At 35.7% G+C, this 119,136-nt stretch overlaps 1 protein-coding gene across 1 annotated transcript; it reads right to left on the minus strand.

Moving 5' to 3' along the window:
* Positions 1–2,479: 2,479 nt before the first annotated feature.
* Positions 2,480–118,926, minus strand: TTC27 (tetratricopeptide repeat domain 27). Its single transcript, XM_050315903.1, has 20 exons — positions 118,784–118,926; positions 116,041–116,218; positions 110,422–110,551; positions 103,986–104,126; positions 101,124–101,226; positions 98,445–98,609; positions 94,440–94,576; positions 90,146–90,258; positions 78,371–78,437; positions 53,939–54,052; positions 35,786–35,881; positions 33,549–33,671; positions 27,105–27,332; positions 22,033–22,131; positions 20,282–20,334; positions 16,181–16,346; positions 9,761–9,958; positions 6,211–6,322; positions 5,527–5,627; positions 2,480–2,724 (listed from the first exon to the last, which is right to left on the minus strand). The coding sequence occupies exons 1-20, from the start codon at positions 118,869–118,871 to the stop codon at positions 2,602–2,604; spliced, it is 2,535 nt and encodes an 844-aa protein (XP_050171860.1). The 5' UTR covers positions 118,872–118,926; the 3' UTR covers positions 2,480–2,601.
* Positions 118,927–119,136: the final 210 nt, after the last annotated feature.

A 119,136-nucleotide genomic window follows, 5' to 3' on the forward strand; every position in this document is an offset into this window, starting at 1 on the left:
AACTTGTAAATGTGTCCTCTGTATTTGATATAATCCATACACCATTTTTAGATCTGTAAAATTATTCAAAGCTTTATTTCTTTCCAAAGCACTTTCGGTACAGAGCACTGCATGAATGATGGGATGAGAGCTGCCTGCCTTTGTGAACGTACCAGTCAGTGTGGTGAAAGGAACCTCAAGGACAATGTGACATGGAACACAACATTTACTGGCACGTATTCAGGATGACCTGCCTGAGTCAGTGTGGCCCCACGGGCCCTAAGAACATTCACTTCTGCTCATGAGTAATGTCCCAACCCAAAAAACCTTTGTGCACCACACCCGGTCCAACACAGCCCTCTGGGTGAATCAGGAGATCTCCCCTGGGTTCTAACCACCAGGGGCTGAAAATACATCATAGGTTGAACCATGTTAGGTCAAAGACATAATAACAAACCCTATTTGGCCACAGAAATAAATTCTTTCTCATACATCATACTTCCTGGCTTACTACTCATCTTCAAAACTCTGAGACAGTTGCTTTCCCTGTCTGGGTTGGTAGAAGTCGAAAAATTCTACACTTATCTGTTTTACCTCCATGTCACACCAAATTAGTTCCAATGGCAGACAGATGACAAAATGGGTAAACTAATACTCCAAAAATCAAAAAGACAAAAGACACTGGAAAGTACCTGAAGTTCTACTGTGAACTGTAAGCCATTCCTGTAAATATTGCTTAATGGAGTCCATGCTCTACACTAAGTAATAATCGCTACCATGTGCTGTATATAGAGCACTTGAAAAGAACATAGATATTACAGAGGTTTTTTGTAGATGTGACAACTATATCAGGAAAGGACTGTTCAGTTTTTCTAAACTCTCTATGATTCTGCAGTTGTCATGGGAATGATCCAAGTAAGATGACAGATACTCCCCATATGATGGAGATCTGAAAACTTTTCTCCTCCAGATTTTTTGACAGCCAGAACTTTGTCTTCATGACAGTGGTGTCCTAGAGCTATTCTGAACCAAATGCTGCTGCCATGAGCACAGAAAATTAGTACCATACAAAACTGAGGTGGCTTTTGTGTCTGTAAAGATTTAAAAGGCCCCTGTGACAATCTCCAAAGAAGCAGTATGGGCTCGCCTTGTACCTGAGGAAGATGAAAATGACACCAATACAAAAAAAGAGGTAACAAGTACATACCTGGTAGAGAGATTTACGTCAGGTGTTCAGTCTCACGGATGAAGCGGCTCAGATTTTTGGGCATCATTATCTGTTCTGAAAAACCAGTCTCTTGAACAGTGAGTGAGCTCCTGCCTCACCATCTTCCACACCATGTAATATTGTCTGTACATATTTAAATTGTGTATTTTTAAGTCTCTGCAGATATCTCCCCTCTATTACAATAATTACGACAGGAAAACTGATGTGCTGTCATAACAGTAGTCATCCCACCCTTCAGGAACACACTGTCTAGGCTGTACCTCCATTAGGTGAAAAACAAACTTGTTTACATTCCATGCATCTGCTAAGAGAGGGAGGCTCAAATGAGGAAAACATCTGTGCTGAGAAAACATGCAAACAAATAATAGCTTTAAAAGATATTTTCTTAGTGAATAAGGTAAGTCACATAAAAAAGATACAGATAACCATATTTTTGGAGACTGAATCATTCTTATGAAGGGAAGAGCAAGCTAAAACCATGTAAGTGAGGAAATTATTTTGCACAGGTTTCTGGAAAAGTCTGAAAAAATCCTATTTTAAGCAGAGTGGTAACAAAGATGCTTAAAAATGAAACCATGCAAAATGATCTAGATGAAAATAACTCACTTGGTTCTAGTCAGATGTAAGTATTTTAGATTAGACTGAAGTTTTATTGCTGCCTCAGTGGGGGAAATCCCCATGCCTATAAAAAGCCCAAATGAAGTTCCAGTCTATTGCTCGTGGGACAAAAGTTATGTATATTTGAATAAACTAACACAGCTTTAACTAATATGTTTGTAAATCCTAATGCAACAACAGCCTGCTACTTCGACTGTATTACAAGAATAACAAAAACCAATAAATTCTTGCTCTCAGGACCCCACTCCCACCCTGTAATTAATTAACACCAAATTAAACTGGAAAGCGCTGAGATGACCTACCGAGCCACCTCAGGGCCCGGCCCTGCCCACAGCCCCCCACAGTGAGCACTAAGCTGGGCTCAGCTCCCACCTCAGCTGAGGAGGGATGCTTCTCCATCCCTCCAGCCCAGCGCCTGCCCTGCTCCTTCAGGACAACCTGGGTGGGGCATCCCGCAGCATCCCGGCGCCGGGTGAGATACTGGCAGGTGGAACTAATCCTCCATAATCACCTTACAAATACCAGTAGCTCTCTTCCAGAAAATCCAGGGCTGAGGAACCAAAACACGCAACTTGGTCAGACAGCACGGCCAGATATGAAAGAATCTTAAAAGGCAGACTGAACTCTGAAGAAAGCTGACCACAAGAACAGCACTGTACAGAAAAATGTTTATTGAGAGTGTTGTTGCCTGAGAATTGCTACCATTTCATCAGCAAAAGCAGTGGCAAAAGAAACATGTCATTATTGTCTTCCTGTCACAAAATCTGGTCCATATGTCAGCACTGGTCTCTCAGCTGGTTGCTCAGTTCCTGAAGTTCAGCAATCATGTTGTCCATGGCTGTCACCTCATCAGCTATCTCACTGTGAACCTCATTACTTGTTACATCTATGAAAAGTTGCTGCATGACAAAAAGAAATACTTATAAGTACTTCATAAATAAATACTTTTAAAATACACATACAGTTCCTCTATTTCAGTGTAGAGACAGAATACAGGAAGCTCATCACCCCTATACTGTGTTTCATATTTTTGCTAACTATGATGGCATCTCTCTCTAATAAAAGCCCATTTTGTGGCTAATTAACAGAAGGTGCACACACACACACACACACACACACACATATAGACACTTACAGAGACCTGAAAGCTGTGCCACACATACTAATATTTTGCCCAAGAGGAAGAATCCTCCTGTGGACACTGGGTTTCTGTTCTGACCTGACTGCCTGTGCTGACTCCTGATTCCATTGACAGTGAAGGACTTTTTTAATGAAACTCAAAACATGCTGTCACTGCAGTTTACAAGCCCACCTCTGATAAATTAGTTGTGAACTTTAATGACCATTTTCCCTAGTGTCATATTCTGTAGCATAATTCTCTCCAAACTCTCAAACAAATACTTTTTCACATTTGATGTCCAGACATGCATGGACAGAGACATTCACCCGCGTGTAATTAAGTTATGAAAGAGAAAACAAAACACTACAGAATAATAAAAATAGATTGTTCTTGAAGACAAAAAAAAAAAAGCAGCTAACTTGTGAGCAATCATAATCTTCATCTATTCACAGGGAAAGCAAGGGAGAGGACTGTTACACGGCTGGCCTAAAGCCTCGAGACATGCAAGCTCTGATGGGAGCTTTGTTCATGCTGCACCTGAATATGTTGCTATTGCAAGATCAAGACCTGTCATTTGACTGGAATAATATTGAGGCTGCATGAGGTACCACTCCACAAAAACAAGGGGAAGGGATGACACCCAAACATATGTTTTCCCTTTATTATGTAAAGAGAGAGTGATTCACACTTCATTTGACACAAACACAAAGCCTACATTTAGAGACAAAAACAAACCAAGAAAACAAAAGTTGCTCTGGAGTACATCTGTACATCATTATATCATCAAAGCATGATGGGACAATAAAGATACGTATATAAACAAAAATGTTCTAAAAAGGCTTGAACCAAGGTTTTCAATGCGCCCCCTAACAGTGTTGTCACCGAAAAAAGGAACATCTTACATAAAACCAGGAACATGTTCGTGCTACAACTACAGAAACTTCTCTAACTTTCAGCCCCAAAACCTCACTGGGAATGTGATAGAAAAGTTTGGTTCTTTCTAGCTAAGACAGCTAAATAAATCAGGATAATACAGCTCAAATGTCAGAGATGGAGATCCCAGGAAAGACAAGAAGTCTGAGAAGCAACATTTTTTCACCTGTTAAAAAAACTACTGACTTGTTCCAACTGCATGCAATGACTACAACATTTTGGAATTTTACCTTTTAAAAATCACTTTCACTGTTCTTTTATTCCTTCAGAAATCTTAACTAGTGAGTCTGCTCTTAGCCCATTTTTAAAGTGCTTTTCTCTATTGAATGAAAAAATGAAAAAAAATCCCACGCTCACATTGACTCACAGGGCAGCAAAAGGAGATGCTGCAGTCAAGCTCGAACAGGTGTAAACAGTGATAAACTGTTTGTTCATTGGAACTGACAGAAGATGACTGAGTTTTTAAACTACAATACACTTTGAAAATTCAATATGGGTTCAAATTAAAAATAAGATGGCATCTTGGAAAGGATACAAAAACAGTGAGGTCACATACACAACTTAACCTCTAACATGTCAGTTTTCTCAGAAGTACCATAAAACTTATAGGCAGCACTATCTGCCAATAGTATAGATGTTCTTTTTATTAGTGCCTTGAGAAATTAAGAATACAATTTACCAGACTCATGCATCTTTCAGATATCGCATGATCTTCCATAATATAAACTATTTGTACTTGCATTCTTATTCATTATTTAAAAAAAAAGGAAAGGAAAAAACCTCAAAATACATTTTATGAGTCACAACAAAACAAATGTTGTGGCTTTTTTCAACACATTCCAAAGTCTTACCTATGCCAGTATCTAAAAGCAGAGTAACAAATTCAGCTTGTGTCCACTTACGCAACTTTCTTAGGCTTTTATCCTCAAAATTAAAGGACTTAAAAAAGAGTGAGCCAAGTTTAGCATACTGATGATTAATCAACACTTTGTAACACAAGCACATGTTATAAAACTTATGCTCTATAATTCACAATTGCTAACCCCCTTCCACAGGGAGGAAAAATCCCTCTTTAAGACATGAAGTGTATTTTAAATGAAAACAGATAATTCAAACATGATGACAACTTTCAAGTAATTAATATCTAAATTGGTAGGATATCCCTGAAAACCAGATTAAAAATGAGTTCTATCTTTTAGTACATAAATCTTTTTAAAACACTTCAAGTGACACAAAGTAGTCCTGACACATTTTGATTCTCTCTGCAGGTTTAGATCCCTTCTTTCTGAGACTGCCCTGTCTCTCCCATGACTGCTCACATAAAAAGTAGGTCTTTGAAATGACTGATTTCTTTCAAATGCTCAGTTCAGTTTACCCAACATGTTAAGCACTATTCTAACTTAGTCTAAAATGTCAATGCTGCTTCTTAAACTAGTTTATTTCAGTCAAAGCCTAGCAGAAAGAAGTGAAATAAAAGTTTACTTAAAACTGGAATCCTTAATAGCATAGAGATGAATATCCACCTGATGATGCACTGAGACAGGCATATCTGATCTATAATTGATTCAACACATAGAAATGATTTCTGGCGACAGAACAAAGATTCCTAGCTTTCAAACAAAAATTCCTACCTTTCAAACATTCCTACCTTTGCTTTGGATGACAAGCCACGTAAGTTGAGCCGAGCTGAAGAAAGTATCTGCAAAGCTTCCTGATGATTAGATTTGTTCTTACTGCATTTTATAGCCACTAGAATCAAAATACAGAAGGACCCCAAAACAAAAAATCATTATCACTCTAGCAATAATCTTTAAACAAAAACATTTAAAGATCTGGGTAACTTCCATAGGCAATTTTTAAATGTAATATACCCAAAAAGAAACATGAAGAAAAAAAGTGCCAAGTAATATTAAGAAGATAACTCTGAACTCAAAAGGTATATGTATCTTCCTTAAACATAAATATCACAGAACAGTGAATAATCTTACCAAATTCATCCATCTCCTGACTAGCACATTCAATCAAACAACTTATGTGAATATCTGAGGACTGAGATGAACTGCATTTTCGCTTGCATTATGAAGTTGCTAGATCATTAAATTAATTGATTCCATGTTTACCAGCCCTATGTTTACTGACTCACCCTACACAATTTCTGCCTCATTCCAAGTATATTTTTGTCTGCACTATCAGGATGATACTCTCAGTTATAGGACTTCCAATAGTAGGAATAAATATAATGGGTAAAGGAAAATATTATTTTGCCACTAAGCTTAATAAATATTTGTTACACTATTCATAAATAATAAAATTTCTTTTCAGGTGAGCATACCATGTGCAATCTCTATGGCTCCTTTTACCACTTCCTTAAAAGAAGAAACATCTTTCTCCCAATCACTTGATTGAACTTCACATTTATGTGCTTTGGTGAGACACTGCAGTGACTGCAAGGAGGAAAAAAAAAAATCAACATGTGAGAAAACAAACTAGGAGACTACTTTAGTTTTAAGTATCTATGAAACTAACAGTCAACCTGGAAAATGAATATATCTTTACTATGCTTGATTTCCTGCGAGTTGGAGTACTGTCCTCTGCAACAGTAAGCGCCAGATGTAACACAGATGTTCTTCCCCAATATTGCATCTCAAGTGTGAGAGGCATATAAAGCAACGTGTCTAATTTTTATCTTTTAAAAATCTGTCTAGACTGATGGATGTGACCCATGTTTGCCAACTCAGCATAATGAAATGCACATGAAAAACAGAAAAATACTTGCATTCACACTTCGAATAGCAAATAATCTGTACCTAAAAAAATTGTAACTGAATACATCAAAGGTTTCTTCCTGTATATGTATTCTTGGCAAATAATATATTTTACAGATGCAGCTATTAGCTGCCTAACTGCTCTGGTTCTCAGTGTGAACAGGAAAAATAAATGTAAACAATAGGGAAGGAGGGTCCCACTAAGTTAAAAAAAAAAAAAAGAAAAACTTAAGCAGAAGAAATTAATTTTTTGAGTTTTGTTTTCTTTCTATAGCATCACAAAGATGAAACAAATACATACCAAAAGTTACATGCATGGCTTGGTTCGATGAAAACTCTCCAGTTATCTTTTTAAAGAGTTTAAATATCATATAAAAGAATAAAAATTTTCAGTGTGATACATACACATGAACACAATAAAGACTTCTGAATTTGGGGGGTGTCACCCCAGAAGCTTCTACCCTCTCTCTCCCACTGGAGTTTCAATCACTATGGCACAGGTGACTGAACTGCTCATGCTTTTGTAAATTGCAGTAAAGGGATATTAACCAGAGTGAATTATATTTTTTCATAACAACCTAGGTTATAACTGGTAGTAGTTCTGGCGGCAGAGGCAAGAACTTCCAAGAGAAGGAACAGCAGTTTTTACAGCAGTCTGATTTCAGTCTGCACATGTCTGAGTCAGGGCAGCAAATCAGGGGGGTTTTGCTGACAGATGTCAGGGAGGGGAAAGAATTCAAAGTCTTATGGGTTGTTTGTTTCCACTTCTGGAACCTGGATTTATCCTGAAAGGAAACAGTATGAGCTGGGGAAACTTCAAGGAACAGAGGGGTTTCATAGCCTTGGTATGGATCAGCAGGAAACCTGTAGGTTGGAAAGATTCCTTGGTGGGAAAGGTGTGGACTGGACTGCATTCAGCATAGGGAAGAAAGAAGTACTGAATGAGGTAGCAGTTCAGATACACTGAAGCATGAGGGTAAATATGTGCTAAGGTAAAGAAAAAAAAATAAAACCCTCACAAACTCAACGCTTCAGTAGCTTTACATTCCTAACTTGTAAACCTTGTCTGATTCAATTTACAAAGCAGCGTTGCAAATTGTAAATGTAGTCTAGTGATTCATGTGGCATCAGATATAGCAGTAGAGCAGAAAATTAAAAAAAAAAAAAAAAGGCAAACCAACAACCAAACCACCCTTTACAATAGCCAGAAATACAAGATTGTTCTTTCGAATGCAATGTTAGGCACTAAATTGGTTAAATATAATTAAACCTGCATTATACAAGGCGCAGAATAGAAGGGTATGGAGCAAAGGTCAAAACCCCACATTTGTAAGGAGGTACGTGACACTGTTAAAGATCTCTTCCCATCTCTTTGTCCTATGATGCCAAAATATAATAAATAAGGACCTCTCAGAATTCATTGAATTTTTGCACTATAAATGTGGGTGGAAAACTGCAACTCTCCATCTAGAATTTTTCTATAGACAGCTATCTTCACTGAATATCTGACTGACACGTGATGGTGCCTATGGCACTGAAGCAAACAAATACTGGTTTTATAATGTGGTATCAGAAATTAGTGATTATTTAGTGTTTTGGAAATGAATTTTTACACTGTAAATTAATGTATACTGTGGCTGTAGGCAGTTTTGCTCTCTCATGATCTGTATCTATGGTTCTGTCACACCAGAATACTTAGATACACACGTAAGCATAGCTTAAGTATTTATAAACATCATTCCGTCTTGCAGGGATTGACAGTGAGCATGTTCCACAACCAGTCTGATTAGGAAACACAGTTTAAGTCCTGTCTACTCTACAAATTGAAACCACGTTTTTAACTGGGATAGTAAAAAGTACTGTGATGTAACCAGATTCTGAAATGATTACATTTACAGTATAGACAGGGCCTCTGCTACTTTGCATGTCTGAGTAAGAATTTGAGGATATATTACAGGATATTGCAGTGTCTGTATTTCTGAATTCTAAGAAGGCCAAATCCCTTTTACTTCAGCTGTAAAGAAAAAGAGGGAAGGAAAAAACATAAGAATTGGAGATGTAACAGACAGTAGCAATGACAAAACAAGACTTTTGACAGGGCAAAGCACAAAGAGACAATGAGCAAGGCCCATATATAAGTTTAAGCCCAGACTCATACAATTTGTAGGCCCAACCATCCTCCTAATATGCCTGATATCAAGCAACGAGCAATTCTCTGGACAGACATTTTTGCCTACGCCAAAGGCATACCCTGCTTAGGGCACACATACTGAATGCCAACCCTGTGTATTTTCAGCTTCAGTGAAGATCTGATAACCCATAAGTATTTTTGGAGTGTGCAAGGCTATTTGAATTTTGGAAATTTAATATCAAATGCAAAGCACACTCCAGCATACAACAAACTATGCACTCGTAGCAGTGCAGAGTGGTTATTTTGGAAATGCAATCAATTTGACTCCTTGGAAGCGATAAGGACAAGAGATAGCAAAACCAGCATCAGGTAGAGAGAAACTAATGGTTCAACAGAATGAATACTATTATTTAATTCCATTTTCAGCTAATTACGGCCAAAACATTTTTTAATCTGGGAACTCTAACTGTGGTACGGACTATTTTAAATGCATTTTCCCTTAGTGATTGCAAAGTAGAATACAGATGGCTTATGCTGATGCTGGCTCATGCTTTTAAGACCCTTTCTTTTTTTTTTTTCAGAAGCTGCAATATCTTGTCTCCAGAATCAAAGACTCCAATTATTAAAAAAAAACCCCACACCACCATTAGATTACAGACATTAAATTGCTGCCAAGAAGTTTCAGAATACAAATCCAGGACAATGCACATATGCTATGATAGGATGCTTCAAAATGAAACACCGGTAATAGAAAAGAGATTTTTTTTTTTTAATGCACATAGACTGATGTAAAACATCTTGCTCCTGTTGTAACAATAATGTGTGCTGCAGGAACACGAAAAGCAGAAAATGAGCTTATAAAAACACTAAAGCAAAATACGTCTGGAACAAGAGCATGTTTTACTATAGCAAGCACTATAGTTTGTTAGGAAACAGAAGGTTTCTATCAGAAGTGTAAAAAGGTATATACCTCTCAACACACTTACCTTTTCAATATCTTCTCCATTATCATTCTCTCCATTTCCATAAAGTTGGGCATAAAGTCTCCAGATGGCCCCATCATTTGTCACTCGTGAAGTGACTCTGCCCAAGAGCTCTTGCAATTTCCCCTTCAATCCACTTGCTGCATCTCCAGCACGATCTGCCATACCATCCACTACTGCTCTGACCAGAATAGCCAGCACCTTAAAAAAAGCAGTAGGAGAAAGTTTTTATTTTAACTCAAATCAACATCAATATAATGGCATATTTGGTCCCTCTTAATGGTTCAGTAAAATACAAATATAGTACCATATGACAAGTAGGGAATTTACTTAGAAATACATTACTAGGGGAATAATTCAACTGATTAAAAACCTCATCTACAAGATTCTAAGTTGGTGAATATAAAGAGGTCAAAGACCTAAGGCTGAAATTTGGGTTACCTGAACAGGCTTGTGTGACAAGTAATGGTATAGGAAATTATGGCAGCATCCAAGAGATAGTTTCATCTCATAATACAGTTCTAAAAAGATCAGTAAAGAGGCTGAACCAAATTGGAATGGAACCATCCATTCAGGTAATGGAAGACACTGTTGCTTACAGGACCTCTATTTAACTACCTGCAGAAAGTGAAAGATGTACAGCGGGTAAGATGGAAACTGAAAAGTAACTGAGCATCACCTTGGGAACCCCTGTTTATAATGCACTTCTGGTAAATTACTAGTGAAGTCAGTTCTATCAAACTCTTTTACAAGTACTCATTAATGGCCACCTTTTCTGAGTCACAGGCTTGAGAATGTGGGATCTTACCCATGGAAATGCTGAGTATGTGCAGCTGCTGGTAAACTCAATGGGAGCTTGGGTTTACCTGTATGAAATGCTACATAATACCAGGTGTCCCTGAAAAAATTGTGAGGCTTTATGTCCCAAACTGGACACTGAAAATTAGAAAACAGTTTCGCTTTGCCTCAGTTCCTTCTTAATAAAATGAGAAACTGCACATGTAAATTAAGACAGTAGATCATATGGTAAATTAGAAGGGAACAAACCCCAGAAAAGCTGTGGTTTATTAAGTGAGTAGTACCCCTTCTGTGCACTGCATGAGACACAGAGACTGGGGAAGAAATAAGGATAAAAATGAAATAGAAGTCTCAAGAGGCCTGCATTGAAGATAGGCCAGTAAAAGTCGCACAAACATCTTCATAATGGTACTTCCTAACTTGTGAGTCTGTCATTTGGCAACTTTAAAGCTTCAACATTTTTGTCCACTAATAATACTTACAATGAAATCACATTCATAGCAATATTAATATCAAGATAGTAATAAAATGAATTTCAAAGATAACCTGTGATTAGCCACAAACCACAGAAATATACCACTGCTCTAGCAAAAGTAGGATGGGGTGCATCCTCACACATCAAGATGCAATTCACTGGCAGAAAGTAATGTAAACATTATGAGAATATCCAAGTATTTGGCACTTAAAATAAAAACATGCGAAGTTTAGCATTTGTGATATGTCATTTTCCTAAAACAACTTTTCTTCTAGAGAATGACTGAATTAAAATGCATCACAAAAAAAAAAAGTTTTATCAGATATAGGAAATCTCTGACAGAACAACCCAAATCAATCAAAATGGCAGAAACTGTTATTAAATACATACATGCAATAGAAAAAGTGAAAATAATTATACATCTACCTTTTAACAGATGATACAATATCATATTAGCATCTGTACATCAGCTAAAGACTCCCTTTTCCCTGCCAAAACCATAACAGTAGCTTATAGCCTTTATAAAGTTATATGACAAAGTGGCTGTTCTTTCTTTTATTTTCAAGTGCTCTTATGAGTCACCTTAGATAACAGAAAATATGATCAACTATTAATAGTCCCAAGTTCTGAAAATCATATTATATTCATCATTTGGAATATGAGGGGCCAAATCCCGTTATTAAAATGAATCAGATCTTCTATAATGATTTGCTAGCAAAACACCAACAAGTGTTGATATTTCCATTACTACAGTGTTGTAATAAAAAAAACCAACAACATAAGAGGTGTAAGAAGACACATTCAACTGTGTTCTCTTTTGACAAGGGTCAAGAAGTGTTCCTGAGGATTCATACATAGATGTATGACTTGTCAGTTTAACAAAATTTTTACTCAAGGTCAAAGAAGTTACTTCACATAAATATTATGTATAGTCATCAAAAGTTTTAGAGCCAATGATATTTTGTTTGCAGATGAAGAAAAAAATGTCCTTAGTCAGTAGGATTTAGCAACTGAAAAATGATCCATATTCTCATCGAGTTCTGACTTTGCTTACACTTTCATCGTAACAATCCATCTCTTTTTTCATGTAAGCTTTAGCATGACAGCACTGAAAATGAAACTAGGGTCAAAACCCAGATTAAAGGGCCCATTAAACAGTAATGAATCATTAATGCTCGGTTGTGCCCAGTTGTTAAATGAAGTTATTTCAAACTGCAAGTGAATTGTGCTAATCATGGAAAAGTATTTAGCACTGCAGCAGAGCTTTCCATTTTAGATGGTTGTCCTAAGTGTTAAAATTTGTATCTTTGAGAAATTTCAAACTGCCATACATAATAAACTCCTAAAGCAATGCTGTTACCCAGGATCCCAACAGGTAATAGAGCTTTTTTTTTGTTTCTTCATTTGGGTTTTTTCATGTCTCTTTTAATGAACTGGGTTTCATATGACCACTGAGCAGAGTTTGTGTTTGTTGACATCACACTATCTGCATTCTTCCTTCTCCTTTCCTTTTGTATATAATGTGTGTTCATTAAACACTGAACAAAAGACACCATGAGACAAAACCTTCGAAACAAACCAAATAGTTTATAAATGCTGTGATTGTCATCAGTTAATCTCATTTCACAATTGTTCTCCAAACAACTCCTTTCACATAAAAATTCTCTTGGTCAAATCATTTTTAGAAGCTTCCCTAATACTAATCAAACTTGACAGTGCTCAAGAAATAAGAAAACCCTCAGATACCAGATCCAAACAACAAATTTGCAGTCTATGAACCTTCCCTGCATCCCTTCCAAATGAAAGGTTTTATAATAAAGATAATTGTCATTAGTGAGCTACTTAAAAGAAACAGAGCTCCAGAAATTATTAATTCCTACCCTCATTTTTTCAAAATCCCTTTGGAACACATCCTTGTGGCCTTTTGTTAGAAACAGTTTGGTAATACAAACCATTGAAATAAGGATGCTACTTAATGGAGAGCTTAAGAGAAAAACTTTGCTAGAATCTCAATAACACAGAATCGCAAGGTAGAACCCTTTGTCCATATTTTTGCATTCGTATTCTTTGACAGCACGTAATGAAGATTTGGTTTCTTAAGCAGTGCATCAACACAGCTTTTCCACCCACAAAATAGTGTTGTTATTCACCAAACTGCAACTTTCCAAGTAAAAAAGGTTGATTGCCTCCAAAGCATGCATGTGATTGAAAGTAGTATGATGAGCAGTTGCAGAAATGTTTCAGGTATATTTACTAGCTCATACTAATAATTCAGAGACTAAATTGGTGATTACAAGAAGTAAGGCTTTTTCTTTGGGTACTTTTGAGTGACTGCTCTACCAGTGAAAACTACAGATAATTCAGTGAGCCTTTGTATTTTATTACATAACATGTTATATTAAAAGTTTTCCAGGTATATTTCTCAGGAGGTTCATGAACATTAAAAGAAACACAGAAACATGAAGAGTTTTAAGAACCAGTAAGGAGGGAAGGTAAGAAAGCATGCTTTTAACATTTATGTGGAATGCTAGGAAATTAAAACACTTGAAACTATGTTCTTTGCTGTAATCTTTTATTGTATTGTTGCTTCTTTATATATAAAGAGTCCTTTAGCCTTTCTGTGTTCAATTCTGCCTGCAGAATCTGTACATACATATCTTCGAGCCTCATGACATCATGATCTCAGAACCTTTGCCACAAGGATGACATTGTTAAATAACTAGAATAGCTTAGAAGCAAAATTTCCCAAATCTTCTGTACTCAGAAGAGTGTCACAAAAGACACCAATGGCCTAACAGAAATTCCAGATGAAGATCTGAATGTTTTACTGTTATTAGAAGAAATTAGCGATTTAAAAATATGACTTCATACTATTCTGAAATAAAATAGTCTGATGTAACTACAGAAATCAGACATTTCAAATTATATATTCAATTGCATTCTTGTAATTGATGCATTCAGTCTCACAAGAGGTATTCTGCAACACTGATTATGCTAAAAGCAATTGGTCATTGGCTTTCTGTTATCACAAAGAACTGGAATTGATAACAACTTGTTTCTTCCAGTCTTGTGGATATTTTTTTTTTTTAATTCCTACCTTCTTTCTCACCACCACGTCATCTAGCTTAGTAGTCTATCAATTAAAATCTACAATGACTACAAATACTAAATATAACCTGAGAGAAGGTTTGCTGCATGGAAACAAAGGTGTATGTTTCCATTTACTCATGTTTATGATTTTACATTGTTAAAATACAATTGCACAAGGCAGTTATACAGATCATCTCTATTTAAAACAGTCCAGTTGGCAAACTGGAGAAGTTCAGCAATTAATTGTGAGCTCTGTAAACAATCTCAGCATAAGCTTTTATTTTTATATGCTTTTTTGTTTTGCCATGGAAATACTCTTCTCTTCCTTGTAAGAAAATTGATTAAAGTCTTTCTGAAATTCTTTAATGAGGCTCTGAGGTTTTTCTTGGCTAAATAGTAAAATCCTTCTAATTGAGGAAACTGTATTACAAATTACAATGAAACCCATAAAACACTTCACGTATCAGAAGTCAAAGTTAAAATTAGGATGAAAAAAAATTTAGGGAAGAGTATTTAGAGAAGAAATTTAGAGAAGAATATGCTTCTGTAAAAATTATAAAAGTTGAATGAGAACAAGATGAAAAACGAGTTATACAACAAAAATAGAAATTTAGTGCAATGTCCCAAAATATTTTAACAAAATATACTACACAGAATTTGATGAATAACAGTAATAGGAGTCTGTATCATCTCAAAATATTTAAAATGGGCAAATACATGTAGAAGGTTCTATTCCTAGTCAGTTGTCAATCTGTTTAAAATAATACAGTAGACCACCCCTAGAAATGCTATTTAAACTAACAATTGAGAAAAAAAGTCATTGAAAAAAGCCAACCATCTACAAGATGTTCCATGAGAGGCCCTACCAGTACTACAGTACTGTAGCTGTAAAACACATTAATCTTTAGCACATAAAGACTATTTTCCATAGACATTTTTTAGTGCAAAGAGAGTTTAAGACCTTGTAATATTAGGTATATCAAACCTAAAAGATTTTATTAGGATAGAATGTTATCCTTGCATGACTGGCTTTACAGTAGTAAGTATTGCAGTCACGTACAACTTGTTATTAAAAAGTAATTTGAAAAAAGTGTTTAACATCTCTGCCCCCCCATGACCAAGCAAAATGTTTCCACAGTCATAACTAATTCTGTTTTCTCTACTCATCACTGGACTCAAATTCACAAGATCCAGGAAAGCGATTTTTTATGGGACAAAACCCAAAACATACTCCCGGGTTCCATGACCAGCAGCAGCTGTTTCCTCTTACCTTGGTACTACACACAATCTGCCTAAGAACTTGTAAGCTTTTCAACCAGATGCATTAATTTTGCAAGGGATTTTGGAGGTGTTTCACTGCTATGCTTAAGAGATTCTTTGGCTTGCCTTTCAGATTCACCTTGCTGTTTTCACTGAGTGTACAGAACTCTCCTGGGATCAGAACCTGGTTTCAGGCAAGGTAACATCTCAGCTGAAGCTGTTGAAGTAGGTTCTCTGGATTTTGTCAAGACCATACATTTACAAAGACAAAAGTTAACTGAACTTCACTGAACTACAGTGAAAGATGAGCAAAATACCTCTTTTATTTTTCTTTGTTCTGATTATTAAGAATCAAGGTTACAACTTTAATGCCTTCAATTTACTTTCAAAGGCTCATTTGTGGAATTTTCAAACACATGGAAAAAGATTATCTTTCTTTAAACTAAATAATTTATATTATTTCTGATACTGAGACATGTGGAAACAATATGGAAAGAGGGGTTTATGCATAGTGTTTCATATAAAAATAGATCTTAAAACTGCAAGGCTCATGTTTGTCCTTTGATGAAGTCTGCAATCTGCAATCCGGATGCAAAGGTTTTTGGTTTTGTCCACTTTTATTTTAAACATTTATTCTTACAGTAGAAATCTCCAAAAATTAAATCACTTGCCTACATAGCTTCACTGGTATGCATACTGTCATTACTGATAGCACTATCAGTAGCTATCAGCAATCTCTCTCTGCCTCAGAAGAAAAATTAATGAACATACAGGATGACTAAATATGAAAACTTCCTGACCTGTGTATCCTTGTACTTTTCTCTTAAGTCCATCAGCCGGTGATAAGCTTTAATTGCCTCTGAAAACTCTCCAACGTCTGTACTGGTGAGAAGATAGTTCTCCCATATTTGCCAGTGCTCATAGTTGCACTTGAGAGCTTCTTGCAGGGTTCGAAATGCTTTGATCCTAATCAATAATAAAAACAGAATAGAAATTAAGATTCTGTATTAAATTTTGATCACAGAAGATTTCTAGACTACAATCAGTTGGCATTGTATCACTAAAAAGCTGCTTATTTAAAAAAATACATTTAGAAAACAGTTCAATGTAAAAACTATTGTTCATCATTTACAATATTGATAATCCCTTAATCTCTTTTGCAAACTACTTTCTATCAGTTCATTCAAAACAGTACACTGTAGTCTGAACCAGGTAATTTTTGTTAGCTCTCATAATTATTTTTTGACAAAAATTCATCATAATTGTGCCCCCTATGTCAATATTTTCCTTTCTGAATTTTTAACTGGAATCATGAGGAAACAATCTTACTCATGCTGCAGTTGTAACACACACTGAAAAACAGAGTTCATAGCAGATGCAGAATGATACCAACTTATTTCATCACACAGAAGAAGGTGACTTAAGAGCTTTTTGTGATTTATTTTAAACATTTGCACATGGTAAACATGCATGTCCATTGCACAAAAGCTGAGCATGTTTAACTGTTTTTTTGCCTTAGGTCAGCTGGAAGGTTTACTTACACTCTCTGTTCCCTGATGCTGCATTGCTCAGTACAAATGTGTCAGAGCAGCTCAAACACTATTTATTAGGGGTCCTTCTCCTAAGGTGCTGCCCAGGAGCAGGAGAAGGCTTTATGGAATAAAGGTGGACAGCACAAATCCTATAAAATCACTATCAAGTTACAAAGCATCTGTGTTTTTTCATATGGATCCCCTGCAGGCAACTCTTGACCACTCCCTTACCAAAAGAGCGAAGTAATGGCATTCTCTGGTAAGGAACATGCCACCTGAAGTATATGGTGGTAAGGTCTGTGTCCTTACTGTTTAAAGCTTTAAAATCACTGCCAAAAGTTGCAATAAATTTGAAACTTTAAAAAAAGCTTTGCTGAAGAATTGCAATGATATGGTTCTTTCTAAGAGACAGAAGAGTACTCTCCATTGGACAGTCATGATATGTAAAAAACCACAAAGTAATAGATTTCTTTAAATAAAAACCTGGAATAGAGTTTTTCTGGGTTGGTAAAAAAATCTACATTGGGAAGACGTGACAATAAATCTCTTCTTAATAAATATCAGATAAAGATGGCCTGTTATCAAAACTTGCAGTTCACTTGCTCTACTCTATTGCTTGGGTAAGTTGTTAAAAGTGCTGTCTCTAAAGAAAGCTCAAAGAAATTGTTGGTTGAGTTTCAAAAAGAGGGTCCAAGAGAGTGTAAATATCCCAGCCAGGAAAAGGTAATATCTAACTAGCTGATCAGGCCATTAAACGTTTGGAACGGCTGGGTGAGGGAAAAATGCCAATAACTGCCAATCTAAGCCCACGATATTAAAGAAGTTACTAAATACACATGATGAGAGCAGATTGCTAGAACAAAATTATGTAAGGAAAACAGGTAATTTGGCATAGCTATAGCAGAGCAGTCCATAGGCAGGATCTTCCCACGTTCACTCTCTTCTTCTCTCTCTCTGTTCCTGATATATTGATATAATGCTGATGAGTAGATGTACTAACAGTTGAGTCTCCTCTACTGTTAAAAGATTCACTTCACTCAGAGATTTCAGACCCTGATTTTGATAGATTGTATTAGAAAAGAAGACAGACCTGCTCCTTCCTCTGTGGATTTTGCTACAACGAAAGCTGGGATCTCCTAAAGCTCTCTGACAGGCTGGAAGATGGTCTGCCCGACTGACGTACCCCATTGAGAAACTGTTTCTGCAATTTCTCTTCCACATCTGCAGGATTAGCCTGCATCATGTGTCCTATCTTCCTAAAAAAGTTAATAAGTTCTCAGAAGGGCAGATGCCAGTAAGATGCAAATGTGAAATGTAATCAAGATACCAAAGGCATGGGATGGAAGACGTATTCCACAAATCGTCACTCTTGTGATGCTAATAAAGTCATCTAGATTCTCAAAACGAATCTCCTACGTATTTACCCAATTATATAATGATGGAGTATCCTTAACCAGTTAAACCAAATCATATCCAAACAGGAAACAGTAGCTGTACCAATGCATTATCCTGTCTTGGAAACCAGGAATCTTTCACCCAAAGGACTGAGGACCAGTTCTAGTTTGTTCTGAGAAATCCAAGACCTAGATTTCAAGGACCTCCTGGCACTCAAAAAAGTTCTTCTGGTAAACCAAATCATAGAGTCTGTTTTCATCACAACTAATTTTTCTGAAGGAAATTCAGAATACACAAAACTTGTGGAGTCTTATAAAGCAAACAACTTCAAAACACAACAAAACCCCTTTCCTTTGGGTGTTAGCAAATTGTTTGCATATGCTTTTCAAAAAAATGCAAACATTTTATATTTGTCTGTTGTATGAGACTCTGCCAAGCCTTGGCCAAATGCGCAATCCATGAGTGGGCCTGATTTCACAGCATGGTTGGAGTAAAGCTTGATTTTTAAAAATTACTTAATTTAAATATCTTTGTTGTCCTTTTGTAAAACCACACTGAATTTTATGGTTTTTTGCTGGCAGGCTTGCAAAATAAGAATTTAAACTTTCACCACCACTCAGCCCCGCCGTAACTTATTCTGAAAAGTACTGCTATAGATATTCTCTGTTTTCAGAGTGAGTTAAACGAGCTCATACACAGTCTTGGTCTATAAGTGACTACACAAATAATCAAAGAAGTTGTTATTCCACTGCAAATACAAGCCACACTTGGCTATCAGCACGTAATACTGACATAAAATTTACTTTGAAACATGCCCCCCCTTACTGCTTTGATACTATATTGAAGAGATTACAAGTTTTGTATGTATTTAGCATATTAGATCACAAGAATAGATTAACAATAATAAAATTCAACCAATAAAGTGAAACTAATCACTCAGAATTTTCTCAGCCTTCTAGTAGATGGACAGAAAAATTATTTTGATTAGAGACACTTTTATGAAACAAGCACAAGGCAGTACACTGAGCATGTGACATTTTGAACCTTATGGAAAAGGAGCAATCAATCACATGTCATCCAAGACAATGAATTGGACATATTCAAGGCATTGATGAAGATAAAAGGAACTACTGAAAAGTTAAAACAAGCTCTTGATTTCTATTACTTTTTAGCCTTGTGTAGTTATTCTAACCTTTATTTTCTCCTCCGTACTGCTCCCATTAGCATATCAATCTCTTGATTTCATTAGTGATACTACTTCCCACTATGTATGTTTATAAATTTACCCTTTTATGTAAATTTACTATTATTTCTCCTTTTTTTATTTTGCCTCCTGACTGCATAATGTCAGATTTCCAGTAGAGGTTTTAAAAATAATTAATTTTATTCTTTTGTTTCTTTCTTTGGGGACAAGTTATAATGTGAAAATTCTTAAATATTAAGTTTTTTCAGGTAAACTTTTATTACATTGAGTTTAAATACAAAGAGGGAAAAGAACAAGCAAGCTAGCATGTGTGCAGATTTCCATCTGCTTTTGTAATACAAAAACCAAACTGTCTGGTTTTCCCTTAAATCTACTGAGAATAATATACTATGAAACTACATGGGTCTGAATATACAGTTTGCTTGAAATGGACCTATCTTCTTAGCTTCATAATCAAATCAGTTTCCAATTTTATTATGAATGCTTTGCACTGGTTGTACTTACTAGATCATAAATACTTTTAACAAGAGAAAACAGTAGAGGGGGGTTGCTACTTGTATAAAGCTTATGAAGCTATTTCCTGTGACATGAAATAGTTACCAGTGACTTAACCTGGGACAGGGAACTGAAGGGCTAAGAATTACAAAATATGAGGTAAGCACCTTATAAGAATAAAAACCTTAATATAAAAAAAAAAAAAAAAAAAAAAAAAGGAAATTCCAGTTATTTGTTTTGGTAGCAGTATCTTCTAATCCTTTTGAAGTACTTACTTCTGTTTTAATCTGATATAAGCAGTTGATAAATTGTTCCAGGCCTCAGCATTCTAGAATGATAAAAAGTACCAAAAATTTATTCACTTTATGTTGTGCTTACTTGATAAAAGTATGTAAATTAAACTACTATCAAACATCATCAGTTTTGCTAATCACACACACTAACACATATTTTCTACAAGGCAATTAAAATATTACATTGAAATACAAATTATTTTATGAAAATTGAAATACATGAATAAATACTACTCCCGACATCAGCAACAATCAGGTATATAAATGCCAATTAACTGCCTTGTTGTTGGAATACACTGTTATAACTTACACTAAGTCAGCTCTTGCCTTCAGTCTAATCTGTAAACAGGTATCCTCTTCTGGATCTAGCTGGGAAGGCTGGAAAAGGTCATTGCTCATCACTTCTCACGAGCTGGAAGCTACTTACCTGCACCACTCTCTGTTACTGATAAAAAATTATCTGAATGTCCCCCAGTGCATCTCAGGCAAACAGATAAAACCTGCAGAGCCATGTACAGAGATGATTCCTGCCCATTGCCTTACACTGCTGTAAATGTGAAGCCCCACCACTAAATTCAGCAAAGTCACAACTGGAAGAGATTTGAAGAACAGAACCTGAGCACGGCATTGAAATCTACTCTGGTACTGAATGTTATCCTCAGGCTTAAGGAGCATTATAATCATGTTGGAAAACCTTTCTGAGACTTAATTCATAAAAATGGTCACTACATTGCTGCAGATGACTGTACAAAGACAGATTTCACCTCCATAACTAAGAGCCAGTCCAGCACCCTTTATCATAAAAGAAATACCACTTAACCCACTGAGAAGTCTGTTGGTTTGGTCAAATGAACATACTTAAATGTAGACACTAGAGAGATAAGTGAACACAATTTTAGTATCTGCTTGGAAGTAAATCTACTGTACTGAACAAGAAAAAAACCCCAATACATAAAGCAAGAATTCCATTTAAATACAGAGCTGTCTGCATATAAATTTTTTCCCCAAGGAACTTATTTAATTTTATAATAAAGAAAAAAGAATACTCTGTAACCTTTCATTGCTCTCTCATTCTCACTCCCCAAGAGAAAAGAATGAATAATAGTTTCTATCACATAGGTGTGCTTAACTCTAAGCAAGCAACATGCTGGCAGTCAGGCCTTTTGATGAAAGTATTGCCAGTTTATTCCTGAGAGCTGTTCCAGCTGACACCTCCACTATCACAATGCACAGTGAAACAGCAATAGTATAAACTTGCACGTCCTGCATCCTGAAAAAAATGACTAAGCTCCGTTTCCCCCATGCTCATGAACTATATAGTCACAAACCTACCTGTCACACAACAACTTATTTGGCCTTTTTTTTTTCCCCAGGAGAATTTGATTACCTAAAGGACGAGGTATTTTAATTTATTTTTTTGTTTTCTCTCTCTTTTTAGTTCTCCTCACAACTACTCATTCTCTTTTCTCCGATTCAGCAATTTATGCAAGCATAGAGGAATTTTGTAAATATATTTTAACATTTACACACTCATATTTGGACAAAGTTCAGTATTGGGCAAGTATTTTTTTGATGTCTCATGACAAAAATATACATCCTTCATGCACAAGTTTAATTTATTCAAAGGCCTAAGGTTTAAACAAGTTTTTTGTTATTGCCTTGCTTGTTTATAATGAAAACATCCTTGTTGCTTTTAGATAAACCATCTGAATTGCTTGTTCAAAAGTACATACATCTGGTTCCAATGTCACACAGCGCTGAAATGCTTTGGCAGCACCTTCATAGCCTTCTAAAGCAATGTATGCACAGCCCAAGGAAAACCATACACCTAGCTGGAGAGAAAAAATGAATGGTCACATATATACATAGATATTTCTGCATAAGATAAATAATTTTGCCTGGATGAACACAACTCTTGTTGATTTTTCCAGGCCTTCAGCTATAATAGTATTGTACTGGAAAAATAATATCCTATAGGCAGATTAAAGGAAAACTTTACCTTCAAACTTTTAACATATGGATAAATAAAGGTTGACTACATAAAGACCTCATAACCATTTCTGAAGCGTTCTTTAACGGTGCATCTTTGTTTAGAGAAGAAAGTCATAGCTATTTAGAAGTTTGCATATTTTGCTTTAACCTATGAAAAATGCACATTCACCTTTCAGTATTATGATTAGGTTAAATGGTAAACACTAGGAAATGTATTTCAAGGAAATACTGTTTCACAAAAAACATCTCTAGTGACTGAACACGAACACTTCAAAATTATGGCTCCATTTGTCAGCATATCAATCTTCTTGAGTTTATAATGCAATGTTTAGAGATAGAAATGCACTTAAATAATGCCTTGCACAGAGAAGTTTACCAGTTCAATAATCTTATATTTAAATTCTTTAGCTGTTACAACCAAATACCTCTCATCCACACAAATTCAACCAGGGAGAAGAGCTCAGCACATCCCTTCTCCACTCCCCCTACTCAGGAAGCTGTAGAGAGCAAAGAGGTCACACCTCAGCTTCCTTTTCTCCAAACTAGACAAGCCCCAAGTCCTTGGTTGCTCCTCCCAGGACACTGCTTTCAGTCAGCTAAAGAGCCTGTTCCAGTGTTTGACTGCTCTCAGTTAAAAAAAAAACAAACACACTAGAGAGGTGGTTGATGCCCCAAGCCTGCCAGTGTTTAAGAAGCATTTGGACATCGCCCTTAAAAACATGCTTTAAGTTGGTCAGCCCTGAATTGGTCAGGCCGTTGGACTAGATGATCATTGTAGGTCTCTTCCAACTGAAATAGTTCCTTCTACTCTAAATAGTATTAGATAAAGGTATAAGTTACACCATAAATAAATATGTATTTTTATAGCTCTTTAATAACAAGTTCCTGATTTCCCACATGGTTAATTCTCAAAGACCTGCAAATTTAAGCAAATTTGAAAAGTTCTGTAATTCAAAAAACTCATTAAATCCTAAGTACATTGACAGAACATTTTCTGACAGAATTATGCTATTTAAACGTATGCAGTCAAAACAAAACAGAACATTTTATAAGGTGTTGCAAAATTGTTCCAGGTAGTACAACCTACTGCAATAAACTCAGCCATTTCTCCATTCTAAATGCCATTGTAAAAAAAAAACCACAAAGTTTTTCTTGGAAAATTTTTTTGAGAGGGAAAGAAGTGGGGAAGAGGAAGATGGAAAAACAGGTTACATTAACTCTATATTGCACACCATATTACTTCTCAAGCTGTCTGTTTAATGTTTATATTCTCTTGTGTTTGGGGTACTAGTTGTGATGCAAGCAACTTTGATAATTCAGCTCCTTCTTAGGAAACCATAACAAATATTTAAACACAAAAACATTACCTTAAAAAGTTTTGCAAATCAGGGATTTTACAGAATTGAGGACAAAGTTGTTGGTTCATATGCAAGGAGCTTTTACCTCTACAGACTAATTGCAAACTCTGTAGCAAACATTTTTGTAGTTCTCTCCAGATTAGACTGATTTTCCTATCTCTGAGACCCAACTTAAAATCAGTAACATGATATCTGCTCCTGACCTATGTGCTATAGAATTTATAGTTAATCTCCTTCAAAGCTTAGATCCATAGACATGAAATTCATCTGTCAGATCTGGCACCCTGGTGGGCAGTCTTAATTATATCGAGAAAAGAACTGAACAAGCTGGACAATGAAGATATCCTTTTGCATTTGAGGGTGTACAAGGATGGCCCATCCCTAGAGCACATGGATAAATAGGTGAAGATGGGATTGTCAATTACCTTGGCCTGGGCAAACACAAAAACATATTTTTCAGTATTGCCAGCCTGTCACATTTCATCATCTGTAAACTCATCAATCAAGGAAGAAATTACACATGAAGAGAAAACTATGCTTTTCAAATCTCAGAGGGCAAAATTAACAGGAAATAAACATTTAGTCAATCTCATTTTTTAAGGCTCTTTTATCCATCAAGTTTCCAGAAGTGCAGCACTCCCACATGGCTGCTACCTCATTAACTCCCCTTTATCTTCTTTCTAGATCAGTAACTTTCTGGACATGAAAAGCAGGCGTAGAGACAGGAGCAATCAAGTATGAAATTGAAGGCGAGCTACAACTCTACAGCTCAGGATACAAGTTAAATACTGCTTGTGTAAAGGGTGAGAGAAAAACAATCACTACATTTTTTATAATTCTAATGAGTAACAGCAGCACAGTTTCGCTTCTGAGCTTGTACTTCCAGAATCTGGTTTGACTAAAGCTTCTACCACCTTAATTTTTTAAGGCTGATGGCGAGCAGCTACATTTCTCAGGAACTGTCTTACTAATGTTAGACCTGTCAACTCATTCCTCAAGCAGAAGTTGCAGCATGAGAAGAAAGTAAAATGGTTCTTTAATTCTATGGAGAAAAGCTATATGAGCAGGTATCTAGTGAAACTCATACAGTGACTGCACAGAATGATAAATAATTATATTTTCATAATAATTTGAAGCAAGATATTTTGCCTATGCATGAAGGCTGTGACTGAATGAAAAAAAATGTGAGAACTGGACATGATGAAGGAGGAGATGAAAAGTCTCTGGGATGGGAAACAAGTCAAGGAGCTGCATGAGATGCTATGATGTGAACACAAAAAGTATGCAGAAAATGGAATGGGTTGTGCAGATGGAAAAATGCCATGTGTAAACAAATGTAAAGAAAATTTTCTGTATTATCAATTCTGAAGTTAACACTGTAGAAGAACAACAGAACTGGTATGGATTACAATTACAGGTCTCAGTAACAAGCAATGTACTGTATCTCAGAATACTTGACTAAAGTGGAGAAGGTAACATGATGGGGGATATCTGAAGGCTGTGAAAGTAGAAATCCCAGAAAATACAAAGAGATTTCAATTATTCCATGCAGTTTAGTAAATACTGTAATGGATGAAATTACAAGAAATTAAATATGAAGTTAGTCAGAAAAAAGTACTTACCTTGATCCTTACCAGGATGATCAGATTCAAAATGTTACTACACAAAAAATACTTGTATGTATCTAGGTTCACTAGTCCTTCAAAAACAAAGGCAACTCTTTTAATACAGAGGATGTTAAATTTAAGAGCTACTTAAAATGAAAAAGCTATGATAAAAATTAAAAGGAGCAGCTAAAGGAGTAAAGGTCTGCAGAAGAGTTGTAACACTTAAAGCCAACACATTTCAAGGCTTGAGGCAACTACATATACTCATTCAAAAAGGCTCTAAAAAGACTAGACAGTCATAACAATTAAAAACAACATAAATGAGATTACTAAGAATAAAAGGACATACTTGAAAAGCTGCTGTGCTAGAACAACGAGAAAACGCAAAAAGAACAAGTCTGCAGGTTAAATGAAAAAACATGGTAGCTGGGTATAAAGAACAAACAAAACCAATCAAACAAACCCCTAAGATTCACTGCCTTTGATCTACGAATAGTAATGAAATGGTATTTTATCATCCCTTAGATATCTGGAAAGGGAGTATGAATTACTTCCACAATATAAGAAGTACAGTGACTCTTTAATCATATATTCAGGATACAGAATGAACTTCAGCTGGGTTTTTCTGTGGAAAGAATGGTAAGAATTCCCTTTTTATTGGGGAAAGCATGAACATGGCTTTCATTTTAATCTTCCTTTGGATAGGATACAAAATAAACAAGCATCTCAGCAGAATATTTCTCAGTTTTGAGCCCTGTGGGCCATCTTCTGCAGCCCATTATTATCTGAAAGTCCTCTTGATCTCAATGAGGTCCCTATCTGACTAATATGTATTTTGTTGGCATTTCCTGAGTCCATAAGAGAACTGAAAGACAAGGGAAGCATTTTTGGTCATTTTGGTTTCCATTCTAGAAATGTTTATAACTTAGTTGGAGTTCATTTGAATAAGAATAGGACTCTGATTCATGGGAATAAAATACATCACTGAAATACAAATAAAAAGTTTCATGATAAATTATTTGAAAGGCTGGAGGTCTTAAAAATGTTTCTAAAGCAAAAGTCTAGCAAGTTACGTGGAACTCAAAACAGCACCTTCAGCAGTGTTCTTTGGAGAGCAAGAAGGAGGAATGCCCTACTTTTGTGTGGACCTGGAAATGGCTATGAAGACCACGATTTCTATACGTGAAAACCCACAAAGCTAGTTTAACATCTCAAGACCTTCCACAGGTGAACCTTATTGGAATGGAATATAGTGGCTGAGAAACTGAAACAAGATTACATAAGCTGTGTGCAGAACAGCTTGAAAAGGATCAGTTAAAATAACCATAACTTCATCAAGAGAACTCTTTTGACTACGGTTTCATTTTTGATGCATTACTGTAATAAAAGCTGCTGTCATCAGAAGTGTAACACAATGCTTCTCAGTGACTCCAGAACAGGACAGACCAGAAGACTTAAAAAGATTCCTGTGAAATACAGAGATCAGAGTTTGTAACTCAAAGCCAATAGAGAGAGCAAAAGGATAATGTCATTATAGACTGTACAGCATTCTTCTTGTAACTATTTTGCTTGACACTTGCTCATCATTTATTTGATGGTAATTACTAATTTTCAATGGCTTCATTTCTTTGAAATAGAAGAGGTGTACAGGCAGAGATTTAGCTGCATGCAAGGATCTTTTTGTAAGAAGATGTCTTCATTTCATGTTACTTTTTTTTGGCCAGGCCTTCAAGTACAATTTGAAAAATTTGCTAAGAATAGTAATAAGCTCTTACTTTGGCAATTGTCTTTGTAAAAAATATCATCATTCAAAACTGAACACGCTAAAACTAAGCATCGTTTCCCAACCTGCATAGGGTTGATCTGTACTGAACGTTCAAAGCACTCCACACATTCCCTGAATTCCCGGTTGCGGAGATGGAGGAGGCCTTTCGAGCGCTGGGCGCGGGCGCTGCGGTGCCTGGAGAGCTCCCAGGCCTTGTCGTAATACTGGTGGTCTTTAAGAACATCACCAAGCAAGCAATACAATCCTGGTGTTTCCTTTTTCTCTAACTCCCGCCTGAGTATTTCTTCCGCCTGTTAAAGAACAAAGAGAAATCAATACAAAATGAGATTATTTATTTTCAGTTACTCACCTACCTGAGCCGATACTGCTTTAGCATCTTGCAATCATCAGCTGAAGACTAAGAAGTAGGGCTAGTGAGGAAACACTATCTTCATCCAACACAGCATCGAACATGAAGCCTAGATAGAATCTGATTCCAAACTGATTTAAAAAAAAAAAACAAAAAAACCCCCCACTTCAACATTAACATAATATGATGGTTTTTTGTTTAACACACCAAGGTAAAGTAAACCATAAAAAAAAAAGAAGCAGCTTTCTCCTCTTTTTCATCTTAGGTATGTATTCTGTCCCAAAACCAAACATCAGTCCTGGACGTCAAACCTACGCCTACTTCATAACAATGCATATCAGCACCATTAAGGTATCTATCTGCAATCCTAATAGTTTATCATTTGTGATTTTTTTATTTCCTAATAAGTACTCTTGCAATGACTCTCATTTCCTTTTCTCTGATTGCTCTTTTCTGAAAATAGCGATTTCCATTCTATTACATCTAAAGACCCATCCACTTTCATACTGTTGGTTGTAGAAATGCAACTCTTTTACACAAGTGGCAGAAGTTATAAATTAATGTAGTTATAGATTTATCTAGTTTGAGATAAAATATATTCAATATAGATGCAACATTATGGAAAAGAAGACATAAGCTAGGTGTCTCCCATATAGACATCTATTATGGGCAATAACTAACTTTCAAAAGCTCTTTATCTCAGTGCCTCCATCTTGTTTTAACAATAAAATTATTGTTTCTCTTTTAAACAAGAGATAGTCTGCTTTCTGTGGCTTTGTGAAAAGACAGATACACTGACACAGATGATCTGTTGTCTAGACTGAACTCTTACATCAGTCCCCTGCTGCAAAAATGTAACATACATAAGTTAAGATCAGTATAATTTTTCTATTAGAAAAGATCTACTTGAAACACCTAAACCAAGAAGGATCAATCACAGCCTACCACAGAATTAAAGTTCAACATTGTAACACGAGTCATTCTTCTATCATATCTACTGTGTCTAAAAGGAAACCTGACATCATCTCTTCATATAAATTATTACTGCTTTTCTTGTTTCTGTAAGAATTGCTTTCTTTGACCTTCAGAAAAACTCTAGGGAAGCAAAATCTCTTACTCCAATTGGTAAAATTCATTAAACCTGTATGAAAATCATCTTTAGAAAAATGCCCTTTTTTTTTTTCCTTTGTTTTGAAATATTTAACGCATGGTAATTTTAGCATCTCATTCTCATTCTTACTATCACTTTTGCTAAATAAAGTAATAGCAAAGTCTACAAATATTTGAAGTGCACAAATATGAAGAAGGGATGTCTTATTCAGACTTCTAAAAGAATCTTAAAACTAGCAAAAATGGAATCCCATTAAGGAGAAAATTGGTGGTTGATTATTAAGAAAATAACTTGATGGCAAGTGCTTTTAAGAAAGTCAAAGAAACTATTACTTAATGTTTAAAATTAGCCCAGTCAAAGCTCTAGAAAAATCTCACCTAACTAAAAGACTGTACTTACAGAATCATAGAACAGTTTGGTTCAGAAGGGACCTTAAAGATCATCTGGTTCCAACCACCTTGCCATGGGCAGGGACACCTTCCACTAGACCAGGCTGATCAAAGTCCCATCCAGCCTGGCTTTGAACACTGCCAGGGACTTGGTTAAAATGCAGTTGACTCCCTCTTACCTGCCTCCATTAGTTGCTATGACATATTAATAATAGACCTCAAGATTATTTTTTTTTCTAGAGCAGAGAGAGCTGTGTGCTTTATTATTGCAGTAATCACATTAGACACCGAAGGATAAGGTGGATTTTTTTCCCCTTCAGATAAAGAAAGAAGATTGAAATGTTGCTGTGTAAACAGGAGATACAAGATGAAAAGTGCACTGCATGCTGCTTCTTTGCCACTTCCTCTGCAGAGCACTCCCAAGCTCAGATTGCTATTCTGTGGCAATGCCTAGACTAGAAAGATAACCATTCATTAATGGTATTTCACATTTAAGAGCATAAAAATGTCATGTTCTGGTCTAAGCTTACAAAAATTCATTGCCAACATAAATATTTCAGCACAGAGATAAAACAGAGAATTAAATAAGCAGAAGTCTGACTTTTTCTTCATCTGATTAGCTATCTGATCACCTCTCTGGCATGTTGCAAACATTTTTATTACTTAAATCTTTAAAGGTTAGTACAAAGTTCATAACTACAAACTAAAAAAAAAGAAAAAAAAAAAACCAAAACCAAAACAAAACCCTGTACTATCAAAACATTTGTCTTCTACAAGAACAGATAATATTTTAAAAACAGGTTCATTCTGTTTAGGTTTTTGTGGAAAAAAAAATAAATTCCTTTATCCTAACTTTGTAGTAAGCTATTTTCAAAAAAGCACATTTGATCTTTGATAAGAACACTGCATATACAAAAACAAATCTTAACAACAAATATTATCACGAAACATTTTCCACACAGTTCACGCAATATACATAAAAAGAAACACTGCAATTTATTCTTATCCATTAAACACGTATTAATGATTAATTTGCACATTTTATAACTGAAAGTTATATCTAAATTTAATAAGATTTGATACTAAAATTATCCATTAAAAGATACCTAAAAAGAAAATATGAAGATGTATTTATAACACAGCTTTCACAGAACGGTGCACACCAGAATGGATGGGATTCAATGCTTAGTTCAAAAGTCAGTTGATTTAAACATAAGAAAGATTTGGGCTTTTATCTTGCTTTCTGGACTACTGTGGTTGGCATGGGAATTGAACAGGCGATGCTTCACCAAAATCTCCAATCGTTAAAGAGGGGTCTAGTTTAAATAAAAGGTGATGTTTTTTTATTACTCACCGCGCAGACTCCTGGAAACCAAGTTCAAGATTCATCCTGCATTTGGCTTCCCAACCATAAACTTCTACTTGCCATCCCATCCACATGTTCCCATGCTTTTATTTTGTTTCCTAAAAGACTCTCCTAGCCTCACTCTTCACAGATCTACCAATTCTGTTATTTGTCAATTCATTCCTTTGCCAAGTTCCTATTTTAAGTATTTCCTAAAAAGCTTTCATTTTTACTGCTTGCACATTGTTTAGTTGGCTACCAAAGCAATAGCATGAAGAAGCAGAACAGATGAGCATGGATAAAGGTAGTGACAGGAAAGGTTGATTTTCATTTCATCTTCCCTGTAATCTCATGCATGACCTCGAGCGAGACATTTACTCTTCTTTCTTAACTTTGTAGCTACATAGATGAATGTACACCTGCCTTCTATGACTTATGATATGTGGTGGAAACGAATACAAGTTCTTGAAGAACTTATGCACTAAGAGTACTACTTCACATCTGGGAAGCAATTCCTGAATTTAAAGGTGAGCTTCTGAGATCTTGCTATATTGTGTTTCCTCACTCAAGTATTTTGAGATTGCCTGTGTCATGTCAAAACAAGGAAAATAACCCTGTAGAATGTGGATTGCTGGGGTATGTTGGCATATCATGATGTATACTCTGATGAAATGATAGGGCTGAAAATAGTGTTCTAAGATGGAATACCCAGCTGATGACAAAAGGCACATCTCATGCATCTATCAAAGGTCAGCAGCTACCACGCAATGGAGTTCTTGCCAGGGAGAAAGACCTCACTTCAAATGGAAGAACTGAAAATTCATATTTCTGGTCACCCTTTCTTTAGCAGAGAATTAGTACCGTTTTCAGTGTATTATCCATTTCCAGTGAGGTGGAAGAGACCTCTTACACCTTAAACAAATAAAGTTGTCTAATGTTAATAATGCTCTGGAAATCTCTGGGTCCCCCTCACAGTTAAAAGAAGGAAGAGGGACACTTTTCAACACCAGTCCTCAATACACATATGGAGATGTCCCTTTTTCAACAAGTCTGTTAACAGAATACGAGTAAACAGTGAGAAAGCCACAGCAACTATCAACATACTGTACATTCAATTTTTATAATACTTTTTAAATTCTTTTTCTGTGCCCTGTTTTGCTCATCGCTTGGCACTCTGTTACTCTTCTGTTGACTCATGTTATAATAATAGTTTCTACTAATTTTGTTCAGGTTATGAAACGAGTGAATACAGAGCCTTATCTAGTAACAGTAACAAATCCAGAAAAAAGTTGGTTAAACATTAGTGACATCTCACTCTGCAAAATTTGTACTGCTACAGGGCCCTGTTATAACCAAATGAATTATGTATTTTCCAACTGCATCATGTGGAGTTTCACATGGTCTTATCTACATGCTCTGTTTCTTTATCAGTGGATAATTCAAAAGTAGGAGAAAAGAAGATATACTTGGATGTCTAAGTACTCATCAAACCCATTGATATTGCTGATATCTGTATGTTTTATTAGATATTTCAGTATTTAAATTCAGGTTTCCTACACAAAATAATTTGTGAGTGAAAAACATACAGAAGTTTATTAAATAGAGTTTGTTCTTTTGGGCAGATATATGCTAAGCTCATTAATGATATGAAATGTCCATTGACCAACATATTGCTCTAGGAGATCTTCATGCATTCCTACAAGAATAACTACCAAGTTTAAAAACATAAAAACATTTTTGATAAATACAAGCAGTTCACCCTCTGAATGTTTTCCAGTAAGAAGCACAAATAGTCACTCTCCTTGGTGCATAGCTTCATGTTTCTAATTTTCTGTCTTTTTTGGTGTGAAGCTAACTTTCTTCCAGCACTACTGTTATTGGGTACTTACATAGCATTTTCTGTTTTTCAAAGCACAGCACAATCCCTCATTTTGAAAGCATTTCTAAGCAGTTTCCTGTGTCAGATATCCTGTCCTATTCTCCGAGTGCCATTTTCATAACTCCCTAAGGGCAGTTTGTGAATGTAACTGGGACAGAATGCATTTCCAGGAAATGGAAAATACTGACCTCTATTTCTCCACTGTACTGAGAAGATTGTGCTATTAACATACTATCCCCAAGGCATGCATAATGTGACACAGAATTTGCCAGCAAGACATATCTGTCAGTTTATAATGACCAAAAGCTAGGCTTTGGTACATGACAATTAGAAAAAACATGTAAGTATGAGACATTCTGCTTTTTTTTATATCTCTCTATTCATTAAACTTACGTTAAGCACAGTCTTTGTGCTTCCGGTGTCATAAAGGCACACATGCATTCATATATTTAATGCTATCATATACCAATCAGGGAGAAAGAACGGAAAAAACATATTTTTGTCTGAAACTGACAATTTCTGAAACCTATACAAATTCTGAAAATGTTGCCTGATAGCTTAATTTCCTGTCACAGCCTTTCTGTGTGAGAGGTTGCACCAGAAAGAGAACACAGCTAAAGTTAAATACGAGAAGGCATTGCTTCCAGGTATTATTTTCCAGAATCTTCCTACCATTGCCCTAATAGTACCAGAAAAATAATCAACAAAAAGAAGGTTGATACAGCCTGCTACCAGCATTTTTAAACAGTTATGCCACTGACAGTTAGAGTGAGGTGATGGCTTTACCTTGTCTTTGTTTGGATCTGATCACACATAGTTGTAGCAGTGTTAAAGAAATGTAGGAAAAGTTTAGGACTCTATCAAAACAGACTTATCAAAATAAAGCCTTTTCATTCTTTTCTCAAAAGTTTGATTCTGTAATTTGAATCTATTAACATTAAGTAATTAAATATATCAAGCACTGATGTTATTCTATTTAAACTGTTTTTAAAAACTACAGCTAACAGTTTGAAGTTGAGTAGGAAAGAAAATTAATATCCTCTCCAGACTAAGTTTCAAGATCCCATCATGAATGACAGCTACAGCCTTCCTGAAATGCCCACACTTCACCTTGCTGTCTACCCATAATACTTAATTTAATTGTCCTTAAACATTCTCAAGAATTACTATCACAATCTTCTTCTTCTCAATCTTCTCAATTTATTTCTTATTTACCAACTTCTACTTCATGTGGTTATTACTCCAAATAGTTTTTTTGGCATTCACAGGTTATGACAAGTTCATATACCATGTGTCTACTTTTCCAAAGCAGACTTTGCTCATGATACCCTTGTAGGAGTGTCATTAGTGAAAGCTAAAGCCAGACAGTCCTTCCTCCTCTCCTTCACATGCTATTTCAAGACAGGATATCAGCTGTATAAAACATTTTTTACCTTTCCATGTTGTCCTGCTCTTTCATAGCAGATTACTGCATCTTCCCACATTTCCAGTTCCTCAAATATTTCTAAGGCAGAGCTGGTGCATCCCAGCTCAAAGAGTAAACTTGCAAGCTGACGCTGAAAGATCAGAAATTCCAGATAACTAAAAGTAGGTAAGTAAACACTATTTACATTTTAAAAAGTTTTTAGAAGCATTTCTGACATCAACAAGAAGCAAACAGATAATACAGAATATTATACTCTTCTGCCCAAAAGAACAACTAAACTTCAAGCCGGAACCTCAGTGTATATACCTCAAAAAAACCCCATCAATTGAATAATAATTGTTGTGATTTGAACACTTTAACAATATAACACAAAAATGGAAATGGGCATGGCAAGAATGAATTGACAGAGAGGAACTTCCAGCCCTTAAATGAGGCACACGGCCCATGCAGCTGGAGAAAAGCTGCAGCAGGACACTGGGAATGCTAAGAGTAGGAAACAGAGGCTGGAGCGGGGAACTAAAGCCACTTCTAGCAATGCTTTGTCATAGTAATATGTAACTGTGAAAAAAGAAAGAAAGGTTCTGAAGCAATTTTGTTCAGTACTTGTGAGAAATCTCTGTCCAAAGCAGCCACTGCCAAAGGGTGTTAGTTTTTAGACAAATCAATATTGGACTTGAGTTCAGGTCCAACTCCCTGAGTCGAATTTTCCCCATAGTTAAGTCAGCCTCTTTGTTATTTCAAATTCAGCAATTATTTCAGTGTACTTATGAAAATAAATGAGCTATCTTTTCAATTTAAAAACAAACAAAGTATGTTTTCAAGACTTTGAAAAGTTGTCTTTGGTCTTTATTTTTTAAGAGGAGATTAAAATTGCGAATAAGTTTTCACTTTTGAAGGATGGGTAATTTATTTACTATGTATGACAGATATACAACTAGGTTTGCAAAAATAAATGGGAGCATTCTCTGTAAGGGCAGCTACCTATGCTGTGACATCCCACACAGTTAACCTCTGCAGTGGTTTTGGTGATCCTGAATGGATTCCCTGAAATGCAATGGATCCCTCTTTATTGACTTGGGTTCAGTATCTGTTACAAATCCAGGAAGTTACTATAGGGGAATAGACTGATAGCAAAAAAAAAAAAAATTAACAACTGGCTATACCTCTTTGATGTAAATACGTAACAAACTCTGAAAAGCTGTTTGCTAACTTGACATTAATCACTTAGGAAAAAATAACATATGTTAGCGTCTAGAACAAAATCTCATTAATGTTTAATTAAATTTACTCACAGTTAAATTTGGTAAAATATATATAGGCAATGTGTCTTCATTACTATGACTAGAAGACTGCAAGCATCTTTCACTATAAATCCCTATTTTAGCATTTCTATCTTTGGCTTGGAAAACTGGTTTGGATTGAAAATGCCACTCTGACAACTGGAAATGAAAACCACATTTGATAGTTTTATTGGAATGCCTGTTGAAAGGTTATGTAGAATAACTTGAGAATGCTTGGAGAAGATATGACTGCTTAAAACAACATGTGCTGAGATTAGAAATAAAAAATGAATAAAACACCATTAAAAGTAAACAACATGAATACCCTTGGAGGTATGCAATGTAAACAGTTTTCTTGAGTTTGTTAAGTACAGCATCATCAGATAAGACTTTATTGTGTAGATTTCTGTTCTAGAAAGTCAGGATAATCAATGTAGTTATGGGTAAAAAAAAAAACTGTCAGCACTAGTAAAAAGGGGAATGTCTCAAAAACAAAAGCTTTCTCGGCTCAAGGAGTTTTTCAGTGTACTATTGACTCCTAAATTTGGCTGCTTTCACCATGATCCACTTCCTGAAGTGAACTTTAAAAGACAAGAAAGATGCAAATAACAGTATCATAAGTAAAGCAGTAATGAATAGTAAGGCAGTGGCAAAATTATTTTAATAGGAGATATGTTGGAAGCTTGTAAGTTTTAGTCTATTTTTCATTAGAGGAAAAAGGAAAGTAAAGAAGAATTGCACTAACAAGCAATTACTTCTGTGCATGACAGAACACATCTGAAAGCAAAACACTGTAGAACTTGATTTCTCTCCAGAAAAACCTGGTGTGGGTTAGGTTACATCTTTATTTCTGCAGCGTTTCAGCTTAAGGTCATATCACACTCTCTTGACTTTGAAGTGATGCAGTATCAAAAATAAGCACTACAGACTTTTAAGAAAAGCTTGAAATGGGATTGTTTCACACCTGTATGGCCCAACGTGGAGGCACTTGACAACAGTAGAAAATCTTCATGCGTTCAGACACCGATGTACTTGCATTTTCAAACTGGTCTGCAAGTGCCTGTAAATGCAAAGTATATCCTGATTTAGTCTTTACTTAGATTTAATCAACCTAAAAAAATCCTATAAATTCAAAGCATTACAAATTTTAGGCAATCTTTACATACTGGAGAAATCATAATCAAGATAACACTAAATGCCAGTAAACTTCCACCATAATATGCTACAAGCCTTTTTACTATCCCACGTAAGAAAATATAGTAAACATTTATGTAAATACCCTTTATCACAGGCAATAATAAATAAAAAAAAGCTTTGAAGATATTCCGATTTCAAAGTGCATGTAACGGGAATAAGAATCAAATTTACAATGTCAAGCAAATACTTGCAGAGTTAAACTGCATCATATATTAAAGTGACTTTGCCTAATGCATTTCAATCCTTTAGCTAGTTTTCCCCTAAGATAGAATTGATGTACTTTAGGCATGACATTTCTTATTAAAAAGACAAACATATTACAGTGGACCATGGGTTTGGAAACACAGTCCTAATACAGAATAAATTATTGTGACTTGGCATACAATTCAATTCAGGCTATTTATTTTTCTTTTGGTGGAGCTTGGATTGTTGAAATGTTTTGTTCTGAAGCCCTTTGAAAGAGAATGCTAACTTTCACATAGCAAAATTGCACCACTTAGTTTTTCTCTCAAAACCCACCATGAAGTTATTTAAAATCAAAATTCAATTAGCAAGAAAAATACAGTATCAAAGGAGGCTATAGCCAGAAAGTTAGTTGGAAATTTTAAGGTAAGAGAGAAACTCTCTTCAAATGCCAGTCATCACTAAACTAGCAAATATAAGGCCAGAGGTATAAACAAAAGAATATTAAGCTACTTGCTTTCACATGATTCACTTATCAAAGACTTGCTTATAACTCAGTCGAAGACTTACAGAAGGAGCTAGACAGGTTGTCAGAACTCTCAGCTTTCCGTAAGTGAATGGAAAGATTCCCAAGCAAAAGGAAAAAATGGATAGGATCACTTCTCTCTCTCTCTCTCTTTCTAAATTCAACTGTTGGCTACCCAATCTATATTAATAACGCTAATGATAGCTGTATAAAATCAATTATGTGATTTAAACTGCTAAGCATCTTGTAACTGCTATTGATATTTATGGGATTTACTAAGTGGCTTCATTCTTTTAATAAGAAAAAAAATCACAACAGGCACCAATAATTGAGGTTTTAAATCCATGCTTAACCTCCCAATTTTAACTACTAGTATTTCAAATATTCAATCTTATTCACACTGTTTTTCATAAAGTTATCTCCAGAGACCTGTTCCTAGAGATTATCCAGAAATCTATGGCAAGAAAATGACTAAGGTGTATTTTTGCTAAGGAAAGAGACAGACAAATAAAATCGCATTCTTTTACATGGTTTCAGGCAATCCAAAAGGAGTTGGATTAAAATGAAACTTTTTAAGTAATATTATTTATTTACAGACTTCACTTGAATACAAGCTACATAAAAAATCATATTTTGATGGTTTAGTTCTGCTGAAATGTTCTAGTGCTATGCAGAAGAACATTTTTCTATACTCTGTTGCAACAAAAATGAAACTGAAAAATCATCCAATTCCTTGGGTAATTATTTTATGAGACCAGAAGAATGTTTTGTTCTTGTTTTCGCTTTTTGCCCCCACTCCTTTAAAATTTCTATTGTTGCAAAAGAAAAACTGAAATCCAAAGAAAACTATTTTTTCAAAAGCAACGTATTTTATTGGAAAACTTGTGGCCATACCTTTTTTACATTTCCCAAGCAGAAAAGCCTTATGTAAGTGACAAGTTGTAGGAGAATATGACTTAACAAGTAGAATTCTCCCTCTTCCCAAAATAAGTACTCTGTTCAGTGTTCTAGCAAAAACTGAAAATGTAGGTAGAATGTATGAATATTACACATTCCTTAAAAAGAGTAAGTGGTAATGAATTTAGAAGCCATTAAAATCCATGGTTTATGCACTCTCTAGCAGGTTAAAAAAAAAGCCCTCATAGTTCACCCTACTAATGAAGTACAGAAAACAAGTTATTAAAAAACTGAATCCTATGTTTCTGAATTATGATTGAGGAAGTAAAATTTGGGTTGGATAGTGGCAAGAAAATGAGAACCATAACATTATCGCACAGTTAACATCTAATCACAGAACAATAAATCAACAATCAACACAATCAAAAAGAGAGCACTGCCAAGTGAGCAATCTATTTCAATAATAACCTTCAACATAAATATCATGCAATAAAAACGCTATGTAAACACAAAATATGTGCGACACAGTCAGACATCAGATTTTGTGCCTTAGTTTAACTTGAGACTCAAATTCCTGCCTTGAAAGTGGTTAAAAAGAAATACAGCAGAAACTAAATAAAATCCCCAACTCTAAATGATATATGAGTTCTTCCATATGCAACATTTAAAAACATTAAACGTTACAGGTCTCTCTCCCACCATGTAACACACTCCTTTCCCAAGGCTTGAGCTGTCAGAGATAACGAGTCCTTAAGTAAAAAATCCCAGAACAGAGATACAACTAATCCAGTCTGGAAACAACAAATCCAGATAGTTTTATGTCGTTAGCAAAGACCACATTATTGCCACATGAAAAGTCATTCTTGAAACTATAATTCATTCTCCCCACCTCATACTCTGTCAAGAGATTAAGTAGTACAATACGTACTGCCTATTTGGGATGTTAGTTTGAAATGATCACATTAGTATTTTCATTACTTTACTAATCAACCTCAGTCTAACCATTTTCCTAATCCAACTCAGCTGGGTAAAGTTTATGATTAAGGTACATGAAGTTTGTAAAGGATTTTTCCCACCCTGGATGTCATTTCCATACATTCATTCCCACTGTACATCCCTACTTCTATGTTCAACATACGTGTAACATCACTAAGGGGACCTGATGATAAAATATCAGCTTTGATTTTTGAGTCTGACTAAATTTCAGTCTCTTCATCCTCTCCACAGTTTTTACCATTCCTATTTTCAGTGGCTGACAGAGTTAGAACTTTTTTTCCCCCTTTTTATCCAGGCCCTTTCTCTGTATTTAATCTCTGAAAATACTATTATAGCCTTGAGGTTTCTCAGAGTTGCCATTTTCTATGACATAATGCCATTTGATTTTTCAACCTACTTACAGTACAGCTTTTAAATTTGTTATTCATCCAACTGGTCTGAAGTCCCTCCCACAAGATTTTGCCCCGTTTGTTAAAATGTAGTCTTCAAGTCCCTTTTGCATCTGAGGTAAATAAATGGCAGACCTTCACATCCTTCTTTCTGTTTTTAATATGTTTATTCCCAATGAAACAGTTTAATTATTTAAAAAACACCCCTTACTATGTAAAACTGTAACTATATGCAAACATTTTTTCCCATACATTTCACTTGAAGGATCTTGATTCAAGCTTATTTAGGGAAAAATTCATCCCTAAACCAAACAAAAAAAGCCCCAAACACCTGTTTTTGAAAAGAGCAAGATACTAATTACTTATCCAAAACTTCCTGGAAACAGCATAACACCTTTGCTTGTGCAGCAACTATTTAATTTCATCTAGATCTCTCACCTCAAAACCACTGAAGATAGGCCTACTCACATCCAAACCTAATATTGCTGGCCCCAATAAAACATCTTCCTCAAAACAGTCTTGACTTACAGACAGCATTTTATTCATGTTATTTCAACTCACTTCCTCCCAGGTTTTCATATCAGTAATACACAGTGTGACTGCACCAATTTTCCCTTTATCTATGTTTTCCAGCAAGGATATTTCCAGTTTTAGTGTTCCAGTCACAAGTCTTCCATCACATTTCTTTCATCTGCACAACAGCTTGTTTCAGAGACAGTGTCAATCACCGTAGTTTGTTTATTTTGTTTTCCTGTCTTATCCCACAGCTAACCAGGTGTCCAGATGTTTCCCACCAACCACACCCTATTTAAAAACATTTTACTATTTCAGTATTATCTGATTACTTGCTATGCATTTACCAGTACCACTATCTATACCCTTGTTAGCATATTATATTCCCTCACACCCTTTGATTTCTCCTGGTATACTTGATATCCTCTTGATTTGTGATTTTATAGGCAGGATGATTAGACAGGTTTTTTCTAGTCTTCTGCTTCCCAGTCTAGAGATATTGTCAGCCTGCCAGAACCAATCCCTAGCTAATAGCTCTGGGACTCCAGTGGAGATTGCCCACCAAAGCGTCCTTTCCACATGAAAGCTCACAACAGCCATAAACCACACTGTTTCTCTATCACCTATCTCAGCCAACATGGTGACTGTGGCATTATCTTGTTCTGCTCTTGCTCTCCTCTAACACCTTTAAGATGCTCCACTTCTTACCTGTTTTTACCATATCTGACATGGGTTTAGCTTGATTTATGCCAAAGGAAACTTATACTGCCATGTGTTCTGCTTTCCCACTATGGCCATGGTCCAGCATGCACTACCCAACTAGTACCTTAAAGTCCAGCAGAGAGAAGCGGTTGAATGGAAAAGTACCTTTCAGGCTTTTCTAACACGGAAACACCAGACACATTTTCACAATTCTCTTGTCATTCTCAGGTCCTTTTTCTTGAATTTCTCCCAAGTCTGAAGACTCCTTCCGAAAATCCCACAAATCAGCCTGAATAACCACTCTGCCTAAATAACTGTTTCCATTTCTCTTGACCTTCTTCTATTTCTGCACATGACATCTGTATGATCTGTAAGCAGCAAGTTGATGTCACAACTGTACTGCTCTTATATTCTAGCTGTTCCTATAGCTACTTATACAACCTAGATACCATTTTAAGTGCCAAAGTAAGGACACCAGCTTTGGGACTGCCTGGTTGGATCTTGGCTTACGGGTCAGCCACAGAAGCGCCTGATGGCTCGATGACACAGTTGGAATTATTTGGCTGCTTGGAAGAAAGATGTTTGGAGACAAGGGGGCCAAGAGATAAATATACTTGTAGGGAAAACAATCCTGCTGTCTCATCATTACTATGACTTCTAAGAATTTAGCAGGTGTTTTACACAAACTGAACTTAGCTCACCTATGTTATTTACTCAGGAACAACGTAGAAGAAAGCTTTGTAAAAATAACCGCAACTACATGTGTAACTCTGGTTGTAAAATTACAAAGTTCTTACTTTATTCATAAGCTTATTTTAAAAATTATAAATTAGTGGGAAAAATCAAAAAGCACCTTTGACTTCCTACCACAGAACCTGGTCTCACAGATAGAGTTTCTACTTAGCATTATCTACTTAGTTGTTGCTTAGTATTTATGAAACAAGAAGTGGGCATTTTTAAAGTTTATGCAACAATAAGTTCTTGTGAACTCTGTAATACTTACAGATGTCTGTAAAACTTCCAGAGATTCATTGTTAAATTAATTCCAACTTTCACACAGCTTAAGACTTAATTCTAAATGCTTTACAATATTTACTTCTGAAGGCTGTGATATTAAAATAATTGTCTAACAGAAAACCTAAATAATTCTTGAAGTTTCAAAGCATTAATTAGCTTTATTATTTTTTAAATTGTCCTCTGCCACATTACATTTTATAACATTAAAGCCTGAAAAATGCTGCACAAGAAAGTACCATAGTTCAAGTTCCTTTGGGATGTATTACGACAGGAACTGTCATGGCCTTGTTCTGCAATAGTATACTCAGAAATACATAAATACAGAAAATTACAAATAAAAACTGCATTATTCCTGAAGAAGACATATACAAACAGTGTCTAAAATTCAGAAACTGTATACATAAAAGGAAACAGGTGACAAATACAGATAATTAAATATGCAGAATAGTTAGGATTTTCCAAATTTTCTTTCTTGTGAATTAGATCAGATATTCCAAGCTTTTCTAAAGTACTATAATGATTTTAGTACCTTTTGGATATGTAATTAGATCTTCAGTTACACTCGTTTGGTAATCTTACTTTAAAAAAAGCGTAAACCTCCCCATCTTTATGTTTCAAGCAACAATCTTGTTTCATCAGCTCCTTGTCAAACCAAGAGCTCCTGCAACCAAGACCACCGGGAGCAACCGAGGCACACGCAGACCTCTAAAATCCAATGGTCAAAATACTTAAACTACCAGTGAAGCAATGCCAGAAACTATGAAACAATAAAAACAGCTTTCATATAACAATGCAGTGAAGTTTTGCTTAATGGGAGAGAACAATATCTGGTCTAGCCTAAACCTCGTGACAGTGATTATGACCAAATAGTGATTGTATTATCGATTGTCAAATTTATCATCAGAGAAATAGATATAAACTCAGTTCATTCGGACATATTACATTCAACCATTATTCAGAACAGCACTTTGACATTTCAGACAGGACTTTGTTGCTTGGAAAGTAAAATGACTTAAAGGAAATAATGAGCTATCCTTTTAAATAGATTAGATATTTCTGTTAAATGATGAAAATCTCTGAATAGTCAAGAATTAAGGCATCCAAACACATAACAAAAACTATTAAGCAAGGATGTATTTCAACATCAAGAAGAAACCTCCCACTCATTTATCTAATTTTCAAAGGGAAATTATGACATTAAATACTTGAGGAAAATTTATTACAGTGATCACTATTGTAAACTATGACTTCTGATTCTTGGAAACTCAAAGAGACCATTTTGCAAAGATGAAGAGTTCTACTTACTGGAGATTTTACATTATTCACATTCTCAGGAGGATAAAAATGTTCTGTGAGAACTCTGCAGAAGTTTGGTGTTTAAAAGGACAAGAATCTTACCCTCTTTTTTACACCTCATTAAAATACAAGTCTTGGGTTCATTAAAATTTTGTAGCCTTGAAGACTTGTGTTTTTGCTCCCTTTGCAAAATCTCCCTTTCAGTCTTTCTTCCAATCAAATTATTGCTTGTTAGGATTGATCTCAAATGGCGTGTGCACTTAAACCAACTAGAGGACCATGTATCACACTGTTCCCTAAGAACTAACAAGTGGCTTAAAATTTGTTTAAGGTAAGTCGACAGTGTTGTATAGCACTGACTTCCTAATCTGTATTGCAAATGAAGGGTTACAGAGTGCCTGGAACACAAGAATTGCAAAGATGTCAGGATGCTTCACTTTTTTTACACCTGCAAAGTCCTCTTTTACTGATACCTGTTTTTCAAATATTTTCATACAGTTGAAAAATCTCAAGAATACCTTTAATTATTCAGTGAAGGGGAAAGGATTATGAAGAGAAAAGATGGAGAAGTTAAGTTACTTTTGTCCTGAATTGAATCAGAGTGTCTCAGATAACATCTTGGGACACCCATTGTTTTCTCACAAAAAAAATATCTTTTTCCTAAGAATAGCTTCCCTATACAGTGAAACCTTGCCTGATACCCAGTAGTTTCTGTTGAAAAATTACTTGGCAGGAAATACACATTCTTCCAGTAGCTGAGCCTGACCCAGCAACCATACAGTGTATGATGGTAAGTCCATTAGAAATATGACACACGGGCAAAGTGTTTAAACTTTAGCTATCCCAAAGAAAGGCAGTCACATATAAAGAAGTCTGTTTTCAATATATGTATTTTCTTGAAAGACATCCAATCCAATTCTTCACGTGTTCCTGGAAAGCTCTCAATACATCAGGGAAAAACAAATGGTCCCCCTTATCATACTTTGTTAATGATTGATCTACTCACCAAAGAGAAAAAATAAACATCTTCAGCAACAACTGGTTTGAAATCAGTTCAGCTTCCAGTGAAAATGAAAACACTCTAAATGCATTAAATATTCCATGCCTGATTGTGTGACATATTAAAATAGAAGCGTATCAAGCTACCCTGAAGACTCAGTTTTCTCTTAAAAAAGGAGGAATCCACAAAACCACAATTCTTTTCACAATTACATAGCAGTATTTGGTGTAGCATGTTTGGTACACAGCCAATTAAAAAAAAAAAGACCAAAATAAAATTTTCATTCAGCTGGACAAAGTTTTATGGTCTGTGCTCATCACTCACACCAAACAGGTTGAGAGACAGAGACTGGACAACAAAGGATCTTCTGCTTCTTCGCAGAAGGACTGGACTCAGCATACTAAAAACCTTGCCCAACAAAACCAGGGGCTGTAGAAACAAAGGGACATCAGTGCAACATGTACATCATTTAATATGTTAACAGTCTTCAATTACTTAATTGAGGACAATCAGCTGCAAGTTCTAATAGTACCAATCTTGCACTGGGGGCAATTTTCTTGCAGATCTTCAGGAGGAGGTAGCAGCCTGCTGCCAAAGCAACAGCACTTTGCTTTCAGCCACCCTGAATTATTTGAAGTACTCTAATCTGAGCCAGAGGGAGAGTACTGAAGGACAAATTAACTCTTCCACCGGCAGCTGCCACCACCTAATTCCTGCTGGGCTCTGGCCATTCATTCAATCCTCAGCCTGCACCCCTTCATGGAGAACCAGAGGGAATAAGGCAGAGTTCAGATCAGAGGAAATGGCAAGATGTAGTTTGGGAGCTGCTGAAATAGTTTAAGATCACAATATGATTTGGCATTTTAGACCTTTTAAGTGTCTGAACTTGCAACATTATTAATGGCCTCAGCTTGCGTGCATCTTACACAGAGGAAAATGGAAAAAAAGCAGAAATGTTCTGTGGTAGAATCATTTAATGCATGTTTCTATTTCTAGGCAACTTCAATGTTTGCACAGATCAGTATTTGGAAAAATGGGCAGGTATAGCACGTCAATGTGCATAACAGCTACAAACAATAATATTTATGCCATTTAAAAATCTAGTTCAGGCATGGTAGGTCATATTGCTTACAAAAACATCTCCACATATGTCAGAATGCTCAAGTCTTATCACAAAACCACAGCACTATCATTTACAATATTCCAACAGACAGTAACACTATGAAGAAACTGGATAACTGCAAAAGCAAATGGAAATACTGAAAAGAGCCAATATCATATCATTATAGAACTCTCCATACACCAATCCAAGTGATTGTTTGCATCAGTGGCCCTTAAATCATTTTGGAAAGTTCAGAAGGTAAATATATCCCTGAATTCGTAACTGGAACAAGAACTAAATTAGTTGAATTAGGTTGGAACAATCAGTTCTCCTACATCCAGCACACACTATAGCAAAATTTGTCTCTAGTACAAGTTTCTAATCAACTGATTATTTACATAGTGGATTCTCAAAATTTTCTACCTCTGAACATTCAGAAACCACAACAGTCATGATAATAAATATAATTTTTTAACCACCTGACTGACCTGATCTATCAGAAATAGCAGTCCTCACTCCCCACTGCAGCATCACAAACAAATTTCGAAGCATGAACATTTTCATTTTTGGAATTAGTTCATATTTTTGTAAATGATACAATCAAAGCTGGCTTTGACTTATTACCTTTTCCAACTTTTGCAAATATTAGAGAACCACCATTTCCGTATTCATTCACTTTTAATACTTTTAAAACTAAAAGCAGTTTCCAGTCTCATTTCCTGCAACGGTTAAAGCAGTGCTAAAATACCTTCTAATGGAAGCATTTTTCAGAACAATGCTGGATCACTTTCAAGATATTAAAAAACACACAGACATAAACACTTCTATCAATAACACTTGTCTCATTGTTACTGTACTACTTCCCAGCAATTGTTTTTGGACATCTTAACTTCATTTCATTAAATAAGAAGGTGCTATCCACTACATGCATACTACATTTCAGGCCTGAATTCATCCTCTGTGTTTTGCAGGACAGTTCATCATGGCCTTGGAACTTCTTGAACTACAATAATCAATGCATTTAGTGCCTTTTCAACATGTTGGAAAACTCATGCATTTGGTAGGTTTTGCAGGGCAGGATTCCTTGGAGAAAACAGATGACAAAGAGAAATCCTTTGTTTCATTTAACTGATTTAATTTCTTTCCTGTAATAAACTGATTACCACTACTGAATGATAACTGCAAAACTATCATGATGAGGGCATTTTATGCTTGCTCTGCATGTATTTTTATTGGTCTGGAAAATTATTAAAATGTGAAAAGAATGCGAAATTCATTCTCTTTGTCTTAATTCAGCTTTCAAAAAGGTCATTTTATGGAGTAGTTTCTGTATTTTAACAGACTGCTACCCTTATCAAACAAAATATGCATACAGATTTGTGTCATCAAAGGTGAAGCATAATTAACCAGAGAGAACCATTATAAATTTATGCAATTTCAATTAACAAACTTTAATACTATTTCGATCAGCAAATAATTTTGGCGGGGTTTTGTTTGTTTCACTTGTTTGGTTGGTAGTGAATCTAATGCACTGGTTTCAATTATACAATCTCTTTGATGACAGGAAAAATTTGTAAGGCATCTACACAAAAGAATCCGAGGTACTGGACTACTAATAATACTTAGTTTTTGCATAACTCAAGGTGAATTTTTAAGATGCAAGATGATGTTGACAGTTTTAAGGAAGTATGCTGGGGGAGAAGTTGATTAATGTACTGAAACAGTGCACGTCTGTATTTTTTCTAAAATGAGTGACAAAGTAGATTCTTAAAGTGGATGTTTATTATATCAGGTACCGCAAATGTATATTTCACTTTGAAAACAACTAAGAAACAAATATTCACTTAGGTTGTCAGAATAATTTTACTAAAAAAAGCTTCAATTTCCTTATAACAGGGCTTTTGCAGCTGGGTGGGGAAGAAAAGCGTACAAGAGGAAATGAGTCCAACAATCCCTAATGAAATATGAAGCACTTTGATATTAAAATTAGCACAAAAGAGGTCAAGGTCACGAGTAGAAGATAACTGGATTCATAAGTGCCTTACATAATATTCCCTTTTTGTTTGAAACTGAGAGCCAAGCAGTGTACCAGGCAATTCAGAGCATCCCAATGCAGCTGCCCTCTGGAATGTTTTATCAAGCACTACCACCTAAAGAAGCAGGGTAAAACAAATGAGGTCTCTAATAGTGTTATTGACTTCCCAAATTATGAGCTTACCCTTCAGGACAAATATTGAACCCAAAGTTACTGAGTGCCAATACTTAGGATATGGGTTTCAGTGTTAAAACCTGTTAATGACTTAAGCCTCCACTTAGAGAAGACAACATCTTCAGAAAAGTACTAGGTATATTTTACGATCTTTATGACAATAACACTTATTTTTTACTTAATATTACCTATATGAAATAAAATTTCACAGTTATTGCATTATCCTTATCAAGCAAGTGTACCTTCTTGAATGTTTTTGTTTTCAAAGAAGAAGCTGTTTCACCTGTTGATGGTTACTTTTATGATTTTTCAAAAGGTTTAAGCAGAACTCACTCTAAAGTCTGTAGAAGCTAGATTTACAAGCTTACTTGTAAAGGATGGATTTAAACCACGACCACTCACTTTCTGTTGCAAAAGCAAGAATATTGGTATCATCCATCAATTCAACATAATAGCTCTACATTAAAAATTACTTCATATACAGGCTAGACTATCTGGCTTTTGGGGAAAGAACATTCCCATTTTCATACATGCATCATCCCCCTTTTTGGTATGCCTGCAGGTTATTTATTTGCAGTGCAGCATCAGTCTTTCTAACTCTTCTGTCTCAAATGCCAAATATACCTGGCTGATCTTAGCTTTAAACAGTGTCTTTATAGAAGTTAGGACCAGGAGAAGTAGTTGTAGTCCCTCTCCCAAAGATATTTGCACTGAAGGTTCCTCCTTGCCTATCAGATAACATGACATCTTTGTCACAGCTCCATCAATACAGTTGCATCCATCTACTCCAAACCAGTAGACACACATTTCATGCAATCACACATGCGGGGACTCCCCCATGGAGGACAACTGCATCTTGTACAGCTGCAGGTTCCCTGTCTGTAGCCAGTTAGCTAGCTTTGACACTGCCACTGGTGAACAATAGTCACAAACCAATTTGCACAGGGTGCAAACCCTGCAGAGGAACTGCATATACTTCAAAATAGTAAGCTGGATTTAAGTTCCAAGTTGCTCTGATTACACACTTTTATAGTTACCAAATCAGTTTGGTTTTGGGGAAAGCACAACAGCAGTCAATGCCGAAAAATAGATCCAAAGATTTCTTGCATCAACTTTGTTTTCCGTTTTTCCACTAAAGGGGGAAGTAAGGACAAGAATGGAGAAAGAAATAAAAAAGAACAGCGATCACTGTCAAGTTCAAGTTGAACTACAATACAGGAGGAACAGATAAGTGCCTTGAGATAAGGCAGAGTCTAGTTTGTCGTGCTTGGCATATGCGCTGGACAGTGTGACTGTCTACCAGTATGGGGCTATTTCAAAACATCATTTGTCATCTCACCTCAGGATACCTATCTCCAGATTTGTAATGATATTTATGACATAAAAGATTCATCTATTCAAATTTATCAACAGCTGTAAAGCTTCACCTATTCAATTTAGCAATAAGTAGGAATAGTGTGTCCTCCATGTCATGTGGAACTTTATTATTTAAGTTTTTTAGTTCATTGAAGTTTGAGCTTATGCCTCCCAAGGCAAAGCTTAGGCAGAACGATGTTATTTTTGTGTCCTGGTACTCACATTTTTCTTTGCAACTTACTGTCATCACTTTGTCTATGAAAAAAAGTGCTGTTCAATATGGTTTAAGGATTCTCCTACCACCCTCATTCAAAATGTCACAACACTGAGTGAAGAGAGTCTAAAGGGAGAAAAGTAAATGCCTTCAGAGCTAAGATTCAATGGGAAACATTTGGAAAAAAATAGGAGGCTTCGTATTTTTGGCTTCTTTTAGAAAGTGCATTGACGGTAGAAGTGGAACAGCTCAGGTGTTGAACATAATTGTCAAATGAGCAAAAAGGTTTGTACTTTAAAAGTAGTAGCCAAGAAAATATGAAGAAACTTTAGCACAGAAAGAATGGTTTCATTCTTTTCCCCACACCAGGTAATAGTGCTGATCCAAAACGGCAAAACCTAGAGCATGATAGAAAACTCCTAGGCAGAAATTGTTACCTGGAAAATTAAACTACTCAATATTCTCTTTTTCACTAGTGGTACAAAACCATTTTGGTTATTCCTGAATAACTCTTGGCAGACTGGATCTACAATTCCTCTCCCTCCAAACCCCACAATTGCATAGCGGAAGAAAAACAGGAGCCAAGCACCACCACATTAATTATTCTGAAGTGTGCTAATGAGTTCAGTGTATCCCCAGACTCAGCTGTATCATGTAACATCTTCTGTCAAATATGTCATCTCCTTAAGCAAAATGAAATACGTTCTGGAAATGTGTGTCTTGGGACTGAAATAATAACTATCACCAAGAGGTCACTCTCTCTGGAGATTGCTTTCCGAAGTAATAAGGTTTATTTTCAGGGTTCTGGAGACCTTGTGATCTTGTGTAGAATTCATTAAAGAATGGTTTCATAAGACACCTGGCTTTTTTCCTCTTTTTAAACACCTTTTGGAACATGTGTTCTAATAATAAATAGAATTCATAATAGATGAGAACTATTGGGATACCAGTGCAGGATCTCTACAGGATATAAGAGGGCTGTCTTCCACTTACTACCCTCCTGAAGGAAGTCAGTTAAATCTCTTTCAGTTCTCCAGTGTATCTCAGATCCCAGTAATTTTCCACTAAAACTTTCAACTTCATGTGAAAAATATTTACTAGCAATTAATTTTTCTTCTCCTTCCTGCTCTCTCCCATTCCATCCACAACTAAAAGCAACTACTAAAATCTTACTTAATGTACTTCTAAAATACAAGAGGAGGTTAAGAACAAAAACAGGAACTCCTAGTACAGAGATCTAACAGTTTAATTGAAAGAGAGACACTGTCATTCCCTTGGTTGTGCTATGTGTCTCTGTTGCTCCAACTATGGTCTTGAGAGGTCTGATCAGAAAGATATATGACTTGAGAAGCAAAAGCAGTGGAGAAAATCTGTTAGCCTCACACCTCTCTAGATCAGCCTTTTGGGAGGAAGACTGCTTCCCTCTCTTTTTTGAACTCTTCCTTTAAATGTTGAATTTATCCAGTGTAGAACAGCCGCCAAATCAAGAAAAGCAGAGGGAGCAATTTGGCAAGGAGGTGACAGTTCAGCTTTGAAAATAAAAAGGATATTTTTCTATGATAAATGACATAACTTTCTTGCATAACCATTTAAAGACCATCAATGTGAAAATAACAAAACAGCAAAGATGCATTCAAGCTCATAGAGCTCCAGATACCAGTTCTGTCAGATCTGTATTAGCCTTTTCTTCATACAGACATACATAATTTGTTCAGATTTGAAAGAACTGAATACCAACTAGCATGTTTCTATAGTAAGAACAATTTAAACAAAAAAAAACCTCAAACATTTCCCTTTTTCATACACACAGAAAAACATTAGTTGCTGGAGAAAATGACACTCTGAAGTATTATTTAAGTGAAAATTACAGGGCAGTTGACAGAATTCCCAACCACATACATCTGTGTATGACTAAGGATATAAAACAAGATCTCATGTGACCTTTCAATCTTAGACATAATGATTAGCCTATAATATTGCTAGTCTGCTCCCAGCTCTCCTGAAGTCTTATTAAAACACCCTTTTCAAGACACATTTCTCTGCCCCAACAGGCAAATTCCTTTACTGCCAAGAAAAGCAAGCAAGAAAGAACCATATGAAATACTGCATGTGTTGTAGGACGTGTAGGAAAGCCAAGAGATCAGCTTGCAGGCATGCTGTCACCAGGTGTAACGAGCAGCACAAAATACAGTTGGGAAAGGGGCACATAACAAGCTGATAAAAGCTGCAAGCCCAGAGGTAGCCAGTGTCACCACCCACACCAAGCTGCAGCAAGTCACTATAGGATAAGCCTGAGCCAGCTACTGGCATAGCAGGCACATGGCAGCCTCATTTCTTTCACTGTTGGTCCAATCCAGCAGTAAATGATGCTCTTTTTCTTACCCCCACCCCCCTTCTTCGTACAAAGCATGGCATTTTAATTTATTTTGCTCCTTTCTTAATATTTTAAAATACACTGAAATGGAAGAGTAAACTAGTTTCATGTATCAAGAAACTACAGTGGGATGCTGTCCTTTGTGTTTTAAACTGTTTTGTTCGGTTGTGATTTTTTTTTTCATAAGCCCTCACTGTTCTCATTTTTTCATAGCTCCTTGACCACTCAAAATTCCTTTTTTCTCCCCCATTCTGTTACTTGAGCTCTGACTGCACTTTCAGCAGTGATCTGTGGCTTAACAGCTTATTCCAATCCATTTTCCAGCATTAATAGTTTCTGAATTACTTTCTTACAATAAGAGGTAGGTGAAGATCCCAAAACTGATGGAGAAATAGCAAGTTTCTGGTTATGCGGAGAGCTATTTATCAAAAAACTATTCCTATTTGTTCCTGTTTTCTCCCTCCCCACCACTTTCTTTCCACCCTAGTACTTCTCACTCTCTTTCACCTAGACCCAAATGGAAAAAAAACCAATCACCCGACCCTGAAAAAAATCATACTGTATCCAGAGACACATTTTAGTTGGCAGTACCTTGGTCCAGACTTCCCTATATGTTATACTGGTCATGATTAAATATTCTAGTGGAATGTAAAATAACTGTTTTAGCTTTCAAATGCTGTTTCCTTTTCTTAGAAAAATAGTTGAAAAAACTACTGGCTTTAGAAATCTTTTAACCTTATTTTTGTGGATCCAAACCTCATTTAAGCAAAAACTGGACAGAGACAACCAGTAGCATCCAGAAAAAGTTAAGAAAAAACGTATCTCCTCCTCACTTGCAGTTAGCTACTAGCTGAAGTACATTCCAGAGTACCCAGAATGATCGTTTTAAAAACTGTTCCAAAGACTACACTATCTGTAGTTCAGATTTTTAGAGTAATCAGAAAAAATGGTTGAAAATGATCATACCAATTCCTTTGGAAAATTTCCAATTAGAAAAAAATTACTTACAAAAGTTTTATAAAAACCCTTTGGCATCAAGTAGGGATATATTTAATATTTGGAGTGTGGCACCTAGATTCAACCAGTATGTCCTCATTTCAAAAGCAGTTGCAATTGTTTTCAAGTAATTAAGTAAATATAACAAATCCCACCAAAAAAAAAAGCTTTCTTTGAAAAACCTTGGCTTGCTTTAGGGCTGAAAAGCACCATATGTCTGCTCAGTGATTAAAAGATGCTTATCAGCTTCAGACCCGCCATAGAAGCAGGTAAGGGTAGAAATGCAGAAAGGAAGGAGAACTACAGTAGAATAGAGTAGGAGAGTCCCAGCATCATGAGCCTATGATGGCTCATGCACTTTTCAGACAACCCTAAAGTAATGAAGAAGATTTAGTTTACCCTTATTCAAGCTGGTTTACAATAATTTTTATAATTCCTTAAAAAACCTGATATTGCAAACAATTGTATTTACACCTCCTCCCTTAAGGGCTATCTATCTTTATTTACTCTTTCTACAGCAACCTGAACTAGTAAACACGAAATTATAAAACAAATACTATTAAATCATTTTGAATGACAATTCTATGGTTTTGAAATCCATTTTCCACTGATAAATAGCTGCAGAGCTCACTCTTTGGCATCTTAATGAAAATTACATATCAGTATCTTCATGAGCATTATATATCAAACCCAAATTGTGTTATGTATGAAAATAACATCATTCGTTCTGTGTTCTCTGATTTCTTCTCATAACTTTTAGAAACCACCATATAAAAAAATTCTGATCTGATCTCAGGAACGAAAACCTTAAATGGAAAGTTATTCAAGTTATTTGATTAATTTAGCACATACAAATCCTTAAACAACTTTGAACTATTTTTGGAAACTGAGCTTGATCAAATCAACACAAATATGTCATTATATTCAAACGACTAGAAAACTTAATGAAAGAAAACATAAACACACTAAGATTAAAGATAATATTTAAAACCACAGATTCTGTGTCTACTGTGGGGTCATCTCCCAAAATGCCACAACCCATAGTAATCAAATCCTTTGCATTACTGCAGCTGCAGTCAGATAAATGTACTTGCTAAAATAACCCCTTCGTGAAGATTTCTGTCATGAGACTGTCAAACTGTATAACATAACAATTTCCAGTACTCAGGTTTAATCAAGCTAGACAAAAATACTGGAGACACTCCAACTGTTTTATGGCTTAGGGCATTGAGGATCCTGAGATCACTTCCCAAGTGCCATCAGATGCTACATCTCCCAGATTTAGAATCCTGGCTTCCTTGACAGTCTTCTAATGACCACAGGAAATTCCAGTATAGCAACTTCATGTCCTCATCAGCAAAAGAAAAATGCAGCAGCACATCCAAGCTGCACTCCTTCAAATATCCATGCATCAATAATGATTTTAAATGAAACATCACTTTCTGTGATTTAAACACATAGCACCATAATCATAATTTTTAAATGTTCCTGGTTGGTTTAGCCCACAGGACTGTTGCCTGATGGACATAAATGCCCACTGTTCATGGGTGACAACAAGAATTAACTGCATAAAGATGACAAATGGCTAAAAAAACTTAATATGAAGGTAAAAAAAAAATCTTGATGTAACCTTCAGATCTTTCTTTTGAAGAATTTACTTTTAAAATAAATTTGATTAAATAACACATTTCAGAAATTTAACATTTCTTTTTTGTATTTGAAAAACGATCTCTTTGTTTGGATCAAGATTATTTATTCATTGTCTCAAACTTGCAATAAAAATACTAATTATCAAGTATCACATCAAAATGGTAAATTGAAATTGCTGCTTTATTCACAAACGTGTTTTCTTGTTCTCACAATACCAATGACCATTTACAAGTTTCAGTGTTTTATAGAGATTATTTACTTGAGCAAAAAAGTACCAAAAATTTTGATGGCAATATAGCAACTTTACACTCATGAACATCTACATCAAACTCCTCAGATCAGAGGGCAGAAACTAGAGGTACAAAATCAGATTTTAGATATATAGATATATATAAATAGATATAGACATTTATATGTATTTTAGGTAGACACTTTATCTAGATAGATAGATAGATTTTCTATACATATATACACATAATAAGTCAGCTCAGAAGTCTTACCTGAGTCTGCTTCATTGCCCGCTCCATTCTGCGAGTACTTCCTTTCTCAAGTTTGGTCCGAAGGAGCAAGGCTGATGTCTGAATGGCCCAGAACTTTGGCTGAGAGAGCAAGCACTGCAGAGAAAAAGAACATTTTGTCATTATTTAATGTTAAAAGACACTGAAGACAGTAAAGTTTTTAACAGTTTCTCAAGCATGAATGATGTTTCCTATTCTGAAAGTCAAATATGTGGTTGCAGTATGTATTAGACAAACTGAAGGCTGTATAGGTTACCTTAATCTACTTTCAAGGTAAAAGTGGCCTTCAGAACCAGTTTTTCCTTCTCAGCTACTGCAGCACTGTGTGTACACATACCCATATGGTGCATACACCAAACTGCACAAATTAAAATGGCCACTAGGAATCAAAGAAAAATAAAGAATTTGATACTGAGCTGACCAGCCCAGTCTTCTCCACACCTGCATATTGGATAGTTTTGGACAGTGGCAGGCATCCTACTTCTCAAGACCGAACAAATCTAGTTCTCTCTTGGCCCCTCCTCATATGCAGGGTGCCCTGATGTCTGTATTAACAGCACTTCCACATGAAAAACACTGAAATTGCTAAGAATCTGAATAACATTAATTAATCTAGCATTTGCCATGACTTGAGAAAAACAGGAAAAAATTTTCATTTTAATAGATGTATAAGGAATATGGAATAATCTAGGTAAAAAGCTTTCCGAAAAACATTTTCATTTCTCACTTGGAACACACCCTGCACTGATGCCAGGAACTTAGTGCCAGTCTCCAACCACTGATTTTTAGGAAACTCCAATAGGAGACATATAGCCAATACAGTTTTGATATCCTTTAATAATGTACAGACTGCCTGGATTCTTTCCAGTATGGTTTTAGACACAGTATACCATTTTTCTGTTAGATATTCATTCTGAAAATGGAGACAGCAGGAAAACTTCCTTGCTAATTTTATTGACACTGCAAATACAATCCATCTTCTCTGAGAAAATATATTTGTCTATAGACATTTGCAGACTGGAGAAAAAACCCCAGTGGTTTTATTCTTTCCTCTCAAAGATCTCCCAAAGCATTGAAAAGTATGCTTTGCTCATGGTTTGTGTTAAATGCCTGACAAATTTCTGTCATATTGTAATCTGTTTTTCTTTTCCCTAGTGTTTTCAAAGGAAAGGAAGCAGAAAGAAATAATCTAAACCAAATTCCCTCCCAACAAACTACAATAGGAAGAGAGACAACAGCAAATGAAAACATAAATGAAGGAAGTATGAATGCACTTACAGCCAAACACACTTCAAACACTTCAACATCACCTGATCCTCCCCTTTGTGACTAAGAATCCCTGCACTGACTCTTTCTTGACTTCTACTCAGTATTAGATTAAAAAGCACCCAAAGGCATCCATATTGTCCTCTACATTGCGAGGACCTGGAAGTATTAAGGGAGCACAATCGCAGTTCTAGATTCTGTGGACTTTCAAGTGCCCTTTTACAAATTATGATCAGTAAATCTATTAACTGGTACAAATCCTAGTTCTCAGAGCTCTCTCTCTCCTGTTTCAAAGTTCAGTCTGCTACCTGTTTTTGTTTGGTCTTAAGACAAACACAAGTAAGGCATTCCTATCAAAGGACACCGGTTTCTGAATTTATATTTTGGCAGCCATTCCACACAGCTGCTAAACAAAACACCTTAAGGAATTGCTAAGGCAATCACTTGAATAGTGCCTACTTTAGCTTAAAAGTTTCTTTTGTGAGAAAGGTTACCCTCTTCCCCATTTTCTCCATTATTGGTATTCTGTCATTTCATTTTTTATTTAAAGGGAATTCTTTCTCTCCTATACTAGTATTTGTTTTGCAAATGAACACATCTCTCATGAAGAATAGTGACAAATAAGGGCTTGACTAATAATGCTCCTAAAGATATTTTCAGCACAGTACTTGCCCTCTCTCGTTCACCTCAGCAACTGGCACAAGGAGGGCATAGTACAAAAGTTCTGTTTCCACACCATCCAGCTCTGCAAGAGAACAGGTGGCTCAGGAAAACCTCTCCTCTGTCTCCATGTACACCTCCTACACCACTGTCTACACAGTGATTTAAGCAATCATGCTGCACGAGATGTGTATAAAGTTATATGAAGAGGACATAAAAGCAAAGAGAAACAGGGTGGAAGAGAAGTAGAAATAATTGCATTTCACTCCTCTGCAGAAGCAATGACAAGTCTTATTTTGAACAACAATCCTGCTTTTTAAAGTGAAAGGTATACCTGCAGTACAATTACAGAAGAAAAATTTAAATTCTCCAACAGTTTCATTGATACAAAAAAGCACTGCAATTGCACAGGACAACGAGAAGCAGACCTAGTTTTCATTTAAGAACCACTTGTAATTTTACATCTATACTGAGCTCAGTCTTGCGCCAGAACTCAAAATGCTCACCTTTTCATTGCCTAATTATAATGTTTAAAGCACCAGAGATACAAAATAATATGTGCATTAAGGGCACAAAAGTTTACACTTAAGGGCTGTAAAAAATACTTTCAGAACATGTATCCATGACTATTAAGTAAGCTTTAATCTTCTACTCAAAATGTCGACTTGTTCCAGATAGTAAATAGTTTCTTGTAAGTCCCAAAGCTTTATATTTTCACCTGAAGCTAAATCTAGACTCTATTAATAGGACCATAAGTTAAAATAAAACATCTGGAAAAAAAAAAAAGATTTAATCAAGATCATGCAAGTTTTGTCAACATACTTGAAAATTCATTATGCTGCACCAAAGACAGCTACGAAAATTAGCAAAATAATTCTAAAACAAAACCACAATTGAGAATCTTCATAAGTCATCTTTGTTCTTACTTTAGAGAAAGAACAATAAAATAAAGACACACAGGGAAATTGGAAGGGTGAGAAGAAATGAAAGGAAATAAGATTACACAACATTTTCTGCATAGAATAGAATATTTTCACATGAGAAAACTAATTTCTCCCCACATTTTTTTCCTACAAACAAGAATCTTTTATATCATTCTCTCCCAACATATCAAAGTATAAAAAAAGGTGATTACCAAATTATTACACAAACCAGTATATTTAATTCAATATATCATCCTCATATAACATTCAAATGAAAAAAGGATGATGCTGCAAGTCTTAATAACAAAGCAGTCAATTATCGTACAATACATTTATAATATCCTCATTACTATATCTATACAAAATTCAGAATAAGGTAGCAAGAATCCTCATGAAAACTTGTGCCATTGGTATTTCAGATGTACACACAGATACTTACCAAACTACAGTGTTTGGTTTTAAGGAAACTACACACAGAGAAAGCAGCCTGCACCTTAAAAAAATCAGGAGTGTAACATATTCAAGATCAAACAGAAAAGTTAACTGAAGAACCCTAGGAAATTTGGGACACACAGAAAAGGGTTCCACGGTAATATATGATGTCCAACCAAGAACACAAACCAAAACAAAGTCTTCTGAAGGGTAGATGAATAAGATTAGATCAGTCAGTCATGATTTATAAAACATATAGGTTAGTCAGTGTGACTCTTTTGCATTACTCCATCTGCTATTTAAAAAACTTGGTGTTCTTACAGGAATTCTTTCTGACATAAAGACAGGAAGCGTTAACATGCTAGAAAAGCTGGAACAGGTAAAGATGATCCTTGTTGACTGCAGCTCTAAATAATTTGAATATTTTCTAACTTTTCCTTATTATAAATCTATGCACTAATCCCTTTCTACTATTCCTGTAGACTGCTCACTGACAAACTATCAGCAGCCTTGCAAAGAACTATGATTGTTATGACGGAGCTGCCATTTGGAAGTGGACTTGCAAACTGAGCAATTTTAATTGCAACCAGTTGTGGTATTCCCAAGAGTTTGCACATCAGTCCATCAACGAACCAAAACTATTCTGCCTATTGGCCAAATCGCCCGGATGTGGTGAAATTACTTAATTGAAGGCACAGGCATGAGGCACCCTGAGGATTGCTCTGTTCCTTTGTCATCCCCTCCAAAGATGTGACCTTTAGTTTAGATTAGTGTCAGGTTATTTGCTAACATATTTTAAGTTACAAATAAACAAACTGAAAACAGAGAGGGATTTAGAGAAAAAAAAGAAAAATATCCCTTGTTAGTGTCTTTTTATTACCCATTTCACTTAACATACTTCAGCTTTGTTGTTTGCTTTTCCAAAAAGCCATACATAATTAAGATTGTCAAATTACTTATGTGGATTAATTCATGTCTATTTATCATTAGTCTTGCTTTATATAAGCACATATATCTTTATATGATGATTTTCAGTAATTCATTCAGATAATTAACACGAAGACTTTATTTCTTCAATATAACCAAAGGCAAAATGGCAACCTTAAAACTCGTTCTATATTTCTCTGTAAAATGAGAAATTACCATAGTTTCTTTTCAACATTCTATATTGTGCACAGTAGTCAGGTGAGTACATTAAAAAAAAGACCTAGTTGGAAGCATATGACTGAGGTATGAACAGGGAAAATGCTTCTTGCACTCACTTTGGAGACGTATCTGTTAATCTCTGTCGAAAGACTCTGCCACTGAAATTTAACTTACAGGTGTTTAATTTGTTTTTAAGTAACAGCAAAGGATCCTCTGACATCAAAACTTCTATGGAATTCAATCCTCAGAATAAGAGGAGAAAATTAGTATGAGATTAGGGAGGATGTGATTTTTTCCCCACATATTATTCTCATGCAAATAATCTGATTAAATTTCTGTATAAATAAAACAAGGTTTTCTTTTTAAAAGTCATGTTCAGTCAAAGTTACTTAATTTGAAGTTTTTTGGAAGTTTCCCCAAGCCCTAAACTAGTGACCAAAAAAGTAAAATGAAATAAAATTAAAAAGAATCAACTTATGGAAAAACCTGAAATATGCTACATTATTGTGGAAAAGTTTCCTTACATTATATCTATGTATTTTCAACAGAATAGCATTTCATAAAAGATACTTCTTGCAGTTCTGGAAAAAAAGCATGCACTACTTTTATTATTACTAATAATTAACAATATTCCCAACTTTGCCCTGCAAAAGAATTAGATGAACTTTACAAAAATAATTTTAATTGCCTAAGAAAGATTAAGGCAAGCCAAGGTCCAGAGGGAAGTAAAAATAATACCAGTTTTGAGAAAAGACCTAGAAGACCTTACAATAGTAACTCCTCTACTAATTGAACTAAAGTACAGATGATTTCCAGTAGTACTGGCAGCTTCTGGTTGAAATGGGATTTGTAACTTTAAACAGTAATTCTGTTAGAACTCTATAAGGTAAAACAAAGTACATTTGTGACTAAGTGGTTTCCAATACCAGTGCATTTTTTATGTTGTACTGAAAAGCATAAATATCAAGAGGGTAAGAAAAACACTAAATTTCTAGTTACAATTAAGCAGCAGAACCATGGCTTGGCAACAAAACAAGCCAGTCGATATGACTACTTTTGGCTTTTCTGCTTAGTGTAGGAACATGTAAAAATTTCCTATTTGCTGGAACAGAGCCAGCAGCTTAGTTCAAACCCAGTACACATACCTATTCTGATGTACGTGCTCATCCCAAAGATGTAAAAATAATTAGGAATCAGAAGAAGATTTGATTATACATCATCATTAGCAAATACCTCCTAGTAGTGTTTTCATTCACATCACAACACTCAACAGTTTACCAATCCTTCAGTGACCAGAAATTAGGAGGAAACTATAATAACTAGGCACACACACAAATCCTCAAAATAAATACACAACTAAAATACATTACTGTTTTCTAAGCAGGTATATTTAACTGAACAAGAAGTAGTATTTGATATTTAAGCTGATTTAAATAAATAAGTCAAAGGATCGTTTTCAAGCACAGAATGCTGTTCTTCTGGTGACTCTAAACATTTTAATGCAAAAAAATTGCTTAGCAACCAGCTAAAGGAATTGCTATCCTTTTATCTATAATTAAATTAGAAGTTTCAATTGTGCAATTATCAGAGTGCACATGCTCTGTATACTCAGATGATTTACTTTGCCAGTAAATCTAAAAATGCACTTAGAATTACAGAATATTGAATAATAATTAGAATAAAAAGGGTTTCTGTCTTTGATACACCATAGTCCTCAGTTCAATGTTACCTCCAAGATTTTTCCTCCTTTTATTTTCTCTCATGGTATTATATATAAACTCTGTTTTTATATGTAATGATATATAATTACTGTATATAAACATCTATATGTATTATTATGTAATTCCAATAAAATTGAACCCTTAAAATACAATGTGTATTTGTCAACTCCCATCTAATTCACCCCAGACAAAGGCTTAACACTACGATTTTGGAGAGGTTATGTTTTTTTCATTCTAACAGGGGAGCTCCTCCAGCATCTTCATAAACCATCATTTTATCGACATTGAATAATCTGAAGTTCAGATGGAAACAACTCCCATACTTAAATATATTTATATAATACTAAATTGGAAAAGGTGGCAACAGAACATAACACATCAAATTTGAGCCTACTGACTTTGCTGCTTCTCCAGTAGAAGTTATGCTAATGGAATCTGCAGTTCAAGCCCCAATTTATATAAAACATAGTTCTCAACAAACAAGAAATTACTGGTTAACTTGGGAACAAACCAGTAGGATGCTGAAGAAAATTATTTCAAATCATCCTCTTATTTCAGAGGAAATCTATAAATCTGTCATCTATAATCACTGGCACTTCAGATAACATTCCCAAATGATAATTTTGGAATTTACACCACTAATCAGTGTGGCAATTCAAGCACCTATATATTCCTCACCTTTCTGAGTACTGTTGACAAGAAATATTTGATTGCATGAGTCAGTAGTTGGATAAAACATACTAATCTGAAAAAACAAATTTGGGGCATCTGTAAATTTGTTTTACTGCAAACCTTCAAATAAGTAAACAGTTAATTTCTAGAAACATTAGGGCTGCTTTAAACACAAGCAATTACAAGATATAATGCTGTATATTCTCCAGTCACATTTTATTACCATGAACATCATATTTTCTAAGGTTCAACAAGAAAAAAATTACATTAGGATTTCACTCTAGATGATTCTTGTTTCAACTCGACAAATTCTAATCCTAGTTAGCATAATTACGTCTTTGGAGAGCAACACAAGATAAGGTTCACAAACACGGAAAATAGTATTTTCACACCTTGAGAATGCAAGGTTTCCATAAATACTGTGACAGTGGATATATTTAGTGGTTAGAAGAAATGCAAAGAAGAAAAGTCTAATTTATACAGTAATTCTAGTTCCTAGCAGGGACTGGCCAATAGACTTAGCGCTTTTTTTTAATTGAAAAAAAAAAATGTCTAAACAGAAGGAATACTAGCATTAGTGTGTATTGTTGTTCACTACATCTTTCCTCCTCGAGATGAAAAGAATTGTTCAGATATCAAACAAACATCAAAGGCCCTGTTGATATGTTTAAATAATTATCAAAAGCTGTGCTGTGTATGGCTTGACACATCTGTTTAATTTCACACTTTCACTAAACCCTGAAATCTGTCCTACATTTCTAGTCACTCTAACAGTGATTTGGACTGGAAAAAATCAAAATATTATCAACTAATCTTGTAAGTAGGAAGTGCACATACACTAACGCAAAAGCAACTGCCTTCAAAATTCCTGCTTTTTTCCTCTGTGAAACAAGACAGTAATTTTAGCTAGCAACCAATAGCATCTTCTTCCACATAGCTTTGCCAACTATAATTAAAAACAAAAACATGAACAAACAATATACAAATTTCTTTGTAGTAACAAATTCCTAATTGATCAAACAATCTTAGAGCAAAACTACCAAGACAAGGATAATTTATATTTTTTTCTTTGCCAACATTATCCACTTGAGATGAATTATATTTCAGACATTATTCCAAGTCTTGTGTTAGTGTTTCTTTTTCAGGGTTGCATGAGGAAAATGTGTTATTACTTGGTTAGGTCTTTTATTTTTCTTGCCTAGCAGTATCTAATATAAATTCTGCAGGCACCTTTAGAATATTAAGCCAAGATGTTTGCACTATAACAAAAAATTAGGCAATGTTTGAGTCTGTATGAAGTGCATTTGCAGAAGTTCTGTATTTTCATTTATTAGGTCTCTCAGTTTTCAGTAAGTTCTTACATCATGATAGCATGCTAGAGTGTCAATCATGACCACTTGTGATTTTTTTCAAGGTCTCTTCAAATTTAAATGCTCACAATTTAAATGCTACCTTCTTTTTAAACCAATTGTGTCTGACTGCCAGTTAGGTAAACCAGAGGTAGGAATTCTCACAATAATAAAGTGACAGAGGAGATTTACTTTCCTGCAGTGGCTGAGACATCAGCATGTGTATTAATATATTAATATTCTATAAATATTTCAGTAGGTTTAGACCACACATTCAGCATATTTCTTCCAAACTCTAAAGCTATTCACTCAACTCTATGACAGGGGTTTATTTTGGTCTATAAAACTAATCCTGGGACTGTTCAACCAAAATAGCTTTCCACCACAACAGGTGTTAGCTGATCATTAGCAGAGCTAAGCTTAAAGCTCTTAACCACAGCCATTAGAAATACCTCTTGGTGTTAAAAAGTCAAAAGCAAGGCCAAAACACCATCAGTGATCTGCATCAAGGGACTAGTTTAATTAGAATGGCATTTTTAAAATTCGCTTTGTCTAGTCTTGTCTGGTAGTCTCGGCAGTCAAGTTGTAACATTACATCATTGTAAATACAGAGGACTTTTTGTTGATTTTGACCGCTAAAACAAGAAGACATTATCTGATTTTTTTTTTTCATTATTAAATACTTCAATGTGTTTGAATGAGATTTTTTCATCTACATAATTTCAGAATCATGGATAATTGAATGCATTTGAAATAAAATATTCATTCTGAGAGCTTTAAAATAAAATGTGTGTACACACACACGCACACAATGGACAGTTCCTTTTTTCACCATCTGCAGTTATGAAGCATTGCTATAAGTTTTCTTTTTGTCCACAGACACCTTACAAGGCAAAATGTATGCAAAATGTTAGAAACATCTTAGTTAAACAGTTATTTATTTACACTATTACTACTAGACTGATTTAGAAATGAATGCTAGGCTCAATAGAGCAGCAATTATATCGCACTTAAAGGTAATTTAATGTTCTCAAGTATCTCATTGTAGTCTGCAAGTGACTGACTCTCTGAAATTTATCACATCTTAAGGTACATTAAATACAATACAAGAGTTATTCAGTAGCAGGCTCCACCAATTTAAAAGTTAGAAGGCAATAGACTGGAATAAATTTTCCTCTCAGAAGACTTAAAAATATCTCACAAGTGTATATGTGAAGGTTAACGTCATTTCACTTCAACTGTATTGTCCACAGCTTTTTTTTACCCCACTCAGATAATGTTCTGAAGCAAATGGGTTGGTCTTGATAACATCCATCCACAGGTATCCTTATATTCTGTCCTGCCTATCGTTCTTCATATTTCCCCTCCATGGCACTGGCTTTAAGCAGTAACTCTTATGTCTTCTCCTACCTAGCAAAGGGGCAATTACTGTTTCTGGGCAATTCTTTATGATACATCGGCTTGGAAACTGTGCTGACTTTTGTGCCATTTCTGTAGTACCTAGAATTTCAAAGACTAAAACGAAAATTAGGCAGGAAAGCTGGAAGTTAGTTCTATTATCTGCTCAAAGATACTTATTACTCTCATTAGAAATAGCCACATTTCACTATCTTCAGCTCCCTCTTTTACCTCCCCTTGAAAGAAAGTGATTTTTGTTGGAAAAAACCCAACACATCTTCTCAGTAACAGAGTAACATTGTTCTATATTCACCAACATCCCCTTTTCCTCTCTTCAGTCAATACTCAGGATCAGCATAGTCAGCTCACAATACAGCTAACAGTCCTGATGGGGAAAAGAATGACTTCCCAAAAGAAAATACCCTCAGATTTACAGCTTATTTGTTCCTCTTCTTTTCTTTAGCAAAGGTAACATAGGTAGCATTCAGGTAAAATGAGGTTGCCTAACTTCTGGTCTTGGTTCTTCTAAGTAACACATTAGCTGGGAGAACATCCAACTTCTCTTTCCATTCTCCATGAACATCCCATTTGAAAACTGAATTCATCTCCATGTCAGCTTGCCTCTTCAGGGAATTTTATTTTATTTTTTAAGGACAGGGAGCAAAACAGGGTTTACACCTACTGAAGGATTTTCAGTGGAAACAAAAGACTCAAAGAAAGCTTTGTATACAGAACAGAAATGCAGAAAAGCAAGCTCACATTAGCCTGCATGGAACAAAGATACAACAAAAAGTAGGGAGACACTTATAGAGAACTATAAACACGAATTCTTTGATTCTGTATAATGCAGTCTGTTACTTAACTTGCACGCATGCAGGTACATAACTTGAAGAGAAAGCTATGGAAGACACAAATATCAGAAATCAAAATTACTTTAGACACACTGAAAAAAACAACTCAAATCAGAATTAGGTAGGAAAATGTTTCAAAGTTTTTCTCTGCTTAGGATTTTCTACTTTCTTATTATAGTACAAAGATATTATCCATCAAATTAATTGTTCAGTTCTACTTATACAATCAAATTGCAGATGTATCCTGGATGTCCAGGATTATATAAGTTTTCTTCTACATTAACAGGCATTGGTGGGCTGATAATTGGCAAGTTTCTAAGAGCTTAATGCTCTGTTATGATACTAAGTCGTAACCATATTGTATCGTCTTGTAAGAGTTAAAAGAAGAATATTTTTTTCATGCTGTAGCTTAAGCTGCTTCTTGGGTTTGTTTTTTCTTTTCATTTTGAGAGACTATTTAAGTTCAGAAGTAAGTTTTCCTTGGAGGTCCTCAATTTTTTTTTTTTATTTAACAAAAAGAAAGAAGCTAGAGAAGAAAAAGAAATGTCATGAAGAAAGAAGATACTGTTTTATTTAAAGGAATCAACTTCCACTGACTAGTGAAGGGTAAACCACATAAGATATGGCTTGTCTTTTCACTCAGAATGGAGTCCAGCCATATTACTGACACTCGCTCTGTTGTGCCAAACATAGCACTTATTCTATGTTATGCTGAAAACAACTTCAGCCAGATTTGACTGTAGTAGCATTGTCTTTTTCAGGTCTGTGGTTTGGACTTACTCCTGAAACAGCATAAGTACAGACTTCCACACCACATCACAGTACTGCATTTATTTCCTAAGGCCCAATCTCAACAGCAATAAATCATGGTTTTGGATACAAAAGACTAGACTTTAACTCTTTGGTAGCAATGATAAGGATTTCCCTAGTTATTAAAAACAGCAAATTTCTCATTTTAACTGCTCAGCCTCAGGAATTTCACCATCTGTGCCAAGGTTCTGAACACATCATGTGCTCCTTAGATTATATCCTGAAAACCAGAAAATCACTTTTTTTTTTTTCCTCTCTGCACAGGTAGTAAAACAGTGAATTTTGTTTGAGAATGGTTAGATATCATATCTTAAAAATAGATAATTTGAGGACTATATGCAACGGTACATACTGTTTGAGGACTTGCAATCTGTTTAGCCTCAAGACAAGTAAAGCAAATGACTGAAGAAAGGCTGAAAATTTTTTAAATTGTGTCAATGGAGGATATTTTCTAACTTGCTAGAATGGGCTATGTGGGAAAAGAAGTATGTCCAACTCCCCACTAGTTATTCCCTTGGAAACTACAAAGTAGGCTCTTCAATCCTCTGTCCTTCTTGCTTCCCCACTCCTCTCACAAGGAGCATTTTTTGAATAATGCTACTGGTTAACTCATCCTCTGCTGATAGAAATTTATTACTTGTAATCTTTCCATTTCTGGTACTGCTGCCCCTGGCTACAGACAACAACCATGATTTGTCAATACTTTCTTTAGCCTGGGCAAATCTTTATTTTTCTTCTTTTTTTAAACATTATTCTTACTCAGCAAAGTCCAGACAAAACTACACATTAAGGTTCCCATTTCTTTTTTTCTGCTTCTTTGCTCGTTTGAACTCCTCCGGGCAAACTCAGTGCTTGCAGAACTCCAGATCATTGGAAAAATCCTTTAGGCCTGACAGATTCTGCACCCTTGTGCAACCGCCCCAAGGTGGTAGGATTAGTCTGTTCTGCCTGCCTACTCACATCCATGAGCTCACCACTACTGTTTTTCACTGTCAGTGATGTCTCCTGTTTATTTGGTCTGCCAACAGCCTCTGGAAGAACACTGCTCTATATACCGTTGTTATCTGACGCCACATAGATCTGGACCCTAACAGAAACTTTTAACTTTATTTCTGCAATGATAACTTCAGGACAAATATCCATTTATGATAATTACTCTTACAATACCTTAACTGAGTATCTTTTGCAGGAAGAGAATGTAGGGTAGCAAAAGTACTCATTCCCAGACAGATTTGGAGCATGACCACAAAAATTATTCAAAACAATGGAGCCTTAAAAGTTCCCTTAACACCCTCAGTATAAGGCACAAAGTTATCTTCTTGAAAGGAACCAATTTAAATGTTTTCATAATTTCAAAAGTTTAACGTTATCAAAGGCACAAGAGGAGTAACAGTTGCATGCATTTTTTACATTATAAAATGTAAAAATGCAATCTGTGAACCCATCCTGTTAACATACTGTAACAGGGAAAGCCAAAAAATATCAGGAATAACTACACGCCTAGACCAGTGATTTACAGTAAGGCTACAACTGAATTCATTATTTATGTCAGAACAAATTATAGAATATCTATAAAATACCTTCACAACCCTCAGTCTGTAAGAACAGCTGTTTGTAGAAGAACAGGGAGATATAGTGAGGGAAAATCCACGCAGTGGCAGACAGGACTCTACAGGGAGTGTGTCTCTACCTGGTTTTCCCCATTTTGAATGCCAGCACCCACCACAGGAATTCTGCTACAACAGTCTCTATGGTTCAGCAGTCTACATACTGGGATACTTGGTGTTCACAAATAAGCATAAGATGTTGAATGCAAGAGGCATGACTCAGTTACTGTTTGCTGGGCTAAGGGGTTAGGACATGACTCGAGGTGACAATTTCAGTGAGAGTTCTAGGATGGCCTTAGCAGTTTCCCAAGAAAGTGCATATTAACGAGTCTCAATTTTCATTAGAAAATACTTGATTTCTGGTTTCATTCAGTTCCTACCTGACTTCACCAGTAGATGTATTTTGCCTTTATACAGAGCTACTGCTCTCATAAGCAATAGGATCAAGCTGCCGGAGGTCACCAGGAGCCTGACTTTAAACCTTGCATTCAAAAGTTTAGTTTCCCAAAGCAAAACAAAGCTGCCACCTTTCTTTCAGAGACTGAGGACACAGAGGTCCTGAAAGAAGACTAACTCCTTAAGAAGCAACTAACACCAAGGAAGGAATGGAATAAAAATAGTCAGTGATAGATGAGAGAGAAAAGAATTAGGGAAGATGAGAGCAAGAGTGAAAGTCAGATAAACAAGAGGTGAGAGCTGACAAAGGAAGGCTGAGGGGAATATGAAATGGATGAGTAAACAAAAAGGGAAGCTGACACAGGCACAAGTGACTAATACTGGGGGGAGGCAGGGAGGGGAAACAGTGATAGACTGCTAGGGAGCATGAAAGAAAATCTTGTCTTGGTGGGCAAAACTGAGTAACGTGCCTAAATCTGACAGAGTAGTGTAGAGAGAAGCTATACTCTGAATGCATTTATTAGAGATCAAAGGCAATGTTTGGGATGTGCTTTGGCTTAAAAGAAGTTAGAAGCATGAGCTGTAATGGATTAAGATCCAAACACAACAGTCTAGTATCTGGCCAGTTGTATTACGCACAGAAACAACAGCAGTTGTTAATATCACTATAAAAATTGGATGAAGAATCATAGAATGGTTTCGGTTGGAAGAAATCTTTAAAAACCATCTAGTCCAATCCCCCTGCAATGACCAGGGACATCTTCAATTAGATTGGGTTGCTCAGAGCTCCATTCAATTTGACCTTGAATGTTTCCAGGGATGGGGCATCTACCACATCTCTAGGCAACTTGTTTTAGTGTTTTACTACTGTCTTCATTTAATTCAATAAAAATTTCCACCTTATATCTAGTCTGAAGAAGCTACAAGACATTTTATTTTGATAAACAAAGGAGACAATCTTTTTAGTTATGTACACATCATGCTTTACATTTTCCCAGGTCTATTAGAGATACAACATACAGAAATAAACATTTGCCTAGTATAGATAAGAGACACAGACCCGTAAAGATACACACTGCAGTTCTTGCACAATAAGCTCTAAGATGAGAAATATGGCCTTATTCCAACAACTAAATGACCCGCTTGCTTTTTGACTCTTACCACTAAGCTATTAACAGCTTCACACCATGAAAGCTGTTCAAAATACCAACAGTTTTCTATGCATATTATCCTTCCTTTATTCTAAAAACTGTAAGAGTTTCACTGACACGTATCAAACTAAAAAGCACAGAAAACATCTCAGTTTTAGCAAATGATAAAACCCCAAACCAGGCACAATACTAATTTGGGAGAATGTAATGCATATGCTTTTCCTCTACAAGTGTTGGAATTTTGAAATCAAACATTTCATCTTACAGTGCAGAAAAATCTTTCCCAGTCTATTTATAGAAATCTGTAAAAGATTCTCTCACTCATCTTTTGTCTAGACTAGACAGAATTCATTGTAGAATGTGTTGGTCAACATATTCTGACAAATGTACTGAAGAAAAATCTAGCTGACACAAGACATGAAGTCTTTAAAGAAAAAAAGCTTAAGCTCCAGTTTAATTAATGCAAGACATGCTTAAGGATAATATAGATAAGGCAGTAAAATCTCAAATATGTCAAAATATACCAACTAATACCTAGTGTCATGATTTTTATTTCAGTTCAGAAAAGGCCTCAGATTTCAGCTTCCCAGCTAGAAAAACATTAAATAGTGTAAATATTTTAAAACATTTTTGCAAATTGAAACAAGTAGAGCATGATGTTTTCAAATATTTTATTGGCATTTGTTTGAATAGTCTTCATAACTAACAGCTCTACTTGCTATGGTTAATGCAGCCAATTCAAACATGTCAGAATTATTTATGCCATAAGATATTATCATATATGTTAAGCATATAAATTATACACAGAAAAAAAGTCTCAATTTTCTCACAGTAATCATGAGACTCATTTATGATGCACATTGCATGAACAGTCCACTAAATCAGCTGGTATTGGCTCGATTTCCTGATGCAATGAGATAACCTTCATGAACAGAATATGAACCTTTCTTATTTGTGTATTTGCACAACTGGAAATTACTTTTCATAAGGGTCACAAACACTTCATGTGAGCTACTCTATGAAGTTTTCTTGCATATTTCATGTTGCAATTAAGTATTAAAAATAACACTTTCCTTTATTAGCATGTAAATTATACCCAAAAAAAAAAAAAGCATTTGTGGAAGAAAAAAACCACAAACAGCTGAGCAATGGGGTCCTGCTGGCAAGAACACATGCTTCCCCCCCTTCACTCATAATGTACTGTTTAATACACGATCAGTACTTGAATTCAAGCATTCTACAAATACACGTATAATAAATGTGCATACATCCTCCATGCAGACACATTTACATGTTTCACAAATTAATTTAATCTTAACTTCTAATTTCTGATCAACAGTGCTTGAAAATTCCATTTTACTATTTAAATGTGCAGCTTTTGATAAAAGACAAAAGTGGAAACACTGTGGAAATACCAGAATTAGAGCTGATAAATCTTTGTCCTTCTATAACACAGACAGCACTGTGTTTTTCCACAGCATATTGAAGCCAACTAACTCCTTATACAAGGGCAGTACACTGCACAAAACCACACCCAAAATCACTGCTGAACATAACAGGGTTTACTCAAAGGACAGCTAAGCAAGTAAACAGATGTTTTGCTGAATCTAAGCTGTGTTTTTTAGGAAAATTTCTCAAAAATAGGTACTCCACATCCTTTCCCTTTACATCTCCTTTCAAAAGTCCATGGTTTATAGACTTAGAGCTTGATTAAACATTTTTTTTCACTCAAAAATCTTAAACTCACCATCAACAAATGTACCAAATACCAATTAGAAATCCCTTCCAGTAGCCTGGCTACCTAAAACTTCAAAACTAAAAAGATCGGAGGAAAAAAACTAAAGAAAGGAAAAATCATTGGAGACATTTCAGTTTTTCTTCCTTAATTTTTGGGGAATAGAAAAAGAAATTCAAGGAGAAGCAGGGTAAGTAGATTTATTGCTTATTGACTTCACATATTTTTCCCCAAAGTGGCTAGAATAGAAGAACAGCTAGAATTGACTGTATCTGTTTTTCTTAAAAAAGAAAACAAACAACAAAACAGTGACATTTTATTGATGATAAATGAATCATTGAGTATCAGATTTACACATTTCAGACACCTTGGGAGAGATATAAAAATACATACTTCATGACTGCAATCAAAGACTATAACATTCTAATCAAACCTGTCCTAAATTACGCAGTAAGTCAAAAAAAATCTGTTTCTTCTTCAATATTTTGTCTTTAACACAGATCAGAAAGAATGTTTGGTGTACTGATATGAAAAATGTTCTACTTCCAGTCAAAAATATAGACACGATATGATCATAGAAAATTAAACTCAAGTTGCTTAGACAGAAGCAAACAAGAATTCAACCATCTTCATTTTTTCAGATGGTATTTACTTTGAAAAAAAGGGAGACTTGGATTTACTCCTTGTTTAGTTCATCTGGGCTCTTTGCAGCCAAACAGGCAGATCAGTAGAATATGTCACTAAAAAAAGTTACTGCTAGTACTGATAACAGATGAATAGAACTGATCAGCACAACACTGTCAAAAAGGGATTATGAAGCACCGTACAGAATAATGAGAATGTCCTATTTCCTTCAGATGATACCTCAGACAGTGTTTTGTTGAAAGGGGATTTAATTTAATTTTCTTGCTGCAATGAAATCTTTCTTGCTTAAGTAAATTATAATAGTTATAACTGGTGAAGGATATAAGAGGGGGAAGGGAAGCCTGTGACATGTCAACTGGCTGTCAGAGAGGCTGCTAGAAAAAATAAGTGAGCTGCTGATAGATAAAGAAGGAGGAGGAGGGGGAGAAGAAAGGCTGCTGTGGGAAAAAATGTTACTAACTGTCATCAAATTTGCCTGCTTAACTTCTCAAACCCTTAGACAAGCAAATAATCTATTAATATTTAAACATGATTTTCATGTTCTTTTACCACTGCAGTTTCAGTGAGACCACTAAAATTTACTGCTTGAGTAATTCTGTAGAGATTACACAAAAGAGCATGCTATTCTAGAAAGGAAAGGCTATCCCAAATTTCTTGCTTAGAAAGGCACACAATAAATCAGGAATCATCTCTTGCAAGATATGATGCAAGCAGAGCTGTGGATCCCATGGACTGAGGGAAGAATTTAGACCACAGAGGAGAACAAAGTTGAAAGGGATAAAAGTGTCAATTATGTTGAAATCTGATCCTTTGTAAAATAAACCAACTTCAAACAGAGCGTTACTTAATCCCAGTTTTGGAATGGAATGCAAGCTTCCCCCCTACCCTGCAACACATGTACTACAGCACCCAGTTACTTTACCCAAAACACCTAAATGCATACAATACAACAGCAGCAAACGTGACTGACAACACGAGGCTAGCTTCCTATCCACAAAACATCCCAAAGGTATGTACCGGACACTTTGTGAACAAGCTTCCAAGAAATCTAGTTGAGTCTCTGAACATGCAGCAGAAACAGGCAGCTTCTCTTCTGCTGTACTCAGTGTGATTTCCCAGTACTGTGTGATGGGTCAGAAGGCATACATGCATTAAATTAGCAAGTGTTTAGATCCTGACATTCCTGCAAAATGATTCAGACTTTTGAATAAAAGTGCTTAGAAGAGAAAAATAAATGAAAGAGAAAAAAAGAGTAAAATAGGTTTGAATTCATTTACTTTCAAAAAAAAGTCTCGCTAGTACTAGGAGGGCTTTGCTGAGAGAAAGCCTTTGCAGTGTTATAATCTTGTAACCAACAGAGCCTATTCAAAACGGGCAACACAGCTTAGAAAAAGAAGTGAAAGAAACTTTTTATAAAGCCACAAACGTTACAGCAGTAGAGACACATGGCACTCTTAATGAGCTTTTCAATACTCTTGCTGCTTATAAAACATAAAAAAAACTGCAGCCATTTTCTCAACAGAGAAAAATGCACTGCTTTTATTTAAGCTCTATAAACAACTTCTCTTTAGAAACCAAATTGGCATGTTAGTTTTATAGAGATTTTGATAGGAAGGCTTAACATTAAAAATATCATATGCCGTGATTTAATTGCTCCCTAGTTCCACATTAGTATCACAAATGCCACAGAAAAGACGAGAAAAACAAATCATTTCCATTTCCACCTTCCACTCCCCAAGTCCCCCTTCTACACTGAAAAGAAGAAAAAGTATTCATATATGCATATCCATACACGCACTCTCAATAAAATGTGCACTATAATTCTTCGCTGTGATTTTCTAAGGTACCATACAACATCAGTTTCTATTACACTCAATAAATGCCCACCTCTGGAAAAAAATCTGTCCAAGCATTCTCAAATTCCTTAGTAAAAACAGTTTCTTACGGAATCGGTAGCTCTACACAGTGGAAAAATATTCCCATCTGGTCTATCTTTGGAATACATAGTATTCCTTGAATTCTGCACACTCCTTCCACATCCTACAAGTCCTCAATCAGACTTTGGTATCCTTCACAGCATTACTGGAAACATTTCAGAATGCTACAGTATTTTTGTCAGAAGGTGGTGAATAACTTTTAAATTTTGTACTCCAAGCAAAAGACAAGTCACTAATTACAGCTGCTTTTTTTCCTCTTTAAGAAAGTTATCCTCACCTGTTCAAAGTCTCCACAGACAGAAGAATTGCCAGAGCTTCCTTTTCCCATTTTCACCACTCAAGAAAGAAACCAACTGTTCTACTCTCCATAAATGATAGAAGTCTCAGGAGTATAACAAATCAGAGCAACTAAATTTTCCACGGTTGCTTTTCTTTCCCTTCTCATCTTCCGTGGATTCCCCAGGATACAAATATGGGGCTAAGATGTGGGATGCACAAAGCAAGGCTTCTCTTTCACAGTTTCTGCTTGCTTTCTCAGTCCCCCACAGGTTAATACTGTTGCTAACACTCAATGTCCCTTGACCATAACACACTAATAAGGGGAAAAAGTAATACTCTGCTACACTGGCCTAAGTGCTCATCCCATTTACCACAAAGCCCATTTCTCCTGGACTATGCAAGAGCTTCAACAGATGGAATGGGTAATTTTAAGGACCAGCTGCAGCCCCTTAATCCTGGATACTTGTTGGAGTGTCATATTAGACTAAGAAACATTGGATTATCTCTCCAGGATGTAAACTATAACCTATAGTATAAGCTTTCTATGAAGCAGTAAGAACTTGCATTGGAGAGTTTAATCTTACTTTTTTAAAAAGAAAATATTTTTCTCTTTTGTAAGAGAATAATGCAACATCACCCAGTATTTAATATTTTCCCTATTTCCCTCCAAAAACTGCATAATATTAAATTAAAACAAAGTAATAATTACCAGTTGTTACATAGAGCTTTCATGTGTTCCTGGAACTTTTTTTTTACATTTCAGAAATACTTTGTAGGTTTCTGTTCTAAAGTTTATGTTGACATCACAAACGCCATTTATAAAGCTTTAAATGTTTATTTATTTTTTTAACATTATGTACATTTATATAGCACTGTTGTTCATTTAGTCTCCTCTTTGGTATACTGTCTTAACTGCATGACCTATTCAAAATAATGCATGCAACAGGTATTTAATAGAAGTGATTTTAAGACCTTACTTTTGCCCATTTCTGAAAAGGATTTTTTTCTAAAAAATGTATTTTGACCTCTGCTATACAGCTCAGTGATGTCCTCGTGAACTTCTAGGGAAAGACTGCTGCCCCAAATAAAACAGGACAACTTCACATTTGTATTTTTACATTAAAAAAAAATCCACTGAAATTAAAGATGGATAAGGAAGCATATTTAGGCACTGCAAAACTAACTCGAGGACCTGGGAGTAAATTAAGCTGCAAAACCTAATTGTAAAAGCAGCCCTGCATTAGTTCTTTGGTTTCTTTCATTATGTGCTTCCTACTTTCTATACAGAAAGCGCTGGGGAAAAAGTTTATAATAAAGAAGAAACTGGTAGTTCTACCAGAGAAGCATTGAGTCTCACTACTGCTTTTACTGTCCCTCTTTCCCTCTCTTAAAAATGGCTTTTAAATGCAATATTCAGTCAGCTATTTCAGAATGTTCATCAAATATCAACTGTGTAACTGTGTCTCCAAAGCTTTTCTGATATTTGAATTCTTAATAAGATCTTTACTTTCTCAGGAGATAAACAGCTTACCATAAAAGATAAAATTTTTAAAAATTTTAACTGTCCCCCTAAACTGTTACATGTGAGAAAAGTAATGTTTAATCCCCTTTAAAATCAAATGTTTTATTTTTGTGTTTATTCTTATGCTTCTTATGCTATAATGTAAAATCCAAGCTATGTTACTTCTCATTTAAAGATATTAAATCAACAATTTAAATATAAGAAGAAAAACAAAATGAAGTACATCTAATTACACTTATGGATTAAAATCTTAAAAGTTAAAATATTATGCTGATGTTGGGCTAAGAGATTTGATGAGAACACCTCAAGATTTAAGTCCAAATTATTGTACCAAGAGGTGTTATCCCAGCCAATGACACTGCATACACCTTCACAGCTTGCTTCAAAAATTAGCAACACTGAAAGTAATTCTTAATTATAAAAGCTAGTACTTGCAGGACAATGGCAACTTCTCCCAAGTTATTTAAGTAAATGAAAAGCAGCAATCCTTTTGTATTGACTTCAGTGACTTAATAGTGTTATTTTTAGTATTGTAAGCTCTGTTGTTAAATATATACGTGTATATATATATACACACACACATATATATACATGTATGTGTTAAAGATCTAGTAATTTTCAACTTCTACAGATCTAAAAGGGGGTTTAGAATGCCTGGTTTTGTTTTCCAAACTTCACCTAATATGAGGCAGGACTACATGATCTACTTGAGATCAATTTGATCATCCTTCCCTCTCATACTACTTAGATCTTAATTCTCTCTGCCCAAGAGAAATTGCACATCACATGCATTTATTTTGCAGTGTCCAAAGCAAGAAGATCTCTTGATAATTAACTGAGCAATTAAAATGCCTTATAGTTTCTCAAGTTTCCTAAGATATCTTGAAATGCCTTCCTTTTTTGAGGAAACAAATTTCAGCAGATATCAGATGAATGCATGACAACCATCTAACCAGCCTGCAGATTTAGGAATCCACATGTAGGCTGAGAAGATGCCTGCTCACACACACAACAGAGCAGTTTAAGTGATGCTAAAGAAATTACTAGAGCAGCATTGATAGGGTGCTCATTTGCCTATTTTGGTAAATACCTTTAGTATAAATTATAACAGTTACGGTGCCACTTTATTTACTCAGCTGGCAAACACCAGAAGAACCAAGGCTGTGTTAACATTGACACAAAACACAAAAGAGCTCAGAGATTTCATCATGAAATTCTAAAATTAAACAATTTTAGGCTCAGATGCAAATGCCACAAGATACATTTAGCAAAAAAACCTTAAATAAGCTAATATCTAGTTCCTGCCTTCAGTTTCCAGGAAAGATTTGGGATGGTATTGTTAAAATTCAAACTTGTTCTTGTTTGTGCCTTGGAGCACAGGTCAAGATCAAAAGAGAAAACAATGGTAAGATTAATTTGTGTCCCTACATCCAGTTAACTTGGAAACACTAGGCAAAAGTTTAAAACAACACTATTCTGATATTGAAATTAATTATTTACTCTAATTTTTAGACTACTTCTTCATCTCACTGCTGTCCACTGAATTTTGGATTATGAGATCTATATTCCTGTTCGTTTATTGCCATAGACCCTTCTTTTTTTGCTACTCTGAGCACAAAGCAATAAGGGAGCCTACACATATCTTTCAGCTGTTTCTCTGGAGCTCTAACCTGCTGATCTTACCAGAGTAGCTGCTCATCTCACTAGAGTGAAAAAAGTTGTAGCTGACTTAGCAGCTCCATTAAAAGATAAATAAACGGAAGCATAAGCTCCCTACAGTCACTGTAATAAAAAATTAAAGAGTAAGTTAATCAGCTGTCTTGTGAATTTTGAGGGATCAGCCACTAGGTGGCAGAAAAATGCAGTTTAATTTTCTCATCATGATAAAGAATTCACCCAACAAATTTACATCTCAGATAACAGGTCTGTCAAGCAATGTCAGATTAAAAGATGACGGAAAAGCTGATTATCTTTCATTCCTGGAGTATGAGCTACCTTGAATTTTTCTACTCTACTGTAAAACCTGAAGAACATTTAAATGTTTAAACTCAAATGTTAAAACAGTTAAAACCCATTGCTAGTTTCATTATTCTGGAAAGTACACTACTATAGGAGCAGGATCTACCTTGTTCTGTTATCACAATATCACTCCATTTCATATTAAAATGACAGAATATATGGAGAAGTTACTTCAAGATTCAGGTATATAATGGTTGCTTCTCCACCCAAAAATTATGTGAACAATAGCAGGTAGTGTGAAGACTGAAGCAATGAGTATACAAAAACAGTGCAAGGAATTTGGAAATTAAATCTGAGAAGAAAGGTTTTGAGTTTTCACAGAAAACCCTCTATTTATAGTTTTATATAATGCTTTAACATTATTTTAACAACAAAAATGGTACGGTTTGTTTTAATGAAATTATATGCATGTCTTGAAACTCTGTACATTTGTATTAACAGTATTTTAGAGGGAAAATGGCACTGTAATAGTTTCACCATTTTTTAAAAAATCTCACAGTACTCAGTTCACCAGTTCGATGAGTTTTTAATTCCTATGGGCTTTTCTATGTGTACATTTCCTTACTTTGTACATATTGATCATTTCTGTAATTTTTTCTTCTCCTTTGATGGTCATCATTCTTCAATATTCTTACTGGGTACTTCAATTACAACAATATGAAATGAGAGTGGAAACTGATTTTTTCTACATTTCATTTTTTTCCTACTCTCTATTCCTACCTTTTCAAAAAACAACACAGAGCAAAACTGTAGCTCAAAACAAAGTACTTTAGAAATTATATCATGAGAAAGCACTACAATCATTGTAGCAACAAACAGAAAACCTATAAAACCCAAACTGTTTTACAGCAATTCACTCAGTTCCCTCATGCATATCTTACATATACTGTATAGCATAAGGACCTAAACAAACATTACTTTAAAACCAATCTATTTTACATTTATCTAATAAGATTAGGATTTTCTTTTTAACAGACTGAACTTCCTTTTACCAAAAAATACCCCAACCAAACATTACAACAGTTAACCTTAGGGTACTGTCCAGAGTCCTTTCACATAACTACATCTGCCAGTGATAAGATTCTAGCTCAGTTGAAATCAAAGGGATTCTTGCTAAGATCCAATAATTAACTTTTTCAGATGACACAACCGCAGCAATAAAGTCTCAGACTACAAGGCCTGGGTAGGAGAGCAAGCCCTCTTTACTGTATCCAAAGTTAAGTCTAGCATTGTGGAAAGTAAGTAAAAAAGGCAACATACTCTCAAGCCTTTCCTCCTCCACCCTCCAATCTAAAAGAATGTTGAAAACCACACAAAAGCAGGAAAAAATCAAGGAAGAAGCAAGTTCTGTTTTGTCTTAAGTAAAAAAAAACCGACATTGAAAAATACTGAGAATTTTCAAAGCTTCGTTTGGAAGTTACAGAATTATTCTGCAGCAAATCAGCCCCTGAACTGGGAAGAAACATGTCTAAGCAGAACATCTGATACAAACTGAATAAATCTGATAGAATAAAGCTCAAAATCTTTTTGAACTCCACTTAAACACTATTCAAGGAGCAGTACTTTCAGAGCGTCACAGGAAGAGTTTGCTGAATTAGCTGTGATTCATATCCTTAATAAAAACAAACAAACCCATTAAAAAATGGTTTGTATGTGTTTTCAGGTGAAATTAACATTTTTAAATGTGAAATTCTTCCTCATGCTGATGGTTGAAAACTACACAGAACTTCAGCAGCACTTTAATTTCTTGAAATAAGAAAAAGTTACTGAAACACCCAAGTACTAACACAAATTTGGTTTACAAACAGTTTCCTCATTAATGTGACAGATTACTGCTTGGTACTTAAATATTAAATGAAAACATGTTTACTAAGAAGTCCAGATAAGTTACTTACCGAAGTAAAAGCCAGAAGTTCTTCTTCAGTTAATTTGTGTATTGGATTATTCTTTTGGAAGTCTATACTGTAAAGAGAAAAACATAAAATGATGCTGATATCATCTTTAGAATAACATTATGCAGACCACATTTTTCAAACTTGCAGAAATCTAAAGGACATTCTGGAAAACTGCAACAATGACAAATGGGAGCATGGTATGTGCAGAAGATAACCTCGACCTAGGAATAGTCACAGAAATGAAGAACCATTTAGAAGACCAAAATATTTTAGTAGTACCTTTCCAATACCATTCTCAAGTAAAATGTCTTACTTGGTTTAAGCTTACGGGAATAACGATTTCACAAATCCTATAAAGTTTGAAATCTGTTGTTTGTTTTTACAGAGATCTGTTTTCAGTTAAAATCCTGTAACTAACTGAAAGCAAATTCTGCAACACAAAAAAATAGTAATGCTGAAGGGTAATCTCAAACAAATACCCCCTTTCTAGTCACTCATTTGCCTTGCAACTCTACATGGGTGGACACGCCCCTTAGACAACAGCCCACCAGTACTTACAAACATACTGCAAGAGACGTCACCGAATCTCATGAAAAGCACCAAAGCTATAATTCAAGCTCCCTGTTACAAACAAAGCTATCAAGTGAAAATATATCGTAAGTTATACCACAGATCGGGGATCATCACCAAACCTACATAATGGTCGTATACATAAGCTTAAATTTATCACACTAAATTTTGAAAAAGGTTTCATATTCTAGGCTAAAATTGCAAAGATACTTACTGTGATGATAGGTTACAGATTGAAATTACACTCCCTGCATTACACATCTTACTTTGGAGATAAGACTTTGCCCCAATCTAACTTTTCCTTCTTGCCATTTTATTAATTCTTCTTTGTACATATGATACAATAACCACTGCAGAAATAATGATTCAATATTTTGATTAAAACCCTGTTACTAACCACAAGAATAAGATAAAGAATAGGTGCTTGTTGAAAACGCAATTATCTTTAAAAAGTCATGGTGATCAAGAGAGGTTCCCAAGGACTAACAGAAAGCAAACGTCACTCCTGTCTTCAGCAAGAGCAAAAAGACGGATCCAGGTTAGCCTCATCTCATGAAGCAATACATCCTTGAAGCCATTTCTTAACATATGGAGGCAGCAGTCAGTAAGATTCCCCAGAGAAAGCTACACTTGACCAACTTGATAATCTTGAGCATGAGTTTGGTAGATTTGATGAGAGCAGTGGACATTGTCTATCTGAAGTTCAGTAAGACTGAAAACTGTCTGAACAGACAAGCCCAAAGAGTTGTGATCAGCAACTACAAAGTGTAGTTGGAAGCCCAATAACTAGTGGTAAACCACTGGGGTCAATAGAGAGGTCAATACTGTTCAACAACTTTATTAAGCATCTGCATAATGGGGCTGAGCGTACCCTCAGAAAGTTTCCTGATAGCACAATATTGAGAGGAGCTGCTGATACATCAGCAGCTTATACTACTATCCAAAGAGATCTCCACAAGCTGGAGATAGAGGCTGTCAGGAACCTCATGCAGTTCTGCAAAGGGAAATGCCAAGAACTGACCTTGCTGGAGCAGGAGGTTGGACAAGATCATCAGTACCTTCTCACCTCAACCAATTTGTGATATGAAGGACAAGAAGGTGAGAGAGCAGTCTGCATGCATGTAATTAGAAGAAAACATGCCTGAACAAGCAGACAGCCTTCAGTGATAAGATGACTAGGTTGGTGGGATTTATCTTGACTTTGGAAAGGTACTTCACACTGTCTTCCATAATACCCTCATAGACAAACTGAGGAAATAGAGACTAGGTAAATGCACAGCACAGTATATTGATAACCACATGAACTGCTCGTTTCAAAGATTATGCCAAGCTGCATGAAGTCCAGTTGGAGGACAGTGCCTAGCAGTGTATGCCAGGGATCAAATAAAGTTTGAAATCTTCACTAATGACCTGGATGACAGGACAGGATGCAAAGTCCTGCACTTAGGGAGGAACAGCCCCATGCACCAGAACAGGCTGGGGGTTGATCATCTGGTACTGAGCTTGGCAGAAAAGGACCTGGGGTCACAGTGAAATAAAGCTGAACACGAGCCAGCAACATGCCCTCACGCTAAAGTCATCCAAAGCCTCTTGGGTTACATTAGGAAGAGTCCTGCCAGCAGGTCAAGGGAAGTGATTCTTCCCCTCTACTCAGTGCCCTGGTGATACCATATCAGGGGTACTGTCTCCAGCTCCGACTCCTCAGAGCAAGAGAGACACGGACATAAGGGGAGCAAGCCTGTTAATGGGCCACAAATATGGTAAAGATAGGAGGGCACCTGACAAAGGGAGAGAGTGAGAAAGTTGGGATGGTTTAAGCTGGGTAAGAGAAGGCTCTGGGAGATCATATGAGTGTATAAAAACCTGATGGTAGAGTAAACGGGAAATCACCTGTCTCTTCTCAGTGATGCCCAAGGAAGGGACAAGCAAATGTGGTCACAAACTGAAATCCAGGAAATTCCAATAAAAAGGAGTAAAGTACAAGAAGGAGTTATTTGGAGAGGTTGTGGTGACTCTGTTCTTGGAGATACTCTAGGTCCAATTAGACAGGGCTGTAAAAAGCCTACTCTAGTTGACTGCTTCAAGTAAGCAAATTGGACCACGTGACCTCTAGAGGTCCTGTTCAACTCTCAACAAATTCTTTAAATTTTCATTTAATGATGCTTACAGTTTGTATTTTTCAGCCCTGTATTTTGTTAACAAAAGGAAGAACAGACACCATTATTGAAAACTAGAAATAAACTTTTTTTTTTACATTGTACCTGAAAATTTGTTTACATTGTGAGTGTTACCAGCTATCACAACAGGGATCTCCCTTGCCACCTTATTCCAACTACCTCATGTAGAATATAAAAGGATTTATTGTTTTTCTTTTCCTTACTGTAAGGGGTTTTTCCCTTAAAAACCAATTAACTTAGTTCCCCTTTTCTTACTGAAGAATAAGAAATGTAACATTTATGCTGTGTCGAGGACATATTGTAGCTCTGAGAAACAACTAAAAGATGTGGCTGTTTAATGACTTTATATTATCTTTATGCCTGAGTATACTAATGAGGCTATAGACAAGTTGTGAGAGTAGAAAGGAATCAGCACAGAGAAAATTTTGAGAAATGCAGTAATTTGAAGTTCATTTACATAGTGATTGAATATCCCAAAGGAACTAAGAATATGATTTTTAGTAGAGAAACTTCCGCTGCCTTCAAGTGCTTACAGTCAAAAATGTTCAAGATAGAACAGGCAAACCACAGTGATATTCTTTTGGTAAATTCGACCAAGGTGTAGCAAGAATGCATTTTGAAACTTTTACTTTTAAGTTCTCTCCTACATCACTTGCTTATCTGCCAGCTGCAGACAAAAAAAAAAAAGGTCAGAATGCCTGATGTATTTTGGTTTTCCCTTTGAAGACATGATATTAAGACATAATAAAAGCATTCTAAGAGTAAACAGCAAAGCATTCAAGATAAGAAAAAGAAAAATTGTTGCCACACAAGCACTCTTATCTCTTTATATGCCCACAGAAAGAAATAGAATTATTATCTGTATAGCAGAGCACCAAGCCTCCATCCTGATGGCATGGGTCTCTTTCAAATTCCAGTCTCATGATATGAGGGAACAGAGGCAAAAAAAACACAGGAAGACAAAGTTCTCCCTGAAGAATGTTTCTTCAATGTTTCTAAAATGGCCCTTCTTTAGGAACCACTAATATTCAACAAGCTAGAGCAGCCTAAGAATGAACATAGATAAAACATTCAGGAAATTAAGGGACGAGTTTGAAACAAATTCTGCTCTACCAGTGCAAATGACATTTGTTCAAATTATTGTAGTCAAACAGAGGTAGGCTGAGATGGAACAAAAGCATAATTACACTCCCTTCTGAGTTTCAATTTTCTACTTCTATCAGAAGGTATTATTCTTTTTCCCCTCTTTGTTTTTTGGTTGGTGTTTTGGTTTGGTTTTTTTTTTTTTTTTTGGTAACTTGGGAGATTCCCTCTTTAAATAGTACTTTTCTTCATGCTTTTTTACCAAACTTTCCGCAAAATGTGGAGGGGGAGGAATGACGATGACACATGACTACAACACAGCACTGAATTAAACAAAATTGTCAGTGTGTTTACTGAATTTTCTAAAGGTATTTTTAGAAGGTCGGTGGCACATAGGCACTACACTCTGAATTTATTTAAATGGTAAGGTAACATCTGAATTTGTTTTATGTTATATAATAAAGAATCTAAAAGCATACCAGGTTCAGACCTGACAATTGTTCACAGTAACATAAGCCAAAAGAATAAAATGTATACATTTTAAAAAACAATTAAGAGACATGTGCAAGCACAAACATCTGTAAGAACCGAAAAAACTTAAATATGTTGCATAAACTTTAAGAGAAATTAGATAACTGCAGTTCTTTATGGTTCAAGGTTTCAGGAAAAGGGCTTTTTTCATCTCTTTGATAATAATAATCCTCTGATTAATCAACCAATTTGTTTTATCCTATAACAACACAGGCACCTAATAATGCAAATTGAGTGGGTGGATGAGACAGGAAGGGCCTTAATAACCAGAATTCTTTTTTGGGGAAAAAAAGAGACTTGCACATTACTGTAGGGAAGAACATGACCAGAGTAGCTACAAGACAACAATTTCTATGGTGGAAGAAAGCTTGAGAGCTCTTCCAGTGCTACAAACCTACAACTTCAGACGAATGGTTATCTAGTATGTTCCTACAGACCTCCCATAAGAGAGGTTTGATACATGCTTCATACCATTTATGCTGATGTTTCATACCACCATCAGCTTGAGCAAGTTATATAAATGTGGCCACAAGGACATACTAATAATGCTTTTGGTTGAGAAAAGCTTTCAAAAAGCAAGCCATCTCCTTTTGGTTTTGTTACATTCTGTAAAGTTGGATGACAATAAAGAAAACTATTTTTCCTCCTTCCCGATTTAACTTGGGTGGTTCTGAATTTTGGTGAAGAGTTGGGGAAAAAAATTTCTGTCATACATATCATTGTTTTTTCCCTTCCTTGAGAAATTTCATCATGCAAACAGGACAGTAATGAATGTCTCTGCCTCAGTTGCTTTTTTCCTTGTCCAATGTCAGCTGCTAGTGGAAATACTTAAGAGTTGGCTTGATGTAGTCAATTAAAGTCACTAAATGTTAGTCACTGATACAAATGTGACTTCAGGCAAAAACAGTAAGTTTCTCTATGCATGGGGGAGAAAACAAAACAAAACAAAACAAAGGCGTGAAAAAAGGCAGCAAGAAAACTCCCAGTATTACAACAACACAACAGCCGTTAAGACAACCAGAATGTTGAGTGACATGACCATACCTTTCAAAAAAGCATGGGTAAACAAAGGGACAGGTAAATTTTGACAAGAAATTTTTTTACAAGAGTGGAACTTATTTTTCAGCATCTTAAAGATATATTGATTCAAGCAGAAAGGATTAATCCTCCTCTTATTCTAGACAGATTTTTGTCACAGTTTTTAAAAGCATATAGATGCAGCTCTTCCAGATGAAAGCAGTGCTAAAATAGATCTCTAATTTCCATTTCTGCCACATCCATTTGCAAAGCTTGAAGACACATAAGTACAGCAATGCATCGAAAGACAAGATAAAAACTAAATTTTTTTAATGATTTTTCCACACTGAATCAAATCAAATTTCAATCTGAATGTAGAGTAGTTTTGTTTTAAGCATTACTAATGACTGTGTTAGCTCTCGTCAGAGTATTTTATGAACAATTCATTTCTTTGACCTGCATTTGTTCTGATTTCAAGGGCAGTTTAAATAGTTCATGCCAGAGAATTTCTAGAGTTGAAATCTGAGTGAAATTTAGAATCTATTGCTGTAAGATCTGTGATCTTACAAGATCTGTAAGATCAAGATCTATGATCTTGAAGGATTTTTCATAACAATATGAAGTCACTAATCATCACATCATTCAGCTTTCTCAGGTATTTTATGTTCATTCTTGAATCCTGTCTTAAGGAGTTTATTGAAATAGAAGACAGAAAGAACACAATGAGAAGCAGACATTCTTTAGACAGATAAAACAGAACCTTGGAGTAAGATTTACTCTACAGTAGAAAAAAGTATTTTCTAGTAAATCAGCAAAAGCTAATTGCCAACAGCTTACAATCAATTCTTAAATCTGATTAATCAGGTCTACATTGGCAGCCTAATGGATGAAGTATCCAGTTTAACTAAATATACATTAAATATACAAATCAATAACCTAAAGTTTATATAAAATATTATATAAAGCCTTTGTTTGTCCATCCATGAATAGCACATTCTGTTCTCGACCTTTCATTCCAAAAGCAGCAATTCTGTATTGGAAAAATTTCAGAAACAGACAGCCAGAACAAGTGTTGGTTTATGATGAATAATTATGTTTTATGCCTTACAAACATCTACATAAGGAAGGTCTTACTAGGCTAGGTCTAATCAAAGAGGGACATAGCAGACGTTTTCAAAATTGTCAGGAAGTAAGAGAGTGAAGTCGCTAAATTAAGTTACTGGCAACTAAAACTACCTGAAGGAGGTTTTTTTTTGAACAGCAGACAAAATATTTAGACAGACACCTTTGCCAAAAGATGCTACGGATGCAAGAAATTTATGTGGTCTTAAAGATGACAAACAAGTCGGATTAGTTTCAGGAAATCACTGGTCAGAGGCTGGGGAAGTATTAGGGACAAGGACACAACACACATTTGCTCTGTAATTATTCACACTTAGGTATCTTCTCACAGTCACTCGAAGTCAGAGTATAAGGTTAGATGGATGCAGATAATTGTTGAGTTTTTGTTTGCTTATGTTTCCTGGCATATTACCTCTGCAAGTGCAGACAACACAAACTCAAGTTCCTCAGGTAACTGCTTAAAACTGCAGTTAACCAGCATGAGAGAATGTGAAGAATAGATGGGTCAGTCTTTCCACATAAGCATTTTATGAGTATTTGCCATATTTCTATGCAATTTTACCAGCTGTTGTTAATTTTGTGAATGAAAAGGAGCCAGACCCAACAAACAGATCACTTTACAAGCATTTTCAAAGTCTCACAAAAGTACTTCAAGTGACTAATGTTTTTTATGTGAGCATTCTGAATAGAAGTTCATTTTCCCAGGGGAAGCTCTTCATATAGCTTTATGTACTAATGCAAAACAGTGTATTTTGCAGCAATTATTTTGAACAGCCATAAACTGATTGTTGTGAGATCATTGTAGTCTGGCACCTGTAATTGGTTTGTTTAAAAAAAACAAAAAAATTACTTATATGATATGTTTGCAAAGATTAACCAGAGCGTCAAAAAGTATTTAACAGAAAAACCTTCATCACACCTTTAAAGTTGTCCAAGATTTTATGTCGTACCTTTTACTTTCATATGACAATGTGTGTCAGCTCTGGCATTAATAACCACAGCATCCATCTTATGTAACTTTGCTCATGTAAAACGTAGACCTTTAATCTAACTAATTGTCTGTGCTTCCTTCAGAGTCCATGTAAAAACAGATAAATTTAGGGAGTGATTCAATCCATTGTAAAATAAGAGCCTGAAGTTAAATGAATCACACTCTGCAGGTGCTGATTTCTCCACTGAGTAGAGAACAAACACATAGCTATGATTAGATTCTCCAATTTCAAGTAGTTAAATGTTTTCCTGTTTCATCTACTCAAGTTTCCTCAAGAGGTTCCCACTGCCAACATGTATATTGGGTTTTTTAAAATACAATTTTTTAATATAATTAATTGATTCAAAAGCTCATATTTGGTAATTTTCTTAAAAATCCTTTAGTCCTAATGCTATTTAGTGTTTATGCAGTTGCTTCAAGTATACTTCTACAGCTCTTCATGTAAACTATACAATAGATTATTAAACAATGTACTACTGTAAAATAGAAGTTAGGCTTCCTAATTCCTCACCAGTTGAAGCCTGGTGCACAGCCTCAGACTGAGTCGAGGTACCTCCAGTATAACACATTATTTTGACCTCTTCTGATCATTGAGAGACAGCAAAAGATGAAGAAATAACCAGCAGTGAGATGCTTCTCTTTGCTTTCTTAGAATTTTCTATAGTTGTTAAGTAATTTCTAAAAGCTTTCCCCTTTTAAAAAGAGGTGGTTCAAGTGAAGAGAAGGGGTTTTCTTCCCTTTATATTGAAACTTTAATATGTTCTTCTGTCAGCCTCTGAAAGTTTGACTTGAGGCTCTATACAAAGTTCTGGCCATAGTCTTAAGGATTGACTATAAAATAAATTTTACACCATCATGACTAATTATTTTCATTTAAAATATCAAAAAAGTGAAACAAGACAAGTGACATTTCTGCACTCCTGGGACTTTCTTTTAATATTTCCTTTAGGTTTCATTACTACTGCAGTGAGATCATCTGAAGAAACCTCTAGACACTTTCTTCCTATACAGTTACCACAAAATCTGATTAGAGTGAAATAGGAGGCCTTTGTGTAAGCAAGGCAGACTGGAGTGTTTCTTCCCCTCCTTTAACATTTTGTTTTAGCTACAATTTCATTATCATAAGAGGCAAATGCTTTCCTTTAGATTTAGTTCTGCAAACAGTATTTGGAAGAAAAGGAATTTGTAGAGAAGAAATAGGATAGCCAAACATTTTAAAGGAAAACTGCCTCAAATTACAGATACCACAGAGAACTGGCTGGGTACAGTTACCCTTGCTAGTTTTTTTAATAAAAACAGATTACTGATAAAAAAGTTCTTTCTTAAAATCAGTGTAGCAAAGAGAAATTTTTAAAAGAAATATCTAATTGATTCAGTCTTATACATGTTATTTACAAATGGGCTTAAGCATACTGCATGAGAAATTGCTTCAATTTTTGTCAAGACAGCTAGGTATGTGATATTTCCAACCTTTAACAATATTTTATATCCTCTTCAAATGTTATTGGTGAGGAGGAGATAAAAATGTTTGCACTGATACTGTAATAGCACTCTATTTAGCCATTTAATCATTGTAACCTACTTGAAATGAAATTTATTTTACAGCAGGAAACATTATCTGTATTCAGGGAATTCCACAGTATCCTAAATAATTGTCATTATGTATTTTTCAGAGGTTGTGACAACTTTCAATTTGTTCTGCTGTCCACAAACATTTCTGCATACTGTTGATTTTGACTTAACATTATTTAGATATAAAAATCTTAGTGGAATTAAGAGGTATTTTTGTGACATTTGCTGTAAAACAAATATCAGCAAGCAGAGTGAAACACATAGGAAAAAAATTTGCTTACATTTACTTTTTTTCTTTATCTGCAGGTTGCCTTTCTCCAGCAAACCAGATCAGTGTCTGAAAGTGTATTTGCATTAGGAAAAAAAATCTACTGCTGACAATGGCAGTCAACAACAGAAGCCACCAGTTTAGGTCTAGCACCACCTTGAAGCATAGTCAGAACTGCTCTGGAAACGTATAGGAATTCTAATGTCACCTCATTAATTATGGAAGGAAGTATTTACTGAACTGAAGTCCTCACGCATGAAAGAGAAGCACAGAATCTGTTATAGTTAAGGCTTGAGAAGAATGTTTTGCTAAAAAGCCAGCGTTAAATGCTTTAACATGTACATGCTTCCTTGCAAAGTGATATACCAATAGCTGGCATAGACACCAAGGGTACAACCAGCTATCCAAGCCTAAATTCCACTCAGGTACAAAAACAGTTCTCAAAGCTGGCACCCTACTAACCTTTCTGCAACATGGTTGGATATTGAATCTTGTCTCCACCTCCGACTGAAACTATTTCAGTCACTTAACATTATCACACCCATTGAATGGCATTTACCATTCCTATACAGAAGCAACACTGGATTTTGTTTGGTCGGTTTGCTTCAGTTTCTTCTTGCTTTTAGTCCTGCAAACTCATATACCACTTGCATTATAATGTACACACACAGCTGGCAGTCAATATGGTTTCCAGCCATTATTCAGAGCATGACAGTGGTGGTTTCAAAGTGACATACTGTGATCAAGAAACCTACTGTGCAGCTAGCCAATGTAAAATTCAAATTCTAGCCTTTATAAAAAATAAAAATGAAAAAAAAGAAAAAAGAACAATAGGTAAACTAAAATTTTCTTCAGGAGGGTGGGGGCAGGAAGAATAATTTGAATACAAGACAATACTGTGTTAAAAATAAAGTGTTGGTGAAAACACTCCTCAGGAAGGGGAAGGCTTTGCCTCGACTTGAGTCAGCGTGAAAAACTAAAAGTGTCTGGGCTAAGAATATTTGTCAATTCACTGTTCACTCCTTGATCCTCAAACTGGATATAGATTTGGTCTTGAAACAAGTTTAAGACTTGAGGAATGAAGAAAATATGAAGCCACAGCACATACTCCACTCATGAATTCCTGCTTAAAGGGCATTGCTGAAAGCACAGACATGCAACTTCACATCTGACTGGAAATACACAGACAAGCAAGCACCTGGTCCTTCAAAAAGCTGGGCTCAGAAGCGGGCACATCAAAGGCAACAATCTTCTCTACACTACTGATTTCCACCTCACTTTCTGGACAAGAAGGGGAAAAATATCTGAAACTTTTGCCAAGTGGGAAGAGTGGGAAAGAGAAATATTATACTACAGAACCAACTGCCACATCACAAAGGAACTACTGTCAGAAGCTGCATTGTCAGCTTCTGCCACTGAATTTTCTCACTAGGATTTTGCTGACCTAGGAACTAGGATTCACCCATTGTTCAGCTCCTGGCCTTTTTCAGACTTGGGCAAGATATCCAATCAGTACTGCAGATTCCATCATTTTGCAACTCATACACCGCAAAAGTGCCTTGAGAATCATTAATGATGAATGTTGTATCAAAGTCACAAATGCACCAAAGTCCATTGGTGAATGATATTCATCATTCACCATATATTCATGATATTGGTGAATGATACATTCATCCTTAATTCTACATTACTTCTACATACTATAAATTCTGAAACAAATCATGCACAAAAAAATGGAGGATAACTGTAATTGACTAAATGACTATTGTGTCATAGAAAATAATATTCTCTATTAGAAAAATGAGGATATTCAGCAGAAGTCAGGTTATAATCCTCAAATCTCAAGCTGCTTTTTGTTGTTCTGTGCTGTTTCCAGAATCCCCATAGCACATGATTTTGAAAACCAGGAAAATAAAAAAAACAGAGGTGCAAAACCACAAGGACTTCGCACTACAGCTCATAACTAGGTATGGACACTCTGAATCAATACAACTATTCCCATTTGACTGAATAGCACAGCAGTGTATTTTTTGGTGGTTGATCCTCACAGGAAGCTGACAATTGCAGAATTTGAAGTATGTTTCCAAAATCTACCAAAGTGCCCTCACTATATGCTAGTTAATCACAGCTGACATTTGAAACAGATCTAATGTGAGGCACAATAGAACATGATGTTTTTTAAGGATAAAACAACAATATAGCAATTAATGAAATATTGTTGACATTCTGAACTGGACACTAATGTTCACTCTGAGATAACTGAAAATGCTATCCACATACAGTGCAAACCTTTTAGCATTTTAGCCAGACTATATAATAAAGAAGGGAAAAAAGTCCCATTAATTCACCATTTCATCATTTCATATACAATGATTCATGCAGTTGTTTTTTTTTAAAGTAACTAAAGTAAGTCAAGCAACTCAAGTAAGTTTATACTAACTTACCATATTCCAAGGATTACAGCAAGCTCCTCTGCACACAAATCAGGCATCTGGTACTGATCAGCATCTGCTAATTTTATTTCATTAAGCACTGTGTCATCGTTTAAATCATAATTCTGTTGGAAGAAAAAAAATTATTTTAAAATAGATAAAAACAGTTACAGAGAAATTTATGCCTTCAGAATATGAAAAATAGATTTGTTTGGAAAAGGATAATATTACCATTACAGAAAGAGAGAGCAGAAAGTATTTTACTATAATTATGATAGAATAAATATATAATGAAGCTACTAACAAGGAAGTATCATCCAAAACACTTTTCCTACAAATATACTGATTCTCATGCAGAAAGAGCAGCATTCAGAGCAACTCTAAGGTTACTTAATATTGATTTTCTACTTAAACAAGGGCTGAAGGCAGTTTTCCTTCTCAAACTGTTGCTTACAGAATTATCAGCAATTTCATCTTCTATTACATGTACACACAGACAAACTGAAACAGATTAATGTTATGGTCATTAATGCAGCCTTTCAGGCTGGCAACTATAGACCTCAGGGGATCTAAGAATTTCTTTTTAAATATCAGCAAAGCCCAACTACATAAAGCATTCCTTCTGCCAGTACAAGTAAATTCCTAACATAGAGCATTTTTTCTTTTTAAGAGGAGTTGGTATATTAAAAAAAACACAGTCTGAAAAATCTTCACCAAACCAGGACCTCCAGATACTTTATCCTGGTAAAGGCAAGAAGGGCTATTCTGAAAGTGTTTGCTTCGGAACAAGTAGTTACAAATTTCCTCAAATTCACAATTCTGGAACACACTTCCTATTTAAAGAGTATTTAGTTCAACTTTTTAAAAAGTATGCTACCTGAAGTTAATTGTCTGTCACTTAGTTTAAAGGAGAAAGCAATAAAATCTATGGGTGAAGAGTGTAAATTACTATGTTCATAGAATTTGTGTTTGCTTGGAAACAACAAAAGATTCCTTTGGCTGCAAGCAAAGAGGAGATAGTTGTAATACGATTTCTCCTCCCCTTAAAAAACACCAAACAAAGCAATTGGTCCTGAAACGAATTATCAGACTACTGGTTTTTAGTTACCAGTAGTAGTTTTTATAATCTGTTAAAACCAGATAATGGATTTATATTATCAGATTCTCAAACTTCCTATTAATTTCCCTTCAGTGTCCTAGTAGTAGTTGCTTCTCATTCACATTTTCCGCTGGTAAGGTCAGAATGAATGTCCACCAAAGAACAAAGAGCAAAAAGGAATGCTTTGAAGTGGCTAATCTGCATCCATCACCAGTATTCCATTACTATATAAAGGAAACTAAAATGAGATTTGACAGAGAATGTGAAGAAAATAAGTTTATTTTATTTAAGGGGACAAAGAAGATATTCACACTCTCGCAAATTGAATACCATCATGTTCTTCTCTTACTACATTAGCATATATAAGGATTATGTACCACTTCCAGATGAAAATTGGTTTAGAACTAGTATAATGATATCACTTCACTAAGTGTAACATAAATTACAATTTAATTTACATGGTCATTAGTTAAAAATTTCCACCTCCATATCTACACAATTTTTAAAATGTAATCAGTACAAACAGCATTAATTGCTTTAGCTTCACTAGGAATATTGATTTCCTGAATTCTACTGCAACTGTATGCCAGAGTTTTAAAGCATGACTTCCATTCCTAGATTTAAAAAGAAGTTCCTAATTCTCCCAACACATAAAAACAGCTCTGAATTTTTTAAAACTAATCAAACTATTTTAACATGCCGCTTCATATTAAGAGTCCTTACGCACCACCTCAAATCTGAGGTTTTCCTTTCGAAGAAACTGACCTGTGAGCAAAGTTTCAAATTCGCAATCTCAAATACTTATTTTCACATGCAAATAGTTTTCCTTCTAGTGCCATTTGAGATAGCATAATTGCTCAGCACCAGAGGGAAGCACAAAGCCTTTGATCAGAAGTCAGCCCAGCTACCAGTCCAACAATTGGACACATTATTATTTTGTTTGTATTTTAATGGAATTAAATCACTTGCCACTTAATGGCAAAATAAATAGTTTGGTCTTACTGTGAGTAAAAGTAGGGGAAGAACTTTAGGACCACAGAAGCACTCCAAAGCAGGAGTTGAAAATTAAGTGTGACTAGTCTTAAGCTGGTCTTTATCCAAACTGTCAGAGTTATAATTATCTTAGGATTTTTCCACTCATCCAGGACAAATTCCTATCTTGAGACAAGTATTTTCCTTTATCTGCAAATGGCAGATGTAAAATAAGAACACTGGAGAGATTCAGAAGAAAATTTCCCTGCTACAATTTTGCAGTACAATCGCAGGCCTTTTAGCTTTCCATATGCATATGTTAATTCTGGGGAGATTCTCAGCACCTCTGAAGACTTGGCGTCTATGCCTTTGCCATGAACAGTCTTTTAAAAGTATACAACAGGCACCCTCCCTAAAGGTAAGAAGGGATGCAAGGATGATGTTGGTCTTTTGGCAGAAGGAAAATAGCATTACCTATAATTTTAGCTAGAAGAACTTCAAGATACAGCCAAGGTTGACAAATTTGAGATCAGACCTGGCAAAAGAAATGCTAGGATTGGGTTAAAGTTAATTACTGTTAATTACACTACACTGATAAATTACATTAATAAGTTGTACTTTGATACTTTAATTGGTAATTCAATGCACACATAAATCAAAGAATTTATTTGGGGAAAATTGTTCTAATACCTGTGACTAAACACTCACATATTAATAAAATGTCTGAATGTGAAATACCTCAGGTTTTCCTCAAATCAGCACACTAGTTCTAACACAAGGTTTTCTAGAATTTGGTACAGTCGAGATGCAGAAATAAAAGGCTGTGTTTTTTTTTCCCCAGAAATAGATTGTGAGAACAAAAAGCCCAACTTTTTTTAATGGGGAGCCTCACTAACCTATGATACAATTCTATGACACAGCACTCAGTCTTGCACAAAACTCAGTTCCCTCCCTGCAGCCAAAAACCCTCAACTCGTTTCTAGCATCACAGTTTTACTTTTCCAAAAGAGTAGATATTCTTACTTTCTCTGACATTATTTTCAAGCTACATTCAGTAAAATTGTAGTAGATAACATAGCATAACTAACTTTTTTAAAGGTTCCAAACACCCCAGTTTTCTTTCTCAAACTCTCTGCTAAACTTACTTCAGAAGCTCTGTGTCTGTTCACTAAAAGGACACAGTACTTGGCTAGTAAAACAGTTCATTCTTGGTTATATCCACAGCCTAAAACAGTGTTGCCATTTTTATTGAAATGATGTAATTAATTTATTCCAAATTAAGCCCCTATTAGAAGTAGACTACAAAGGCAAATTCTTCAGAAAGTGGTAACTGGAAAAACACAGTCATAAAATACCACGGTTAGGGATTCTGAGAACAATGCATCCTATCATCCAGTTCTAGATAAGCTGTACCTGAAGTCTATAACTAAGTCAGCCTCCCCTGAGCTCTCACTATCCCAAAATGGGTTGCTATACATGGTTCTATCATAAGCCTAAGTTGTGACGTAAGTATAATCAATCTCCTTCAACTTAGAAGTATTGTCAATTTTTTTGCTTAAGAGCCCCACTTGACCTGGAAGTCTATCAAGGTACTGTTTTCAATAAAGTCTTTCCAACTTGAAGTATCAACTTTGGACCATAATGCCTCAATTTATCTCTGGCTTCTTTAGAGAGGTGTAATAACTTTAAACCTCCTTACGACGGAAAAACGTCATCCTAAAACAATTCAGTGGTTCTTGAGTAATTTATAATGGAGGTCACCATGCACACCCTTAGGATCAGTAGGACCCAGTCACATAATCCACACCATAGGAATAACTTGACCAATTTCCTCTCTCTGCACTGTAACTGAACACATCTGTCAACCCAAAGGGATCTGTGCATTTCTTTGATGCCTTGCAGGCTATCTGGAAAATCTGCCTCTCACCTGTTTTTCCAGTTCCATTGTTCTTAGTTACTAAAAATTAATACATAAACTATACAGGATCATATTTGCAAACATGCTTTTAGCTGAGTAGCCACATCTGTCTTGCTTCTAGAAGGTCATATGTTGTTTTACCCTGTGTCCTTTAATATTAGGCAAATTACTGCCCAACAGCTTTTCCACAAACTTTCAGAAATCCCAAGTAAGTTTCCTTTAGACATGACACTCTTTTTTCCCTTGCAGACAACCCAGGAAAAGCTTCAGAGCATTTTAATTTCAGGAAATTAAAGCAATTCTTCTCAGATACATACTATTGTTAAGCTTTCTAGAGGTGTTGGAGCTGGACTTAGTTCACTGTGAGGAAGGATGAATTCACCTGTTCTTTGGACATCCAAAATAAGTTGTGCAACATATTTTTCTTGAAACCGTGTTCTCTTCCCCAAAGCACCTACAGAAAATACGTTTACATTAATGAACACTAAAAGCCAGTAATCCGACAAGAAAGCTGCTCACAAAAAAAAACCCAAACAAAAGAGAAAAACAGATTGACAATTAACCTATGAACTTTAGCAGTGGTTTAACTCTGCTTGATCTCTTTCAGTGAACTACATATGTTCTCACTGCTAGCTTAGACATACAAAGAAATACATGTTACAAACATACAAACACAGCTATATAGGTCTTGCAAAGCCACTTTTAGCCTAATTCCTCATAACCCAGCATACTGAAAGCTCATAGTCATCAAGTTTCATCAGCTCCCTGCTTATTCCCAAGCAGTAAACCAAAACCAATTTTTCCATTTGACTGCTAAAAGTTAACGACTACATGGAGACATTTAGGCAAATGAAAATCCCATCATATCTTTCAGGTCACCATTTTAAATACTTCAAATCTTCATTTGGAGACCTGGGTCTCTGAAGAAGGATCATAGACATAACATTACCATAATATGGTACACAAGATACTATGGAAGTAATATTAGGAGTGAGTGGAACAGAAACCCAATGAAGGTTGTATAATGAACTAATCAATATTCAGAGCGCACAGTGTGAAATTCCCATATGTTGTTTCTTCAGTTCTTTACTGGACTCTATGACAATTTTTATTAGTTTTTAGGGCGGTACTTAACATTTTAAGCAAACTGTAAAGGAAATCATGTCTGTTCTTCCTCTGTTAGCAACTTGTTTGTGAAATGCAATCAGAGAAATCAAAAAGTAAGTTCAGAACCGTAACTTATAATAACAGAATCCTAAACGGATTCAGAGCCAAAATGGAGCTAAAAATTACTCTCTAAAATTTGGAGGTTTGTTTGTTTATTATTACTATGATACAATGCTCAGAGAGCACGAACTGTGAAAGTCAAATAACAGAAATGGAGGAATGAGTGCTAAGCCACTGTTGCTTTTGTAGAACTAATTTAGATCAAGTAAAGTTCTTATTTTTATTATAATTTTGAAAAACTTCCAGTATATAAAATCTGTGAGGTGAAGATGATTGACTGCTCATGTGACAATGTCCTGAAGATGAGGTCATTGTCTGTAAGAATCACCTGGCAGAGGCACTGACATAGCAATCACCCACTTTTCTTCCTGAAAGTGAAAAGAGACTAGTAAAGAACTCAGAATTAAAACTGATTTCTCCTTTTCTGCCAATTACTGTTTTTACTGGGAAAGCCCTGTATTAAAGAGTTTATGAAGAAATGAAAAACATTCTAAAAATATCACCTTGAAATCTGCAGAGAAGAGACACACAAAGAGAAATACTGGGTAATGATTCCTACTGATTTCACACAGTAGCACTCAATGCTCAATTTTAATATTGCTTGAAAATCACTATGCTGTAATTAATTTCCTATTATGTCTTATCGCCTGAACAGCCAAATAAAACACTTGCAAAGTTATTCTGGTTACCAATACAATTGCTTGCTACCACATGGAAATTGTGATTTGTTTATGCTCTGATATGCACACATCTTCCACCCCATTTTTTTAAGCTAAGAACTTATGCTCTTATAGGGACAAAACACTATTTTTACTATCTTCCTATCACATGTCTAAGCTGAGGAAAAAACTGGATTGGTTTATACAAGCAAATATAGCAGTGTTGAAGGTCAGGCTGGATAAGGCCTTGAGCAACTTGGTCTAGTAGAAGATGTCCCTGCCCATGGCAGCAGGTTTGGGACTAGATGATGTTCAAGTCCCTTCCAATCATGAACATTCTATGATTCTATGATATATTCTCACAAAAGAGAAGAAATCTACATACAAACTTTACTTTCTGTTCCATATTAAAGATTCCCAGAGGTGTATCACTGGGCATGAAAACACTAAGTAGATAATATGCAGATCTCAGAGTTCAGCATTATTAATCCTGCAGATCTATTAGCATAAATTTATTTGGATTACTCCCCTTCAATTCATTAAATTTATATGCAAGAAGGATCACAGTGTTCTCTTCTACTGGAAAATGTTTTATGGAGTTATTGATGGTTGTGACTCATTGTGAGGGACATAAGGATGCTTCGTAATAAATGATGAATACAGCATATATTTGCCTTACTGGGACTTAAAGTACACAAACCAAGTATATGATTTATTCACACATTTCTAAAATAACTTCGGAAAATACTGGTTGTGAGGTCTCTATTTAAGAACATATATGTTTTCATGGTATAATAAAATATTACACTAGTAAGGATTAAAACCATTAATGCATATAAACCTCTTAAAATCCTTTCCTAAAAAGGAAATTTCTTCCCAAAGCCTTAAAAATGTCTTTGCTAGAGACTGAATTTTTACATTAAAGCAAAGTCTTTTTTGATGATGTAACATTCCTCCCATTTAGCCCAAACATGCATGTCAAATGAATTTGTCTAGAATGCCAACAATTCCCACATGCTCAGTTCAATTCATTTGCCTTCAGGTTAGACATCCCTCATAACTATTCTAATAGATTTATGAAGATAAAACACAGACCATTTAAGAGTTTCACAACATTTTTCCAAGATACTATATCACCACAATCTTTCTAGCATAACCGCTTGGTAAAGTAATCAAAAATATAAATAATTCCACTGCATCCAATCTTTTTTTTTTCCCCCCCTCATGAGTTTTTCTTGAAGTTAGATTTAAGGAAATTATTAATCCAAAATCTAAAGATGTCCTTTAAAGGAAAAAAGAAATCCAACATGTAAGTTGAGGAATAGCAGTGAATAGGCCCCTGTCTCTTTGATCTCACTTGTTCTCAGTTCAGTACATTTTTACAGCTTGAGTATCATCATAGGTACTGATGTTTTTAATAAAAAACAAGAAAATGTTTGGTTAATTTCAAAGAAAACTACTTTATAACACCAAATTGGTAGTACATGCCACACATGGAACGCATGACATTCACAGCTCATTTTGCGTACAGGAAAAAAGGGCAGAATCAACTGAAATGTATAGAATTCCTTCAGATCTATGGAAATTACTCCCGTGTTTTAAGTAGATACCACTGAATATAATCAATTCATAGTTATGCCAAAACATTATGCCAGAAGATTTTCATTATAGATCTTTCAAAGTAAACCTTTAAAACCTTTGAATAAATGAGCATGGAGTTCCACAAAATTTGATTGGTTTTGTGTTTCCCTGGGGGTTTTTTGTTTGTTTCTGTGTTTTGGGTGTCGTTTTTTTTTTTTTTGTTGGCTCAGTTTTTTAATTAAAATATTAGAACTGACTCAGGGTATAAGCAGGGTTAGCTGCATCTCCAACCTAGACATGATAGAACAACAAGCCTTGTGACATAGAACTATGTCATGGGTAAGAAAGCTGCAAGTTTCAGTTCCTTACTGCTTTCCATTAATAAGTCTATAGAAAAAACTATATAAAGTTTATTTGTACTTCTACTCAGGTACCATTATAATTTCTCACACAGAAAAGCTGCACATCTTATACAACTTTGATTACCTAGCAGGACCAGCTAGACCAAAAAATCCTGAATCTACACATGTAAGTTCAAGTGAAGTTGCAAGTGCAGCAACCTGATATGCCCAACTCCAAAGAACAGGTTCCGAAAGCATGATTATAAAGTCTCCATAGTGATTGAATCCTTGGGATTTCTGTTCATCAGAAATCTGATTCCTTTGGTTATTTCCTGTGATAATAACAGTCCTGGAAGACTTCTCCATGAACTTCCAGACTTCTCCTGGAAGACTTCATGCTTTTTCAAAATACAGTTACTTTTTTAGATGGATATGTTAAAAAAACCCCAACAATAAGCCATAGGTTAGTTTGGTCCAATCAACCATCCTCATAGACTGTACAAGTAAAACTTACCTGTGAGGTTAATCTGCAGCTTTGTTATGTCTTTAGCCATATTGAAACATTGTTTAGCTTTTTTATACTCATAGTAAAACAAAAATGTATAGGCACACTCAAGATGGAACTGAACTGCTAAGTGCCAGCTTTCACCACTTGTGAACAAAGCTTCTGCTTCTGTCACTGCAAGTTAAAAAAAAGAGAAGAGATCAGGATGCAGTCCAGAAGAATGATATTTTCAAAATACATTTAAAATATCATGAGAGAAAGTCTAGTTTTTATACACCCTCCCACATTTAAAAATTCGCTGACAGTGTGTTAAAGATATGTATGATTTAAAGCATTTTTCAAGTTTTATTATCTAAGGATTACTACTAGAATAAAAGAAAAGTTCAATATTTGCTTATATTTTACAGCAAAGCTGAATTGTAAATACCACTTTTTCAGAAAATAAACAACTATAATTGTATTGGACCTGCTAAAGAACATAAGAACTCAGAATACAAAATATTGAGGTAATACCTACCCCCTTAAGCAGTAGCCTTCAAATGAGAAAGTCTGAACAGGAGATTGAGCATTGAAAGGGGGCTTAGGACTCAATGCATTTTCTGTTTAGTTGGTGGTGGTGGTGTGTGGAGTTTTCATTTGTTTGGTTTTTAATAATTACTGATTTGCTGAGTGCCATCTGAACGCGAGAAAATACTTTTGTAAACAGATCTGAAGTCTTTAGGAAAGATGACATTTGTTCATCCAGAATAAAAGCACTTGTATTTCTAGTCTATTTAAGTTCTAACAAAATGCAGTAAGTAACAAGGGAATATTCCCATGGAGTAAAATACAGACCATTAAGTTTGAAAAAAATTCATGTCAATTATTCTTAAATGGAAGTGGGTTTTTTGCTTTGTGTTTGATTTCTGTATTTTGTGACAATATTTAGATAAGAATTCCACAACAGCTCACAGCATCACAGTACTTCAAAAGACTGGTATCCAATTCTAACACTGATGCTGTGTTACTTAATGGATTCTTAATTTCTCAAACAAGCTTTATTAATGCTAGTAAAAAGTCTTACTATCTGAAAAAATAATTTTATCAATGATTTTTAAAATATTTTTCTCTGACTTTCAAATTTAGAGATTGGCAGTCAGCCCTAGCCTGAAGAGATTTTATTAATTAAAGCCCTAGACTTTTAAGTACTTGTTAATCCTTAAAATATTTCAATTAATATAAAAAGCCACTAAGTCTGAACAAAGTTTTTACACAACTTTTTTTATACAGTAAATAAGAGTTAGCATGGATAAATCCTGACTAGTAACAGCTTTCTCCAAGACTGGATTTAAAGACTCTGTTTAAAGAACACAAATTAGTCATTTAAAAATATTATTCCAATGGTTTTCAACTAAAGGAGGATAAGGAATGCAGCAGGTTACAACTTAATCCTTAAAAAAAAACCCACGAGGACACAACTATTTTAAAACAAAGTCTGTGCAATTTTATCACTTTTATCACAAAGCCTGTTTCAAACACATTACCTCAACACTGAAAAAGTTTGTTGAAAGTTAACCTCAATCCTGCCCTCAATCCTACTGTCCCTGTCCCTGACAGAGATGTTAAACAGCTCCAGTCCCAATATTGACCTGAGAATTCATTACTGGTCTCCAGTTGGAAATTGAGGCCTTGACCCCAACTCTGAGTGTGACCATCCAGTCAATTCCTAATCCACCAAGCTGTCCACCCACCAAATCCACATCTCTTCAGTTTAGAGACAAGGTTGTTGTGCACAACAATTCAAATGCTTTGCACAAGTCCAGGGAGGTGACGTCAGTTGTTCTTCCCTCATCCACCATCACTGTAACCCCATCACAGAAGGTCACCAAACTTGTCAAGCATGATTTGCCCTTAGTGAAGAAGCCACTTTGGCTGTCACTAATCACCTCATTGTCCACGTGCCTTAGTGTAGTTTCCAGAAGGATCTGCTCTGTGATCCTGCCTGGCACAGAGAGGAGACTGACTGGTCTGTAGTTTCCTGGTCTTCCTTATTTCCCTTTTTCCAATTACTGGGAATTTCACCAGACTGTCACAACTTGTCAAATATGATGGATAGTGGCTTCTATCCACTTAAATCCAGAAGTCCTGAGAGAACTGGAGGAGGATCTCATCAGGTGTCATGGACTTGTGCATCTTAACAGATACATACACTGCATAATTCAATATATATCAATATACAATCAATATATTATATATATGACAATTTAGTTTTAATGTTGCCTATTTTCTCTACATATAGTTCAGGAAGGTAACAAATCTCAAAACTTAGGTAGGTATAGAGAAAATAGAAGGAAGTTTATCACAACCATGAAGATATGAAAGAATGGTCCCTTTTTAAACCCCAACAAGCTCAATTAAATAAGAAACGAAACGTGTACTGAATGGTTTTAAGTGACCTTGCGATAAGTCAACAATGCTAAAACAGAGAAATGAAAAAGCATATTCTCATTTTCACCTTAGAGGTTGACAAATAGCATCTGCCACACAAGTCCAAGTCAATTTAAGTTAATCTTACTCCCTCTCAACTCATTGCCATTACATGTGTCTGGTAAGCATCATGTTGTGAGAGTTAGGCCTACAAATTCCCCTCACCTGTGATATCTTAAAAGTGATGCTGCAAGCCAATAAACCAACTAATTAGAAATATACCTTGTTTTATACAGGTCTGGGCAAGAGTAAATAGCTCAGGTGATCTCTCCTCTAACAATTGCTGGTGAATATTCACGCATCTTAGAGTCCACCAAGATAATGTCTGCAAGACAATACAGATATTTCAAGTTAACAACAAGTACAGAGCATTAAAAAAAAAAAAAAAGACTTTAAGATACAGATTTTGTAGTCTATTCAAGTCTAGTTTCTAAAAAATACAAACCTGTCCAAACCAGCTTTTTTAAAAAGCAAGCACTGACCTAGCAGGAAGATGAACTTATCCCAGGCAGCTCTACAGTGCTCCAAGAGTTTGATGGGTTTCCCTCTGGTAATTTCTCTAACTGCTCTTTGAACCCTGCAAATCTTTACCACCACCTGGTAAGAAACACTGTGAACAGCAGCTAAAAGAAATACTTGTGTGCACTTATTTTGGAGTAGCCACTTGCTACTTTGATTTCATACCTCCTAATTCTTGTAACAGAAGACGACCAAAATAAAACCAGACCCCAAAACCCAGCTGCTTCTCACTTATCTTCTTTTGTGGCACATAGATGCACTTTAAGAGACAGCCATGATCTCACTGTTCAGCAATCTTTTTGGCCTGAAGAATCCTAAACTATTTAGTTACTGTTTGTGGGTAAACTGTTCTGATCATCCAGTGTTTCCCTTCTGTGTTCTGTTTAACCTTGTTTCTATTTCTTCAGGTGGATGCATAAAGGAAACTGAGGAAGTCAAAATAGGACCAGAATTGCTTGTGAGAACACCTTACAATCACTGTCAAAAGTACTGATGTTTTTATGTGGAGCTTTAGAAGGGTAGATACCTTACTGAACTAAGTAATCATTCTATAGCAGGTAGAGCTGAATCACAACTCAGGAAATACCTGATTTTAGAAAGCTATGTGCACAACTATGTTTCCCAGAGTCTCTTATCCCTCTCTCTAGTTGCAAGAGATGAAAATACATAGGAAAGTTAATTTTAATATTCTAGTCTCAAAACTATATGATTATAATCTATGAATGTAGAGCACACTTCTACAAAGGCTTTAATCATTACCATTAATTCTGCTGTTGTTAGCACACCTATCCTTTTCTATGAAACAGATGTTTGTTTGCTTTAGAGGCACCTATCTTATGAACTTTTTATACAGGTATGCTTACATCAGACCAACCAAAGGGCTGTGCAGTATTCAAGCACAAACATCTAAACCAGTTACATGCAGCTAACTCTAATGTCCTTAGAAAGGAACAATCAAAAAGAGTAATAGCATCTATTTCAAAAAGCAATGAAATGTGACTTTTGATATCAAGCTGGACAGAGTAAAAGCACACAGACAGACTTTGTAAAAAAGGTCAAACCTCAGCATTTCATCACTCATTTAGAAACCTAAAAGCAATTTAAGTTAGAAGATTCATACTACTTGAGTTTAGCTTTATACAATAAAGTATTCATTTTCCCACACAACTAAGTATCCAGTTTAACGATACGATTTCCTAAGGCCTTACACTTACCACTCAGGAATGTTAGCATCAGTGAGAATATATTTATAAAGTTGCAGATAAGCCAGTTGAGCTCTGTTCAGTATTTATCAGCAACTTTTTTTTGGGAGCTAAGATGAGAATTTTCAGACTATTTTTAAGTATTTAATCTTCCATGCACAATAGCATTTTAAAATAATACAGGGCTTTATTAATGCTTTAGATAATATATTTTATCCTGCTTTCAATTTATTTACACTAATATTAAAGAAACAAATTATTAAGAGGCTGACTTCGAATCAAGCTGAACTGAGAAAGAATGGCAAGCTTTAATTGCTACATTGACCTGTTGATGAAAGTAGTTTTTATCAGCTGTTACCTTTGAACTACTATTCAAACTTGATGTAGCCACAAGTAATTGAACCTCAACTGTATAGAATAAAGCCCCCCATTATGTCATTCTTAACAGAGGCAGCAAGGGAATTCTCTATATCAGGTACATTTTCTGTTTCCCTGACTGACCCAGTTGCTGAAATTCAACAGCACTCATCTGTGAATAACAGGGAAAACGATGGAAGAACTTGGCTTCCAGAAATGCAGTACAGCCAACATCTCCCACACAGTTTAATTCATCACTCATACAAAGACCCAGCTGGGAATGGATGTTGTCAGCCAAGCATAAAGAGAGACCATGTGGCATTTTGATATCTCGCCAAATTCTGTTCAAATGGAATTCAATAAAGAGAAGTTGTTGCTGTTAGAAGTCCCCCAGTTTTAGAGAGCCCTGCTACCAACCAGCCTGCTGCTGAACTACAAAGGAGGCAGAGACAAAAACCCTCTCAGAGGCGCTACATCATATCTTCCTATTTTTAATGTGCATGCACAACAGAGATTTAAGGTAGCCTTTACGTGGATGACTGCAGAAGAGGTAGAGGACAATGACAAACAAAAGAGAGGACCTCCTTTCCACCTAGAACTCATGACTTATAATTCATATGGTAATGGTTCATAGTATCCCAAAGCTTGTTCAAAATGACTGAGCATACGTAGGCTGCACTAGAGGGCATTCACCCCCTGTCAAATAATATCACAAAGTATGTATCTTAAGAAAGTTGCTTTCTATTAAATTTTCTAATTTTTCCAGCTAATGAAGGCACCTTTCTTCTCTTTTGGGAAGACAGTGAGTAAATAGTTTATCTTTTTCTTAGAGATAGCTGTGATTAATTGCAACCACTTTATCCAAACTGTTTCTTAGATGGAGAAACCTCAGAGCTACAAACAAAGGAATGGAAGCTATACTGACTCAGTGAGGTATGAAGAAAAGAATGAGACAACCAATTAATGAGTAGTAGGTAGTCATAGTCACTCATCACATATTTCTTACCTGGAGAGATGCAAGTTTGTGTCTTGAATTCACGAGGATTATCCTGGCTATAAGCAGCAAAATAGGATGAGAAGTCAAGGTATAGACTGATTCACCATCTAGAACCAGCATCTTCAGAATAGTTGCATGCAGCACTTTTGGCTGAAAGAGGAAAAAAATAGGACAAGTTTCAGGAAACTTAAGTTTATAAACAAATAATGTAATATAGAATTAGGAAAAATAACTATTCACATATTTAAGGAAAAAGTCTGCTTAAAACACTTAAAAAAAAATCATTGTCTCTTGATGTCTTAATCTTTTACCAAGTCATGGTGAATTCTGCATTGTTTCTTGCTGTCTTAGTACACCACATCAACATGATCTGAAAGACACTGATTTCCTCCCACCTGAAATGCTTATGTCATTTGGCCAACTATCCCCAAAACACAATCCTCCCATGATCGAAGGAGAAAAGCTTCCAGTAAATCCATGCCATTCAATTTGCAATCACAGAAATAAAATAATTTTATAATTAAATTAATCCTGCAACACCCAAATACACTAGATATTCCTGCAGCAATGTCAATATGTGTTTTCATCTTCTTTCCCCAGAGGGAGCTTCCTGTTAGAGCGGCATCAAAGCAGCAATACTACAGCAATTCTTCCCTTTGTCCCATAAATAAAAACCTTTCCCTGCTTTGGATGCATTCCTATATGACGTACTCTAGCGTAATTCTTTTGCTTAATGGGCTTGAGGTAGCTCTCCAGGGAGTCTGCCTCTCAGTGGTGATTGTCATCTGACAGTCACCTATTCTTCTCTCCCTTTTAATGCAATGAAAGCATTTGAGCAGTTTATCTTCAAGCTCGGGGAGATGTCCGTTTATCAGTTTATTCCTGGTTCTCATATGGCAGGTTTCCTTGGCAAGTTAAAAAAGTAGCATTTCTGTTTTCAGCTGTTATGAAAGGGGCAGGAAAAGGGAATGGAAGGGAAAGAGTAGAAGAGGTTAAAAGACAGCTTGCATTGAAGTCACTGGCCTGGGAAAGATTCTTAATCAGTCCACTCAACCAAGATAAAAGTTATTTGAATCACATTTCAGCTTTTTAAACTAAACAAATAATGTGATTCTTAAGTTATAGCAAACTCTTTTCAATACCTTTATCAACAAGTTACATTGAAGACAAAAGTTGTTAAGCCACATGATTCCCCTAGTTCACTTTTTAATAACAGAGTAATCTTTAGGTTTATCCTGATTTGCTAAGATTTTTTCAGTTTGTATTAACACTGAAAAACTTCTAGTTTGCAGACAATGACTTGGGACTTTTTTTAGTCTAAGGGGGACTCTGCAGAACATCACTGCAGTCATTTCAATCCCACTGTGGAAAACAGAATCTACAACAATCTGACAAGCCACTTGAGAACAAGGGAAAGAAACTGGTAAGTGGAAGTATACCAGATCTGTCCCACCTCTAGTGATTCACAAAGGAATAGTCTTATTAACATCTCTGATTTTCAGAGAGGAAAGTCATCATCCAGTATTTCTAAAGATTAATTTTTCAAATACATACACACACACCCCCATACACACTTACTAGGACATAAAACAATTTTCAGTTCAATGTAACTTTTTCCCCATCTGCACCTTTTTGATTCTTTCTATAATCAAAGCAGACCACACTTAAAATAGTCAGTGGGAAAGCAAAGAAGACAAAAGCTTTGTTATAGAACCATTTTCAAAAACAGCCTTGCAATGCCATAGTTATCTATACTTGTCTAAGCAGTGTAGCAACAAATTAATCTCAAATCCACATTTCAAGTCCTTTCACTGCAAAACCCAGTGCTGCTAATGCAACATTACAAAGAATGTAATGAGGGATGGAGAAGGGAAAGATAATAAAATGTCACAGCATTGACAATAAGCCCACAAGTCTCAGAGCCAAACTGCTATCTTCTATTTTAATAAATCCATGTTCTTTTCCATGAAATAAATCCCATACAGAAAAGCAGACATCCCTTTACCTTTAGTTGAAAAAGTCTAAACCAACATTCATCCTTCTATCTTATGCTCTGAGACAGCATTATCAGTGTGGAATTCACTGCCCTGAGGTGGTCTTTAAGATGAGAGAACAGCTATAAGTAAGAGGTAGACATTTAAGGTTTTACAGCTTCAATGATTCTTAACTGAATAGTTAAGAATCCAAATCCACAAAAATCTCTAAAACATTGGTTAAGAGTAAAACAAAATTTTGAGCATGTGTGTTGTGTTTAAACAGATAAATGTTCAGTGAGTTGAACCTATTGTGTAGCTCAAAAATGTCACATATCTCCACAGCACAAGACTTGTTAATATGATATTTCATCAAACTTGCCATCAAAATATGTAATTATTTTATTCAGGAATAATTTTCTTAGAGCACAGAAACATAGATTAGATAATTACGTTATTAATACATGCAGAGAAATCTCTGAGTCATCCAGTTTCTGTTGGCCCTGCAGGTGGTTCTGTTCAACCACTTCTTGACTGAAGAACACAAATGAAGCCCAACTCACTCTAATTACATATTCCCTGTAAGCGTGACTTTGCTCCATTTTTAAGAGAGTATTTTCCGAGTGATGGTATTAGGAATCCCCTTTCTTTTCTATATTCATAGCAAGGGAATGTAGGACAAGGCTGTTGGCTACTTTAGGCTCCAAATTTAGCCTTTATCATCCAATCTTACATTCCTCACAAGAGGGAGAAATCTGCAAAATCTTTAAAGCCCACATCTTACTAGTCCCTGGTATTCAAACAACACAGTATTTCTTTGGGATCAGACTGGAAGCTACAAAAAGTCCATCAGGAGCTGCTGATATATGTATTTGGGGGATTCCTACCAGTTATTTACACGTATTATCATTAACACATTGAGATCTTCTTCCAGATGTAGCTTCTCATCGTTACCAGCTCTACTGTACTTGTGAATATGAAATCAGACAACAAACAAAGCAGCTTGTCCTCACAACATTCTTACAGTCATCAGTGGTCTTAATTAGTACTACTACTACCCAGTTTTGTCCAGTTCATCTACTAAAAATACTAAACTCAACTGTGTGAGCCAATATGCAGAAACTCTGAAACTTAAGGCAGGAGACAGTGACAGTTCTTTTAAGACACAAGGAGTCCTTTACTATAAGCCATTGATTATTAGCACTTAGGTCATTAATAATTTTTTAATATAACACCAGCAAGTTTAAGGCCAGAAATACTAATCCATTTTAACTAAAATTCAGTACTTTTAAAGTCTTCCTTTAACACAATTCACTCATTAAAAAAACCTCAGCATAGACTATCAGTCAGACTATTAACTGGTGTGGTAAAGTCTCACACTTATTACAGAAAACTGAAATATACCTGATGATTAAAATGCAACTTCTATGCATGGACTCCAAAAATCACAAGCCAGCTCTGCAGGACATAAAAAGGAATTCTAATAGAGCACATGACTGTAATCATAATTTCAAGAGAAGGCTGAAATCAATTTGAGGAAAGGGAAATAATATACACATACTCATGAATATTGTTCATGGAAGACATCCAAGAGGCCCCCACTAACAACTCATCTAAGAGAGGCTATTTTATTTGTTCTTCACTGAAATTAGCTATAGTCTCATGCAGTCTTACTGTACTCATAAGAAAAAAAAGTTATCTGGGAGCAGAAATGAAACCAAGACTAATCCAATAAAGTGTTCTGAAAATAAGAATAACAGTTTTTTAAATATTCCTGAAATAAATGAGGCATTGTAGGGCTGAGATTAGTGACATTACTTAGAGCAAGCTAAAAGAAACACGAAGACCTAATTTTTTAACCTTGACGTGGGAACAGATCATTTTAGTTTGAAAACCTGAAAAATGGAACGTCTGTTTAAAAATGGATTGTATCAGTCTTGATGACAGAATATGGAAGCTTACAACAGATGGAGAAAGTTACAGTTCTATTTTTAACCCACTTCTTCTGAATATCTGTGTATGTAAGAGAGGAAAGCTGGATTAATGGAAACACAAAAATGTCAGTTTATTGAGATGTTCATTTTTACAATGTTTATATACTAAGAATCCTCAGAATGAAAAGTAAGTACGTAAAGATAAAACATAATTCAAAAGCCTTTGAATTAAGACATTTAATAAAGAAGAGACTCTATGATATTATGTTGTAGTACATAAGTACTTAGTGCTCTTGGAAAAAAAAAAACCAACAAAACACTAAAGTGTCAGAAGAAAATACAGATAGCAGTAATATAAATAAACTTTTGCCTGAATGCTTAAATAGCTAAACCTTGAAGCAATATCTAGGTCTGATGAAGTACTCCTTAGAATGTATATTCAAGTCTGCTTTCCTCTATAATCTCTTGCCAATTTAGTTTCTGCAATACCACCACTGCATAAGCAAATGTTTTTCAACACATTACATTCACAGCCACAGCAGAAGTATAAGAGAAAATAAACAGGAGATCATGTACTCCCTTATTCAATAAGGAATTAGTATCTCATTCTTCCAATAAGACAGATAATAAGTAAAATTTCCTGGAAAAAGGCTTTGGGGTGACCTAATTGCAGTCTTCCACCACCTGAAGCCTATAAGAAAGACAGAAAGGGCCTTTTCTCAAGGGCATGTAGTGACAGGACAAGGGGGAATGGCTTCAAACTGACAGTAGGTTTAGATTAGATATTAGCAAGGAATTCTTCACGGTGAGAGTGGCGAGACAGTGGAACAGGCTGGTCAGAGAAGTTGTGGATGCCCCATCCCTGGAACTGTTCAAGGCCAGGTTGGAGGGGGCTTTGAGCAACCTGGTCTATTGGAAGGTATCCCTGCCCATGGCAGGAGGGTTGGAACTGGATGATCTTTCAGGTCCCTTCCAACCCAAACCATTCCATGATTCTGGGAAGTGGTTAACAGAAATTATGAACACTGTGTTTTTAGAGGTCTGTCAGCTGTGTCAGCCACAGCAATCCTATGAGCATTATCTAGGGCTGCTGCCTCTGTGTTAGACTGCAGCCTGTGTATACACAATAACACATAATGTTGAGTCCTTCAGAAAACAGAAACCACAAACTAAAAGAATATTTAAATATTATAATATTACATATTATAAACAAATTATAAGGGGAATGAATGAAATTAGGTTTTATTACTATTACTATACATAAAGGCAAACTGAACTCCTTTTTCCCTCAGAGGTAGCACACTTCAAAATTTCTAACTCATTTCACACCCTAGAAGATTTAGTACACTTGGTTTCCACTGTTACTAATTTAGTCATCAGAAGATAAGATTTGAATTTCTAGTATCAAAAATTAAGGGGAAAATAAGCCTATCTATACACTGTGTCAGCTCTAAAAGCTCTAAACAAAGGGATAAACATCTATTTAAAAAAAACCGAGCAATGCTGTATCTGAAATAGTTATTTAGAAATATAACTCTTCAAATGAACCCACGGCAGGACTTTATGAATTATGGAAAACACGTCACAATAAGGCAACAGAGCCAACAGCTTTATGTGAAACTTTTCATATACTCAAACATCCCCTCATTTCACAGTTCACAGGATTTACATCGCTAGTGGTCCTTACTTTATTCATAATGAAATTCTAAATTCAAACTCATGCACAGATTTAGCATTAGCAGACTACTGATATGTTCTTTTCTGAGATGCTGCAGTAATCAGTATTTTACCACAGTCTTAATCCCAAAAGAAAAAAAATCAAGAATCTGCTCTGAACCACAGGTGAGGAGATTCACAAGATGGACTATGGTACTGCCATGAGAAACAATACACGCGTCACTAAAAAAGGCTAGGGTGTTTATTAGTTACCTACATGAAACGATTCTAAAAGAAATAAAACTGACAGTCCTCAGTTTCGTCTCCTACGTACCCTTTCGCTTCCAAAAGCTCTATCTGAATTAGCATTTTTGTATTAATACTACTACAATTCACTTGGCAGTCAAAAGCCTTACAGGATATTAAACATCCAAATCTACTGCTCCGTTAGTATCTGCCAAATACTCTACTATTTGCAAGATATGCAGCTTCTACCTTTCCCTAAGGAGGGGATATTTCTATGCCATTTATAAACATCTTTCTCTGATTCAGCTAAGAACATATCCCAAAATATACACATACGAAGTTCATTGACTGCAAATGCCCTCTGAGTAAACACTCACCTATAATAAAGCTAACTTCCCCATCCAAACCCAACGTTTACAGCAGGAAATATTTTAAGTAGAGAAAAACAGTAACAACTTTTAGGACACTGTTGATAAAACTGAAGATGCTTGCAATAGCAACCAGTAGGATAGATTAAGGCAATTCATTCTAGCACCTCAGTCTTGCAGATGTGCCTTCTCTGACACATTTAAGGGTTATGGCTATTCATGAAAAGCAGTGACAATAAAAGGATAGCTTATTAAAATCCAAATATACCTCACAGAATTTCTGTAACAATGAAGGTGGCAAAAAATCCTGAAGATTTAACTGAACAGGAGGTCCAGTCCAATTGCTTTGAACAAAGAGCTGCAAACTGCCCACACCAAGTAGAAACATCAGCCTCTGCCTGCAATATAGATAAGAACAGCAATTAGCAACATATTACATTTCTATTTAAGGCTACAAGAGCTGACTAAGTCTTACACTAATTCAAAACCCTTAGCCTTAAGGAAAAAAAAAAAAAATCACTCCCCTGTGAGGAAAATACAATGAATATGGTATTCAAGAATGCACATAGGAAACTAAAAGGCTTGGAAATATGTTTGTTTAAAACGGTTGTAATTAATGACAGTGTTTCAAAATTTAAGGCTGCACGTAAGTATCAGAGATGACAAGATTAGCAAAGGATGCAGATAATCCAATATTTGCCTGTTGCATGGTTGTCATATTTTCTTTTTATACATCTAAATCTCACCATTTTAAGATAAAAGGTGCTATGCTATCCAAAAGAGCAAGTTTATTTATGTTTTTACACAGCTGTTTATTTTCACTCCCTCTGATAAAAAAATTAAATGAACATTGAAACAGTTCAAAACTACTAGCACCAAGGGGGTTCAGATACTTTGGCAACTAATATCTCATTCAAACATGCTTTTTAATTTAAATAATAATAATTTATTGAAAGATGAAATTATGAGACTCTGTTCCACTTCTGAAACAAGGTATTGTAACATTTTCTTTATTTACACAATTAAGCTCATCTTATGTTATTATATTATTTCTCTATGCACACACAATAATAACAAATAATCTATACGGTCTGCAGAAGGCAGGGCACAAGCTCTCAGAATTTAATGGTTGATTTATCAGGTGTAAACTTTTAAGATTTATATAAACTTCTGCTTTGTCTTTCAATAAGATTCTAAGTCATTAAGGCATAATAAGGTCATGTGCCAATAAGGGCACACTATCACATATAGAACATGCCTCCTAACTACAAAAAATTAGCAGTTTAATTCTGCTGTTTGATATAAACACTGGTATGTTAAGAAGCATAAATTAATTAGAAAAACAGTCCTTTTTTTTTCTCCTCTGAAAACAGGAAATTAAATATGCAAGAGTCCTCCAATTGAAACAAAAGGATAAAGTGTTATACAACCCCTTAAAAGCCAAAGCAAAATAGAAAAGCCACACACAAACAAGCAGCTGGTGGGCAAAAATGTAACAAAAGATGTAGAACAATAAGAAAGCAGGGGTGGGGAACATTTAATTGAAAATAAAATAATAAAAAAAAAAGAACATACTCTTCAGAGGAGTTAAGAACAAGGACTGGCATAAAGAATTCTTGCCCAACAAGACAAAGTAACATTTACTAGCTGTCATTATTCAGCCAGTAATTACCTACTAGGAAATACTGTTTGAATACATATCCGAGATTACTGTTAAACTTCCAAATAACTCAAGAACACAAAGCACTAACAATTACTGTACACTAAATTATTATCATTCCACACAAAACATCCACACTGGCATATATTTTCTACTTTTCCTCCCATGATAAATTATTCTCCAAAGCTTCTGAAAGGTAACATACAGAATAATCAAATATCTCTGCACTATGATTTGACACACCACGTAATTCAGTCTTTCAAAGACACATTTTCATTATTTTATCACTTATGCTATTTCTACTAATAGCATTTTATTTCACTATTTTAACATTACTGATACCTATCCGGAAAGCAAACCTGCCTGAAGTCTTGGCACAGTTTTATCCATGCAGAACACCTCTGGAACAACTGATAACCACACCCATTACTTTGGCTGGGATACTGTTTTTCCACAGTTTAATTTACCATCAAATTTTTCCCCCCCTCCCCATTTTCAGATTCATAACCAAATTCCAGTCTCCTTACCATGCACTCTTTATCAGAAAGTCACTTTCCAACTAATCCCTGCAAATGCTAACCTTCCTTGCCTATGCCCTATTTTTTTTCCAAGGAAAAATATTGTTCCATCTTCCTGACTGCCCTTCACACTTTCAAGGCAAACCTGCAGAGGTTCACCTCTCAAACGCTGCCTGAAAACTGCTCTCCTGTGCTGTCTGAAGGGCAACAGAGGGTCTGTTGCTCATGTCTCCCTTAGTATGGTGATCTACACAGCTGAATTTATTTTGTACTTATCCTTGGACTTGTCTGTATCTACACATCTTGTTCTACCTGTATGTGAAGGGGGGTTTTGCTGCCTTCTGTTAACAGTTTACACCACATCCAGTACAGTTGTTCTCCATGATGCAAAATCAGATGCTTACATACACTCCACTCTAACATTCATACTGCTGTATCAAATCTTCCTAAAATCCAAAATAAAGAATAATAGTGCATCTGTATTTGAAAAAATAATGGATTTGCACATAACATAGAGTTACAAACAAAATAAGAGTGAGAAAATATTCAATAGCCCCACTATGCTTAAGATGTGATTAAGTTACAGGTTTTGCTTTGCTTTTTAGTGCAGCTAGAAATTATAGAAGTCAAAGTAAAGTTAAAGAATTAATTGTTATTTTTCCAATTCATGTATATCAAAGCAAGCTGCTGCAGAAAAAGCAAGAATTTCTTTATTCTTGTTTTTCATGACACCGGTTACCCAACCATCAGATGCACCCAGAAAAATACCAGCAATACCATTCAGCCTTCGGGTTGGGAAATCATAACAAACTTTATTGTATGGATTTCTTTTGCAAAGTTTGGTACTTATTTATATGTTGAACAAGGTAAAAGAATACATAGTCAATAAAAAACAGTGTTAGTGCTCCTTTAGGTTTTGTAACCAAACACAAGAGACTTTCAAGTTGTTTTGCAACAAGCTCTCTGAAAACAATCTCTTTCTTCATTGTGTCCTGCAGACTATTTCCTTCCAGTCTTTAGAATCAAACTGTAGGCAAGGCAATGAATGTATCTCCTTCACAATGGAGCTCAGGAAAAAAAAGGCATTCCTCCTCTACATGGGCAACACATATTTTATTGCTTCATCCTCTACAACTTCCTGATTTAAAATACAGCTATGAAGCTACGTTTTCTGTAGAAGATAACTGTTAACCATTGAAGTGAGTAGCAATAGCAGGAAAAAAGTAAAAGAAAAAACCTCCAATTCAATACATTTATTGTAAGGAATGCTTCATTTTTAAGCTGCAAAGGTTAAATGTGCCATAGTGAAAACATGTCTGGGGTAGGGGAAGGAGGCAACCAGTTAAAACAACAGAAAAAAGTTGCAACAAATTTTAAAATGCTGCTAAATTATTTTCCTTACAGAACCATGGATTTGAAAGTGGAAAAAGTTATGGGCTATATCCAAAGAAACTACAATCTAGATCCAAATTTTGAGCTGTTTTGCCCTCAAGCTGTTCAGTTTTAGCTTCAGAAAATGAACTCCTTAAGAGTTCTTTTCACAATATTAGAAAACCATACTTTGTACTGTGTTTATATTGTGCTAAAAGAATAAGATTAACATAATCCAACTTTCTGTTTCTGATTGAATTCAACTCCCATTGAGTTCTTAAATCTCCAGAATTATAACTTTCAGTTCAGGGAAAAATATCATCTATTTTAATTTATCCCATCTACAAAAAGTCACAAGAAAACCGCATCTTACTGAATTTTCTGGGCTAGGACTTGAGGTTTGCTGCACTCCTTTGAATCGCTCAGTGGAAAAAGAACACAACATTTTACACAATTGAAAAAACAGATAAAAAGGTTTCACCATAGGCCATGCAAGGGCAGGGTGCAAAAGCTACACTTGTTCCTTCCATAGGGCAGGACATAGGGCCTGCAGGTAGGAAAAATAATTATGTAACACATTTTATCCCACAAAGTCATCAGAGACAAACACAGTACAGACTTCAGTGCTATAAGCAGTGTCTACATAAAATAGTAAATTATCTGTCTTTCAGATAAATAACTTCAGTAGAAGTTCTTCTATCAAGAGAAAGTTACAACTTACTTCTGCACCCAAAGCTCCTTAAATTATTATTAATGGAGCTTGAAAAATTCACTTGACTGCTACAAACAAAAATGTTTCTGTCAGATGCTGATACGTTTTGAAAACTACACGCTTTCATTCTGAATAAAACTTCAGGCTGTAATTTTGGGCAGAAAACCCTCTGCTTCTGAGAAGCTAAATATTGCAGATCTGCCTCCATATCTTCTGGCAAGGGGGCTTCTGATGCTGCCTAGAGTTGCAGAATAAACTAGAGAAACCCCAAAGACCAAAGAGCTGAAGAAGGAGCACCCAAGGAAAAAATTCCTTTGCTGTCTGCAATAGGAGTGCACTATGACAGAATACATAAAAAGTTTCATGATACAGATTGTGATTACCTTCAAGAAGCTAAATGGCTCATAAAGGCAGTAACATATTTCAAGCAATGATCTGGAACAGGATTGGGTCTGTTTCAAGTTCTGACAGATTTTTCTTTCCCTGCCATATTATTCAGAATAAACTATTGCAAGATGATAGAATCTAGCAGCATTGAAAAATCTCTCCAGCTAATATTTAACAGTAACTGCACAACAAAGTACTTAAAAAAAAAAAAAAAAAAAAAAAAAAAACACCTACAGAAAAAACACATTGGAAAAACCTCTGAACGTTCCAACTCAGAAAACAGGAGCATGTCATATTGTGTACCACACTAAAAGATAAGCTTTTGACACATCTATGAACACTTACAAATCTCAGTTCAATATTTTAGATGTGTCAACTACTTGTTTTTTCTTTGATATTGTAGCAAAAATTCTTGGGTTTATGTCTGTCGTATCAAAACACACACATTTGTACTCAGCCAACACTTGCTGGCAACACAGTACCTTTCTCTTACATTTATTTTTTTAACCTTTATCTTCTTCTATCTTTTGCTCTTCTTTTAGCAAATTTTTCTTCCATCTTTTACCTCTGCAAATACATACATATGTACATATGCTTCTACTATCACTAGCATGACAGATTTCAGCCTACTCACTATTTATACAGCTAACTGTAAACAGTAAATTCAGACCGATTAACAGCAACAATTAGCATATGCAAAACAATTAATAGATAATCTATCAGAGAAAGTCTTGGGAAGAAAATAATTGAAGAACAGCTTCCACGAGTCACACTTTACTCATTTGAAGAATAGAACAACCTTAATAAGACTATAAATCAGACTTAGAAATACAGGTGTTACTCGGACAGTAACATTACATGGTACTTCAAGTAGTCACATAAATGTAATGTAACATTTCAGAGAGTAAACTGTTAATAAATGGTTTGATGACATATGGCAATGTAAGTTCACATTTGTGGCTTTGTTCTACCAGCAGCTTCTGAGGTAATCGCTGTAAATAAAGCTAATATTTAAAAAAAAAAACCTATCACAATATCATTGTTTCTTTCACTGGATAGTCATAAATAGACATCCAAGGGAGTGGGGGGAACAACCCAAGAAATTTCTTTTCTGCTTTCATGTCAGAACGTGAATTTTGAAGCCCCTACACCACAAATTAGAATTTTTTTTAAAATGCCCTTTGTAATAATCAAATATGGCCTCTATTAATCTTCCATATAATAAATAATAATTTCCACCTTTCCACGTTATCAGCCTCTGCAGAACAGTCCAGGTATGCTAGAATCTGTTTCTCCAAAAAAGTGTCAATGTTCTCCTCCGTCACAGAAGACACACTGAAAACATTGCAGATGACTGAATTTGAAAATATTGCCTCGTATTTCCCATCAAACATCAACTGCAATAATGATCCACTTTCTGGAAGAGAAAAAAAAACAAACCAGAAATCAGTATCAACTTTGAAAAAATTTTGTCTTTTAAGACCTATTCAAATGAAAATATATATACCACTCCCCTTTAACAGTAAAATCCTATAGATAAGACAATAATTACAAAGACTGAAGAACCCAATGAGGGAAAATGAAACAAATGAAAATGGTTCAATATTTGCACAGTTCAGGAATAAATTCTTATGTGAAACTGCAGAAACTACTCAGTCCTTCATTTACATGCTTAGAATAATCACAAAGAACGGGTAATAGATTTTACTTCTATAAAGAAATTATTTTCATGTGGTAACTATACTATCTCAGTGAGAAGCTTCCATATGGAACAGATTCTCAGGAGTAACTACTAACATGGATTTAAATCCATGAATATTTCTTAAGCCTTTCAAGACAGAAGTCATGAAATGCTCCACACTTAATTTCTAAGAAGCTTCAGACTCATCAGGTTCTTCACCTAGGTTACAACTTTGTTCACAGAAGGTATCTTCCCTTCTTTCTTCAGATGTGCTACAGTGCAATCAATCCAGCAGCAGTTAGAACAATTTAACCATGTTTAAAGCCTTCTATTCTTGAGCAAAACCAGTATCTGCCTATGCTGCAGCTGTGGCTACAATTCACGTAGATGCACTAACTGGTTTTAGACTAGATGATGCAGATGTCAGTAATGGTGCAGCTGAGGCAATACAGAGGGCCTAAGTGCTTCCAACTGGGGACTGCAGCTCCCATGCTCTCAGTGTTACTGTTGCTGCACTAATATTAGTAGCTAAGGCAGCCAATTTAACACTAGCCCAGGTACAGATCCACACAAGCAGCAGCTGTGCAAAGAAGTGATCCGAATACCAACCCCAAGCTCATCCAGCAAAAAACCAGCATTCTGAATTTTAGAAATACAGGAAGACCAAGCACAGAACCACCTTCAATAATAGTGATGGATGACTCTTTATCACCCATTCTACAGAGTCACTCATTCTAGTATCTCTAGATACTCTCTTGAACACAATTTACTTTTGTTCTCTGCCAGAGTGATCGACTGAATGATCTACATCATTTGTGCAAGATTATTTAAAAAACACTCTGAAGGACATATACAAAGGAATAGCAGTGGTTCTGCAATGCTGCCGACATCATGCTCTCAGAAAGAATAGAAATAACAAGTAAGTTTATTCTATCTACGTGTTGGAGAGACTTTCTCTCACCACATGACAACTTTTTTATATTGGATTATAGTTGCCCTGACACACAATGCTACAGTTTGAGGAATGCACTGTGGGCTGTGGGACACTAATGAAGAATATTGAGGTCAGTAACATAACTGTAAGCACATAAAATTTGCTTTTGATTCTGTGTGTAGCTTCTCGTAAAACACTATACAAATTTATTTTCAGGACCATAATTAGGAAGGGCCCATGTAAGTGACGACTAAGAATCATCAAAAACCCCACCATTTTCTATCTCTACTGCAAGACAACTTTCTTCAACAAGTCTTCCCCACATCTTATAGCAGCACACTAGTGAAAGCACCCCAAAACAAACCAAAGCTAAAAAAGTAACAAAACAAAGCTAAAAAAAAAAACCAACGACAAAAAGCTAAACAAAACCTTCACACCTCAAACAGCATGCACAGCTCTCAGTGAAACGATAAGACACATCTGACAGATGTCAGTCACATCAGCTACCATTCTTGGCACAGTAGAAATGATAAGGTAAAATAAAATGTAACATAAAGAAATAGAGCTGATTAGCTCTGTACAGTTCTTTTCCAAAATGCAGTAAGCGCTTAGGCAAGGATAAATGAGACTTTCAATATGCTACAGGCTCTAAGCGGTCTAAACAACACGGCACATGGCTTGAACAGAGCTGTATTTTTAGCCTGCCTGAAATAGAAAAGCGCCTTTTCATGACAAATGTTACATTTTAAAAGCTGCTGCGTTCCCCTGCAGAAAAACTGGGTCAGTAAGAGCCCAGTCAAGTCCCCTCAAGAGACTCATTTTCCATTGATCCCTCCAGCAACTATGACCGAATGACTGGTAAATATAGAACGGGCAGCTCATGCCAGTCTTTTCAGTCCCAGGTTTTGCTCCAGGAGCAAGCTTCACCTCCTTGCCACGTTTAAATAGCCAGGCACCCTCTCACTTGTGAGGCAGTCCAAGGCAGCCCCGTGATGAGGAGCCTCCAGAGCGCCGGCACGAAGCGGGCGGCCCCGGGCACGGGCACTGCTGCAGCCGCAGCCCCTCCGACAGCCGGACCGGCAAGGAGAGGCCGAGGAACTCCGCCGAGTCCCCGCTCCTCCGGCCTCGCTCCCGCCGGCAGTGCCGCTCCCGTTCCTCCGCCACGACAATCCCACTGCCACCCACGGCCTCCCGCGCCCTGCGGCGCCGACAAAAGCTCCCGGGAGCCCGGTGAGGAACGGAAAGGGTGCCGGGGGTACAAGTCCGCGGGGCGAGAGAGCCGCCAGCTGCGGCCCCGGCTCAGCCTCGTGTCTCCGGACACTCACGATGAACGGGCACCTTCCCCGCCGGGCCGGGACCTCCCTCACCTGCGCCCGCGACTTCGCCCTGCTTCCACTCCAGGGACTCCGCCGCGCTCAGAAAGCCCCTCAGCAGGGCGCGCTCCAGGGCCAGCATGGTCCCGCCGCCCCGGACTCGCCCCGCTCGCCACCGCCACCCCCGCCTCGCTCGCTGTCGCGACCGCCGCGCCGACAGAGACACGGGAGCTGCCGGCGCGTGCCTCAGCCCATGTGCGGGAAGCGGCCGCAGGGAGCCGCCATGACACCCGCGCGGGGCACGCCGGGAGCCGCGCCGAGCCCCGCCCCCGCCGGGCGCTGCCCATGGCGGCGGCGTGAGGGGAGGGGAGGGGAGGGAGAGGGGCGGGCGGAGCCGGGGCTGGGCG

The sequence above is a fragment of the Myiozetetes cayanensis genome, unplaced genomic scaffold, assembly GCF_022539395.1.
Source record: "Myiozetetes cayanensis isolate MyiCay16 unplaced genomic scaffold, myiCay2020 scf2-11, whole genome shotgun sequence".
Taxonomy (NCBI): domain Eukaryota; kingdom Metazoa; phylum Chordata; class Aves; order Passeriformes; family Tyrannidae; genus Myiozetetes; species Myiozetetes cayanensis.

Bases quoted from the DNA above. Each gene is read 5' to 3' on its own strand.
- TTC27 (XM_050315903.1), bottom strand. From the start codon at position 118,871: ATGCTGGCCCTGGAGCGCGCCCTGCTGAGGGGCTTTCTGAGCGCGGCG. The intron at 9,959-16,180 runs GTCAGGAAGTTT...GCTTTTTTTAAG, and splicing joins AAAAGTACAAGGATACACAG to GTGCTGGCTATTCTGGTCAG. The intron at 6,323-9,760 runs GTAAGTGTGTTG...TCCTCCTTGCAG, and splicing joins ATGGAGAAGATATTGAAAAG to TCACTGCAGTGTCTCACCAA.